The sequence below is a fragment of the Miniopterus schreibersii genome (genome assembly GCF_964146895.1).
Source record: "Miniopterus schreibersii genome assembly, chromosome: 4".
Taxonomy (NCBI): domain Eukaryota; kingdom Metazoa; phylum Chordata; class Mammalia; order Chiroptera; family Miniopteridae; genus Miniopterus; species Miniopterus schreibersii.
The window spans coordinates 66,323,498-66,437,881 of record NC_138105.1 but is presented as its reverse complement, the minus strand read 5'-3'; the positions used below and the strand labels follow the sequence as shown (position 1 = coordinate 66,437,881).

At 50.8% G+C, this 114,384-nt stretch overlaps 8 protein-coding genes and 1 pseudogene across 24 annotated transcripts; 4 read left to right on the top strand and 5 right to left on the bottom strand.

Annotated features, from left to right (window-relative positions):
• The first annotated feature begins 1,614 nt into the window (after positions 1–1,614).
• On the top strand, positions 1,615–10,649 carry STAP2 (signal transducing adaptor family member 2). 4 transcript variants are annotated; one of them, XM_081134434.1, is made up of 13 exons: positions 1,615–1,828; positions 3,968–4,039; positions 4,180–4,302; positions 6,570–6,626; positions 7,140–7,240; positions 7,628–7,762; positions 8,289–8,358; positions 8,450–8,552; positions 8,675–8,749; positions 9,735–9,890; positions 9,980–10,081; positions 10,156–10,230; positions 10,496–10,649. In XM_081134434.1, the coding sequence occupies exons 1-13, from the start codon at positions 1,727–1,729 to the stop codon at positions 10,579–10,581; spliced, it is 1,257 nt and encodes a 418-aa protein (XP_080990560.1). In that variant the 5' UTR covers positions 1,615–1,726; the 3' UTR covers positions 10,582–10,649. The 4 variants fall into 4 exon arrangements, with proteins under 4 accessions (XP_080990560.1, XP_080990561.1, XP_080990562.1 ...); XM_081134435.1 differs by lacking the exon at positions 10,156–10,230; XM_081134436.1 differs by lacking the exon at positions 8,675–8,749 and having other exon boundaries at positions 1,649–1,828; positions 4,180–4,306; positions 6,574–6,626.
• Positions 10,650–10,869: 220 nt separating this feature from the next.
• Positions 10,870–22,412, bottom strand: FSD1 (fibronectin type III and SPRY domain containing 1). 6 transcript variants are annotated; one of them, XM_081134427.1, is made up of 13 exons: positions 22,222–22,412; positions 21,139–21,234; positions 20,838–20,969; positions 20,025–20,126; positions 18,527–18,549; positions 18,211–18,332; positions 17,455–17,664; positions 14,463–14,561; positions 13,578–13,737; positions 13,149–13,228; positions 11,439–11,690; positions 11,248–11,336; positions 10,870–11,159 (listed from the first exon to the last, which is right to left on the bottom strand). In XM_081134427.1, exons 1-13 carry the CDS (start codon positions 22,234–22,236, stop codon positions 11,049–11,051), a joined length of 1,491 nt encoding a protein of 496 aa, XP_080990553.1. In that variant the 5' UTR covers positions 22,237–22,412; the 3' UTR covers positions 10,870–11,048. The 6 variants fall into 6 exon arrangements, with proteins under 6 accessions (XP_080990553.1, XP_080990555.1, XP_080990558.1 ...); XM_081134429.1 differs by having other exon boundaries at positions 11,530–11,690; positions 22,222–22,388; XM_081134432.1 differs by having other exon boundaries at positions 20,025–20,143; positions 22,222–22,365.
• A 764-nt stretch (positions 22,413–23,176) lies between these two features.
• TMIGD2 (transmembrane and immunoglobulin domain containing 2) lies at positions 23,177–27,733 on the top strand (the record flags this gene model as incomplete). The annotated part of the gene is given in 7 exon segments (XM_081135448.1): positions 23,177–23,218; position 23,222; positions 24,788–25,043; positions 26,844–27,006; positions 27,302–27,329; positions 27,332–27,434; positions 27,436–27,733. Coding segments are annotated over 7 exon segments (891 nt in total).
• Positions 27,734–28,392: 659 nt separating this feature from the next.
• On the bottom strand, positions 28,393–35,576 carry SHD (Src homology 2 domain containing transforming protein D). 4 transcript variants are annotated; one of them, XM_081136267.1, is made up of 8 exons: positions 35,527–35,576; positions 34,681–34,894; positions 34,175–34,476; positions 33,025–33,130; positions 32,758–32,946; positions 31,654–31,777; positions 29,904–30,023; positions 28,393–28,800 (listed from the first exon to the last, which is right to left on the bottom strand). In XM_081136267.1, exons 3-8 carry the CDS (start codon positions 34,460–34,462, stop codon positions 28,581–28,583), a joined length of 1,047 nt encoding a protein of 348 aa, XP_080992393.1. In that variant the 5' UTR covers positions 34,463–34,476; positions 34,681–34,894; positions 35,527–35,576; the 3' UTR covers positions 28,393–28,580. The 4 variants fall into 4 exon arrangements, with proteins under 4 accessions (XP_080992393.1, XP_080992392.1, XP_080992391.1 ...); XM_081136266.1 differs by lacking the exon at positions 35,527–35,576 and adding an exon at positions 35,166–35,364; XM_081136265.1 differs by lacking the exon at positions 35,527–35,576 and adding an exon at positions 35,166–35,359 and having other exon boundaries at positions 34,175–34,894.
• Positions 35,577–49,185: 13,609 nt separating this feature from the next.
• On the bottom strand, positions 49,186–56,970 carry EBI3 (Epstein-Barr virus induced 3). 2 transcript variants are annotated; one of them, XM_081135592.1, is made up of 6 exons: positions 56,423–56,970; positions 56,207–56,299; positions 55,450–55,570; positions 53,939–54,117; positions 52,895–53,052; positions 49,186–49,984 (listed from the first exon to the last, which is right to left on the bottom strand). In XM_081135592.1, exons 2-6 carry the CDS (start codon positions 56,271–56,273, stop codon positions 49,832–49,834), a joined length of 678 nt encoding a protein of 225 aa, XP_080991718.1. In that variant the 5' UTR covers positions 56,274–56,299; positions 56,423–56,970; the 3' UTR covers positions 49,186–49,831. The 2 variants fall into 2 exon arrangements, with proteins under 2 accessions (XP_080991718.1, XP_080991717.1); XM_081135591.1 differs by having other exon boundaries at positions 55,450–55,573; positions 56,423–56,612.
• Positions 56,971–57,556: 586 nt separating this feature from the next.
• ANKRD24 (ankyrin repeat domain 24) lies at positions 57,557–71,865 on the bottom strand (the record flags this gene model as incomplete). The annotated part of the gene is made up of 20 exons (XM_081135447.1): positions 57,557–57,860; positions 57,969–58,034; positions 58,248–58,373; positions 59,989–60,156; positions 62,192–63,694; positions 63,886–64,004; positions 64,236–64,308; positions 65,200–65,298; positions 65,385–65,429; positions 66,353–66,460; positions 66,627–66,707; positions 67,336–67,364; positions 67,848–68,035; positions 68,210–68,316; positions 68,506–68,576; positions 69,712–69,769; positions 70,280–70,344; positions 71,285–71,373; positions 71,451–71,581; positions 71,686–71,865. The coding sequence occupies 20 exons, from the start codon at positions 71,863–71,865 to the stop codon at positions 57,783–57,785; spliced, it is 3,384 nt and encodes a 1,127-aa protein (XP_080991573.1). The 3' UTR covers positions 57,557–57,782.
• Positions 71,866–82,315: 10,450 nt separating this feature from the next.
• On the top strand, positions 82,316–92,256 carry SIRT6 (sirtuin 6). 3 transcript variants are annotated; one of them, XM_081136825.1, is made up of 8 exons: positions 82,316–82,420; positions 84,362–84,489; positions 86,018–86,200; positions 88,239–88,298; positions 90,319–90,414; positions 90,497–90,577; positions 91,139–91,262; positions 91,367–92,256. In XM_081136825.1, the coding sequence occupies exons 1-8, from the start codon at positions 82,355–82,357 to the stop codon at positions 91,706–91,708; spliced, it is 1,080 nt and encodes a 359-aa protein (XP_080992951.1). In that variant the 5' UTR covers positions 82,316–82,354; the 3' UTR covers positions 91,709–92,256. The 3 variants fall into 3 exon arrangements, with proteins under 3 accessions (XP_080992951.1, XP_080992953.1, XP_080992952.1); XM_081136827.1 differs by having other exon boundaries at positions 82,333–82,420; positions 90,497–90,588; positions 91,190–91,262; positions 91,367–92,249; XM_081136826.1 differs by lacking the exon at positions 88,239–88,298 and having other exon boundaries at positions 82,333–82,420; positions 91,367–92,255.
• On the bottom strand, positions 92,254–102,354 carry CREB3L3 (cAMP responsive element binding protein 3 like 3). 2 transcript variants are annotated; one of them, XM_081136820.1, is made up of 10 exons: positions 102,220–102,354; positions 101,605–101,733; positions 100,951–101,251; positions 99,966–100,078; positions 97,943–98,080; positions 97,284–97,390; positions 95,610–95,678; positions 94,186–94,270; positions 93,875–93,971; positions 92,254–93,675 (listed from the first exon to the last, which is right to left on the bottom strand). In XM_081136820.1, exons 1-10 carry the CDS (start codon positions 102,244–102,246, stop codon positions 93,362–93,364), a joined length of 1,380 nt encoding a protein of 459 aa, XP_080992946.1. In that variant the 5' UTR covers positions 102,247–102,354; the 3' UTR covers positions 92,254–93,361. The 2 variants fall into 2 exon arrangements, with proteins under 2 accessions (XP_080992946.1, XP_080992947.1); XM_081136821.1 differs by having other exon boundaries at positions 100,951–101,248; positions 102,220–102,351.
• Positions 102,355–104,673: 2,319 nt separating this feature from the next.
• LOC308556288 (ubiquitin-ribosomal protein eL40 fusion protein pseudogene) lies at positions 104,674–105,172 on the top strand (annotated as a pseudogene). The gene is made up of 2 exons: positions 104,674–104,889; positions 104,981–105,172. The product of its transcript is annotated as a ubiquitin-ribosomal protein eL40 fusion protein pseudogene (transcript).
• The last annotated feature ends 9,212 nt before the right edge of the window (positions 105,173–114,384 follow it).

Below are 114,384 nucleotides of genomic sequence, written 5' to 3'. Positions count from 1 at the left end.
AAATAAAACTAGCCTGATTTGAAGATAACATAATGGTCTACGCACAAAATCCCAAGAACTGTACAACAAACACCCCTAAATTAATATATAAGCAAGTTCAGCAAGGTTGTAGGATATAAGACCAACACAAAAGTCAACAGCATATCTGTATACTAACAATGAATATGTGAAAATTGGAATTAAAAATACAAAGATAGGCCCTGACAGAGTAGCTCAGTTGGTTAGAGCGTTGTCCCAATATACCAAGGTTGTGGGTTCAATCCACGATCAGGGCACATACAAGAATCAACCAATGAATGCATAAATATGTGGAAGAACAGATCAATGTTTCTTTCTCTCTCTCTCTAAAAATAATAATAATAATAAATAATAAATAACAGGGACATCGCTCTGGCTGGTGTGGCTCAATAGTTAGAGCATCGGCCCATGCACCCAAGGGTCATGAGTTCAAGTCTTTTTTTTTTTTTTAAACTTTTTATAATTTTTATTTTTGTTTAAAGTATTACAGATGTCCCTTTTTCTCCCCAATGACCCGTTCCCCCCCCATTCCTTCCCCCTCCCCAGTCACTCTCCCCACCATTGTCCGTGTCCTTGGGTTGTGTATATATGCACATAAATTCTTTGGTTACTCTCTCCCCCTCCACCCCCCGCCCCCCTCCATCCCTCTGACATTTGGTCAGTCTCAACTATGCTTCCATGTCATTGAATTTATTCTGCTCGTCAATTTATTAAGTTCTTTAGATTCCACGTATAAGCGAGATCATGTGATATTTTTCTTTTGCTGCCTGGCTTATTTCATTTAGCATAATATTCTCCAGGACATGAGTTCAATTCTTGGTCAAGGGCACATACTTGGGTGGCAGGTTCAATCCCTGGCCCTGGTCGGGTCATGTGCAGGAGGCAACAAATCGATGTTTCTCTCTCACATAAATGCTTCTCTCTCTCTCTCCCCCCTCCCTTTCTCTCTTCTCTCTCCCCCTCCCTCCTTCCCTTCCACTCTCTCTAAAAATCAGTGGAAAAAATACAAGGCTCAAAAAGAAAAGAAAAAAAAAAAAGCCTTTTTTTGGCTGTAAATCTGGCAAAATAGGTACAGGACTTGTATACTGAAAACTACACAACAGTGATGAAAACATTCAAAAATTTAAATAAATGAAGAGACAGACCATGTCCATGGATTGGAAGTCTTGGCATAATAAAGATATCATGTCTCCCCGAACTGATATACAAGTTTAGTGCAATTCCTATCAGAAGCCCAGCAAGATTTGGGGGTATATCTAGGCATGATTATTCCAATGTCCAGACAGCCAAACGGGCATTTCAGGCCTTCATGTTATGTTCCTGTTGTGTCCTCTCTTGTTATATCCCCTAGCCACTTGGGCACCACACTCCTTCCTTTCTCACTTCCAGGCCTTTGCTGAAATAGGTACCTCTTCCTGGTGCACAGTCATTCAGTCTCTGTTCCACACTGAAACCCTCCCTATGGTTTCCTCCCCCATTCCATGATTCCAGCATGGCCTTTTTGCTCCCTGACCTCTGGGAGAGACCAAACAGGATGGGATTTCCCCAGGATCCTTGGACCTGCCCAGGCCCAGGCCCCGCCCAGCACTGGCAGGGGAGGGAGCTCCGGAGCTGACAGAAGAGAGGAAATTCCCTTTGAACCTGTTTCTCTGCTTCCTGGCCCAGCTTGGGTGCCAGAGGGAGAGGCCAGGCCAAAGATCGGCCTGCTATGGCCTCGGCCCTGAGCCCACCCCGGGTCCCTAAGCCCAAGAATGCCCTGCCCTCACACTACCATGAGAGCTTTCTGGAGAAGAAGGGACCCCATGACAGGGTAAGTTGGGGTTGGGAACCTGGAGCTGCTGGGTGGCTTGGCAGGTGAGGCACTTCTCTGAGCCTCCACCTTCCTACCTGGCCAAGGAGGGCAGGGCAGGGCAGGGTGGGTGCTGGATGGGGCAGGGCACGGGCTGGCAGCTACCAAGGGTTCTGTCCATCTGTCTGTCTGTCTCTGTCTCTGTGTCTCTGACTCTTATTTGATCTCTTTCTCTTTGTCTCTGCCAGCCTGTATCTATCTGTGTCTCTCTTGAGTCTCAGTCTCTGTTTCTGTCTGTCAGATACAAACAGAATCAGGACTTCCTCCAGGAAATGAGGAATTAAATTAATTAGTTCCCCTTCCCCCAGCCCTGAACTAACTTTGTGAACCTCAGCTGCAGGGGACAAAGTTAGGACAGTTGTCTGTGGGGACAGTAAGAGCTGGTGGGGGCCACATTCAATAGGACCCGATACTGTGGACCAATGTGCACGCACATGTGTTTTTGCGTGTCTTACTCAGAATAAAGCCCAGCCTCTTGGTTCCCACTAAGGCCCTATCTCTCCCTCCCCACTCCCTATATTCATTCATCCTCTACTATAACCCAAACAACCACCCACCGCTTTCCCTGCACACCTTCCTGCCTCTGTCATTGCAGTTCCCTCCTCCTCTCCTTGTGTCTCCATGAGCCCAAATCCCCTCCAGCTTAGAAAGCATCAAGAAGCAGCAGATCACAGTGGTTAAGGAAGACCATGGGCCCCAAAGTGCGAGACCCAGGTTTACATCCACGCTCCATGCCTTTCTGACTCCCAGGCTTTATCCAAGTGATTCTCCATCTTTGGGCCTCAGTTTTCTCTGTTATAAAATGGGTAGGATAAGGCCATAGTCACACTTACAGGAAAGGGGTAGCCCTTAGCAAGCCAAGGACTTGGGTCAGGGCAAGCACTGGCACTTTACATTAATTTGCCCAATTCTCACAACAGCCTCTGAAGTAGGTACTATTAGTATCACCATTTTATAGGTGGAGAAACCAAGGCATGGAGAGCTTAAATAATGTGCTCAATGGCACATAGCTGGTGCATGACAAAGTAGGTCTGACTATACTGAGTTCAATCACTTAATACTTTATTCCAAGTGCCTGGAACAGTGCCTGGTACAGAGAAGGTCCTCAGCCAATGTTAGTTAAGTATATGGATGTACATATGGATGAATGGGTGGGTGGGTGGGTGGATGGATGGATGGATGGATGGATGGGTGGTTGAGTGAATAATAGCTGTCAATATAAGTGCTATCCTCATTATCATTACAGACTAATTAAAGTGATTTCTCCTTCAGGAAGTGTTCCCAGATTTTCCAGTTGGAGGGTCACTCTCCCCCTCTGTGATCTCACGGCCCAGCATCTGTCCCTCTCCAAGGGTCCTAGTTTTCTTCCCTGGAGGATAGTATCTGTGCTTTCTCTATTCTCTGGAACATGATATAGTTAGAAACAGAAGTCACATTCCACTTATTATTTTGCCTGCAATAGAGCTGGTTGCAGAGTAGTTGCTCAGGGAATATTTGGTGAAAAAAACCCTAGAATCTTACAATCTGAGCTGTATCAGACCTCCAAAGAGTAAGGGCATTTGGAATTCAGAATTCTGGGGAAAATCCTGAATCTGCAGACCTCCTAGAGTCCAGAACCTTGTAAAATTCTGCAACTATAGACTCAGCACCTATCTGAGGACCTGGAACCCAGGAGATGCCAATAAATATTTATGGGGTGAATAAGGGGACAGGGAGATGTGTATGTGTGTGTGGAAGTGTGGATGGGTAGGTAGATGGATGGATCATGATAAATCCAGTTAGCTCAACTGACTCCTAGAACAGCCTCCTCCATAGACTAGGGGATTGCTCTGGGTGCCCCATCCCATCAAGGTGACCCTTGTATTTCTCAGAGAATAACAGATTCCCCAGAGGCTGGGCCATGAGTGAGGAGGGCCTCCCTAAGAAGGCAACATCTGTTCAAAGACCCAATGCACATAGTGAAGAAAACTATGTGAAGATCTGGGGAAAGAGTGTCCAGGCAGAGAGAACAGCCAATGCAAAGGTCCTAAGGTAGAAATGGGTGTGTTGGAGATACCCAGTTTGCCAATTCACATCCTTCTCTTTCTCCCCGTTTCCCAGGATTACAAGAAGTTCTGGGCTGGCCTCCAGGGCCTCACTATCTATTTCTACAATAGCAATCGGGACTACCAGGTGAGGATGCAAATGAGGGCTCAAGATATGGCCCATCCTTGACCCCAGGGACCAAGCAGAGGGTGTAGGTGGTTTGGCCAAACCAGGGGGCCTGAAGGACCACTGGTCTGGTGCTCAGACGCCTGCTGCTGTGCCCCCAGCATGTGGAGAAGCTAGACCTTGGAGCATTTGTGAAACTCACAGATGAAGCTCCCCGAGGGATTTCCCATGACCCTGGTACACATTTCAACCTGGTCGTCCGGAACCAGGAGATCAAATTCAAGGTAGGTCCCTTGGGGGATGGGGTGGGGCTGGTGGGAGACCCTGCTTCCCCATCGTACCTACCATTAACACACACTAGCATGGAGTCATGAAGAGTCTAACACTGAGTTGGTGACATTGGGCGAGTCACTTGACCTCTCTGGGCCTCAGTTTCCTCGACTGCAAAATGGGATAATATGTGTAAAGTGCTCAGAACAAGATCTGATGCACAAGGATCATCACTGCCATCATTCAATCTTTCAACAAACATTATTGAGCACCTACTATGTGCCAGACCCTCCTCTAGCTGCACAGCAGTGAACAGACAATTAAAAATCCCTGCCCTAGCCCTGGTCTGTATAGCTCAGTAGCGTTTAGTGTTGGCCCACCCACTGAAGGATCACAGGTTTAATTCCTGGCCCTGGTCAGTTGGGACACATGAGGGAGGCAGCCACTTGATGTCCTTGTGGAGTATAGAGTCTCGTGGTGGAGGCACACAATCAATAATATAAATGTGTAGCCCTAGCTGGTTTTGTTCAGTGGTTAGAGTGCTGGCCTGCAGACTGAAGGGTCCCAGGTTCAATTCCAGCCAAGGGCACATACCTTGGTCGTAGGCTTGATCCCTGGCCCCGGTCAAGGTGTGTGCAGGAGGCAGCCAATCAATGAGTCTCTCTCACATCAATATTTCTATCTCTCTTTCCCTTCCAGTCTGAAAAAAAGAAAATTTTTTTTTTTAAATATATCTTTATTGATTTCAGAGAGAGGAAAGGAGAGGGAGAGAGAGAGATAGAAACATCAATGATGAGACAGTCATTGATCAAGCCCGCAACCGGGCATGTGCCCTGACCGGGTTTCGAACCCCGATCGCCTGGATCCTAGGTCGACGCTCAACCGCTGAGCCACGCCCGGCCGGGCAAGAAAAAGTAATATCAATGTGTAAAATATATGGAGTGTCAGATGACAGTAGATACTAGGGAGACAAGTGCCAAGGGAAGTGAATGCAGTGTTAAATGGTGTGATCGGGAAGACCTTACTGAGAATCTGAAGGAGGTAAAGATGCCAGCAGTGTACGTATCTGTGAACTGGCTCTTCAGCAGAGGGAATAGCACATACAAAGGTCCTGAGAGAAGGCTATGCTTGGTATTTTAGAGGAAGAGTGGCTGAAGCAGAGTGAGCAACGGGGAGAGGGGAGGGAAGTGAGGGCAAGGAAGGGACTAGGCAGATCATGAAGGGCCTTGTGGGCCATGTAGAGGACTTGGGCTTCTATCTTGAGGGAGGTGGGAGGCCTGGGAGGATTTAAAGGATAGGAGGTACATGATCTGAATTGTGGGGTTTTTTTGTGTTTTAAAAATTATTATTTTTAATCCTCACCCAAGGATATTTTTTCCATTGCTTTTCAGACAGAGTGGAAGGAAGAGAGAGAGAGAGAGAGAGAGGTGAGAGAGACACATGGATTGGTTGCCTTCCGCTCTCGCCCTGACTGGGGTAGGGTATGGAGCCTGCAACAGAGGTATGTGTCCTTGGCCAGAATTGAACCCGGGACCCTTCAGTTAGAGGGCCAACGCTTTAACCACTGAGCCAAACTGGCTAGGGCTTGTGTTGTTTTAAGGGATGCAGACCTTTTAATATATATATATATGTGTGTGTGTGTGTGTGTGTGTGTGTGTGTATATATATATATATATATATATGTTTTCATTGATTTTAGAGAGGGAGAGGAATAGAGAGAAACATCAATCAGCCACCTCCTGCACAGCTCCCACCAGGGATCTAGCTCACAACCTGGGCACCTGACCAGGAATGGAATTGGGGACCTCTTGGTTCATGGAATTGATGCTCAATAACTGAGCCACACCAGCTGGGCTGAATTGTTTTTGTTTTTTTCTAATGTCAGTGTTATAACATTAAAGAATAACATTCCACATTACTAAGGACTTATATTCAGACATCATCCTAAATTAACCTGTCTTAATTCATTTAATCTTTTTAAAAAATATATCTTTATTGATTTCAGAGAGAGGAAAGGAGAGGGAGAGAGAGAGATAGAAACATCAATGATGAGAGTCACTGATCGAGCCCACAACCCGGGCATGTACCCTGACCAGGAATCGAACCCCAATAGCCTGGATCCTAGATCGACGCTCAACCGCTGAGCCATGCCCGGCCGGGCTTAACTCATTTAATCTTCAAAACAGCCCTTGGAATCATAAACTGTTCAATTCCTCACTCCCATTTCACAGATGAATAGACTGAGCCTAATCAACATGGATTTTTTTCTTTACCTCCCTAGGTAGAAAGCCTGGAGTCTCGGGAGATGTGGAAAGGCTTCATCCTGACAGTGGTGGAGGTCAGAGTGGTTGCCCTCTACCCTTCTTTCTCCCATTCCCCAGTAGTCCTCTGCAGAAGTCCTCTTTTTTCTTCCCATCCTTCATTCCCCAAATAAGCCCCTAGAGTATAGCACACTGGTCTCAAACTGGCCTACAAACCAAATGTAGTCCATAAACATCTTATGTTTTGCCAACAAATTGCTAACTTAAAAGTCAGCTGTCATCACTTAAAAACCAGGATTTTAGTCAACATTCCTAATTTCTATTTTACTCATTTGTTCCCTACCTGACCCCTGCAGCCTGTAGAGTCTGAGACTCTGCATTCTAGCATCTGCTCTGTCCTCCCCATCACTGAAGTTTCTCACTCTCCCCCGCATCCTCTCCAAAACCTCTTTGCCCCTGAAGGGTAGGGCAGCTCTGAAGCCCCCAGACTCAGGTTCCTACCTTGGCTCTGTCCGCACTCTGCCCTCAGTTTGCCCCTCTGTGACATGGGCACAGCTGCCCGTTCCACAGCTGCCCTGATCGCCCCTCAGCTCCGTGTCCCGTCCAACTTGACCCTGCTGCCTGGACACCTGTACATGATGGCCGAGGCCCTGGCCAAAGAGGAGGCGCGTCGCGCGCTCGAGATGCCCTCGTGAGTGACCCGCCTGACCCGAAGGGCTGCGGGGTGGGGATGGGGTGAGAGGGGGTGGGGGTGGGCTGTGAGTGGGGTCTCCCGTCGGGTCTTAAGTTGAATACAGGGCTGCATCCATGCTGGGGCGGGGTTTAGGTCCCATGCTGGGAGCCGGACTCGGTGTTTGGGGGCTGGTCTGGGCCTGCAGCGGAGAGTCCAAGTGCTAGAAGGGCCGGGCAGTCGCTCCACTGCCCCCGACCCGGTAACAAGCAGGAGGACGTGACTTGGTGTCCGCGCGGCGTCGCGAGGGGGCGGGGCTGCGCCCAGGGGTGGGGTTACGTGTGGGAGGCGTCCTGCGTCTCCCAGGGAACGGGGCCTGTCCTGTGTGAGTGACGCGCCCCTCCCCAGGTGCTTCATGAAGGTGAGCCGGCTAGAGGCGCAGCTGCTCCTGGAGCGCTACCCCGAATGCGGGAACTTGCTGCTGCGACCCAGCGGGGACTGCACGGACGGAGTGTCTGTCACGACGCGTCAGACGCTCAACGGGTACTCACGCGCAGCTGCAGGCCGGGGGCTGGAAGGGAGGGGCGGGCGGCGTCGGGGGAGGGCCGTGCGTGGCGCGGTCAGGCGTGGGGGCGGGGCCGGATCCTAGAGCGAGGCCGCTTAGCGACTGAGTTGTAGCCGGGACCCGGGAAGACTTGGGGGCGGGACCAGAGGTCACGGGACGTGGAATCCTGAGGCTGGTCCGCTCCTGTAGGGTTATGGGCGGGGTCACGTCCAAGGTGGCGTCAGCACCCGGGGGCGGAGCCCGGAAGAAGGGCGGTGCGTTCCTTGTAGGTGGAATCCAATGGAACTCGGTCTTCCCGCGGGTAGTGCCAGGATTAGGGGCGGAATCTTTTCTGGGTGTGCGGTCCTCGAGGGCCTGGTCTACCCGGAGAGCCCCGCCAAGATAGGCGTGGTCGGCGTGCGGGGAAGGGGAGGAGGTTCGGCCCTTCATGGGGGCGGAGACCGGCTGAGGGGCAGGCTTTTCGTTGGCCTGAGCCGGGGCACCCAGTGGGTACTGCCTGCGCAGGGTACCCGTGGTCCGGCACTACAAGGTGAAGCGCGAGGGCCCGAAGTACGTGATCGACGTGGAGGAGCCGGTGAGCATTGGGGCGAGGTCTCGGGAAGCACACCGGCGGGGTCCGCACCCCTTCCCCAGCGTCCCTAACCGGACCCCTCATCGGCTCCCAGGTCTCCTGCGACTCACTCCAGGCAGTGGTCAACTATTTCGTGTTGCAAACCAAGAAGGTGCTGGTGCCTTTCCTACTGGACGAGGACTACGAGAAGGTCCTAGGTGGGTGAGGACTCAGGAGACTCAGGGGTCCGACCCTTTCGTCCCCCCTCCTCCCGCCTTTGGGACACCCTTGGGTCAGCCTCGGGCCGTCGCGCTCCTCCAGGCAGCCCTCTCTGTTCTAGGCTATGTGCAGGCGGATAAAGAGAACGGCGAGAGTGTGTGGGTGGCGCCCTCGGTACCCGCGGTCCACTGCCCAGGTGATGCCCCTCCCCAAGGCAACCGCTGGGGCTGAGGGGAGAAACCTAGGACACACATGGCACCTCCTGTGCCCAACCTTGTACCCAGAAATTACCCAAACCCTGCCCTCTGGAGACTTCCAGGTTGTAGAGGGGACAGACAGAGCTGGACACAGACACTCCTAGCCCTGTGGGGTTGAACCTGGCTCTAGGTGTGGTACCTGGAGTTGGGGAGAAGGGGGGGCAGAGTAGGGGGAAAGCATCCTGGAATAGGGGATGTTTGCTGAAGTTCTCAAAGGATTTCAATAGGCAGAGATGGGCACTGAGGGGGGCAGAAGGTGCACACGGAGTAAGACCTACCCAGAGGTGGGAAATCAGGGTGGGTGTTGGGAAAGGGATGGGAAGCAGTCCAGCTATGGAGGAGGAGGAAAAGGCTGAAAGCAGTATGATCTGCCCAGGGCTGGGCATATGCTGGGAGCCCCAGGTACACAATGGACATATATGTACCCATACATACACACATGCCACAATCACCAACACGGACTGTGTCCACCTGAATAATCAGAAGCTCTTATGTAGACACCCATGTAGACAACGGCTTCACACATGCATGAATACGTGTCACAATTCCGTTCCATCTAGCACACATACAAACCTTAAGCCACAATCATGTGTGCACAGCACAAATTTAGACATTTATGGACACATGAATGTACACATGAATGGAGATGAGTACCCCGGCACAGACCTTAGCATATATGCATTGTCATACATATATACAGATTTATATATGTTCAACTTGTACAAACTCACCCAGTAGACATGTTTATGCTACACAGGGACACAAAAACACAGACTTATAAATGGGCATGTGTACACACGTGCACAGGGGCACATACCTGTATCCAGGCATGCACACACACATTCCTGCTCAGAAGCACACAGACCTACCAGGAGGTATCCCTGCACCATGTGGGTCCCAAAAATTACTGCTGTTTCCCACCAGGTCCTGCATGCCCTGCTGGTGGCCCCAAGCAGCTACCTCCTGTGACCAGCATGCCTGTGCCCAGCCAGCACAAGCTGCCCCCGCTGCTGAACCCGGATGAGAACTATGTGATCCCCATTGAAGATACCCCAGCTACCGAATACGAGAACGGGGATGGTGGGTGGGGAACCAGGGGTGGCTAAGAGAAGGAGCAGAGGGAGCAGGATCACTGCCAGGGGTGACACGCCATATTTTTGTCTATGCAGTGCTTTCCCCTGGTTGGCCAGGGGTCCTGAAGCCCAACAAATGTCACCCAGCCCCGAAGGGTCATGCAAAGCTTCCAAAGCCACCCACTCCACCTAAGCCAGGTAGGGGACCCTCTTCCCCAGCACCTCCCTCCATTGGAGGGCCATTCTCAGCCTTTATCTGCCTTCTCCTCTAGAGCCCAAATGCCTTCCCAGCAGCCTGGCCAGGAAGCTGGCCATCAGTTCAGCACAGGCTGTCTTCCCCACAACAGGTACGAGCCTGGGGGCCAATGCAGGAGGGTGTGTGTTTCACAGGCGTGCGACCTGTGCAGTCCCACAGGACCCAGCACTCCAAAGGGCCTGCACTTGGTTTAATGTTCTGCTGTCTCCATCTCAAAATTCCTCCTGCCTCTTGAACACCTTTTTATCTTGAACTGGGCCCCACACATTCTGTAGCCAGTCTTGGGTGGATGGGGGTGGGGCAGCATGGACTGGGGATTCTGGGCACAGCTGAAGCCTAGGGTACCCACCCCCCAGGGTTGGCCAATGTGACGGCAGAGCTGGAAGAGAAACTGCAGAGGCGGCGGGCACTGGAGCACTCAGCTGGGCACGATGGGGATTAACGGGCCAGTCTCGGAGCTTGGCACATCAGTCAGACGGATCCCTCCTCCCAGAATTAAAGTTCAAGTGACCCCAAGCTCATGAGTGTGACTTGGCTTAGGGGGGCAGCGAGGTGTTCATCAGATGCCTGCCCACAGTTGGCTCTGTTCACTCCTAAAGGTCCTCAGCTCAGTAAAAACTGCCATCTGACTTTGCCAGAAAAGCCCATTTTACAGCTGTGAAAGCTGAGGTCCAGAAAAGGTCGGGGCACAGCCAGTGCCACCCAGCCCCAAAGAACCAGCAGCACAACTGGCCAGTGTTTGACCTTTATTAGGAAGTGAGGTGGGGAGAAGGGCCTGTCCTGGTGCCTGCTTCCTGTTGGTGACCCCCATTAGGAGTTAAGGCTCCAAGCAGCAAGAGGAGAGTGTCTGGCTGAAACAGCGGAGGCCTGGTGGTGGCTCCCAAAATAAGCCCAGCTGGGTGCACTGGCCTAGGTGAGGCTGGTGTTGGAGCTACTGGTGGCACTGCCTCGCTTCTGTAGGCAGCGCACAGAGCTGGGGACCTGTAGGCCTGTTGTCACGTGGAAACTGCCACACCAAACCTGGGAGACAGGGAAGGGAGAGAAGAGGCTCGGCAGCAAAGTCAGCACACAGCCACCCTCCCATCTCAGGCCATGGAGGAGACCTTACTGTGAAAGCAGGCAGCAGTGGCTGAGTGAACTTGGCCTTGAAGGTGTGCAGCAGCTGTTTGGTGCGGGCGTTGTAGAAGGACAGAAGGCCTGGGTGGAGGGCAGAGGGACAGGGGACTGGTAAGAGGGTTTGCGGCAGAGAGATCAGATAGGCAGAGGTGGCTGGAGATGCCAGTTGGGGCCCAAGGTCACCTTGGTGGAAGTCGCAGTGCACGCCCAGGCAGTCAGGCACGGGGGCATCCAGCACCTTGGCCTTGTTGGCATGCTTGGCGGTGAAGCTGACCTGCAACCAGTTGTTGATGTGCAGGCACCAGGACGCCGCTGTCTTGCCTAGCTGCTCGAAGCGGCCCAGGCTGCGGTAGGCCACCCCCACGCCGAATGCCTTGCTGTCTGGCTCATAGTGCACCTCCCAGTAATGTTCCCCGCCATCGATCAGCGTGTCCCCTGTGGGGCAGGGTGGGCAGTGGGAACTGGATAGAATAGAGTCCCAGGTGCTCTTCCATAAAGGGGCAGCCACCTAGGTACTCCCCAGACCACAGCTACTCCCTCCAGATACTCTTCAGTCCCCAGCTATTCCTTCCAGGTATTCCCCAGGATTCATCAATTCCCTCTAGATGCTAAGCCCAGATTCTCTACAAGTCCAAAATCCTCCTTCCAAATACTTCCAGGGCTTAGAAACTTCTTCCAATTCCTCCCCATGTTCAGTTACTCCTCAGTTCTCAATTCTTCCCAGAAACTGGATCAGGACTCTGGACTCCTTCCTGTTGCTTCTGAATCTAGATTCTTCCCAGACCCCCAGCTTCCTCCTGGTGGAGATCAGGTTCTTCCAGGTCTCAGCTTTTCCTGGGGTTCAGATGCCCTCCAGATATCAGCTGAATCCTGACTCTACATCCTTTCCAGACCCAAATCCAAATTCTTGCTATCTCAGCTATTCCCCAATCCAGCTATTCTTGAGTTTCAGCTTCTCTGCATACTCCTGCCTCACCCAGATCCCAGCTCATCTCCATCTGAGAGCTCAGCTCCTCCTCAGTCACAGGACTAACCTCCATATACATTTCTTCTCCAGGCCTGCTCCTCTATGACCTCAGCTACTCTCCCAACCACAACTAGTCTGTGCTCCTCCCAGGTGATAGACAGCTCCCTTTCAAATCTCAGACATTCTGCAGACACTCCCACAACTTCCCCTGCTTCCTCTCCAAACCCCAACTCTGGATAATCCAAAATTTTCCAGAAAATCTAAATCCTTCATAGAACCTTAATTTCTCCTCAGGCCTTAGTTTATCCCCCAAACCCAGCTACTCCCTACCTTCCTTTTCCCTCTACCTCCCAATAATACTGACCACACCAACTTCTTCAAACCTCAGCCTCTTTTTCAAGCCCTTTTCTGGATAGTGATTTCCCTAACTCCAGTTCCTTCATGGACTCCAGCTTCTCCTTCACAGGATCTAATCATTCCTGTGGTGCTAACTTCTCCAATCTTAAGCACTGTCTCAACTTCTCTGACACCAGCTACTCTCTCTCTGTCACTTTCACACACCCTTAGCCTTTCTTTAGCTCCTCCACAAACCCAGCTGCTCTATAGGGCAATCATTATTTCCAGCTACTTCCCAAATCCCAGCTACTCCCAAGTCCCAACTACTTGACAGACCCCAGGAAATCCCCCCTCAAGCTCTTGACCAGCCACTCCCCAGTCCAGAGCCTTTTTCCTCAGCTCCATAAGCTCTGGCTCCCCCCAAACCTTCTCATTCCCCCAGCACTGCAAGCACACGTTACTGGGGCCATTCCCAGAGAAGCTTTGTTGATGGCTGCTTGTTTCCCCAGCTGAAGGAGTTCTCTCCCACACCCCACCATCGGAGCCCTGACCAGAGTTCCCCACTCTCCTCCTGACTTCCCCCTCCTTACCTAGCACTGTGTAGGACTCAGCTGTGAAGCGATCCCGTCCCCCACGACCTGAGGGTATCCTCTTGGGAGATGGAGTACCTCTGTGGGTGACAGGGAAGGGAGGGCTCTGTTCAGCCCTCACCTCCCCCATAGGAGTGTTTCTCTAGTCTACCCCAGCCACTGTGGACTTTTTGTCAGTCCTTGACAGTATTTGGTTCTTTTCATATACTGGGCCCCTCATGTCAGAACATCCCTGTGCCCTTCCTCATCTGGAAAACTCCTTTTCAACCATCAATACCCAATTCAAAGTCTCCTCTCCTTGATTCACGATTTTGGCTCTCCAGCTCCATGTCCCTCACTCCACCCCGGCCTTGACCACACTGGGTGGTTCTTTCACATCCACCTTGATCTCCTCTACCAGAGACTTAGGGAGGGGAGGGGGCAGGTTACCTGGCTGGGGAGTTGACGGGAGACGCTGTCCGCCCCTTGCCATCTTTCTCTCGAGCCTTGATATCCTGCACCTTCCCGCCCATGGCGTCCCACTCCACGGAGAGATCATCTACCCGAAGGTTCTGGTGGGATGTGGATGCATCCAGGCGGAACATGAACGCTGGGGCAGATGTGGGAGTCACAGAGATGGGGAAACCCAGAGAGACACAGAGACACGTTGACAGTGACCAAGACAGACCATGACAGGGACAGAGAACAGAAAGAGATAAAGAAACAGAGACCAAGACAGAAACAGAGAGAAAGAGATCGACAAAGTCTCAGAGACAAACAGGCAGAAAGACACCAAAAGACACAAGATGGGAAAAGATGGAGGGGGCAGAGCATACAGCCAGAGTCAAGGCCAAGGGCTTCTTATCTAAAGGTTTCCCAGGTCTGGAGCCATTTTCAAACTACTTGTGCTGCCCTGTGCTTCCATTGGGGATTAATCCCAGGAAAGGGGCTGGGCTACAATATGACAGAGTTCAGCTAGACTGCAAAAGGACTTCCTATCAGGTCATGCAAAGGTGTCACTGGGAGGCTAAGAAATCTGTCTTCGCTACTGATACACCCTCCCCAACTCTATAGAGTGAGAGGGAGAGAGAGAGTGTGTGTGTATGTGTGTAAATCATCCAGGTATAAAGGGATCAATAGCAAAAGCAAAGAACAAAAGCAGGTTCATACCAGACACTGAGGAATTCTACTGTAAACTAAGCTCTGAGCCTTCTGGGAGCCAGGGCAAAAAGGGCCACAAAATCCTGATTAGATTTTCATTTCACACCAGTCCTTGGGGCCCCAGAAGTGAAGGGTTATAGAGTCAGAGCCAGGGTAGGTGTGAAAGCCAGTCACCTGGTGTCTCCAGAGTCACCGGCTCGGAGAACTCGCCTGCAACTGCCTTATTACAGGCCTTCACACGGAAATTCATGTATTTCATGTCAAACTTGAGACCTACGAGACAATAGAGGGAATCTCAACATCATACAGACTTTAAGCAATAGGTTAAAAGCCCCTGTGTCCCACCGTAACCTACCACCCCTCATTCTAAGGAGCACTTTGGAAACAACATCTTATCCCTGAGAAACCTTACCCACATACACCTGTGGGGCTATGAATTACTTGGCCCCACACCCAACCCAGACTGGCCAATCAGAATGCTTTATGACTGAATCAGAGCCATTAGTTTAGGGATAGGCACATAACCCAAACAGGCCAATCAGAATCTTCCCTAGGACTCTGGCTGGTATTATAGTGAGCAAGGCTTTTTTTCTGGGCTGGCCAGCTTGGAGGAAGTGCGTCCTAGGAAAATTTGTCAGTGCTCTTGGCAAGCCTGCTTGAGAATGCAGGCGCCAGAGCCAACAAGTGCGGGGAACAGAAGTGACCGAGTCATTTGCTGGAACCCCTGGATCCAGCCATAGGTTCCATATATCTCGCCCTCCCTTTCTGTCCTTCTTTTCTTACTAGTTCCTTCCAATCTTAAAAAATAAAAAGCAGCTATCAAGCTGTCTTCCCCTCAAGTAAAACCTCTTTGGGGAGCTTAGGAACACCCTCTTCTCTGCTCCCTCACTGTCTCCCTCCTCTGGCCGTGTTAATCCCCATCTTGCAGGACCTCTTAGCTGACCATTCTTTCCCTCCTGGAACACTGTCTTTCCTTAGCAGCCATAGCACTACCTTCTGCTGGCTGCCCCTTCTGGTTGCTCCCCCTTGGTCTCTGCAGGCTCCTCCCTCCCTTGCCACCTCTTCCAGGTGCCCACCCAAACTGCCTCACCCTTCTTTGGATTCCATTCTCTGAATTCAGGGGTTTGCTCGGCAGTGCTACCTACTGCTCCAGAGCGAAGACTACCTAACCCAGAAGGCTTGGTTTCAATCTGGAACAAGGTCTAGACTCACTGCAAGCAGCAGTTTCCTATTCTGCAAACCAGCAATTGTATTCCCCACACTGAGCAGGGTTCACATGAGGATGAGATGAGTTGAGGAATGAAAGTCATAAACACTTAACCAAAACCCTCCTGTCTTCCCAAGCAATTAATGAGATAGTAGGTTGATTGCAAATAACCGCATAGGTTATTTCCATAGGTAAACACATTCACATATATCTTCAATACCATACACCTTTGAATCGATTCAGCTTCCCACCCTGAGGAACTAACTCACTAGGAATTTGTAAAAGGTGAGAGGGTGTGGCTGTAAAAAGGATGCATCAGAAAGCCTGTGACAGACCAGACTTTACACGTGGGATAAAATTGTGTGGGGTTACACAAACATGTGAATGAGGGCATGTGAAACTGGTGAAATGTGAATCAACACTGCAGAATGTAGCCGTGTCAGTTTCCTGGTTCTGATATTGAACTACAGCTATGTAAGCTGCCACTACTGGAGAAAGCAGGACATATCCAGACAATGGACTATTATCCAGCCTTAAAAAAGGAAGGAGCCCTAGCCAGTCTGGCTCAGTGGTTAGAGTGTCGGCCGCGAACTGAAGGGTCCTGGGTTTGATTCAAACCAACGGCACGTATCTCGGTTGCTGGCTCGATCCCCACCGGTCAGGGCACACAACCAATAGGTGGGTCTCTCTCACATTGATGTCCCCCCCCCCCCCACCTCTCTGGAAAGCAATGGAAAACTATATCCTCAGGTGAGGATTGAAAAAACAAAAAAACAAAATAAAGGAAGGAAATTGTGACACCTGCTATAACATGGTTGAACCCGGAAGACATGCTCAATGAAAAAGCCAGTCACAAAAGGATAAATACTGTATGTTCCACTCATATGTGGTACTTCTAGTAGTAAAAGTCATAGGAACAGGAAGTCGAATGGTGGGAGCCAGGGGCTGGGGGAGGAGAAATGGGAGTTGGTGTTTAATGGGGACAGCGTTTCTTTCAGTTTTGCAAAATGAAAAGTTATGTAGATGAATGGTGGTGATGGTTGCACAACAATGTGAATGTACTTAATGTCAGTGAATAATACACTCAAAAATGGTTAAGACGGTAAATGTTATGCTTCGTGTATTTTATCACAAATTTAAAAAATTTGAGGAAAAAATGGGGTGTGTTTATTTTGATTCCCATGCAAAGGATAAGCCAATAGCTTCTCAGCCCCAGTTGCAGACTGGTAGCTTTCCTTTCCTGCAATTAGCATACTCATTATTAACCATGTATGCTAATTACAGACAAGAAACAGGCTGATTACAGCCCAGGAGCTGTGGTGCTAGTTATCTTGTCAGCAAGGCTCTCCCTGCCCCTGAGGGTTTCCCTGGCTCAGGAGAGCTGAAACTCATTGGGAACCCCCAACTCTCCTCCATCAGACCCTCCCCTACCAGCTGGGTGGATTCCCCCAAGCTTCCTGCTTTCTTGTAACTGCCAAGGAAATCCCCAAATACTGAGAGGGTGGCCCCAGAAGAAGGGAAGGGATTTTTGCCTGCTTTCTTACTACTGCAAGGACAGCGCCTGGCACAATGTAGTCACTCAATAAATTGGAATGAATGAATGAATGAATGAATGAATGAATGAATGAATGCTGGAGAGTAGAGATAAGATGCAGATATAGGGTGCCTTCTCCTCCTGTGTTCCCTCATCAGTAAAATGGTGATGATAAGCCTGCCTGTTACCTGTGGGTAAGACACTTAGCACACAGTGAGCCCTCAATAAATGGTACAGTTGCTGTTATCAATATCCTTTTCGTTATTATTACTTCCTGCTACTCCTGATCAGTCCAGTCAGGTTGCTCTCATACCCCATGAGAATTGGGGATCATCTACCAACCTCCATTTGGCTAATAGGGAAATGGGAGCCAGGAGGGACTGAGCTGCACAGGGGGGTTGGCAGCTGGGCTGAGCCACCCTTACCGGTCAGGGTGTACTCTGTCTGCCGAATGCCTTCCACAACCATCCAGGGCTGGTCCTCCTTGAGACGGGGCGGGCCCTCGAAGTTTGTCCGCCGGTACTCCAGCACATAGTGGTCAATCTTGTTGTCCTCATCTGGCATGCGCCACACCAGCGTCACACAGTTGTCTGCCACCAGGGACTCAGCCAGGTCGATCATGGGGGCGCTGGGGACTGACCAGGACAGAAGGGAGGGGGGGCAGTCAGGATCCTACACCAGCAGGGGCGGGCCTTGCTGAACCATGCCCACATGACAGACCTCCTTGGGGATGGAGCCTCCTCTGGATCCCACACACGAGGGGGTCCCCTCTGAGCTCTGGGGTTTGAGAGTGCAGCCTCCTCATGGTTCCACCAAAGGGTGAGAGGTGGGACAGGACTTTTTCAGGCTTCAACCAACAAATGGCTGGGCCTTTTCAGGATTCTACCATTAAGAGGTAGAACATTTCCAGAATTCTCTACCAACTAGGGGCGTGGCCTTCATGGAACTCCACCACTGGTGGGTGGGGCCTTTTAGGGCTCTGGCACCAAGGGCAGGGCTTCCTCAGGATTCCACCCAGGTGTGTGGCCTCCTCATGGCACCAGGGGGCTTCTCCATGGCTCCATCCACAGGGCATCCTTGGGGCTCCCACACCTGGCTGTCAGCCTTACTCTAGGCCTTGTCTCAGGGCCTCCCAGACTCCCCAGCCACTTCTCTGAAACCCTGGTGAGTTCCCCTCTCACCAGGCAGGAACTTGAGTGCCTGTAGCATCCTCCTCTCCTGGGCAAAGTCCACCATGAGGTGACTCATGTTGTCGCTGACTTTGGCTTTCAATGACAGCCGGAAGGCAGGAGCCATTGTAACACTGCAGGGAAGGAAGTGGAGGCAGCCTGCTGGCAGGCATCTCAGGGGGCCCAGGCCTGGTCCTCTGAGGTGTGGGAGTGACTCCCTCCCCCTGGTTTTGGTCCAGTGCTCTGGGCCAAGGGACCCTCACCTGGGTGTCCCCACCTCCATACCAGGGGCAGGGCACTGGGGTGGGGGCCAGATCCAGTATCTTACCCATCTTTGAGTTGCTTGGCAGCCTAGAAAGAGGGACAGAATAAAATTCAAAGAGTTGTCTCGACTGAATTAGGAAGCCACTGTACAGACAGAAAGACTGAGGTCCAGCATGGCAACCATTTGCCAAAGTCCCTCAGCACTGGGGCAGAAACCCTTAGCTGTGCCCTGAAAGGATAGAAGGGCAAAGACAGGCTCCCACCCCTACTCCCACCACCTGCCCAGTGCCCAGAACATACAATTGGCAGATTTAGCAAATAAAAAATATAGGACAGCCAGTTAATTTGCATTTTAGACCAACAATGATGTTTTAGTAGAGATATGTCTTATTCTATATTTACAACATATGTATACAGTAAGTCCTCAATGTCATCAATAGGTTCTTAGAAACTGCAACTTTAAGCAAAATAACAAGTAATAAAATCAACTTTATCATATAATTGATATAAACAACAGGTACATTCCTATAGCCTATTTCTGCTCATAAAAACATCACCAAACTTCTAATGACCCCAAACACTTCTAATATTAAACATTAAAATAAATGTGAGTTATACATATATTTAAGAAAGATTAATAAAAACTAGAAAGAGAATGATTTTCCAACCTACTGATTCCAGTTCAGGGTTGTGGGTGGCCAGGGCCTCTCCCAGAAACTCAGGGCACCAGATAGGAACCCACACTGGATAAGATGCCCTTCCATCACAGGGTACACTCACACCCACCTCACACTCACTTCAGACTGGGACAGTGTAGGCACACCAATTCACCTCATGTGCACAGCTTCGGGAAGTGGGAGGAAACTGGAGTCCCGGTAGAAAACCCATGCAGATATGGAGGGAACGTGCACACTCCACAAGATTTTTCCCCCTCATCAACGTTATAACAAAATGACTTTGAATAAAATGTTATTCAAGGACCTGCTGTACTAAATATTGCATGGGATATATTATATTAAAAAAATATTCATTGTTAAATTTAAATTTCAGATAAATAATAAGTAATTATTTTAGTATAAATATGTATGCAATGTTTGGGAAATACTTATATAAACATTTGCATGGGATATACTTATACTAAAAATATTATTCATTGTTAAATTTGAACTTCAGATTAACAACAAATAATTACTATTATTATTAAATTAAATTTTTATTTATTGATTTTCAGAGAAAGAAAAGAAGAGAGAGAGAAACATCAATTTGTTGTTCCACCAATCCATGCATTCACTGGTTGATTCTTGCATGTGCCCTGAGCAGGGATTGAATCTGCAATCTTGGCACATTGGAACGATGCTCCTACTGAGCCACCAGGCCAGGGCCAATAATTTTTTTAAAAAGTATAAGTATGTCCCAAAGATCACATGGTACATACTTATATTCAATATTGCATGGGCCATTCTTTACTAAAAAATTACTCGTGGTGGATATGAAATGCAAATTTAACTGGATGTCCTGTATTTTATCTGGCAGCCCTACCAGTATGGCTTCTAAGGCCCCACCTGAGGAAAGTTCTCGCTGTCTGTGGCCTGCAAGGTCTGGTTGGCTGTCTCCAGAAGCTCCTCAGAGCTCTCCAGGGCCCGAGTGCAGGCAGCCAGCTGGTTCTGCGGGTGGCATGGCACTGAGGGAGGAAACACCTCACCCCAATGCATCAAACCCTCCCAGGCCTCCCCACTGCCTTTGGGATCCAAGGTATCGCAGCCTTCTCCAATTCCAGGCAGGAGAGGGAGGCTGGAGAAAGGTTGGGTGTTGCTCCTGGCAGAACATCAGAATCACCTGGGGATCCCTGAAAAACTCACATACCCAGGCCACACCTGAGCCCCAGGGCTCAACATCCCCTGGGGATGGGAATCTGGGATGTTAGGAAGTTGCCCTGGAGGTTTCAATGCAGCCCCAGTAATCCCACAGGAGCCATGGGGGGTGTTTGGCCATCAGATCTGGGAGACCAATGGGAAGGGCTGAGAAACTGGAGTTGCTGGGTGAGGACAGGAGGGAGGAAAAGCCAGATGTGGGGTTGTGGCTGAGGCATTGGAGAGGAGGGGGGTGGAATGAACAGGGATTAAGAGGGAGAACAGGTGGATGGGGGAATTGATGGGTTGTGGCCAGGGAGGGGACAGGCAAGAGACCAGGGAAAGAGGAGGTGAGGCCAGCATCATCAGGGTGTCTGGTTCTGGACCCTGGGAACACTTGGGGGATGCAGGAAAAGGAGCAGGTTTGGAGAAGGACATGAGGCCAGCTGACCTCTGTTGAATCTGAGGGGTGCAGTGGGGATGGCATCTGGGCAGGGGTCTTGGAGAATCCCCCAAAACACACACCTGCAGCTCATAGGTTCTGCTGGCACGGTCCTGTTTTATCTTCATGAGCATCCCCTCCTTCAGCTCCTCCAGGAGGGAGAACAAGGACTGGAACTCTGCCTCCAGGTCCTCCTGCACCTTGGCCGAGTTCGCCTTGGAGAGACGTTGCAGGTCTGAACAGCTGGGATTGGCCAAAGCCCATGCTCAGATGGGGAAACTGAGGCCTGGACCTGGCAGCAGGCCCGGAGTTCCACAGGTATCAGCAGCAATAGGCTAGCTCATAGGGCTGCCCCCTCCCTCCCTTCCATCCACCTGCCCTCACCTCCATGTTCAGCAGCATCTGCTTGAGGGAGTAGATAAAACTCTGAATCTCTTCATTCTTCACAGCCAGTGTGGTGATGATCTTCCTCAGAGCCTCCTGCCCCCACCGGAAGTGTGGACACACACAAAGGCCAGTAAGCCCCTCAGCCTTGCCCAGCTCCCCCACCTAGAGCTCCCCACTCCAACCTCCAGGGATCCAGGGAGATGTGGGGCCACTGTGCCAGTGAGCTTGGGCACTCACCAGGAGGCAGGCCCTGGGTGAAGCTCTGGCCCTACCTTTCCTCACCCAGCTCATGGGCACCATGAAGATGCCTATTTTACAGGCCAGGAAACTGAGGGACAGAGAGGGCCACCCAGTAAAGAACAGACCCTGGACGGGAGCACGAAGCCTTCAACCTATATCCTGAGTGCGGGGCATGATCGGGGTGAGGGGCTAGCTTGTGGGAAGAAAATCCCAGAGGAAAATGATATCTGCAGAAAATGGGCCAACCTGGGGAAGGGGAGACGCTTGGAAAAGGGATTAGCAAGGAAAAAAGAGGAAGCTGAGGAGAGGGGGTGCCAGAGAGCCCAGGTAAGTGGGGAAGGGGGTGGTCTGGAGGAGGGGGATGCCGGGAGGGAATGCTGCAAGGGAAGGAGGCCGCGTGGGAGGATCCTGCTGGGGCCTGTAGCTCTGACCCAGGCCTCGGACAGGTCTCTTTTCTGGGGGCGCAGGGTCTGTGGAGTCACCTGTGCTGAGCTGGTGGGGCGCCCTCGGGGACAGGGAGGGGGCCGGGACACCTGGTCCGCAGTCTGGATGGAAGGCGTGGGGGTGGGGTCAAGGTTGTACCCAGGATACTGGGCGAAGGTGGGGGGCGTGGAGGGGATGCGTCTGGACGCAGGGTAAGATGATGAGGGGTCTGGGCGAATGTGGGGGGGCTGCGTTCCCAGTGGAGGGGCCAGACTCCGCCAGGTTGCGGCAGGGGTGGGGCCTGCTCCGCAGAGCAGCTGGGGGCGGGGGGGGGCGGGGAGGGCGCTGCGGCAGCATCTGGTTCGCTCCCCCTGGGTACCCACGAGCTGGTTCCTCCGCGCCCCGCCCTGGTCTCACCCTCTGGTCCTCCATGGCTGTAGCCCAGCTCGTCCCGGCCCGACCGGCAGGTCCCGCGGGCTCTTCTAGTGCCCAAGCCGCCTTTGCCGCAGCTGGGAGCCAATGGCTCGCCGAGCCCTCGCCGCCGCTGCCGCGCCCCCCGTCAGCGCTCCATCACTGGCCGCAGCGCGCAGGCGCGCCCCTGACGCGGCGGGGCAGGCTGGGAAATGTAGTGCCGCCCCGGGTCTCTGCGAGCAGGAACATCCCCCCCCCCCCCCCCCCCCGCTCCACCCTCCCACCTCCAAACCCCCCCACCCCCAACCCATCCGGGAGCCTGGGATGTACTAGGCGACATTGGTCATTGGTAGTGATGGCTGAGCTGGGAGAGCCAGTTGTCTCTAAGAGAGCTGGGAGACAGGATGCCTGGGCTCCTCCCGGAGCTTGCCCTGTGGCCTCAGTCTCCCCGTTGGATTACTCAAACTGGAGTGCTACCGAGAATTGGCCCCTGAGATCTGGCCCCTGACTTCTCACAACTTTGCATTTACTGACAAGCCAAGGCGTTTGCCCAAACGGATGTTCAGCATTCCAATGCCTTCTTTCCCTCAAGATCTGGATTCTGTTATTCCATCTCCCACTGCTCCCCTTCCCCACTGGGGCATCACCTGCCCTTTCCCCAGGCCAGGTGTGTTTATTATATAGTCTTCCAGAAAGTTCTCCACTCAATGGGACACACTTCCACTCACATATGCATACTGCCTTTCAGATTAAAAAAACAAAAAAACCCAAAACTTTGGGAAACTGAGGCAAAAGGTGGCTGGAAGTGGAGCCCCATGCAGCATTGGCCCCCAGACATATGTTGTCTGGCCTGGTGTCCTCTGTGGCTGAGGTAAAGACTGTGGCAGGAAGTCTGTCAAATGGGAGGGGTAGAGGTGGTGGCAGGGTGCCAGCCAGGAGAGGAAGACCTGATGGGCCAGGAATGGGATTCGTGGGCACAGCCCTGGTCCTCCTGGTGCAGTTCTAGGGTGAGTACGTGGGCCTCTCTCCCCTCTGCACCCCCTTCTGTTGTCCATCACTTCAGTTGCCTGCTCCCATCAACATAAGAAAGATTCAAACCCGTGAAGAATTTTTGAGTTTATTTGAGCCTCACTGTTGACGATTGCCGGGAAGCAAAATCTCAATGGATTGAGATAACGCCCTGGAGAATGGCAGTTTTACCCCTTATTTTATACATCAGAATCAAAAGAAGAGATGTAGCCCTGGCCGGCTTCAATCAGTGGTTCGAGCTTTGGCCTGCAGACCGAAGGGTCTTGGGTTTGATTCTGGGTCAAGGGCACATACCTTGGTTGCAGGTTTGATCCCTGGCCCTGGTCGGGGCTCATGAAGGAGGCAACCAACCAATGTGTCTCACTCATCATTGATGTTTCTCTCTCCCTCTCCCTCTTCCTTCCTCTCTCTGAAATCAATAAAAACATATTAAAAAAAAAAAAAAAGCCACTGCACCAATCACACAGTCCCTCAGGTTAAAACCTGGGAACCCCCATCATCCCTCTTTCCTTCCATTCCAGTTCAGTTCTTGCAGTTCTTCTGGGGGACCACCCTCAAAAATCTATTCAGAGTCTGACCACTTCTCTCCAGACTCTGGCCCCCATTACTGCTCACCCAACCCTTGTCTCCCAGCCCCTTTGACCCTCCCCAATAGTCTGCTCTCACTGCTCAATCAGATCTTTTCAAAACTTATATTGGACCATGTTTCCTTCCTGCTTAGCTGGTGTCTCATCACACTTAGGTGAAAAAGCAACGTGTACCCCTTTCCCATCTCCCCTCCCTGCCCCCACCAAACCCCACCCCTGTGGTCCATAAGGCCTTGTATAAGCCATCTCCTACTGACCTTTCTGATCCTACCTCCTCCCTCTTTTTCCCTGATCTCTCTGCTACAGTCACAGGGGTCTCCTTGCTGTTCCTCCAACTCACCAAGTCCAGCCTCAGGACCTTTTCCCAGGCTGTTCCCTTTACCTAAAATACCATTCTTCCATAACTTCCTTCCTTCCCATGATTGGCTCCTTTTTACCAATCAGATCCCTGCTCAAACGTCACCTCCCCTGAGAGGCCTTCCTTGACCACCCTAGATAAGTAGATTCTCACCTCATTCTTATCCCCAGTTGCCACTCCCTGTTCCTTTCCTCCATCATGATTCTCATTTCACAGCTTCCTGTGTTTCTCTCTGCCCTGGACTGTCAGCTCTATTAGGGCAAGAATTTTTGTCTGTCTCGGTCACTTCTGTGCCTGTGTCCACGGTATCCAGAACAGGTTCTGGCACACACAAAGTGACATTTGTGTAGCCGAGAGCTGGGCATGTCATAAAGTCCATCTTGAAATTTCACAAATGCTGAGAGAGTTATACCCATTTCACAGCTGAGGCCATTGAACCTCAGCAAGGAGAAGTGTTTGCAAAAGATCACACAGACAGCAGGGTTTTAACCTCTTTCTGCCTCACCCCAGTGAGCTGGCTCTGGGAGTAAGACACGTGTGTGTGCACATACACACACACACACTTAAAAAGACCTCACTCACCTCTTCTATCTTTCAGCCCTGCAAGGAGCCACAGGCCTGAGTGTGCAACAGGGACCCAAGTTGCTGCAGGTGAGGCAGGACAACCAGGTGACCTCGACCTGTCAGGTGGTATGGTCTCTGGCCTGGGAGCAGCTCCATGTCGAGTGGACCAAGGACAGTGTCACCTTGTGCTCACCATACATCACCAACAGCAAGCTCAGCCTGGAGGGCTGTGGGCCTCAGGGATGGCTCTCCTGCAGCCCCCTGGCGATCTCACCCTGCAGCTGGACCAGGTGAGTATCAGCAGTGGGAACTGCCTGTGCTGAGCAACCAGGGAGATTCCCCAGATGGTGGGGGCCACAGGCAATGGGGGGCAGCTCCTGGCTGAGACAGATATGAGAGCAGGTGGGGAGGAGAGGCGGGACTTGGAACTTCTAGGACCGTAAGACTCTAGAATCTCAAACAGCTAGAAACATAAACTCTAACTACAAATCCGATTCTTAGGGACAGAAATCCTGCAAACACAAGAACATCAAATTCTAAATCACAGAATCAAAAACATGCTGGAACTTATAACTCTAGACCAAGGGTCCAGCAAACTTTTTCTGTAAAGGACCACATAGTAAATATTTTCTGTTTTGTGAACCAGGTGGTCTCTGTTGCAACTATTACGCTCTGCCTTGTAGCATGAAAGCCCTTGTAGAGGGCAATAGGTAAATGGTGGGGCTGGGTTCCAATAAAACTGTATTTGAGCCCTGGCCAGTGTGGCTCAATTGGTTGAGCACTGTCCCATGCACCAAGAGGTTGCCGGTTCGATTCCCAGTTGGGTGCCCAGGTTTTGTGCTCCATCCCCAGTGGGGGCTGTGGAGGAGGCAGTGGATGTTTCTCCCTCTCTCTTTCTCTCTCCCCTCCCTCCTTTCCTCTCTCTCTCAAATCAATAAAAACATTTTTTTTTAAAAAAAACTTTATTTGAAGAAACAGGCAGTGGGCCGAATTTGATCCCCAGGCTATATAGTTTGTTGAACCCAGTTCCAAAATATCACAATCATAAAGACTCTTTAGTACATATAATTCTGGAGATTTTATTAAAAACAATTCCTGCCCGGCCGGGCATGGCTCAGCGGTTGAGCGTCGACCTAGGATCCAGGCGATCAGGGTTCGATTCCCGGTCAGGACACATACCCAGGTCGTGGGCTCGATCGATGACTCTCTCATCATTGATGTTTCAATCTCTCTCTCTCCCTTTCCTTTCCTCTCTCTGAAATCAATAAAGATATATTTTAAAAAAACACACAAAAAAACCAATTCCGGAATCTTTTTTTTAAACCTGCCATTAAAGCATATCCTACATACAAAGGAATGCGCAGCTCAATGGATGTCCAAGATCAAAATACCAGCATGGTTGTGTTCTGGTGAGGAACCTCTTCCTGGCTCATAGATGGCATCTTCTCGCTGTGTCCTCACAAGGCAGAAGGGTGACGGAGCTCTCCATGGGGGCCACCCTCATGACCTAATTACATCCAAAAGGCCCCACCTCCTATACCATCACTTTTAGTGGTTAGGATTTAACAAATGCATTGGGGGGAGAGGCATATTCAGACCATAGCAATGGATTTGCATAGCCAGAGCTCACCCATGCACCCACCACTCAGCACAAGAAATAATTTTCCAGCCCAGCCAGTGTTGCTCAGTGGTTGCATGTTGACCCATGAATCAAGAGGACTCAGTTTGATTCTCCATCAGGGCATGTGCCCGGGTTGCTGGCTTGAATGCCAGTAGGGGGGGTGCAGGAGGCAGCCAATAGATGTCTCTCTCATCCATGTTTCTCACTATCCCTCTCTCTTCCTCTCTCTCTAAAAATCAATAAAAATATATTTTTTTAAAAAAGAAATACTTTTCCAGCCTGCTAGATACCACCCTGCCCAAACTCACACAGCCCGGCAGGGACAGAGACCCCAAGGTCCCACATGGGGTGGGAGGCCCTGACCCTGAAGGGTCCAGGAGGCTGGACTCAAAGATGAGCACTCTGAGAGAGGGGTTTCCTCTCTGGGGGTGGCCTGCTACCAAACCAACAGACCTCTGGCTTCCCACAGGAGCCTGGCCGGGCCCTCCTCCGACGCCGCCCCTGCCCCCGTACCTCGCCGCCTCCCATCCCCGCTCCCACCCTTTCACCCTGGGCTCTTTGTGCTCCTGGTGGCCTCGGCATGCCCACGGCTGCGTAGCGCTGGGCGCGCCTCCGGGGGCGCAGGGACGCAGGTAGGGGCGCAGGTAGCCGCGGCTGGTTCTCACGCGAGGCCGTCCACTGGCGCCCCCTCCTCCTCGCGGTGGAGGCGGGAGCTGCAGCGGCTTGACAAGGATGGGCTGTGTCCCCATTCACCGCTTCGGAAGGAGGGGGATGGGGCTGGGGTCTGAAAAGAGGGGAATAGCCCCCACATCCATGCTTTTCAGAAGCAGAGACAAAGCCCCCAGAAGGTGAGCTGGAAAGAGTCCGGCTCTCTTAAGTGACTCTCCCTTCTTGGTCTTTGCCATCCCCCTCAACAGGTAATGCCCTCTACTGGGCAACATCCTATACCAGCCCAGGGGGCCCCAAAGAAGACTGAGGCATGGCCTGTGGAGGGGAAGGTGCTGGACACCCCCAGGGAGGACCAGCAGGGCCATAGCTTCTATTCTATCTTGTTTCCCCACCCCCCACTCCTCATGGCAACTGGCCCCCAAACCTTGCCCCTGCCCCAGTCACCCCATTCTACAGGCAGACTCTCCTGGCCCAGGCTCCTCTGGGCAGCCAAGGCCAAGCGGATTCCTTGAAGTGGGAAGAGGAGACAGGACCCTGGAGACTCAAAGAAGACCCTCCAATGGCTGTGTAAAGATATTACTAGTTCCAGAGTTGTCAGGGAGTCCGGCAGCCTATCCTGAGACCCCTATCTTTACTTCTTTGACCGTGGATGTCTCCCTTGTCCCTAGAACACCCAGCGAAGGCTCCTGAAGAAAGCAAAGCCAGACTCTGTGGCGATTTGGAAGTGCTAAAAAGATTCCAGAGGTCATCTGGGGGTCCCAGAATCCCCAGGGATGGCTGGAGAGGTCCACTGTTGCAATGGGGGCTCTGTGACAACTCGTCAGCTCCCCCCTTATCCTTGGAGGGACATGTCTAATTAGCAGAGAAGTGATGCCCCCAGCCTCCAAATAGTGCCCTGAGCTGGAAGCCCCCCCTTCTCAACTGGTATCTCCCCCCAGGCAGGCTCTGAGATGGGGGGGTGAGGAGGGAGATTGAGACTCCCTAGCATTTATCAGCCTTTGGGGTCTCCTGCCCGACAGTCACCTTGAAGTGACACCAGCTGGGCCAGCCTCCCCTCCCCCACTTCTGCTGTTTCCATGGGGACAGATGTCCTTTCAGCAGCAGCAGCAGGCTGCCCGCCCCAATGGGGAGGAAGGGCTGGATGGGGATAGAGGTGGCCTGAGAGCCCTCTCTCGGTTTATCTTTTTTATCTGCGGGGCTCCACTGACTATAGCTTTCTGAGTTTTGGTCCCTACCTGCAAACAATTCAGGCTCCAACCCCAGCTCTGTCCGTAAAACAAGGCACCAAGGATACCCTTCTCCCTCCCAAGAGGCTGGGATCCCGGCCTCCCAGAAAGAACACTTGAAATACACAATAACTTATTTATTTTCCAGGCCAGAGGAGGACTTTCAGACACAATCTTGGACCCTAGGACCCAGAAGGGGGCTGAGAGGGCAGCCCTGATAAAGACCCAGAGCCTGGAGGAGTAGGAAGTCTCCCTCTGGCCTCCTCCAGGACTGGGAGACCTCCAGCATTTGCAGCCAGTGAATCTCGGCCTCACGGAGCAGGGCAGGGGGCAGAGGCTCCAGGGCAAGGGCCTTGCGTGACCACCGGGTAAAGCAGGGCCAGGTGCTCAGCGCCCTGCACGGGCAGGGGGCGTGAGCTGTAATGGAGCACCAGCTCGGGCACACTGGCGAAGGGGCCACTGTGCTGACCCAGCACCAACTGGTTCTCTCGGGTCCTCGCAAACTTCAGATGCAGGAAGCCCTGGCTGCTTCTGGGGAACAGTGTCAAAGGGGGCCTTGAGCACCCCAGACCCCAGCATGCTCTCCAACCCCGAAGCCACCCCATCATTGCTCCTAGGACCCAGTGGCTGGCATCCCCAAATATTCCTGGTAAACAACCAGTTGGTGCCAAGGTGTTGGCTTGCTCCACACAGCAGGAAGGCCTTCTATGCTTGTCCCCTATCAAGGCAGGCAGAAGGTCCTGCCAGGGGACAGTTCCTCCCCTGGACCATGAACTACACTTTCTCTCCAAATCTCCTGACTCCTGCTGCTATCCTACCTGACCTCCCTACTAGTTAACTCCCACTCTGGGGTCTCTTTCCTTTCTCTCTATCTCTGATGGGTGGAATGATATAGAACTTGGGGATCATTTTATCAACATCATTAATAAGAATCAAGTACTTCCTGTTTCTGGGCACTGTTCTCAACATTTTTTCATGTATTTTTTTTCCATTTAATCATTGCAGTATTACCATGAAATTGATGCTATTATCTTCCTTTCATAAATGAGGAAACCAAGGCCCAGAGAGGTTAAGTAATTTAGCTAAGGTCACACAGCTAGGAAATGTAGAGGCAGGATTTGAACCTGCCTCCAAAGCCCTCTTTAATCTTGACCTTTTAGGAATCTCACACTCAGATGTCTAGTAGAAACTTAGGAGTGTTGTATAATCAGACATAGTTAGAATCTTAGGCAGAGAAACATGTAGAACCAGGGTCTCAAACTCAAATGCCTACAGGGCTACTCAGATTCTGGCCCCGGACAGACACAAGTGAATATACTTTAACTTTTGGACTGGGGAGTCCTAAGAAAACTGACATCTGGTTCTCCATCTCACCCAAGTCCTAGATCTACTGTATGGCTTCCACCCCATCTTCTTGCATACCTCCAGCGACAGAGAGTTCATTCTCAGTAGGAACCTTGCTTATGGTCGCCCTGGAAGCCCCACCCATAGGTCCCATAAGTCCCACTCATTGGCCTGAAAGCCCAGCCTACTGGCTGCTGGAGCTACATCCCTCTGCTCCCAGTGAATAAACCCAAAAACATGACCCATGCAGTCCTGTGACCTTCTGTCCCTCCAGGAGGCTGGGGTCTCACCTGAGGGATAGGGAGCAGTCTTGGGGGCTGGTCTCGCTGAGCCTCACGAGGTAGCTGCCTTCCTTGCAGAGCAAGAGGAGGTTCTCGGCATCTGCCCGGCTCAGAGGGCCATGAAACCACCTGGGGTGTGGGGGTAGATGTCTCAGGAAGGGCGATCCCCTTTCAAACACACCCGGAGGTCTGGTGCAGGCACAGCTGGTTAAAGGACTTTTGACCTCCAGGCAATCAGGAGAAAAATTCCCTTGGGTTTCTCAAGAGGAGCCTGGTTTCCCCAAGGAGGCAGCTGGAGCTGCTCCTACCAATTTAGTCACACCTGACCTTGATCTTAACAGCCTCCCTGGGTTGGATAATTCAGTCCCCTCACTAATTCCCCAACTTGAATCACTTGCATGTCACTTTCCCCAGATTTGCCACATCCTGTATCCCCACCCACCTGTACCATTTCTTTACTCAATATTTTTCTTTAACATGCTCAAAAAGAGGTAGCAGTTGCGAGCAACGTGTCAGAGACAGATGAGCATCAGGGAATTCGTGATTGTTTGTATTGAAAGAAAACTGCAAAGAGAATAAACTTCTCACCCTGTGCTTCAGTGTTAATTAGCCAGGTTTGCATTGTCCACCTACAAGGTTTGGGAATGACTGTGATAAACACACCCACAGGGCTGGGATCTGGGTAGGGGCTCAGGGAGTGCCTCAAGGGCTCCTGAGCTGCTCCTGGGAGTTCCTCCTAAGCTGGAGGGACTGGAGGGACACAGAAAAGACCCAAACCTTCCCAGCTTGTGTGCCTCAACCCAGCCCAAAGTTGGGATCTCTTCAAAATCCTGTCTTCCCAGTTCTATCCCATCCTATCCTGGGGATGAGAATGATTTCTGTTTCTTTGTTCTCAGGTTTTATAAGCCCCACCCAAGAGAAGGGAGGAAATCCCCCTTTACTCTGTTGTTTGTTTGATTTTTCTTTCCTCGATTGCTTTTCAGAGAGAGTGGAAGAGTGAGCAAGCAAGAGAGAGAAACATCGATGTGAGACACATCGATTGGTTGCCTCCCGCATGCGCTCCGACTGTGGCCAGTGATCGTGCCTGCAACTGAGATACGTGCCCTTGGCCGAAATCCAACCTGGGACCCTTCAGTCCGTGGGCTGATGCTTTAATCACTGAGCCAAACCAGCCAGGGCCCCCTTTACTCTGTTTGAGCTAGGTACCATCTTTGGGGTTTTAGGCCCAAGGCTCAGAAAAGTTAAGTGACATGCTCAAGGTCATACAGCCAGGAGATATAGAGTAGGGATTTGAACCCAGAATCTGATACCAGAGGGAACTGAGACTCCATCTGATTCTGCTTTGCATTTAGCTAGATGGTCTGGCACACAGCAGGCGCTGGTACCCAATGAAGATTAGTTGAAGAAATGAACAAAAAAAATGAGTGAATGGCTCGGACGGGCACGGCTCAGCGATTGAGTATCGACCTAGGATCCAGGAGACCGCCGTTCAGTCTCCAGTGGGGGCACATGCCCAGGTTATGGACTCGATCCCCAGTCGGGAGCATGCAGGAAGCAGCCTATCGATGACTCGCTCATCATTGATGTTTCTCCCTCTCTCTCCCTCTACCTTCCTCTCTGAAATCAATAAAGATATATATATATATTTTTTTTAAATGAGTGAATGAACCAGGCCTCCTAGTCCGGTGAATCTGTAGCTGGTATGGGGCCGGCTCTTCCATCTCAACCCAGATCTTCCATCTTCAGTTTCCTCACTCACGGCTGTTTCTCCAGGGGTAGGGCAGGGTCCACGCGCTCTGCAGGATGGGGGCTTCTGGGTGGGTGTCTCCGGAGCTCCTTGGCTGAGCCTGAGGTCCTTTCCCACTCCGGACTGTCAAATTGCACTGGAGGGGGAGGGTTAGAGAACAAAGATTTAAGTCCCACGGACCTGGGGGGGGAGGGGCGGAGGAGGGGCTGCGGCGGTGGTGGCGGGGGTTAGCCAAAGGAATCTCAGTAGGAAGGCTTTACCAATGGAACCCAGAAGCGGAGAGGCTGGGGCGGAACTGGTACAGGAACAACCAATTGGCTTTCAGAAGGGGTGTAATCAGCCTTAAGTCTAGTGGCATAGAAGGGCAGGGCAGTTTCATGAATGACAAATTAGAGAGCAGGGGGCGTGGCTAAAGGGGTGGGTTGGAAGTTCTGCCCCATTCCAGGCAAATCCTAGAACTAGATAACAAGCTCCAATATACAGACAAGTAAACTGAGGCACTGAGCTCAAATTCCAACTCCCAGTCATACAACTTATGGGGCAAAGTTGGGTTCACACAACTCTTCCTGGTCCAAGTTATTTTATTTCTTAGAGCTGACCATATTGCTACTCCTTTTATAGAAGAGGGAACTGAGATTCAGAGACTTGTCCAGGCTTACCCAAAGTCTACCAGATGACAGCTACAAAGAAATGCTGCTCTCTTCTCCAACAACTCCTATGTAGTTGAGCATTTTATAGGACTCAATTTCCAAGCACCCTATTCAGTAGATACCATAATGAGCCCCATTTTACAAGTAAGGAAATTGAGACTCAAGGAGATAAAATGATTTGCCTAAGTGACACAAACCCAGGTGAAAGCCTTTCCCTTCACTATACTGAGCAGAATGAGTAGGTCCTATTGCACTCTAAAAGGTGTTTCAGCTTCCAAGGAAGATAGTTTCTTCTGGGAAGATAAATTTATGACTATCAGTCATTCACACTTTAGTGAGAATTAACAAACTACCAATGTGGCAGATAATTGGGGTCTACTTTGTAAGTTGAAACAGGGGATGTGACCAAAGCAGGAAATAGAGAGACTCAGGCATTTAGAAGTCCAGGCCTGGGGAGGAGCAGCACCTGCAAATGCCTTGGAGATGTGATCTTTCTTCCACTCCCAGGGCTGATCATACTCATCTGCTGGCCGTTCATCTTCTTGGGGCAGCCGGCTCTGTCGGGGCCTCTGCCCTGAAAGAGGCCTGTCTCCTGGCTCCCCATCCTGCTCCTCATAGGGAGTGTCATACAGTTGCATTGTCCTGCAAGGCAGTTCTGCGAGGCCAAAGACACTGGTCAGATCCCACTCCCACCTGGGAGCCTGTCATCCTCTCCCAAGCCCTGCTCACTCACCACTCACAACCCGCTGGGCATCATAGGGTTCCATGTAGCCATCATCTGGGGGTGGCTGATGAGGCTGGGCATCAAAGGGGTCTGAGTATTCGGTGTCAACTTCCGACTGGGGAGAGAAGGAAATGGAGGCACAGGCTCAGGGAGACCAAGCCTGGCTCTGTATACTCCCTGCTGGGTGATGGTACACCCTCTGCCTGCCCTCTCTGGGCATCTGAGACATCCCCTCCAAGCAGTTCTATTTTGAGGGGAGGGAGTCTCCTCTACCACCCATGAATGTTTGCAGAGAGATAGATGCCAGCTTCCCCTGCTCCCTTCCTTCCTGCAGTTCTGATCCTTCCTGACAGACCCCCTAGCATCCTTCCTTCAATAATTTTAATGTTTATCAGCTTCCAGCACTGTTCTAAATGCTTTACATATATTTACTTCTCATATCAACACTCCGTAAGCACATTATCCCTGATTTACAGAAGAGGAAACGAAGTCAGAGAGAGGGTAAGTGACTTGCTCAGGGTCACAGAGCTGGTAAGAGGCAGATTTTGATCCCAGGTTGTCTGAGTCCCTGCCTCTTCCTCTCTTTCTTTGTGCCATCAACCCAACAGAGTCTCTCCTAACCCTCCCCAAATTTTTCTGTCTCCATTGAGTTTGCAGTGATCCTCTAAGAAAAATACTACAGAAAGTATGGGCATTGGAAGCAGGTCTGGAACTAGAGCCATGTGACCTTGGGCAAGTTGCTTCTCTACTTTTCTGTGAACCTCAGTTTCCACCTCTGTAAAAAGGGAATCATAATGGAGGAAGTTCAAAGAGTAGTGTCAAGGATGTTTTAGTGCCCAGTAGGGGAGTGAATCGCTCAGATCTGTTTTAGAAAGCTTCCAGCTGCCAAGATGAGGGGAAGCTGGGAAAGGGGACTGGAGAGGGAAATCTAGGAGCAGGACAGGACAATGCAAGGCAGACAGAGAGGTAGGTGTGACTGGCACTGAGCACTGAAAAGGGACAGATATCAAATTTCACCCAGCAGGTGAAGGAATGGGGAATGTCCTGGCCTGCTCCTGGGGTCACACATTAAACATGCTCTCCAAAGTCAAGGGGCCCAGCCTGACCCTCTGCACCCAATCTCCTGGGGCCACCCAGCCTCCTACACTCAGCCACGCACCTCTGCCCCTGCGCTGCCCAGCAAGACCTTGGCCCGGGCCACCTCGGCCATGTCAGCCGCGTCCACCTTGATGAGCCGGTGCTTGGGAGAGTCGTACTTGGAGTCCGCGGGGCCCGCAGGATCTGGCTCCAGGCGGCCGTCCGCGTCCTCATAAGGGTCCTCGAAGTCCAGGTTCTTCTGTTCCAGGTAGGCCCGCAGGATGTCGCTTTCAGTGTAGTCGGGAGTGGGTGGCTGCGGAGGTGGCCTCCGACCGCCAAAGCTCAGGTAGTCCCGTAGCCACTTGGCCATCTGGGCCCGGGTCGCTGCAAACCTGGCTACTGTCAGAGGGGGACCCGCGTGCCCTCTTCCGGGCTCCTTCCTCAGCAGATCCCCCAGGAAGGGGGGGGGGAGGAAGAGCAGGAGGGGAGGAGGGGGAGGGAGATCAGGTGTGCCCCTTGGCTGGGCTCAGAAGAGGGTTAAAAGGGGAGAAAAAGGAGGAGACAGAGGGAGGAGGCGCCGAAGCCCACCTTAGCCCGGCTCTGGAAGGCCCGCGGGGGAAGGGGGTGCTCCGAAGGGCCCGGAACGCCGAGCGCGGGGTCATCCGTCCAGGGCGAGGGGCATCCGCGGAAGCGCGTGCAGTTTCTGCGGGCAGCGAGGTCCCTGGGTGCAACTCTGCCACCAGCCGCCTCCGGGGAGATCCGGGATCCCTTCCTGGGGTCCAGGGATCGAGGAGAGCGCCCCCTGCGGACGCCCCCAGCCCTGGCTCAGTCGGGACTCCCGGGTTCTCCGCGCAGGGGGCGGGCTCCCCTGGGGCGCCGGCGCCCAGCCCGAAGTTGGACCGCTGGGACCTTGACCCCGGCGCAGCGCATCTTTTGTGGCGCTGCCCTCCGCTCCCGGGGGAGCCACAGTCCCTCGGCCCCCAGCCCCGCCGCCGCGATCCGGCCCCAGCCACCCGCACAAAGGGAAATAAAACCTCCTGCAACCCCCCCTCACGTTTTCTGAGAGACTTTACCCGCAGCCGCCGGCGCGTGGCCGGGAGGTGGGACTTTGGGGAGGGGGCGCAGGCGGACGCCCCAGTCCCTGCCAGCCTCCGGGGGTCCGGGGCAGCGACGTGGAGGGGTCTCCGCCTCCCGCGCCGCGGCTTTCCCCGCTCCCTGCCCTCCTCCCGCGTTCCCTTCGGAGGTGACTGAGACCTTCGGCTGCTCTGGGGAGGGGGGAGCCGCTGCCCGCGAAGGGAGGGGGGACGCGCGGCGGGAGTCGGGGGGCCGAGGCCGCGGCAGCTGCGCGCCGGCCGGCGGGGCAGAGGCTGGCGGGCGCGGGAGCGAGGAGCGCGGGGGGCGGGGGGCGGGGGGCGGGAGCCGGCGGGGGCTGACCTTCAGGAGTGCGAGAGGTGCAGAGGCGGGGTGGGGACGCCGGAGGGAGGTGGAAATGGGCCGGGAGATGGGGGCTGGACTTGACCACGAGACGCGGGGAATTGACCAGCAGAGGGGGTGAGTGACCACTCTTGAGGGTTCAAATTGAATCAGGATCTGGCGGCGAAACAGACCGGGAGACTGGGGCTGTGGAAATTGAGGCGGAGGTCGCCGGCAGCCAGCTAGACGCTGCTGAAGAGACACAACGGGAGGGACGGGGGTCTGGCTTCCCCTCCCCCAAGAGGGCTCTTCTCGCACCCGGCTCCCGAGGGGCACTAATTGCAGGATGGGGGAAGAGGGTTGGGGCAGCTGGCCAGGGGAAGGGAGATGGTATCTGTGCCTGGCGAGTGTCCTCAGCATCTGTCCTTTTGTGGCTTCTGGGGGTGGAGGCAGGGAGGGGGACAGAGGGGTCCCCCCTGGCCTGGCAGCTGCAGCTGTCTGGGGGCGAGGACACTAAGAGGTTTGGGGGCGAGCGAGAAAGGCAAATGAAGCCTCTGGCCACTTCCAGAGCAAACACAGTTTTTTCTTCCCCCATAAGGGGGCTTTCCCAGTTCCCCTAATATTGGAGTAAGAGAGGGGTGGTCAGGAAGGATGGGACCCCGGATTTCCTCCTCTCAGCCCCCCAGGGTGGGCGGGTGCCTATGGCCCGGAGGGAAGGAAGGACCAGGCAGAGGTGAGAGCTGACAGCGCTGTGAGCTGCCCCTGGGAAAAACAGTGGGGCTGGGGCTATGCCTATGCCACCTGCACTTTGCTTTCCTGGCTTGAAAAATGGGGCTTTTAATAGGAAACCCACGAAGACTAGAGGAAAGATTGCCAGAGGGAGTGAGTTATATTTTCCTGATGGGGAAACTGAGGTGCGGGGAGGGGGAAGGACGTGCCCGGAGCCACCCAGCCGCTCATTTCTCCCTGGACGCCATGATATGGCCTGGCTTGGGGTGGCATTAGAGACCCACCAGAGTCTCCATGGAATCAGTGGTTCTCCATCTCCCCTCCACGGCTAGCTCCATTTTCCAGATGGGAAGACAGCTGACCAGACAAAGCCTCTAGCAGCAGCAGGGCCTTGCCTCCCTGTGTCCCTCCTCTTTCCCGCTTTGCCTGCCACCCAGCACGAACCTGTTGAATTCAGTCCCCCCTCTGAAGCACATGCATTCAGCCCCCGACCCCAACCTGCCCCCTCTCATCAGTGACTGGGCAGCATCCCCGGGGCGGCGGGGGGGGGGGGGCACAGCGGGCAACAGTCCTGCTTTCTGTCAGCGGCCAGGTAACCAGGCTCGGTTCAGGGATGAGCTGGTGACAGATCTCATCAAATCGGAGTCCTCGCTCTGTCAGATAAACACCCAGGATCCGAGGTATAAATATTTGAAAGGGGCCTTCTAATTACACTTTGTGTCAGGAATAGCAATGAGAGGCCCGGAGGCGGAATCAAACGGCATTTGACTTTCCTGCGCTTTTGAGCTGGCTTCTCCAGGGACTGCCCCTCCACCCAAGGCGAGGAGCAGGGAGGGGACGTGGGGAGGAGCTGGCGGAGGCCGACGGGAGAGCCAGGTTGGGGGTCGTGCAACCTTGAAGTGTGACCTGTAGAGCCACATAACCTCTTGGGTTTTGGCTTTCTGACTGGAAAGGAGGGGACCATGGAGGGAAGCCTGGAGGGGGAAACTGGGTGGACAAAGAGGAGGAGGTGGATGGTCCGGGGTCCTGGGCTGAGATGGTTCCCCCCCTCCCCCCCAGCAGTTCAACAGGGGTTCCTCCCGGGTGGGACTCAGCCCCCCTGACCTTGGGTAGTGACCTGGACTGTTCTCCCATCTTTGAAATGGGGGCGTAACAGCTAACCTTGGTTGAGCACTTCCTGCGTGGCATTGTTTGAGGCACTTTTTAAATTAATTTTTATTATTTTTATTTATTTATTTTTAAAATAGTTTATTGATTTTTAGAGAGGAAGGGAAACATCCATGTGAGAGTGCAACATCGATCCACTGCCTCCTGCCCTCCCCCAGCAGGGATGGAGCCTACAACCTGGGCATGTGCCCTGACCAGGAACTGAACCAGCAACCCTTTGGTGCACGGGCCAACCCCCAACCAACTGAGCCACACTGGCCAGGGTGAGGGGGCACTCTTTAAAAAGATATGACTCACATACTCTATAATTTACCCACTTAAAGTGTACATTTCAGTGGGTTTTAATACGTTCAGAAGATTGTGTAACCCTCACCACTACCTAGTTCCTGAATATCTTATCACCCTAAAATTAGCTGTAACTTTTTATTCTCCCCAAATCTCCAGTCCCTGGCAACCATGAATCCACTTTTTGTTTCCATGGGTTTGCCTGTTCTTGACATTTCAAAGAAATGGAATCACATATGTGTGGCCTTTTGCATCTGGCGTCTCTAATTGAGAAGCATCATGTTCTCAAGGCTCATCCATGTTGTAGCCTGTCAGTGCTTCACTCCTTATATTCCAGTGTGTGGAGCAAGTAGGTGCTCAATATATGTTCAGGGTGGATGGGACCTCAGTAAGGAGCTGGATGGGGACCCTGGCTGGGGGCTGTGCCTGCCCCTTTGTCCCCCCACCCCATCATCAAGTCTGGAGTGGGGATGGGGGCCAAAGCACCGCATAGAGGGGACCAGGCTGGGATGGCTCACTGCTGATCTGATGGAGGAGGCATGACTCTGCCTTAGGAGCTCCTAGTCTAATAGGAGAGACAACCTCTGACCCCAGAAACTCCTAGACAGTCATGCCTTTCTTAACACAGTCTGATGGAAGAGACATGGTCAATATGTGCATACTTTAATAGGCTCTCAGTCTGATAGGAGAGGCATGATCCTTCCCTCTGAAGCACCCAGTGTGATAAGGGAGGCATGGCTCTGATTTCAGGGGCTTCTAATCTAATGGGAGATAGATGGCCCTGCCTCTGATGGAGACATAAACCTAACCTGCCCTTTGAAGTACCCAGTCTGATGAAAGAAATATGCGCTTGCTTTCAAGGGTTCTCATTCTAATAGAGGAGACATGATCCTGACTTCCAGGACCCCAGTCTGATGGAGGAGGCATGAGCATGCCTGCCTGCCTTCAGGTGTCCCAGTCTGATGGGAGAGGCATAGCCCTGTCTTCATGAGTCTCCAACCTGATCAGGGAGGCACAGCCCAGCCCCTGGAGGCTCCCAGTCAACAGAGCATGGTGATCAAAGTAGCCTTGGAGCCTTGCAGTTTTATTTTTATTTTTAAATTTCTTTATTTTAGAGAGAGGAAAGGAGAGACACAGAGGCAGAAACATCAATGTGAGAGAAAAACATCGATCAGCTGCCTCCCGCACGTGCCCTGATAGGACCAAACCAGCAACCTGGGTATGTGCCCTAAGGAATCAAACCTGCCACCTTTTAGTGTACGGAACGATGCTCCAACCGAGCCACACTAGCCAGGATGGAGTCTTGCAATTTTAAACTCAGGTCCTGCCCTTCACTGAGCCCTTGGAGCCTCCCCTCCTCAGTAAAATGGGGCAACAATGGAGCATGTGCCCAAGGGTCTGGGCAGTGAGCTCTGGTGTGGAGGGAGTGCCTGGCCTTCAGTGAGAGTGGCCCCTCATCGCCTTTGTGAAGCCCAGACTTGGGCAGGAGTGGGCTCCGGCAGGAGGGGCGGCCACTCCCTATCCCAGGCCCTCTGATGTGCTCCAGCAGCCAGGCAGTTCCCAGGGAAGCTGATGGAGATTCTGGATGAGGCCTGACAGCTCCTGAGAACCAGATGACAGACACAGAGCTCATGGGAAAAGGGGACTGTCAGCAGTAATGGGGGGAAGGGTAACTCCCAGATAACAAGTGTATATATGTGTGTGTGTGGGGGGGTGTCCAGGGAGGAGAGGGAAGGGCAGGGGGTGGAGGAGCAGGCAGAGGCCCAGGAGTGTCTTCACACTTGACAGACCCCAAATGTGTTGCTGTCTGTCTGCTCACTTGGTCTTGGGAACCCCCACAAGGGAATTGAGGGCCAAGAGCAAAGCTGCTCCCAGATCACAGGGTGGGAGAAAGAAGTGTAAAAGCCTGAAGGGAAAAGAAGAATTAATGAAACATTACTAGTGGCAGGTGGAGGACTGGGGAGTGGTGGCGGAGCACAGACAGAACCAAGGCCCTCCCTGGGCCTCGATCCCCTTGCTGTAAATGGGGAGACACCTGCTCAGTTAGGCTACAAACATTTACTGAACACCTACTAAGTGCCTGGATGGTCTTAGGTGCTGGGGACATAGTCATCAACATGACACCTACCCTTGCAAAACTCACTGTAGATGAAGGGTCTGGCAGCCCCCAGTGACCTCCTGGTGGTCACATCCATGGGCAATCCCCTACCTTTGCAAGCGGCCAGGACCTGAGGCTTGCTTCTAGTCATTAGAACGTGCAACGATGATGTCACTTCCAGGAGACTCTCCTCCTCTGCTGGTCTTATAAAGCCAGCTGATAGAGGCCCATAGGCAAGGAACAGGGGCAAACACATGAGTTAGCCTGGAAGTAGGCCTGTCCCAGTCGGGCCTTCAGAGGAGTCCCCAACCCTGGCTGACATCTCAATCACAGCTGTGAGAGACCCTGAAGCAAAGACCCCAGCAAAACCATGCAAGATGCCCGTGGTTTTCAGCTGCTAACGAGATCATCTGTTATGCAGCACTAGACAACTCATACGGGGAGAAACGAGCAGTAAACACACGTCCTTAAGGCACCCTCTCAGAACTACCTTACCCAGCTGTATGTCCAGCACGGCTCTCACTGCGTCTCCTACCCATTTGTTCTGCTTTTACTTCGTTATCATATTTAGATATGTTTACTCTATTATCCCCATCGTCCAACAAGAACGTCCAACATGAATGGGGACTGTCTGCCTTTCTTCACCTGCTGTAGCCTGTGCCTAAAACAGAGCTGGGCACGTAGTGGATGTTTAAGAAATATATTTTTTGAATGAGCAAATGGATTAATACACTTGCATTGGGAGACTAAACATGTGAGTTTGTATAAAGAGCCCAGTACAAGGTGAGCCCAATGCTAAGGGCTGCACAAACGTTAGCTGTTATTGCTTGTTAAAAAGACTCCGGGTACTCCATCCACTGTGTCACACTGAGGGGAGGAAAGCTGGTTCCTTCCCTAGAGGTGAATGCAGCCAGCAGAGCTGCAGGACAGTGAGCTTCGAAATTGGGAAGGAGGATTTGTAGGCCACCTTCCCCTGGAGGCTGTCCGGAGGAGCTGAGCTGGGTGACCCACACAGGTGCTGGCAAACCTGTATACGCATGTTGGCTCCGCAAGCCATGGAGTCTGTTGTAACTGCTCAGCTCTGCCACTGGAGAGCAGACGCAGCCCCGCATGACAGGCACGCAAATGTGCGAGCCAGCGTGTCAGCAAACTTTATTTATGAAAACAGGCTGTGGTCCAGGTTTTGTGTGGACTGTGGCTTACTAAGCCATATTTTAGAATGAAATTTGGGTAATACTTAATCATGTTAAGTAAATAATAGTAACGGTGCATGTACACGGTAAAAATTGTGGTGAATCAGAATGACAGAAGTACAGGAAACAGTCTGAAAGAATAAAAATGCACCAGAGAGGCCTCCCCTCTCCACCTTCTTTTCACAACTCCTTAAGCTGGATGACTTGGGGTTTTGTTTTTTTTAAATATTTATTGATTGATTTTAGAGAGAAAGAAGAAGAGGGAGGGGGCGGGGGAAGCAGGGGAGGGGAAAGAGAGAGAGAGAGGGAAACATCAAATTTGTTGTTCCACTTATTTATACATTAATTGGTTGCTTCTTGTATATGTCCTGACCAGAGATCAAACCGGCAACCTTGGTGTACTAGGATGGTGCTCTAACCAGCTGAGTACCCAGCCAGGGCTTGGATGACTTGTTTTAACCAGCAGTCTCTGGCTGCACTGCAGGCACAGTTCACAGTGCTAAGCTGGGGAAGGCAGGTGCAGCATGCTGGTCAATACTTCACAATGCGATCTCTGGCTTGGGGCACTAATTGTAGCATTCACCAATTTCCATGGTGAAAATACTCCTGTCTTCGCTAATTTTAAACCACAAATATGCTGCTGCTGAGTGCAGGATTGTGAAAGCCTATGCACCATGTGTCAGTTCTCACCAGCTGCCAGCACAAGCTGGCTTCAGCCCACCACTGTCAGGGCTTCAAAACCAGGACCTCCAGGTCCTGTCTTTGCAGCCACAGGGCAGTGACGTAAGGCCCCCCAAGTCCTTGTCAGAAGCCCTGCTGGATCCCAGGTCACCTCTTCATCTGTCATATCTAAGTAGGAAAATTGTCATGGGAAAGTGGACCCCAGACTCTGACAGTGAAAAACATCATGTAACAGATGAAATGTGTGTGTGTGTGTGTGTGTGTGTGTGTGTGTGAGAGAGAGAGAGAGAGAGAGAGAGAGGAGGTCTGAGGTCAGATATCCTGGGAGGGGTGGGAGAGAAGAAAAGGCTGTGAAGGAGTCTGGTGGTGATACAGTGCCTTCAACTAGAAAGTACTGGAATGGGGGAGAATTACAACAGCGGTGAAGTCTGGCAACCTTGAAAGAACCTGAGCTTGGGAACCAGACTCACTGGTCCTATGACCATATTAGCTATCAACTGCTGTATAACAAATATCCCCACACTTCATAATCTAAACAACACACATTTATCTCATGGTTTCTGAGGCAAGAATCCAGGACTAGCTGAGTTACATGGTTCTATGCCCCTCCTCAGACCCTGGCAGAGAAAAGGCACCCAGGCCAGATGGGCAGGTTCCTTTTATTGGTCCCAGATTGTTTTAAGGTGAGAAGGCAGGGAGCCAACCAGCAGTGGGTAGGCTCACCCACACGCCTAAAACATGCATGGCATCTCAAGGACTGTCCAAGAGAGGGCTGCGAAGGCCACCCGGAAGCTTCTTCAGGGATGTCGAACCCCTGAACTCAGTGCCTGGAGGGCGGCAATATGAGCTGGGAGTCCGAGGTTGGGAGGGCTGGTGGGTGCGGGAACAGGAAAGAAACCAAGTCCCTTGGCTGAAGCCCTCACTGTGCTGGCTGGCCTCAGAGGATGTTCATGATTGTCTGGTTATGACTCTGGTTGGTGCCAAGGCCTCCTGCCCGGATCACTGGTTGGAGCTGGATGTGAAACCCTTGACCTGAGGAAGGGCTGAGCCAGGGATGAGGCCGGGAGAGCGGGGGGTTGGTCATTTCTGCCTGTTCCCAGAGGGTATGGAAATAGCCCGATCTTTCTGGAAAACTCCTGGCAGGGCCCATTACAATTTAATCCATGTACTCCTTGACCTAGCAACTCCACTTCTGAAAACTGATGTTTTCAGGCAAGCAAAGGTGCCTGTGCCAGACTCCAAGTCTAAACTCAAGGCCGTATAACATGATGATTAAGAGGAGCAGACCCTGAGTTCACCACCCACCCATGGCTGTGTGGCTTTGGGCAAGTGGCTTCGCCTCCATCTCCTCATCTGATAAGTGGGATGATAACTGTACTGATGACAGTGGCTCATATGTACAAAGGGCTCCCTGCCACTGGACCCTACCTGGAGCTGCCATCAGATCTGTTTCCTTCACTGAAACTCAGCCCAACAGCTGCCAAAGGTGCCCATTCTCTGCTCCCAGCTCTCTGCCCTCCTCTTGGCTTTTGGGGCCTGCAGGTGCTGGGGGGACACGAGTGGGTGCTCTTTCCCAGATCCCACCCCTTCAGTGGCCTCCCTGCTCCTAGACCCCCTGCTAAACCACGATCTTCAGCACCTCCAAACTCCCTGCTGTACTGATCAAGTGTCTCCCCTACTCCAAAATCTTCTGTGGCTCCCTATTGCCCTAACCTTGGTACTCAAGGTCTTTGCCCATTTTCCATTTCACACACCCTGTGCTTACACTTGCTAAATCACAGTGGCTTCTCATCATCACAATGTTTCTATCTCTCTCTCTCCCTCTCCCTTCTTCTCTCTGAAATCAATAACGACATATTTTTTTTAAAAGAAGAAAGAAAAGAAAATGTCCTGGAATTAAATAGAGGAGGTAGTTTAATACATTGCAAATATACTAAGAACCACTGAATTGTACACTTTAAAAGGGTGAATTGTATGGTATGCAGAACATATTTCAATAAAACTGTTGTTAAAACGGTAAATAACTAAAAGATATACTTTTAAAAAAATGTGTTTTGGTTTATTTTAATCAAATCTGATTTTTTAACCAAAGGAAAAAAGCTTCTGGCAAAAATATCCTCAAATAGTACAGAAGTATGTGAAAAAAAATTGTAAGAACTCCTTGTTCTTTCCCCAAATCCTTAATACCACCCTTGGGGTGACAATTAAAGTAAAAATGTGACTTATTGGCTATATAATATCCCACTGTACAGTAGCTTGTTCTTCAAATCCCCTATTATTGTAAATCTACATTATTTCTAGTTTTATTGCCTTTATAAATAATGCTGCTATAATTATCACCCCAAAACCTTTGTTTTCTGGGTGTATGGTGAAATGGGTGCTCCTGGACTTGATGAGGGAAGGTTCCACCAGGAGGAAAGCCACAGGGAACAAGGCAGATGTCCTGCTCCCTGCCTACCTTAGCCCCTCCTGCTCAGCCCTGTGCTTCCTGACGCAGCAGCAGGCCTCCTGGCTGTCCCTATAAACACCCCCAGCTTGGTATCACCTCTGGGCCTTTGTCCTTGCAGTTCCCACAACCCACGACACCCTTCATCCTCAGACCCCAGCTCTGCCGGCATTTCTTCTGATGTTTCCTGGACCACCTCAGCTAAGCACTCTCCCTTCCCTGCCACCTATCTAGTCACTCTCTTGTGACCGATTTATGTGTCCCACATACACCTGGTGTGAATAAGCCTGAGTGCTTGTTTATTATCTCCACTCCCCATCAGACTGTGGGGTGCACAGGGTCAGGGATTTTGTCAGTCTTGATCCCCACAGCATCCCTGGCACCCTGCCTAGGCCTTGGCACACAGCAAGTGCCTAATAAATGACCACTGAATGAAAAAGAAAAAAGAATGAGAGAGATAGAAAATAAACAGATCACTATGTAAACACGCTGAATGTCACTGAACCAAGGTGTCTGTGGTCATCAGGTGTACCTGGTTTCAAGTTATGCTAAAATGTGAAAAACTATGAGGCTTGGAGCTGGCACGATACAGTCATTCAAAAGTGGTATGAAGGACAAGGTAAGTGAATTGGGAGCAGAATAATGGACGGGTTCAATGGGGGTCAAGAGGAGCTCTCACAGGTGGTGAGATCTAATCCAAGACCTCAAGGGTGAAGAAGAGCCAGCCACCTGAGAGCAAAAGGAACAGTGTTCTAGGCAGAGGGAACAGCTTACACAAAGGTCCTGAGGTAGGAACCACCATGGCTACTGGAAGAGACGAATGTATGTACAGGGCCCCATCTCTGTACTCAAACTTTTATTGCCAAAGGTCAAGATCTTGAGGCAGGCACTGGTTGGGAGCTCTAAGAGGGCGGGGGGATTATTCCTGAATGGTGAGAAAGTGAGGCTTGAAGCAGTCACTTGCTCACTTGGTCAATGTCTGAGCCAGGACTGGTGATCTGGTCTGAATGCTGGTGATGAGCCACTCTCTGTGGACTCCAAGCATCTGATTTGTCTGCCACAACTGGTGTGGGGACCACGCGGGGGCACTCACCTCATGTCGAAGGGAATGATCAACCCCACCATGTACTGCCTGCCGGTCTTTGGGGAGCCTGAGCTTGGGATCTTTGATGGGTCAAAGTAGGGCGGATAGTATTTCTGTGGGGAAGAAGAAAATGTCAGGGAGCTTCTTTCAGATGCGAGGGTAGGCCAGGGGCAGAGGGAAGGGGCTCTGGGAGCTGTGTCAGTGTCCCCAAGACCACCTCTGGGTTCAGTGATTTGGTAGGAGGACTCCTGGGGCTCAGCATACAGTCATACTCATGGCTACTATCTATACAGTAAAAAGTTACAGAGAAAAATCAGGAAAGGGAAAAGGCGTGTGGGACAGGTCCAGGAAGAACAGGCACAAGCTTCCAGAGTCTTCTCCCCATGGAGTCACACAGGATGTGCTCAATTTCCCCAGCAATGAATTGTCACAACAGGTGTGAAAAGTCTCCTGGAGAAGCTCACGGAGACTCAGCACCCAGAGTTCTCAATGCAGGCTGGTCATGCAGGCACCTCTGCCCAACATGGAACAAGATTCCAGATTCCAGGGAGAGAGCAGGTGCTCAGCATAAACCACACTGTTTGTACAAACAGTTTAAGCCCAGGAAACAATTTTTAAAATATGTTTTTATTGATTTTAGAGAGTGGAAGGGAGAGGGAGAGAGGGAGAGAAATAGATATCAATGACGAGTCTTTGATCGGCTGCCTCCTGGATGTCCCCTACTGGGGATCGAGCCCGCAACCAGGGCATTGAGCCCAAAACCCTGGCATGTGCTCTGACAAGGAATCAAACTGTGACCTCCTGGTTCATGGGTGAACACTCAACCACTGAGCCACGCCAGCTGGGCCAGGGAAACATTCTTATCAGGGGACAATGGAAACCATCCTGAAATTCAAGTTTCCAGATGCCAGTGTCCAACCTTGTAAGCCGGCCTTTCTAAGGACAGCAGCCACAGACCTGCTGTATTAAAACTTTCTGTACAGGAACCTGAAATGGGAGATATAGGGAAGGTGGGTTTGGATTATGAAAAATAATCCATCAGATTGTCAGAAAATAAAGCATTTTGTGTTTTGAGCACCTACTGGGGGCCAGGCACCACATGGAGCACTTTCTACTGCTTTCGAAGTCTCTATGAGACAGAGTGATGCACCCATTTTGCAGAGGAGGAAACTGAGTCCTGGCAGTTTCAACTACTGAGAGTCACACAGCACGAGCAGCAGCGCCAGGATTCAGATCTGGGGACACGACTCTGGGGGAAACAGTGCGGTACAGTGATTAGGAGTATAGGTTACAGAGCCAGGAGCCTGCGTTTGACTCACTCCCTTGCTATAACATATCCTCTCTGGGCCTCAGTTTCCTCATCTGAATGGATATAACCCGTCCACTTGCGAGGATTTGATCAGCATGGCACTTAGCGCAGTGCCTGGCACACAGGAGTATCTACCAGTAAATGATGGAAATAGATGGCTCCCAGCTGGATGCTCAGGGCGGAAGGACTTTCAAGCACAGGAAGTCTTGCACACTGCACTGGAATGTGAAAAGGCGGGGGCTGGATTCCTAACATAGGTGTTTAAAAGATGAGGGCACTGAGTCACAGGAAAGAACATCAACTCGACCTCAAACCGCTGGCTCATGGCTGTCTATCCTGACATCTTGAACTTACACACTCCCAGGCCTGGGGGCTCATTTTCTTTATGGGAGCACAGTCTCCTGTGGGATGAGGACACTCAGAGTTCCAGAGCGCTCTCTGCCAAACGCCACACCCTGCCCTCCAAGACCCCCTCCACCCAACAGCAGTGGTTTTGCCCCAACAGAGCTGGGAAGAGAAACTGAGGGGCCCTAGCGGGCAGAGAAGAGTTTATGCAGCACATTCTAAGAACGCGATTGGCTAGAGAACCCAGGATGGGCGGGGCTTAGCAGAGTCCCGGCCTCGAAGGTGAAAGGTGTAGAGAGGAACCGATATTTTAAAGGAAGCCCCACCCCCAAGGGAAGTGATTGGATAATTTCCTTCGGAAAACCCAATCGGGGAAGTGATTGGGTAAATAGCCCAAGCTCCCAACATGTATGTCCCAATCCCGGGGAAGGTTTAGCGAAGGCCCACCTCTCGCTGAAGGTGATTGGGCGGCCGTTATGTTAGAAGAAAAGAAGTTCCAACAGGAGAGGATCCCCTCGGCCGGAGGTCTGAAATATGCCGCGCTGGGTGTAAAGCCGTAGGCGACCAACACTTACTTTTAAAACTTTTCGCTCAGACAGCTTTGCGTGCTACTCTCCTCACAAGTACGAGAGAACGGGTTAGGGTCGATGTTTACTGAACTCCCCGGCCGGCAGTCCCTTGTACTTCCGGGACTGTCACTTCCTCCAGCTCCCAGTATTGGCTGCCTCATGCACGGCTGGCTTTTGTCATTGGGTCTGATTCCCGCCTGTTAAAATCTTTCAGCTGGTTGTCTTCCCTCCGGAGTTGCGACCGCGGTACCCGCAGCAAAGGTTCCAGGGCCGCCTGGATCCGGAGGAGTGCCGAGGGGGTGTTGAAGGAGAGCACCCCTTCTTCTACCCTTACAACCGCCACTTTAAGATAAACAAGAGCAACAAAATTTATTATGTAGAAGCAGTGACCTCCTCTCCTTTCCTGGCGCTGCGTAAAGGAGTGCAGCCCACAAAATTCCGGAGGATAGGTGACTGTAGGAAGTTAATTAACGCTTATTTTAGCTTCTGTGCGCTGCTTTGCTAGTTCCACCACCTGCCACCCCTTGACCGAACTGCTCCCCCTTAACCAAACAGAATGTAGTTTGTTTTTTCTGCCTTTATATGCTCGCCGCAGAGACTGTTCGGGGCTGTGAGTTTGTTTAGGGCACGAGCCTGCTCGTAAGCCACTGCGGGCGGCTAAATAAATCTCCAAACACTCAATTTGGTCTCTGTGTAAGTTAGTCTCGCGTAACCTGGGATAACACTGTGGCTCTAGGGGTCAGCGGCGCCTGGTTAAAATTTCTTCGTGACACGATGTGGCTGTTGGTCGCGATATTCTGTTATTCATTCTTTTATTCAGCAAATAAAAGGCTCGGTGTCGGGCGCTGACCCTGTGTGCTGGCCTCTGGAAACCCACACATGGTCCGTGTCCTTAGTGCTCACGCGAGGACTGGGAGCAGTTGCCACAGGTCGCGGGCAAAAGAGTTCCCTGGATGTCCCACCCCAAGTTTACCTTGAGTCACAGGCAAAGACTCAAGCCCAGGCTGCAAACCCACCTTCCACCTACACACACACACTAGCTTTCAGATGGCCCCCCATGCCCGGCTGCATTGTCCTTTTAAAAAGGAAGCCCACCCCATTCCTTCCCCAGCCTCCTCCAGTCCTTTTATAAATGTTTGTTCTGTGTCAGACAGGTGCTCAGTCACTGGGGACACATCAGAGAACAAGACAGAAGATTCCTGGGCTCACAGGGATCGCTGTCTGTCTGGTGGGACAAATGGACAATAAACACACAAAAAGGACACTTTCGGGCTTGGTAAATGGTCTGAGGACAAAACAGGGTAACTATGGAAAGTGAAATGGCGTATGAGTTTCCTGTGGCTGCTGTGAAAAATTACAAGCTCAGTATCTTACATCTATTATCTTAGCGTTCTGGAGGTCAGAAGGTCTAATGTGAGTGGCAGGGCTAGTTCCTTCTGGAGGCTCCAGAGGAGAATCCATTTTCTTGACTTTTCGGGCTTCTAGAGATGCCTGCAATACTTGGTTCATGGCTCCGCATCACTCTGGCCTCTGTTTCCACTGTCACATTGCCACCTATCTCTCCCTCTGATCTCCTACCTCCCTCTTATAAGGATCCTTGTGAGTTTCTTGGGGCTCCTGGATAATGACCCTCCTTGATGCTCATTAACTTAAAGATCATTAAACTTTAAATTAAGGAGTCTTCTCACAATTCTTAATTTAATCACACCTGGAAAGTCCCTTTTGCCATGTAAGGTACCATATTCACAGGTTCCAGGGGTTAGGATGTGGATATCTTTAGGGGGGTATTATTCTGTCCACCACAGAAAAGGTGGTCAGGGAAGGCTTCTTGGAGGAGGTGACCTTTGAGATGAGACCTAAATGAAATCCATGGATTCAGAAAATCCTTCCAGGCCTGGCTTCTTTGCCCCCCCTCAGAGAAATCTTCCCAAACTTATGTCCATCCACATTGGGGCTCACATCTGGGCAACTTTTGAGATGACCGGTGAACCAACCTGCTGAACTGAATGGATCCCACCGTCACATCCCAGGCAGAACCCCCTCTACACCCACCCCAACTCCTCCAGCCCCGCTCTCTTCCTCCGGTCCAGCCCTGACCCTATCCATGGAGTGGTGATTCACTGTATGTGTGTTCTGCTCTGTCCTGTCCTCTCAGACTCCTCTTTGGGTCTATTGAACACAGGGAGGAAGAGTCCTGATTCTTGTAACAATGGTCCTTGTCTAATTACACAAATAAATAATATGTCACATTCACAGTTTTGTAGTCAAAGGAGGGAGTACATCCCCATTTCACAGATTAGGAAATTAAGTGTCAGAGAAGCAAAGTCACTTGTCTAAGGTTGCCCAGCAACTCGGCAGCAGTGAGTGGGAGGGGGATGTCAAGGAATCGGCTCCTCTTCCGGGGTGCTGGGAAGCCCCTGCTACTTGCCCAGAGTCACTGAGGCAGTGGCAGGGACACTCCAGTCGCTTGACTCCCCGTAGTCAGTGAGGTCCTGAGCAGCCACCTGGATGCAATACCTGGCTTGGGGCCTCACAGCCCTGAGGGTGAAGGATGTGTCTTCAATGGGCCCCACCTGAGAGCAGAAAGAGGGTGGGTCAGTGGGGATGAGGAGGGTGGGAAGGGCCATTGTGCACAGATTCGTGTGACTGAGCCTTCATTCCTTATTCTCCATCCTAAACTACACACCCTCCACAGCCCCCTCCCAGTCTTTGGCCCTTCCTGGTCCTAACCTGGACTTCCGTGCGGGTCCCAGAGCCAACTTGTTCAGGAATCCTTTGTGGACCACACCAGTTTTAAGGGATGTCTCAGTGGTGAGAGCTCTCACTCCCTAGACTCTCCTCCCCACCAACCTCACTCCTCTTCCTGGCCCTGATCCAGAGCCTCTATCATTGGCCTCAGTGCCCCCCTCCCCCCTCCCCATTCCCACTGTATTAACCATGTTTTTTTGTATGTTCTTTAAAATTTTTATATCTTAGGATGTTTTGACACCTTAAACATCTTGCTGGCTGGGAACAGACTGCCCTTCTTGAGGTCAGCCAACTGTTAGAAATGGCAAAGGGTGGCCAGGAGCACACCTTTCATATACCAACCAACCAATCCTAAATCTGTACCCCTACCCCCATTTTCTCTAATTTCCCACACAAGCCAGCATTCCCCCTGCCCTAGATCACCCCAGGGCCAGGTGCCAGGCAACTCAAGATCACCCATGTAGCCCAGAGCTCGACAGAATTATTTACACTCACCAACCCCAAGCATTCACCCCGTCCTGTCTTTCCTTTCCCTTAGAAACCCCAGCAGAGGTTCTGGCCTTGGCTCTCCACTCCCTCCTGCTCCAGCCTCCTGCCATCCTGATGTTGCCTGTGTGGCCCTGCATGGTTTGGCGTGTCCCCTTCTCTCAGGAAATGTAATCAGTTCTTCACTCAATAGCCTTGACCTCTCCATGTCTCCACTCGGGCACCTCCATAGATTGAAATCCCATGGGCACAAATGAGACACCCACTCAACTCCACCTTTCCTGCCTTCTCTCCTGCTCGTCTTTTCTTCCTGGTCTCTGCTGCTCCACACTCTCCCTCCTTTACCTGGCCCTCACCTCCTTCCAACTCCCACCTCATTCTCAGAATGTGCCATTTCAGCCACCACACTCAGCTTCCCAACCCCAGGTCTGACTCTCCCTTTCCTGCTCTACCTGAGTTGTCCCATATCATAGGCTGATGTGGTGCTGCAAGTCTTAAATTTAGATTAATGGTTGCACAACTTTATGAACATACTCAAAGCCACTGGCTTGAACACTTTAAAATGGTGAGTTTTTGGTATGTATGTGAGTTCTATCTCAATTTAAAAACTGCACTCCGGCCAGTGTGGTTGAGCCTCGACCCATGAACCAGGAGGTCATGGTTCAGTCAGGGCACATGCCTGGGTTGCAGGCTCGATCCCCGGTAGGAGACGTGCAGGAGGCAGCCGATAGATGATTCTCTCTCTCATTGATGTTTTTGTTTTGTTTTTTAATATATTTTTATTGATTTCAGAGAAAGGAAGGGAGGAGAGGGAGAGAGAGAGAGAAACATCAATGATAAGAGAGGCATTGATCAGCTGCCTCCTGCACACTCTCCACTGGAAATCAAGCCTGTAACCCGGGTATGTGCCCTGACCGGAAATCAAACCCCGATCTCCTGGATCATAGGTCAATGCTCAGTCACTGAGCCACGCCAGCTGGACCATCATTGATGTTTGTCTCTCTCTCCCTCTCCCTTCCTCTCTCTGAAATTAATTTAAAACAAACAAGCAAACAAACAAAAATGTACATTTTTTTAAAAAGGGAAAAAACTACAAAAAATTTTAAAAATTAAATTAATGAACACCAATACAATTTAAAAGCCGATTCCTGGGCTATTCGCCACATTGGAATGGCTTGGCAGCTAACTGCAGCTCATGGCCACCGTCTTGAGAAGAGCAGATGGAGAAGATTCCCACCGTCACAGAAAGGTCTATGGGACAGGGTTGTAAAAAGCTAAACTCTGCAAAGACACAGCTTCTCATCCCAGGATCTAACACTGACCAGGACACCACTGACCTTGGATGCTCACAGGACACTGCCTTTATTTTTTATTTTTTAAGAAGTTAAAACAGCCCTAGTTGGTTGGCTCAGTTGGTTGGAACATCGTCCCATACACCAAAAGGTTCTGGGTTTGATCCCTGGTGAGGGATCCCTGGCGAGGGGTGTGCAGGAGGCAGCTGATCAATGTTTCTCTCTCACATTAATGTTTCTCCCTCTCCGTTGCTCTCTCTCTAAAAATCAATAAAATCTTTTTTTAAAAAGAGTTAAACAATATATATTGTTTTCAATCAAGGTGAAATTCACATGGTATAAAATTAACCATTCCAAAGTGGACAATTCTGTATCATTTAGCACATTCCCAATGTTGTGCAACCAGCACCTCTAATTCTAGAAAATTCCATCGCTCCCCAAAATACCCCATCCTCATCAGCAGTCATTCCCCATCATCCCTCCGGCCCCTGACAACCATGAATTGACTTTCCATTTCTGGATCTGCCTGTTCTGGACATTTCATGTAAATGGAATCACACACTGGCCTTTTGTGTCTGGCTTCTCTCACTGAGCATCGTGTTTGTAAGGTTCATCCACACTACAGTGAGTGTCATTGCTTTCATGGCTGAGGAAGATTCCAGTGTGTGGATGGGCCCTGATTTGTGTATCCATTCACCCACTAATGGACGTCTGGGCTGTTTCCACCTTTCAGCTGTTGTGAATAGCACTACTATGAGCATCTATTATAAGAATTTGTTTGAGTCCTTGTTTTTAATTCTTTGGGGCAGATACCCAGGAGTGGAGTTGCTGGGCTGCCTTTGTTTTGCACACTCGCCACAAGCAACCTCAAGCTACATGGGAGGCCCCAGCGCACCTTGGCAGCGCTGTTCCCTCTACCTGGAATCACCCTCCCCGGTCGCCACTCATGTTCCTCACCTGGCGGAAGCGGGCAGCTCCGTGACGCTTGTAGCGAATCCAGTACTTGAGTGAGAAGACCTCTGGGAAGGGCCAGGAGCTGGGAGGTTCCCACTGTACCCGCAGCCTCTGCCCGTGGAGGGGGCTCAGGCGCACGCCTTCTGGAGGGTCCGGTTTGACTGATACACAAATAGGAGACACGGTCAGCAGAGGGCAGTTCCATCCATTCATTCGCTCACTGATGCAAACAACCAACAAATATTAATTGAGGGTCTACTGAGTGTCCGGTGATGTTCTGGACACTGGGGGACACAGCAGTAACCTATATAGACCCAATTCCTGTCCTTTTGAAGCTCAACCCACAGGACAGAATCCAGAGACAAGAAGCAAATCTACTGGTCATAAAGAGTAGGGAAGAAAGTTCAGGAGCGCAAGGAAGGGAGTGGTTTGCAAAGTTTTTTTGAGACATAATTCACATACCACAAAACTCGCCCTTTCAAAGTGTACAGTTCAGTGGCTTTTAGTACATTCACAATGTTGTGTGACCACCACCACTATTTAATCAAAACATTTTCATCACCCCAAAAAGAAATCCCACATCCATTAGCAATCACACACACACACACACACACACACACACACACACACACACTCCCGGCAGGGAAGAGATGGGGCAGGTCACGCAGGGCCCTGTGGGTCGTGGGGAAGACTTGGGTTTTTACCCTAAGGGAGGCGGGAACTAGAGGTCTGTGGGCAACGGAGGGGCAGGATCTGACTAGGGTGCTCACAGGTGCCATGTGGTGGCTGCTTAGGGAAGAGGGTGGAACTGGGGAAACCAGGGTGAGAGGACTGTGGACCAGGCCAGTGATAATGAGACTGGATCAGGTGGAGACTTGGGAGGGGAGAGAAGTGGGTGGATTCTTGATTTATTGAAGGTGGAGCCCACAGAATCCAAGATAGAGGACAGCCCTGGGTGACGAGAAGGTGGGGGTGCTTAGAGAGAGAGGGGAAGAGCAAGAACAAGCCAGTGGCCTTCTACACCCCCCAACCATGGCCCCCACTCACTGATGTGCTCTGGGACAAAGGGCACGAAGCTGCTGCTGCTTCCCCAGGGGTGGACAGCTGTGAGGTTCAGCATGTAGGGTACCATGGAGAACATTTGGACGTCTGGGATGGTGCAGCTGGTGGCTTCTGGTGTTGGCTGGAGGCAGGGCTGGCTCTCCCCATGGGCGGCCACTCCAAGTCTGGACACAGGGTAGGCACTATGAGGGCCTCAGCACTTCCTGATGGCTGTGCCTTGGACCCCAAGTGGGGACAGCAGATGAGGAGCCCTGGTTCGGGGTCCTGCTCTTGTCTGTGTGACCCAGGAGGGGGCACTCACTTGACATCACAGAGCCCACAGTGACCCAGCGTTGGGGGTGAAAAGCACAGGAGATGCTCGGGTCACAGATTCTAAAGGTTTCTGGAATGTCAAAATTCCAGCCTCAGAATTCCAACATTCTGAGGTCTACAGATTCACAGACTCTGGAATCCGAAGTAACAAGATTCTGATTCTCTCCATTTCTGAGACAGACTTTAGAGACTTGAGCTCAGTGCCACCCATAGAACTTTCAAAGTGTCCTGTTCCTACCTTGTCTGATGTAGCAGTCATTAGCCACCTGTGGCTACCAAGCACTTAAAACACGGCTAGTACGACTGAGTGAGACTTTTAAGTTTTATTTATCTAATCTAAGTGTAATGTTATCAGCCCAGCTGGCATGGCTCAGTGGTTGAGCGTTGACCCATGAACCAAGAGGTCCCCGGTTTGATTCCCAGTCAGGGCACATGCCCAGGTTGTGGGCTCAATCCCTAGTAGGGAGTGCAAGAGGCAGCTGATTGATGATTCCCTCTCATCATTGATGTTTCTTTCTATCCCTCTCCCTTCCTCTCTCTCTAAAATCAATAAAGACATATTAAAAATAAATAAATGTAATGTTTCCAGTTATTAGAAAACTCTGAAAAGTTGTTCAGAACAAGTTGGGTGTGTGAATTTACTGCTCTAACTGCAAATTTTATGAAATCCAATCAGAGATAAAGAATTTCTAATGAAAGTTTAGTATCTGAATTGAAATGCACTATATGCAAAAAAATACACATGGAATTCTGAAGACTTAGTATTAAAAGAAAGAATGTAAAATATCTCACTAATAAGATAATGATTACATGCTGAAATATTTTAATTACTCTTATTCAATATTCATTTATATTCTAAATTTATAAACATTGTATATAAGCATGTTCAATTACATTATGCTCAATCACATTAAATGATAAATATTTGGAATATATAGATATTACTTAAATAAAATATTAAAATTAATTTCACCCACTTCTTACTTTTTAAATGTGGCCTCTAGAAAATTTTAAACTACACATGTGGCTTGAAATATGTATTGTAGAAGGTATATTTCTATAGGATAGCGCTGCCCCTACGACTCAGCGGGTTTCAGGTCAGCGTTAAGTCTGCAATTATTCCCATCCTAGGAGGGTCAGGCCCAGCTATGGAATCTCCAGGAAGCCCCTCCAAGCTCTCTGACCTGTATGTGGCAATGAAGGATGTGGGCCTGGTGGAGTCTGCAGCAGGTGGCAGGGTCCAGAAGCAATCCACGGCAATCGGGTACCTAAAGGCCCAGCACCACACCCTGGGCTGGGTGGGGGCTGCTGGGGTGGGGGTGGGGGTGGAGGGAGGAGTGTGAGCTTTTGATCCACCCCTGGACCACAATGCCCTACCATGGGTTTGTCCTCGCCTCACTGCCAGCCAGTGCCAGGCATACAGTAGGCACCTAATTAAGGTTTGTGGAAAGAATGAGTATATGAATGAAAGGCACCTACGTCATCTCTCATCCCCACTACAACCTGCCAAGTTAGGAACTATAGGCTCATTTTCCAGATGGGGAAACTGAGGTTTAATAAGCCACAGAGGAGACCTGGGTAGTGGAGAACTCTGATGAGAGGGGGATATTTTACTGTACCCCCTCTTTGCTACAGTTTTGTTTTGAAGCACATGAAAGAAATGTATGCAATTAACCCCCCTACCCCACCCCCCTACCATTTCTCTCTTCCTCTCTCTTTCTCCAGGCTGTGGCTGCCACTACCTGGTGTCACTTTGGGGGACTCGTCTTTTCTGTGTCTCACTTTCCCCATCTGTGCAAATGGATGGTAACCCCCTCTTACCAGGAGGTATGCATACAGGAGGTGTGTGAGATTGCACCCTACCCCAGAATGTCCCAGAACAAACAAAGTCCAGTTTCCAGACTGGCCCTGGTCCCCCAACCCCCCAGGGGTCCTACATACCTTTTCTCCCATTGCAGGGTAAGTAGCCAGCCCAGAGGACAAGGGCCAGGAGAAGTCTTGGGGCCATGCCTCTGTAAGTTCTGCTTTCAGGAGCTGGGGCAGAGAGCACCATTGGGGAGGTAGGGCACTCAGACCCACCTGGGGGATACCAGCCCCGGTCAAGGCCCCCCACTTCGGTCAAGGCCCCCCACTTCCCCTTCTCCAGATCTGACTCACTGGCAGGTTTGTGGGGCGGTGGAGAATCCAGCAGGAACAGCAGAGGAGTCGCCAGTCCCTTTACGGGCCACTCTGGGACAAGGGTGCGGAAGGCTCTGAGGATGGGGGCAGGGAGGAGAGGCCACGAAAGGGAGAAGTGGAGACCCTGTGGCCTTTCCCAGCACAGTCAGTCCTTCCTTCCGGCTTCAGTGAGGAGGGGCTGGGGAAACCCCAGGAGGGGGATGATCACATGGAGAAAGACCGAGACAGAGCCAAGAGGGGAAGGACAGAGAAAGAAACAGAGAGGGAGAGGGACACTCAGAAGGAGGGAAAGAGAGGAGACACATAGAGATGGAGATAGAGAGAGACACACAGATAAGAGGGGGAGACAGAGAAAGACAAGGGAGCTAGACACAGACAAGAGAGACAGAGAAAGAGACAGAAAAGAGAAAAAGCCGGGACACTGAGATATAGAGGCAAAAACAGGAGCAGGGACAGAGACGGAGACAAAGGTTTAGGAAAAAGAAGATACGGACCTAGAGAGACCCAGGCATCTACTCTGAGATGCCACAGGGATGGGGTCCCATGCTTACCAGCCACACTTCACCTCCACGCCCCAGGCCATGGAGAGGCAGAAACACACCCCCTAGAGAGGCAGCCCCAGCCCCACGGTCGTTCTCCTAGCGATGGGGATGTCCAGGGGCAGGCTGAACCCTTGCTGGACACTGCGCCTGCCCTGGATGAGTAAGGAAACCCCCAGGGACAGGCTGAACACTGGGGGGTTCACAGCCATAGTCCCCTCCCCTCCCTTAGCTGGAAAGAGCTGAGAACCACCAGGGTATTTCAGGGAAGTTGCCCAGGGGCAGGGAGGTTGGACTCTCCCTCCCAGGGGCTCGGTTCAGGGTAAGGACAGTGAGGTAAGTGCAGGCTTGGCTTCCATCCTCACTTAACACTTGGATATTTTGTTCATCCTGAACTTCTGGCATCCATTTTAACATTTTAAAATATTGCATTAACATAGCATTCATCTTGGAGACTGAGATTTTGGTGCAGGAGGGGAGTACCTCACTCTCCTCACCCTAATCTTTACGACCTGCTCTGGGCCACTCCCTCCCCTCCTTGCAGTGGGAGCCCAGCAATCAGGCCACACGATTTCCTCTGCTCTGTGAACATTTATTCTTGTGGTGACATCTGGTGACGGGACACGAGAGAGGGAACTCACAGATTCTCTGATGGGGGGGGCATGGTCAGGGCCTGAGTGATGGGCAACAGGGACAGTCGGGAGGGGGACCAGGCTGATCTCCAAGTTCGGAGGGTCCGTGCGTGAGCCCCAACACCCGCTGTACAGGTCCTAGCTAGTGGAGGATCAGTGTTCCAGGGCTTAGTGTCCCTGAGCCTGGAGCCTTTGCATCTGTAGGATCTGGCTCAGGATCCGTTGCACGTCTTCATCCATCTGGCCCTGGGGCGGAGGGAACAGAGGGAGAGCCTGGCGCCCCTGCCACTGTACAGACGGGGAAAGAGGACCGGAGGGCGGCCAGGGGTGTAACCAAAGCCAGGGCGGACTCACCTGAATGGCGTATAGGAGGTGGCTCCTATACAAGGCCACCACTGCACTGTGCTCCCTGGCAGCTTCCTGTGGGTATGGCAGATGGACGTTCAGAAAAGCAAGACAAAATGCCCCCTTTGCATTCTGAGCCCCTATTTTGATGGCACGGACCAGTGTGACAGTGCCACTTGACAAAAAATTGCAATATTTTCCTCCCATGCCTGGCACATGTACCCCAGGTTTCTGCGTGCCCCTGAACCCTCTCCTGGGGTCTCTGAATGTGCCCCGTGCAGCTCTCACCTCCAGCTGCCCCTGGAGAGCCTTCACCTGGCCCCGGAGGGCCTCCACCTCAGGGCTGCCTGGGGCTGCTGGCTGGTCCTTCAGCGCCTCCTTAAGACTGAAGACCTCCTTGGAGAGCTCTGTGATCTGGGGTGGGGGTGGGAGGTGTCAGCAGTCACCCTGGTCACCCTGAGCCCAGGGCTCTTACAGCAGCAGTAAGAAAGGTGGGACAGGCTTGTGAGGGAAGGTCACACCTTAGAGGTTAGCAAACTCTGGCCATTGGGCTAAGAATGGTTTTCGTAGTTTTAAATGGTTGGGGGATTAAAAGTCAAAAGGAGAATGCTATTTTGTGACATATGAAAATTAGATCAAATTCACATTTCCATGTTCACACATAAAATTTTATTGGTGCATGGCCACACCCATTCGTGTTCATGTCACCTATGGCTCCTGCTGCAGTGGCAGACATGAGCCAAAACCACTGCCTATTGGGTTCTTTACAGGAAAAGTTTGTCGATGCTGTCACATCGCCTCTTGGAGTCTCTAGAAAGGGAAGGCTGATGGAACAGGGGTCAGGAAGCCCGGTGAGGCTGTGGTGGGGTTGTGTCAGACAGCCCTGGGTTTGGGTCCCTCTCTATCCCTTTCTCAAAGGAGATCTTGGGAAGATGATTTAACCCCTCTGAGCCCAGTTTTTTCATCTGTAAAGTAAGGAGAATCATGGTTCTCACCAGTTAACTGATTCTGAGCAGTGATTAGTTTAAACTGCTTGGCAAAGAGCAGGCACTCAATAAATAATAAGCTTTATTATTATTTCTATAGATAAGAGATTCTCAATCAGAGGCCATTCTGCCCCCAGGGGACACTGGGCAATGTCTGGGGGGTGCTGCCAGCATCATGTAGGTGGGGCCAGGGATGCTGCCAACGCCCCACAGTGCCCAGGAGAGCCCCCTGCCCCCAGAGAGTGACCTGTCCCTGAATATCAGTAGTGCTGAGAAAGAAGAACTCTGCTACAAATAAAGCACAATCTCTACCACAATTTTATCCTCATTTTACAAATGTCAAACTGGGGCTTAGAGAGGTCAAGTGACTCATCCAAGGTCACACAGCAACTCGTGTCTGGGTGACTCTTTGCACTAAAGCACCTGGGGCCTTGGGGATCACATCCACTATCAGGTGACATGCTGTGTAACTTTGAGCCATTCACTTTGCCTCTCAGAGCCTCAGTTTGCTCATCTGGAAGATGGAGATAAAAGTGCTTTCTGGCCCTTAGGGTTGTGAGATTAAAAGTGATGGTGTGTGAAGAACAGCTGAGTCAAAACCAGAGGTCTCTGTTATTATTATTCTCACTATTTGAGAAAGGAACTTGGGAACTTGGGTTTGAACCCTGGAGGAACCACTGCATAGCTGTGTGATCTTGAGCAAGTGGCTTCACCTCTTTGTGTCTCAGTTTCCTCAAATGGGGATAATAAAAGCAATAATCTTATTGGAACTTAATGTGAGGATTAAATGTATTAATCCATATTAAATGCACAACACAGGGCCTGGCATGCAATAAGCACTCAATAAATGTTACTGTGGTAGTAATTAGTGGTTGGAACAGTAGCCTGTGTGTCTGAGCTGTCCCCTTCCTTCTCTGCATCTCAGTGTCCTATCTGGAAAATGGACTCGTTTCCCAGAACCCTTTTAGCTGGGACATTCTTAGATTCCTCCCAACCTCTGTTGAGTGGGGGCCTCTGACTAAGTATAGCAAAAGGGGACTCACCTTCTTGTCCTTCTCTTTGGCCCTGTCCAGGGCCTCCTGGGCGCGGCTCTGGGCCTGGCGTGCCTTCTCGGCCTCAGTACGTAGCCCACGCAGCTGCTGCTCTGCCGTAGCCAGCTGGGCCTCAGCTGCATGCCTTTCACTCTTCATGAATAGCGCCTCACGCTGCACCTGTGGCCCAAGTCCATGTGTGACCCTGAGGACACTTGGACCCCAAGGATGCCTGGACCTCAGAGTTGCTCTGACCTTCTATTTTGGCCTGAGGATATTCAAGCCCATTTTGACCTTGAGGATTTTGATTCAGGGAAGTTCTCAATTCCACAGGGCACTGAACATTCTCACCATGCCAAACACCTCTGATTTGCTAGTGGCCTTAGACAAGGGACTTAACCTCTCTGTGCCTCAGATTCCTCATATGTAAAATGAAGATAATAACAGCCCCCCCCCCCACTTCATAGGGTGGTTGTGAGGATAAAATTAGCAAATATATGGAATATGCTTAAAACAGTGCTTGGCACACAGTAAGTGCTATATTTGAGTTGGTGGTATTATTATTACCACTAATGTTCTTTCCTCTGCCTGTGGTTGAAGACCTGTAGATTTCTTACAAAATGAAAGAAAACTTGAAGAATTTGGATGAGAAACAAACAGATGTCCAAAAGTTGATGACTGTATTTTCACAAAAATATCAAGATCGCAGCAATGTTAGATTTGCAAAAATTGATCCTGGAGGAAACATTGACCTTTACAGAAATAACAGCTCCAGGGAAAAATGGATAGTAATTAGATGTTCCAATTAGTATAGACTGGCACACATTAACAATTTAAATAAATCCTAAACTGATTGATAAATCAAATCAGACTTGTAAAGTTTACCCAAAAAAGAAGTGATCATGAGGAAGGTAAAATTGCGGAGACATCCATGAAGATGATCACACTTAGGTTGGACTGTGATCAAGGGTTTAACTGGTTTAAAAGAGGGTGTTCTTGAAGAAAGAATAATTCTGGATGTTATTTATTGATTGCTTGTACTGTCACTGTCCTAAGTAGCTAATATAAGTTAAGCCACTTCATTTTCACGTGAGGATTCAGAATTATTATTATCTCCACTATATGAGTGAGTAAACAGAAACTCAGAGAGGAAAATGCTTTCCTGATAAATAACGAATGTAGCTTCTTATTTACATATTTGTTAAAACAGTTCCCAGTTTTCTCTTGTTTTGTTTTGTTTTTAAGAAAAAAGATGGAGTCAAAAGGTCCATCATCAGGGACAAAATAAATATTCCATGGGTTAAAAAACCCACAAAACTCAGCATCAAAATCTACTGGGTTCAAAATGAGATAAGAAATCCGTGTCTGATGCCCTCCTCCAGAATGGGTTGAAGCATCAAAATGATCATAAGATAAAATGACAATCTCAAAAAAGCCAGCTGTAAAAAACCATAGGGTCATTTTGACCAGCAGAGAAAATGGGGCATTTGGTAAAAACATCAAGGCAAAACCCCCAATTCAGCCCTGGCCAGAGTGGCTCAGTGGTAGAGCATCAGCCCGAGCACAGAAGAGTCACAGGTTCAATTCCCAGTTGAGAGCATGTACCTGAGGCAACCAATCAATGTGATGTTTCTCTCTCACATCAATGTTTCTTTCTTTCTCTCTCTCTCCCTCAATCCCTTCTACTTTCTCTGGAAAAGCAATGGAAAAAACATCCTCAGGTGAAGATTAACAACAACAACAACAAACCACAATTCACTACTTGCAAAAAGAATGAGTAAACACTGATCCCCACCTCGCACCATACATACAATCAGAGCCAAAGCATAAACAGGATTATGAAACGAAAACAATAAAGATGCTGGCAGAAAACATACGAGAATATCTCCATGACTTTGGTACAAATTGGTTTTATAAAATAATTGCAAAAAGTACTAACCATTAGAAAAAATGATAGGGTCGAAACGGCCAAAGGATTTAAAGAAGAAAATATAAACAAAAGAAAAAAAAGAGAGAAAAAAGGAAGAAGAAAAGGCAAGTTGAAACATCCAGGAGGTCAGAATGGCAGCAGGGTCAAAGGTCGACCTAGAAACACTGGCAGGATCTTGTCTGTAGGATTAAAATCTATGGGACTGAAACACCCCTTGGCTGTAGGATCAAAACAGATGCCCAAGTGGCTGCTGGGTGTGATTGGTAGGGGCCTGGCCATGCTCACCTGGAAGACTTCGGCGCTGGTCTTCTCGTGGCGGCGTCCTAGCTCCTCCAGCTGCCCCTCCAGCCGGGCCACGTCCGCCCGAAGCGCGCCCACTATGCGCTCGTGCTCCAAGCGGGCTACACTGCCCACGCGCTCCCGCTCCAGCTCTGCCCGCAGCCGGGCAGCCTCCTTGCCTGTGGCCACCACCTCCTGCTCCAGGCTGGCCGCCCGGCCCCGCAGCTCGAGGGCCTCCTCCTGCAGCCGGTGATGCTCAGAGGCTGGCACTGCTGACTGGCGGAGCACCTCCGAGGCCTCGCGCAGCTCCGCCAGGCCCCGCCGAGCCTCCTCACAGGCCGCGGCCAGCTCAGCAGCCCGGGTCTCTGCTGCTTCTCGAGCTTGACTCAGCTCAGCGGCCGCTGCCCGCTGTTGTTCCTCAGTGGCCGTGGAGGTGGCCAGCTGCTCCCGTAGCACCTCCAGCTCCCGGATTTGCTCCAGCCGCACCTCCTCCCGCTGGGCCAGCTCTGCCCGCAGGCCCCGAGCCTCCTCCTCGGCCAGCAGCCTGCCTGCTCGGGCCTCATCCAGGCAGGCCAAGGTGGCCTCCAGCTCCCGGAGGCGAGAGTCCCGTTCTCGGAGGTCCTCCCGGGCCTGCTCCAGGGCAGCTCGCAGCTGGACCATGTCACCACCGCCTCCACCACCAACCCCACTGCCCTCGGCCTCAGCCTCTGTAGCCTCGCCCTTGCCACGGGCTGCCTCCAGCTCTGTGGCTGCCTCCCTCTCCCGCTGCCAGAGTGCCTCCTCCAAGCCACGAATCCTAGTCTCCAGTTCAGCTTGCAGCTTTTCCGAGGCCTCAGCAGCACCAGGGTGTAGGACAGAGCCATTGGGGACTCTAGGGGTGGTGGCCTCCACTCCCCTGGCCTCCATGTCTGTGGTCTCTGCATCTGTGAGCCTTCCTTCCACAGCACCCACTCCATTGGCCTTCATTTCTGGTGCCTCTACTTTCATGTTTGTGGCCTCTGTTCCCGTGGCCTGTGTTTCCAGGTTCCCTCCTTCTTCTAGAGATTTCGTTTTTGTGACCTCAGCCTCTGTAACCTTTGTTTCTAAGGCCTCGGCTCCCGCACCCTCTGTTTCCATGGCCAGAGTGTCCATGGGTTTTGTTTCCATGACCTCGGTTCCTGTGGATGCTGCTTCCAAAGTCCTGGCTTCCGCAGTTTCAATGTCTGCAGTCTCCTCGTCTGTGGTCTCAACTCCATTAACTTTGGTTTCTGGAGCCACGATGCCATCAAGCTCCATTTCTGTTGGCCCATTTTGGGTGGTCTTGGCTCCTGTGTCCTTGCGCTCCCCGGGGGTTACCTTCTGTTCTCTGGGGGTCCCCTGTGCTTCCTGCTGCTCCAGGGCCCGCACAGCCTCGGCGTGCTGCCTGCGCAGCTGGTCAAACTCAGCCCGGAGAGAGTCATAGAGAGCCAAAGGGATGACCTCTGCTGAGCCATTTGCCTCCATTTCATCCTTCTCAAAGCTCTCTAGGATCTGGAGGTGGAGGTGGAGGTGGGGGTGGGGGTGGGGAGGGAGCTGGCAGGAGCTGAAGTGGCCATGGGGGCACAGGGCAGCCTTGCCACCTTCCCTGACCATGGACTTGGCCACATGCCCACTCCAACCCCCTGGGGGAGCAATCCCTCAGCTCTGTCCCCAGCCCACTCTACCAGGCCTTGTTTCCCCACCTGGACCTTTTCCATCAGCTCCTGGTTCTGTCTGGTGAGGGTGGCCACCTGCTCCTGCAGCGAGGCCAAGAGCTCCTGGGCTGACGGGCTTAGCTGCTTGGAGGGCAGCATCTCGGCCCCTGGCAGCGGCACAGAGTCAGACCCTGGGGTTCCAAACCACAGGGATGGAAGCTGGGGTCTAGGGCGGTGCTTTGGGGCCCCCAGGGCATGTGAAATAAATAACAAGTGAGGGCCAACCTTCCTTTCAGCTTCAAACTCTCTCCATGCCTGTGGGTAAAAGCTCCCTCTCCTGGGACCCCAGGGACCAGGTGTGTGGGGGTGCATGGGGGGAAGACAAGGTAAGGGCTCACCTGGAAAGTCAGGCAGCTCACCCTCCTCATCCTTCAGGGTGGCCACGTCATAGCTGGTGTTCTCCCGCTCATTCTGAAAGGGGGCCCAAAGTCTGGTTTGGGGTCCTGCCCCCCCACCTCAACAACCCCCAGGAATCTAGAATGGACAGAGGTGTTCATGGGTCTGTTTGACTCCCCACAATCATCAAACTGGCTGTGGCCCACAAGTTTTAATTGAGTGCCTACTGTGTGCCTAGGACTATGCTGGACTCCCAGGAAGATTAGTAAATGGCCCAATCACTGCCCGAGTGTGTGTCCATAACCCCAATGACTGGGGTTGTACATGCAGCTGGACACAAGGGACTGAGAGAGAGATGGTGGGTGCATCCTTGCAAGGGTGCATCTATATGGTTTGAGGCTGCAGTGTGCAGTGAGCACATGTATGCGTGTGTGTGTGCCCCATGCGCCATGGTTCTTGCCTTTCCTGTGTGAGTTCCTGTGACAGTGTGTGATTCTGTACTTGTGTTTCAGTCTGTTGTGTGTTTGTGGTTGCATTTTGAATGTGTATATGAATATGTTTGTGTAATTATGTATTTTGAGAAATATGTGTGTGTATATGTGTTTGTGGGTGTGCCATCTGTGTGTGTGATTGGATGAGAAGTTTATTGTATGCACATTTTGTGATACGTGTGTGATTGTGCTTCCATGGATCTGTTTGTTGTCTGTTTGCCTGTTATATGTGTAAGACCACACGCATATGAGTGTGGCTGTTCATCTGTATGTGTGTGCGTGTGTGTGATTGTATGTTTTGGAAACTGTCCATTATGTGTGTGTTATCTGTCTGTGGTTGTGTTTGTATGTTTGTCTGTTGTGTGTGTGTTTGCATGTGTGTGAGACTGTATGTGCATTAGTGTGGTTATCATGTAACTGATTTGAGAGAGGCTCCGCCCCTGGAAGCCCCACCCTCACTCTCCACCCAGCCCACCTCCAGCAGGGACAGCCGGCTCTGCAAACTTTCCACCTCCCGTCCCAGACTCTCCTTCTCCTCCTGCTTCTCTGCCAGCAGCTGCTGTAGCTCTTGCACCTGGAGGAGGGTGGTGGAGGCTCAGCCGGGCTCCAGGAAGAAACACTGGGCAGCTGGGAGGCTGGCTTTCCCGACCTTCCACCTACCTGTCTCTCCAGGCTATGAAGGGAGCTGGCCTCTGCCTCTGGCAGCTTATGAAAGAAGTGGGGAGAGAACTTAGATCTGGGCTGGGGGCCTCGCTGGCCCACCTCCTTAGTAGCCCTCCATCTCAACCACAGACACCCGCTGTGCAACTATTTGCACGCCCAGCACTGCTCAGCCCACTCACTCATTACTTAGTACTTGCTGAGTACCTACTTTGTGCCAGACCCTGCTTTTGACCACTCACTCATTCACTATTTGTCCATCCTATAAATATTTATCAAGCATCTCCTGTGAGCCAGGTACCATTAACTATGCTTTCCCTCGTGGGCTTATAATCGAATGAGTAGACATGAATAAAATATATAGCATGTCCAATAGCCATAAGTGCTTTACATAAAAATAAAGGGAACTGGGCCCTGGCCGGTGTGGCTCAATTGGTTGGGTGTTTTCCCATGCACCAAAAGGTTACCAGTTCAATTCCAGGTCTGGGCACATGCCAGAGTTTCAGGCTTGTTTCCCGGTAGGGGGAGTGCAGGAGGCAGCCGATTGATGTTTCTCTCTCTCTCCCTCTCCCTCTCCCTTCCTCTCTAAAAATAAATAAAAAACATTTTTTTTAATAAAGGGGACTGGGAAGTGAATAGAAGAGCATTACAATTTTAAATAAGGTGGGCAGGGAAAGTATATTTGACAAGGAATCTTTGAGCAAAGACCTGAAAGAGATAAGGGAGGGAGCCATGGAGAGATCTGAGAGAAGAGTGTTCCAGGCAAAGAGCACAGCACATGCAAAGGCCCTGGGGCAGAATTGTGCCTGATGTGTTGGAGGAACAGCGAGGAGGCTCATGAGGCTAGAGCAGAGTGAGTGATTGGAAGAGAGGGAGGAGGTGAGGGTGGGGAGGTAGGAGCAGTCTTCCCTCCAGAATTGCACCTCACCCCAGACAAAGCCCCAGCCTGTGTTCCTGCTGCTCCTCACCTCCTGCTTCCTCCGTTCCTGGTGCTGCTCCAGGCCCCGAATCTTCTGAAGCAGACGGCCCTTCTCCTGTCTCAGCCGTACAATCTCCTCATAGGCATCACGATCATCCTGTCCCCCAACCCCAGGACCCACCACTTTTACATGAGGCTCAAGGGCTGGTTTCATGCTGTGGTGTGCAGTGAGTACTCATCCCATATGTGAGCAGGATCTTCCTCCCCCATTCCTACTCCTGCAGACCCCCCCCATTCTTACCCATGGCCAGGGTATCTCTCACCGGCATAGGGATGCTGGTAGGGGGCTGAGGTGCCTTCCGCTTCTTGGGAGCCCCTCGCTTCTCATGGCTGGACACAGAGTTCTGGTGGGAGGGAGCGAAGAAACACATGGGAGACGTGCCAGCCTCCCACCCAGAGAAGTGAACCCACATAGCCCACTCTGTCACCAGCTCAAACTCTGCCCTCGCTTCCTGTGTGATCCTAAGCAAGTCCCTGCCTCTGTCTGGTCCTCACTTATCCCAGCATAAAAGGGGATGAGACCATGTTCCCAGAGAGTTCCAGATCTTTTGCTTTACTTTCTGCTCCTCTCTGTGACTTAGGACTTTCCCCAGCTAGACCAGACAGTCTCCAAGTGACCTTTCCCTGTGGAACTGAGGTGCTGTAAGCTGGGAGAGGGAAAGAGGCAGACCTGCCTCCTCCCCTGACTACATCAGTCCTCACCAGTCTCAGTCCCCCTCACCACCTCACCCCAGTTCCATGATGTGACCTCATCCCCACAATGTTCTCACCCAGTTCTGAGTTATGCTGTGGGTGATGCTGCCACTTGGTGGCAATGTACCCTGAAGGTAGCATTCTTCTCAAACAGGTCCTTTCGAGTCATAACCCTGTGGCAGGGGTCCATCTCTTCCTTCTCTTCCCACAGAGTTTAGGGCCAGGGGAAGGCAGTGTGTGCACAGGGGGGGGACTCGCTCACTGCGTAGAGATCCGTACCTGAGATGATGCCTCGCCTGACTCATCCTCTAGGGGGGCAGGGGAGAAAGAAAAACAGGGTCAGGCACTGTGTTCTAGGGAATCCTCCCCCCCCAGGAAGGGCATTAGTGAACCCAGGGGACCTATGGGGGATCTCCTGATTGCCCAAGAATCAGAACTTTTACATTGGGAATCAACCACATTGGCAGAATACTGATAGGAGAGGCCTTGAAACTCAAAAAAGAGAGGACAGTGACATCTCTAGGATGGGGCAAATGAGATGTCAATTCTTAGAAAAGATAAAGACCCAAGAATAAGAACGACCCAGGAAAGCAGAGTGGACCACTAGACTGTTCTAAAAGTGCTGGTGCTCCTTGAAACTGTCCCAATTAGGATCAGGGAAGCCAAGAAACCTCCTCTAATGCAGCATATAGGGATACCTTGAAACTATCCACAGTAGGAAGAGAAAGGGGTAGCAAGAAACTGCCTAGAAAGAGGGTGCCTGGAATTGCTTAGAGGCAGGGCTTGCATACCGCTGGGTGGTGAGGGGCGCTGGGCCGCCTCCTGCAGGAGGTGCAGGATAAGTTTGTCCCCTGCCAGGGTGCCATAGTGAGCAGCGTCTTGGCCCAGCGCGTCAGTGATGCCTGGCTGGGCCCCTCCCTGCAGCAGCACCTCCACTGTTTCAGGGCTGGCCCCCTCACAGGCCAGCATGAGGGCGGTCCTAACAGGAGAGGGGGCTACTGAGAGGGTAGGACATCCTTAAACCCCCACGCCTCCCTCAACACCACCCTGGGTTGAGGGAGGAGGCCAACTAGATCCCCCCAACTAGGTATGTTAAGAAGCTTCAGAATGTTACACAGCACACAATGGGATGGCTAGGAGGAGAGATGCTCACCTGCCCTGCAGGTCCTGGTCATTCACAGCAGCCCCCTGCTGCAGGAGGAGGCGGCACAGGTCTGTATGACACATCTGGGCTGCTATGATGAGGGGCGTTGTACCCAACTGGTGGGAGTTGGGGGAGGAATGAAACATCAGAGACTGACCCTGGGAGGTGGGAAAGTCCCTATATAACTGCCCCTGAGCTGCACTTGAAGCTTTTCCACACTTTTCAAAGGGTGCCTGGGATGCTACCACTTGGTGGCAGCGTATGTCAAGTACAGTATCTTTCCCCCAAAGATCCCAGAGGCTCACCCGGTCGCGAGGATTCAGATGTGCCTTGAAGGAGCAGAGCATTTCTGAGCAAGAGATGCAGCCACCAGCCGCTGGAAACAGAGAAAAGGATGGCATGGAGGTAGGGTAAAGCTTAGACATATCCTGGGAGCCTTTTGTCTGGGTGTGATTCTTATATTTCATGAGAAATTCCCACTTCCCCTGAAAGATCAATAACAAAAGTCTGAATCCTGTTTTACAGTTGAGGAGACTGAGGCCCAACCAGGTCCACGGTCACCCAGTGAGGTTGGAAGCAGAGGCACGATTTGGACCCTGGTCTGTTAACTCCCAGTCCCAAGCTCGTTCCACATTCCTTTGTGGTTCTCTCTTAAGGTAGAACTATGGGATGCTTTTCATATATTTCCCCTCTTTGATTCACCTAGCATTTATTGTGTACCTACTATGTACCAAACCCTCAGAGTGTTACTGTTTACCAGAGGGATCACACCTCAGCTGAGGTTGGGCAGGCTTCTCAAGGTTTGATCTGAGTTCTGAGTTTCAAAGGTGAAAGGGGGAAGGTAGAGGTTACTGCATGGGCAGGGGTCCTGAAGTGGAAGCTGGGTAAGGTCGACGCGGGAAGTGGTATGGATGGATGAACTTCCACACTGTGACCAAAGGCACTGACACACCACTAAGTGGCAGCATACTCCATCTGTGGAGAATTTTAAACCAGTGAATAAAACTCTAAAGCAGACCCAAATTTATTCTGTGTTCCCAAGAGGAGAGACATTTTTGGACTCATCAGTGAAAGTCATTCCAGAATCTCATGGGCATGGTGGGCAGACAAAGGGCTGGGTTCTGGCTCAAGTGGGTAGGATCTGATAAGTATAAATGCTGCTCAGACCCTTGGCCTTCCTGGACTCCCTAGGAGTTCTTCCAAGGAAATTACCCTCTGGTCATACCCCTATCATCCTCCCCCAGGCCTAGCATACAGTAGGCTGTACTTTGGGGTCAGATGGCCTAGGTCCTCCCTACTTTTTTGTGGGTGAGCCTCATTCACCTTGTCTATTCAATGGGATCATTACCTGTGGCTCAAAGAGTCGCTGAGGCACAGTGCCTGACACACAGTAGGTGCTCAGTAAGGAAAAAGGAGAAGGAAGGCAGGTCCCCAAGGCATTGGGTAGAATAACACCCAAGCCTAGCACCCTCTGGGCCATGGTGGGCAGGGCAAGGCTGGGCTGCACCCACCTGCATGATGCAAGGCCGTCCACCCACTGCTGTCCACAATATCCACCACGCAGGATGCCTGCGGAGGGGGTCAGGTCAGTTCAGGAGCCTCCTTGTTGCTGGTTTCTCTAGGAACTGCCCCTCCTTGGCTCTGCTATATTTCAGGCTCCTTGCCTCACCCCTTCCTCCCCTCCCACTTACCTGCTCTGTGGAGCCCGTCTCCTCATGAACCTCTGAGTGACTCTTAGCTTTTATAAAAGTTGGTGAGAAAAAAGCTCAGAAGCAGCTGAGGGTTCGGGGGGTAGATGGGAGCTCTAAGAGTACCTGTGTCCAAGAAAGTACCTAGGGTTTGGGAGAAACTGGGGCCCAGGAAATATCTGATATTGGGAGTACATCTTATTTGTGGGAAGTATCTGGACACTCAGGGAGTATCTAGTTATCCAAGGAGTAGCTCAGGAGTAAAAGGGGCAAGGAATATCTAGGATTCAGGGAACACATGGGGGTTCAGGGAACTGCTGTAACCCAGGAACAGTCAGGGCAGAGGGGTATCTGGGGTTCAGGGTGTATCTGAGACAAGAGAGAAAATGACCTGTAGCAGTTGCTTCAAGCACTGTGGGTGCCCATACTTGGCGGCCAGGTGGAGGGCATTGTAACCTGAAAGGGAGAAAGGATTTACTAGGGCTCCGGGTACTCAAGGAGCTCTGGCTGCTCCCTAACCTGTGTCAGCTTTTTGTGATGATTCAGGTTCCCTGTGTCTAGCACATCCCCAAACCTAAGTATTTCTCAAAACCATGCTACTCCCTGTGGTCAGAGACTCTCCAAGTCCCAGCTAGTCTATGTCCCAGACAATCTCATCTCAGTTACACTCCACACCCACCCACTCCCTAAGCCCTACTGCCCCAGCTACTTCCCATATCCCCAGCCACGCTAAATGCCCAGCTACACAGAAGCACCAGCGATGCCCCTCAGAATCCACAGTTTTCTGCATGTTCCAGCTAATCCATGCACCCTTGCTGTCCCGTATGCCAGCCATGTCCCCGTCGTTGATACTCTACAGACCCACTGTGTGATATGCCACACATCCTGGCACGATGCCTGAAGCTTCACACATGGCTATGCCCTATGTCTAGTTACTCCCTGAGCCCCAATTTCTCCTTTTGGCCATGCAATATATCTACCTCAGTTATTCCCTCAGGTACCTAGTTAAGTCAGAAACCCAGAGTCTCCTTCTGTTCCAGCTATTCCCGGAGCTCCAGCTCCCTCTAAATCCCGGCTACTCTACATAGTCAGACGCCTCCTCCAAATTTATTATTCTCAAGCTCACACACTCCTCTGTTCCAACTACTCCCTCTGACTCAACCACTCCCTGAGTCCCAGCTACTCCTCAAGTTGACTCACCTTGCTTGGTGACAGCCATGGTCCCTGTCCTTGGGCACCGCAGTCTGACATGCCCCTGTGACACCCTGAGGGCACTAAAAGGAACCCCCCCCCTTTTTCAGCAAGACACTGAGGACATGAAGCAGGGCCTGGCTGGACCCTCAGGCTGGGCACCTGGTCTGAGTCCCCCCCTCCCCTGGGGCCTGGTCGGCAGTACCTGCCCCGTCTGTGCTCATGACGTTGGCGCCGTGTGCCAGCATCACCTCCAGACAGCTGGCTGCACCCCTCATAGCTGCCAGGTGGAATCTGGAGGTCAGAGGTGAGGGGTAAGCAGCAGGGTGGCCACCCCTCAGCCATCATACCCCCCAGGCATGGACACTCACGCGGACTTGCCCTCGGGGTCCAGCTTCGTGGGCACCAGGCCCTTGCGGATGATGAGGGAGGCCACCCGGGCGGCATCGTTGCCCTCCACAGCCTGCAGCAGCCGCTCATCGCTTCTGCCCCAGTCCTGGCTCTGTGGGGCACACCCAGGGGACCATGGGGCTGGGCAGCCACTGCCCCTCCCCACTCCCTCAGGCAGGGGCTCTGGTCTCTCACCGCCCACCCCTGGGCACTTGCCTGGCGCCTGACTCTGGCTGCCGGCTTCGGGATGGGGCAGGGACCACAGGGTGGGCAGGAGCCAAGGTCGGTGGGGCTGAGGCGCAGCTGCAGGGGGAGGTGGTCTTGGGTGGGGGCCTGAGACAGTGTCCTCCAAGCCTGTGCCTCCCAGCATCTGTTCTCATTGCCCCAAATGTCCATCCAACGCCCAGTGCCAGCATCCTCCCACTAAACCAGCCCAGATAAGCCCCCAGCATCTTTCCTAAAATTGTCCCCATGCTTAGGCCCCCAGCCTGTCCCTTAGCGAACAGCCTCCTTTCCAACATCACCCCATCAAAATGACCCATGCATCTTACCCTCAGAAGTCTTCCCATAGGAACCCCTGAAAGTATTCCTTTGAGCATCCCTCATAACCATCCTCTGCCATCTATCCTTCTACCACCACCCCCTGAATGCCACAATTGTCATCCAAATGTCCTCCAAGATCTATCCCTTAAACCATAGCCTGAAATGCTTTCCAAAATGTCTTCCCAAAGTTCTTGATGGGTTTTCCAAAATCGTCCCCCTAAATGACCCCATTGTCTGTCCCAAAAATGTCCTCCCTGCAAATCTCTCAAATGTCCTCTGAAACTGTTCTCCAAATGTCAGTATCTTTCTCCAAAACACTGTTCCCTAAAATAGTATCCAAATTATCCCCCAAACGACCCCGTCCAAAACTGTTCTCTGAAACTGTCCCTTAAAATGCCCTCTCAGTTATCCTAAGTGTCCCCCATCTGTCCTCAAAGTCCCCATCTGTCTCCCCAAAAGCCTCATCCACCCGCCCACTTCTGCCCCCTCCCAGCTCATCTTTCCCGGGTCTGGGCGTGGGGAGGGGTGGGAGAGTCTAGGCTCCGAGCGAACAGGGAGGGGGTGGGGAGGGGCAGGGTGGGGGTAGGAAGGAGAGTTAGGACCCAGTCCCTCTGGCTCCCTCCGGGCCCCCTCCCCTGGCCTACCGCAAAGGAGGTGGCGGTGGCGCACAGACACAGCTGCTTCATGGCATCTCTCTGGCCACAGGGGCCGGAGGGCGGGGCAGGCACTGCCAGAGCTCGGAGATCTGGCCAAGCAGTGCTGCCAAACCTAGCGCCACCCCTCCCTACCCCCCTCACCCGCTTGCTTGCCCTCCTCCCGGTGTCCTTTCCCCCAAGGTGTGGGGGAGAGCCAGGGAGGGGGCTGGGCGGGCCAGTGGGGGAAGGGTGAGGTGGGGGGTGGGCAGGGAAGGGTGCCGCCCTGGCCCCGCCTGACCTGATTGCCAGGAGAAGGCAGCCAAGGGGCCTGGCTCCCCCATCCCTGCGGGCTGCCCACTGGATCTCCAAGGACCTGCCTACTTGTGTGGTCTCCACCTCCCTCAGGCTGGCCTGGTCTGCAGGTGAGTCTTGGTCTGGGTCTGGATAGACAGAGTCTCCTGCTGCCACCTGGACACCCTGCTCACTCGCCAACTCCCTCATTCACACCCGTCACTCATTTGCTCACTCATCCCCCATCCATCCATTCATGCATCCACCAGTGGGCTCTGCAGTTGGAGAGACATGAATTTAAATCCAGGGCCCCACTCCCTGCATGCCAATAGGTACTGTCACTCCATAAGATACTTACCTGCTTCAGACTTCACTTTCCTCATCTGGGAAATGGGTTCCATAATAAACAGTTGCTACTGCAGAGGGTATTGGAGGACCACATGAGATACTATATGCAAAGCACTCAGCACAGTGCCTGGCAGATAGTAAATGTGCCATAAATGTGGATTCACTCATCCAAAAAAGATGTGATTGGGTCTGTTGCATATCTAATGCTGAATCCTGGGGATGAGGGACATAGTAGGTGCTCAGTTAAATCACTGAAAGGCAGAGAGGACACAGCCTCTGGCTCTAACTCCAAGGGACTGGCTTATCCAGAGAGGAGACTGAAATGGATCTCCTGGCTCAGGCCTTGGATTTCCAACTGCCCTTGGCCTGTCCTCTTGAACAGGCCCCCACAGTGTGCCATGGGCACCGCTGTCCCCCCAGGGGCTTAAGCCAAGTTTTGGCATCATCTGACCCCTCACTCTCACTGCACACACAACCTACCAGCCAACCCCACTGGCTGTAAACTACGATCGGGTCCACCCCTTCTTGCTGGTGGCCCAGCCCATCACCAAAGTTTCCATGTGGGGACACCTCCTCCCTAGCCTTCCACTGTTTGCCCTCATCCCCTTGGTTCCTCATCTTCCAGCTTCCTAAAGCCTGCATCAGGTCCTCTGTCCTGCCTGCTCCAAAGCCTCCCTTGATCTCGCTCAGCATAAAATGCTCATAAGGCCCAGGAAGCTCTATGGCAGAGGGTCTGCACACTGGTCCTGAGGTAAATCCCACCCCTGCCTGGTTTGTCAGGCTCCAGAGCTCAGAATGGATTTTACACTTATAAGTGGTTGGGGAAGATATCAAAAGAAGAAGAATATTTTGTGACATGAGAAAATCATGTGAAATTTACATTTTGGTGTTCATAAATAAAGTTTTATTGGGACAGAGCCACACCCATCCATTAAAGACGGTCTATGGCTGCTCCCAAGCTGCAATGGAACAACTGAAGCTGGAGGGTCCAAGAAGCCAAAAATATTTTCTGTCTGACCCTTGATAGGAAAAATGTGCCCACCCCTGCTCAAAACACTCTCCCTTGTCAGCTCCCTGAGCTCATCTCTCCCTACATTTTTTCCCCTGGTCTAATCCATCCTGCCGCAGCAGCCTCCTTTTTAGTCCTCAAACTGCTTGGTCCCACCTCCAGGCCTTTGCTCTTGCTGTGCCCTCCACCTTGAGCACCATCCCTCCCCCACTGTCCACATGGCTGATCCCTTTACTGTTGTCCGCACTAGAAGACACTCCTTCAGAGAGCCTACTCTGACCACTCTTGTCACTCTCTAGCCCTTAGTAGGGTTTATTTCCCCTTCATTGCTCTTATCACCATCTGACGTCATACTGTGTACCTTTCTGAAAACATTGTTTCTTCTTTTTTTTCATTCTGCCTCTTCCTGGTCTGTCCCCTAGAATGTCATTTCCACATGGGCAGGGATTTTGGTCCATTTTGGTCACTGCTGTATCCCTAGCAGGCACTGGGGATAGATTTTGCAGGATCCAGTGCAGAAGGAAAATGTGGGGTCCCTTGTTCAAAAATTATTACAAATACCAAGGCAGAGAGTAGATGGAAATGGGAGAGGGGATAAAGAGGATAAATGGTGATTTAAAAAAATAAAATAAAGAGAAAAAGAAAAAATAATTTCAAGACAGTGAGAACAGAGCATTAAACCAAACAAGCACCTAAACAGGGCCTGGCACACAGTAGGTGCTTAATAAATATTTGTTGAATTAATTAAAGAAATGGTGACTCTGGAGAATAAATATGAGAGAAAGAGATTGATTTTCCAGGAAGCGTTGAGGCATTGGGAGTCTATGAATCTCTAAAACCCCAATCTTCTTTCTTGTGGGATTTTTCTAAAGCCTGAAATAAGGGCAGCAGGTCAGTGGGAGACTAGGCTCATGGCTCCAGTTAACTCCTATTTGATGGATGGAAACACTGAGGCCCAGAGAGGGCTGGAGAAGGCCCAGAGCAAGTACTGCCATCGCTGGGGCCTTGGAGAAAAGGCTGGTATTAGAGGAAGCGGAGGATGGAGCAGGAGAGCACAGCAGGCAGCAGAGAAGGACTGGGGCCAAGGTGTGAGGGCTGCGCAGAGAGGAATAAAAGGTCCGCAGAGACATGAGGTGGGACTTCTGCAGTCACGGGTGTTTGCTTTCTTCCCTCGGGGAGCTGAACAAAAGCTGAACCTGACTCCTGATGCCTGCTGAGAAACTGGAGCTGGGCAGGTGGAGGGAGGGATGGCAGACGCCGGGTGTGTGTGTCCGGGTGGGGGAAGGATGGAGGACAAGCTTCTCCCCCACTTCCTCCCCCAGGCCTCCCAGCTGCTGCCATCCCAGCTCTGAGCAAACACTATTCCCTGCCCAGACCCCCCCAGACCCTCACACACAGTTTGACATTTTAACACCCACCAGTCTCCCGCTTCTCTTGTGCCACACACCTATCAAAACACACCCATGCCCTGAATTAGGAGTCTTTTTTTTCTTTTCAGTTGCACAAAAGTTTTTGAAAGATTTAATTTCAATATAATTCTGTTTTTAAAATTAAACATCTACAACTTCTGTAAATAGGCTACAACTTCTCAGAAATTCTTGAGGGCTAATGTGAAAAATCTAAGTTAGGAACCGATTCCAAACTGAAGGAAAAAATTTAGGGTGATTTCACAGTAAATGAAACTGAGCTCATGTCACGTTTTGTAGGAGGTTAATGAGCCATTTATTGCTTTCTCTCTATTTCTCTCTCTCTTTATTTTCTTTTCAGTCAATATACTAGCCTCCCTCCCCTCCAAAAAAAGCCCAAATCATGTTCACAGTGACACAGCCTTGGGGGAAGTCTGGTTTTTCAATTCCAAGCTGTGTGACCTTGGGCAAATTCCTTAACCTTTCTGGGCCTCCATTCCTCATCTATAAAGTAAGGATAATAAAAGCTACTATCTCATTAAAAGAATTAAATGCATTAATATCTGAAAAGCACATGGTAAACTATTTATACTATTTGAACACAAATAAATAAAAATGAAATGAAATAAAAATTCAATGACCTTCAATTGAAAAATGAAAATAAATTTGAAAATGAAAAGGAATGTTAAAATCAATAAATAACAAAAATTAATTAAGTAAAATGAGTTGGGAAAACTGAGGGAGGCCACAGAATGGGTGTCAACAGACCCAAAGTCACCCAACTTGTCAGGGACAGGATTCAAACCCAGAGCTACCTGACTAAAACCGGGCTTGTGGCCCTGCCCCCTTTTTCTGGCTTTCAAGGACTCCTCTGGCTGGGCCCTCTCTGCCCTCAGCTCCCCATAACATTCTCTGCTCCAGCCAGAAGCACCTGCTCATAATTCCATATGTCCCTAAGTCAAGCAGGCCTGGTCTAGCCTCTGAACCTTTGCCCACACTTGTCCCAGTCCCCCTCCTGTGTGCCTTCACTTGTCTAAATCTTCCCTGTTCTTCCAGGTTCCTCTCTAGCACTGCCTCCTCCAGGTAGCCTCTCTCACTGCTCTGGGCTATGGGTGCCAACGGGAGGCCCTATCACTTGGTGGAAAGACTAAGGGCCCTGAAGTCAGACATGTGTGTGTTTGAATCTCATGATGCCACTTTGCTCTGTGTGCTTTGTGACCAGGACAGGTGAGTTAACCTCTCTGGACCTTGGTTTCTGCATGGTGTAAGTGTGAAGTCAAGCCTGACTGAGCTCAGCACAAAGAGGCACTCTGCCTCTAGATGCGAATCCTCACAGGTCCCTTAATCTGTGCCCTGGACCAGCCCCCACATTGGCAGGAACTGGGGTGGGCAGGAGGGAGCGGGAATGACAGAAGGAGCATTTCCCTGTGGGGGTACACAGCCCAAGACATAGCTGCAAAGGAAGCCAGCTTGATCCCACATCAGGGCCTCTGCACTGGCTATTCCCTTGGCCTGAAATGCAATTTCCTCAAGTAAACACACAAGTCCTCCCCTTTTTCCCTTCTGATCTGTGCTCTAATATCAGCTTCTTGGCAAGGCCTTTGCTGAAAACCAGTTTAAAATTGCAACCTAGCCTTGGCTGGGTAGCTCAGTTGGTTAGAGCATTGTCCTGATACCCCAAGATTGTGGGTTTGATTGGTCAGGGCACATACAAGAATCAACCAATGAATGCATAAATATGTGAAACAACAAATCTCTCTCTCCCTCTTTCTCTCTGTCTATCTGTCTTTCTCTCTCTTCCTCTCTCTCTCTAAAAAGAATTTTAAAAATTAAAATAAAATAAAATTGCAGCCTATTCACCCTACACAGCCCAGTTTCAGTTTGCTGGCAACCAGTTTAAAATAACAACCATCTCCCTGGACACTCCAATTCCCTTTCCTTGCTTTCTTTGTCTCAATGGCACAAAATATGCCTTTCCACTCATTTATCTTGTTTTGTGTCCATCTCTCCCACCCAGCTGGCAGAGATTTCTGTCTGCCCTATTTATTGCTGTTGGTTCTGTGTCAAAACAGTGCCTGATACAAATGTTTGCTGAATGTGTATAGTCAAAAGCAAGAGATCGTGGTGAACACGCGATACAATATGCAGATGATGCATCACAGAACTGTACGCCTGAAGCCTGTATAATTTTATTAACCAATGTCACCTCAATAAATTCAATAAAAATTTTTTCCCAAGGGTTGTTGCAGCTTTGTCACATAAAATATTGAAAGTTAAATGTGACTTGGAAAAGCATCTAATATGTGACAGCAAAGACATGGGGATAATGACTGAATTTTTTAAAATCCTCACCCAAGGACATGCTTAGAGAGAGGGAGAGAGGGAGAGAGAAAGAGAGAGAAAGATCTGTGTAAGAGACAAACACCAATCAGTTGCCTACTGTATATGCCCTGACCAGGGATCGAACCTGCAACCCAGGCAATGTGCCCTGACCTGGAACTGAACCAGTGACCTTTCAGTGCACAGGACGATGCTTAACCAACTGAGCCTCTCCAGCTGGGATGCATTATATTTTGAATCAATTAAATTCCTTGAATGTGAAGTTGCCCTTATATATGAAAAATAAAACAAATTTGCCTATTAGGAAAAAAAAAAAAAAAAGTAAGAGATCAAGGTCCCCAAGAAAGTGAGTCCTCAGAAAAGCAAGTGGTCACTGTAGCTGGGAGAACAGAGATCTTCTGGAAGAAGTGTTATTAGTGCCAAATTGGAAGGGATGGGGAGGGTTTGGTAGGTAACAATTCAGGGAGAGGGATTCCAGGGGGAGGAGCAGCCTGGGCAAAGCTATGGCGGCTGGAAAGCTTGAACAGAAAACAGTGGGGACATCAGGACAGCAGGGGGCAGTAGAGAAGAAAGGAAGGGGAGGTAGCCAGAGGCTAAAGGGGTAAACTGGAACCTGTGGGAGGTGAGGAGCTATGGTAGAGTTGTGAACAGGGAGAACCTTGGTCATATGGAAGCTGCCAAAAGAATCTGATGGGCAGAGGATAGTGGCCCACCAGCCCAGGGGATCTTCAGCCAGGCCCTGGGGGACAGCAACCTGAGGTTGGGGTACAGCGTGCATCTCAGTGGCCTCAAGCTCACCTCTGTCTTCTTAAATCGAGCCCGGAGAGTCTTCATGGCCAGCATCCGGTGTTTCTCCTCAACCCAGGCCACCTGGGAAAGGACGGGGGTGAGGAACATCAGTCTTGGCAAGCGAGAGGGTCAGCTGCCTTCCCCTCCTCAAAGGGCCCACTTCCTCCTCCCTGGGCCATCCTGGCCCCTTGAGCAGGACACAGACATGCTCCATCTCCTAACTGCTGTGTGTCCTTCAACAGGTCACCTGCCCTCTCTGAGTTTCATATCTCTCACCCTTAAAATAAGGAAGATAATCCCCTCTTGACCAACTCATGGTCAGTTTTCAGTGAGGTCTGAGGCATAAGGTCAGCAAACAGTAGGGGCTCAAAAGTGCAGTTCACCAGTATTCCCTGTGACCCAAGTAGATCAAATTTTTCTGGTCTCCAAGCTTTTAACTGTGCAGTTATTGCTACCTAAAACACCTTTCTTTTTTCCTACTCTGGACTCCTACAGGGCCCAGTTTCAAAATCCCATGTTCTGATCGATCAGTTTTGCCTCTCACCTGTAGGCAGAGCTGTAACTCACCAAAATGGGTTCCCCCAGCAGTGCCTGGGTCCCTTATAACCCAGCCCTGGCTCCACAAGCTCAAAATGTATGGCTGGTTCTACTGTCCTGAACAGTTAGGGGCTCTTTGGGGGCCAGATCTAGGGCTGTGGCTCTTAGCACAGAGGCATGTTTCTTGGATATTCAGAGAGAACATCTTGCAGCTAAGTCCCCTTACACCAGCCTGGCTTCTGCTTGAGTGAGAGCATGGAAGAAAGTCACCCAAGGTGGGTGGAGGTCTGGGTCAATGGTTATGTGCATGTATGTGCACACACAAGCATGAGGCATATGTGTGCATGCATGTCTGGGCACCTTGGCCTGTTCCGTGTTCCATGCATGTGCAGGATTAGGCAGGTCAGGCAGGGCTATCTGGAGGGGATTTTTTTTTTCTTGTTCTTTGCTTTTTTTAAAAATTAATCTTTATTGTTGAAAGTATTACAGATGTCCCCCTTGCCCCCCCCATTGACCCCCTCCTCCCCACTCCTGCCCCCTCCCCACAAGGGGATGTTTTGCTAGATGTGGGGTTCTGAGTGGAATTTCTGTGGTGTGTCTTTCGCCTGCCCTTTCACCTGTCCACCTCACCATGACTTCCCCAAACCATCCTTCCATCCCTCTACCCACTCACTGTGCATCCATCTTCCCTACCCAAGGATTTGTACATCCACCCACCAACTCACCCACCTAACTCATCTTCTCATGGTCCTTCATGCACCCCTTAACCATGCTTTATTCACTGTGCAACCACCACCCACCACCCACCCACCCAGCCAGCCAACCACCCACCCAGACATCTATCCACCCACCCACCTATGCACTCACCCAAACATCCAACACCCACCCACCCATCTACTCATCCATCCATCTTTCGTCCACCCTACAATGACTTAATCGACTTACCATCCAACCAACCATCCATCCAGTCGCTCTTCCATCCACCCACCCACCCACCCACCCATCTACTGCCTATCCATTCATCTCCTCAATTTACCCCATTCACTCAGTGAACCTCTTCGCTCACCACCCACCCCATCCTTTTTTACCCCTGTTTAAAGGACTCAATCACACCCAGAGAAGAGTGTAATAGGACACTCAGGAGAGGAGTCCACAGGTTGCTTGAGAGGGTGGGAATCTGTGGGCTTGGGGGGGAAGGAAGGGCCCTCACCTAGGGAGCTGCTTCCTGGAAGAGGTGATGATATACAAGCAGGGCCTGAAGGCCAGGCAGGGTATTAAGCAGCAGGAAAAGAGGGTACATACCCGAGACAAGACTAAGTCTGAGAAGTGGGAGGTGCATGCAGGTACAAGTGCGTGTGTCAGGGCGCCTGGGTAGCCACTCAGTGTGGCTGGGATACGTACCAGCCCCTCCCTTCTCCCACATCCCAGGGCTTAGGGGCAAGGAGCCCAAGGTCTTAAGGGGAGCCCCCATCCCAGGCGTCCCTTGTCTCCTTCCTCTCCTACCTCCTGCAGCTCCAGTGACTCCAGCACCAGGCCACCGTGTTCACTGCTGGCTCCGGTTACTCTCTCCCTGCTGGGCCACCAGCTCGCACCAGCAACTCCGTGCACTAAGCTCTGACACCTGATCAGCTCTGAGAGGGTGGCCAGCAGCCCCAGGGGGCCGGGGATGAGCTGAGGGAGGAGGCAGGCTGGCAGCAGGGCTGCCTGTTGGCCAGCAGGATCTAGTGGGAAGACACCCGTGCTCTTCCCTATCATCACTGGACACATTTCAGTTTCTGGAATGAGCTACTCTCTTCCTCTCCTCCCAGCCTTTGCACTTGCTGTTCCCTCCATGAGGAGCACCCTTTCTGTACCCATGTCACCCCCAACTTGCTCATCTCCCCCTCTCACTCCTACTTACTCTTCAGATCTTTGCTACAACATCCACTCCCCCAGGAAGCCTTTCTGGACTGCACCTCAGTCACACTAAGTCACCATTGCCCAGTCACTGGTTTGTGTCCATCATTAGCCACAAGGTGCCGCACACAGAAGTAGATGCTCAACACATGTTTCTTTTTCCTTTCTTTTCTGTTCTTTCTTTTTTTAATTTTGAGTGTAAAGCTGGGGACAGTGAAACAAGGAAGGGTTTAGCATAGAAAAAGCAACAGGAGAGAGCCTGGGGGGCTGCTTCGGTTCTCTAGAGATGTTATAGGAAAGAAGTGAGCTAAGGCTAGGCTGCTGTTGGCTCACTTTGAAGTAAGTCACGGTGACAAGAGTGAGTGGAGGCAGAGCTGCTGTTGGCTCACTTCGGGGGGGGGGGGGGCGGTAAGCCTGGGAGGGGCTGCTGCTGCCTCTTAGTCCCCTGGTTGCAAGTCTCCGTGGGACCCTTAGAACTCAGGGAAAAAAAGCAGGACTGAGAAAGGCATGGGCGTGCTCCAGAGGGAGCCAGCTCAACACGTGTTTCTTAAATGAATCCTAAAGGCCACCTTCTCTAGCCTCCTGTGCAGTCTGGCCCAGTCCTGCCGAGTGGAGATCACCATCCACCTGAATAATATTCAGATAACTTAGTGCGGCTTCCTACCACACGCATCCTTCACTTGTAACTTCATAAACTTCTGAACTGTGCAGTGGAAGGAACCTTGGACTGGAAGTCCCAGTTCTGGGATGCTTCTCTATCCTCAAGGGGGGCGGGGGGCTGGAGGTGGAGCATCAGTTTCCTAATTTATAAAAAGGTGAAATCGCTGTGTCCCTCGTTTTAGAGCTTACTGGAGAACGCTCACCTGGGCGGCCGCCCCAGCTTCCTGCGGGGTTACAGCCCCACGAGAGCGTTTAGAAGTGAGCCAGCTTCTTTTACCAGCAGTTAAAATGGCGCCTGCGGCGTCAGCGAGAGACGCATGCGCCTTGGTGGGAGAGACCGGGAGGCTCCTCCTTCTAACAAGTCCCTCCCGGTTTCCGGCGGAAGTGGCCTCAACAAGGGAAACTTTATTGTTCCCGTTGCAGTGGCGAGAATGTCGGTGAATTACGCTGCGGGGCTGTCGCCGTACGCTGACAAGGGCAAGTGCGGCCTCCCCGAGGTGAGCGCGGCCGGGGATCCCGAAGGTCGCCCCTTCCTGGGCCGCGGGCCGGGTGGGCCGGACGGCAGCAGGGCATTGTGGGACTATTCGGAGGCACCGAGGCTAGACAATGGGAGGGACTTCCCACTGAGGAGCGGGTGGGAAGTGACGCCCCTAGCGCGCCCCGGGACGCAAACATGCCCAGCCCCGGGTCGGCGTGGCTGGCAAAAAGCGAAGGGCCCGCGTTAGCCAAGTCCTGAAGTTATGATGGGGGAACAGGGGATGTAGTTCTAGGCGGAAGGCACTTTAGGGGCAAAGGCAGGGGGAGTGGGAATAAATGCACTTGGGGAACAGATTAAGCCAGGGACATTTCGTGAGTCAGGCCAGGGAGGTCCCCAGATGCTAGCTTGGGACGTTGACACTTTATCCTGCGAGTGATGGAAACAGATTTTGAGCTGGGGAGGAACCTGGGATGGATGTAAGTATGTGTCAGGAAGACCCCTCCCGCTACTCCGAGAGAAGTCCCCTCCATACACGGAGACCTTGAGCTTGTCACTTCCGTTCTGGAGAGGAGTCTCCCCTTCTGTAAACTTGCGGGGTAACATTGCCCTCATCCTATAAAAGCAACTCAGTTCATTCTGAGTCAGACATTTAAGGAGCTCTGAGAAGGTGTGAATCCCTCTGGAAGCCCTGTTCCTCTCCTGCTTGTGTTCACTTTATTCCTCCAATATTTGTTCAGCATGTACTGTGCACCAGGCACTCTCTGGGTCCTGGCGCCACAGCAGGGAACAAGACAGACAAAACCCCATCATTCCAGTGGGGAAAGAGAGAAGCAGTAAGTAAATACAAGAAGTGAGGTGGACGCTAAGGAGAAAACGCTAGAGAGAAAAGTGAAGCTGGCAGTGATGAGAGCTGGGGGCTGCACTGAAACCAGGTGGCCAGGGAGGCATCACTGAGATGACTTTTTTCAATGTTTTCTATTGTGGTAAAGTACACCTTTCATAACATCATCTTAATGTACCCTTAATTTTTAAGTGTACATTCATTGATATTAAGTATATTCATGTTGCGCAGCCATCCCCACCATACATCTCCAGAACTTTCTTATCTTCCCAAACTGAAACTCTGTCGTCATTAAACTCTTAACTCCTCATCCCACTCCCCTAGCCCCCTGGCACCCATTTTCTACTTACTGTTTTTATGAATTTGACTCCTTTAGGAACCTCATAAAGTGGAATCCCACAGTATTTGTTCTTTTGTTTCTGGCTTATTTCACTCAGAACAATGTCCTCAGGATTCATTCACATTGTAGTGTGTGTCAGAATTTCCTTCCTTTTTAAGGCTAAATAATATTCATTGTCTGGATGAATCATATTGTGTTCATTCATTCATCGATGAATACTTGGGTTGCTTCTTTGTTTTAGCTGTTGTAAATAATGCTGCTATGAACCTAGGTGTGCAAATGAGGTGTCTTGTGAGCTAAGACCTAAAGGAGGTGAGGAAGGGAATCTAGGAAAGAGTATTTTAGGCAATAGGCCATGTGAGACGACTTGGGCTTTTGCCCTGATGAAGGTGGGAGCCCTGGAGGATTGTGGGCAGAGGAGGGACATGATAAAATGCCTTTTCAGATTCACTCTCCTAGGCAAGGCAAGGGCAGCTCAGTCTGTGACTAGTGGTCTTGTGGACTGTGGAACACATTCTTTTTTTAATATATCTTTATTGATTTCAGAGAGAGGAAAGGAGAGGGGGAGAGAGAGTTGAAACATCAATGATGAGAGAGTCATCATTAATCAGCTGCCTCCTGCACACCCCTGACTGGGGATCGAACACAACCCGGGCATGTGCCCTGACCGGGAATCGAACTGTGATCTCCTGGATCCTAGGTTGATGCTCAGCTGCTGAGCCATGCCCAGCTGGGCGGGACACATTTTGACCATTCCCCTTTGCTCTCTCACACAACAGATCTTCGACCCCCCAGAGGAGTTAGAGCGGAAGGTGTGGCAGCTGGCAAAGCTGGTTTGGCAGTCCTCCAATGTGGTGTTTCACACGGGCGCTGGCATCAGCACTGCCTCGGGCATCCCTGACTTCAGGTCTGTAGGTGTGGAGGGAAAGTTGAGGCAGGACCCGCTAGCTACTGAGGGCTTCCCTGTGAGCTACAGATACTCAGGCATTGGAATCCATCCTGCTGCCTTCCCCCTCTCTGAATAGTGAACCTCCATTCCCTGGGTGTTTGGACTGGGAAAGACCCCTCCCCTTCAGACTTGTCCCTTTAAGTCACAATCAACATTTCAGTCACCCCATTGGCCAAAACTTGGTCCCCTGTCCATGCCTAGCTATAAGGGATGCTGGGAAATGTAGTCTTATCTACGCTCCGTGTGCATACCTAAATATCAGGGTATTACCACCCTAGAAGAAAGGGGAGAATCATATCAGGGACAATTAGCTCCACACTCCCTTGCAAGTATTTTTCTATAAGACCTGGTGCCAGGCAAGTGGCTTAACCCTCTGGACCTCAGTTTCCTCACCCATAAATGAGGGTGTGAAACCAGATAAACCACTGTATACTTCAGGCAGCCTGTGTGACAAGAATTTTGCAGCTGAAAAGCAAGGTTCTCAAACTGGTGGCCCCTGGGTGGTTCTTATAGGTGCTGAGTCTGCAACCCTGCCCCAAAGGGCAGGCCTATTGCATTTTACTGTCTTTCCAAGTCCTCTTGGGCCCCCAGCCGAGGTTCAAACAGTGGAAAAGCAGATTCCTTGGAGGAGTGTTAGAATTCTAAGGCATGAATTCCCTCCACCCCTTCTCCATAACCTGTCATGGCTCCCCACTGGGAGAGTTCCAAGGCTATTGCCAGCACCCCAGGCCTTTGCTTACCCTTTCTGCCTGAACTGCACTGCCCATCCCTTTCACAGTTCAAGAGACAGCTCAGCCTCCTCCAGGAAGCCTTTCCATACTCCCCACACAGAGCCCTCACTGCCTTCTTTGGGCCATCCCAGCCCACAGGGCTGAAGAGTCTGTGTCTACCAGTGTCTCCCCTGACAAGATCATGGACTCCTCAAGGGCAGGGCCTGGTTTCCCTAGGTCCCCAGCATCACCCAGCACAGTGCTAGGCTCAGTGCAGCAGCAGTTAAGTGTTGGTCGAATTGAATAATTTTTGCCCTTGGTATGCACTGTTCTCTCTCCTTCCTCTCTTCCCTCCCTCTCAGTCTCTCTCTCTCTCCCTCCCTCCCTCCCTCCCTCTTTCCCCCTTTATCTCATTCTCTCTCCCAGTCTTTCTCTGTTCATCTCCAATTCTGTCTCTCTCCTTTTTTTTAAAATCCTCACCAGAGGATATGTTTTTATTGATTTTTAGAGAAAGAGGATGGGAGAGAGAGAAAGAGAAAGAAACATTGATGTGAGAGAGAAACATCGATCAGTTGCCTCCTGTATGCTCTCCAAATGGGGATTGAACCTGCAACCTAGGTATTTACCCTGATCGGGAATTGAACCCACAGCCTTTTGGTTTATGGGACAATGTTCCAACCAATTGAGCCACCCGGCCAGGGCTGTCTCTTTTTATGTCTCTCTCTTTCCCTGATCCCTAAACTCTCTCTGCATCTCTCCCCACATGCCACCTTCAGGGGTCCCCATGGAGTCTGGACGATGGAAGAGCGAGGCCTGGCTCCCAAGTTCGACACCACCTTCGAGAGTGCACGGCCCACACAGACCCACATGGCGCTAGTGCAGCTGGAGCGCGTGGGCCTTCTCCACTTCCTTGTCAGCCAGAACGTGGATGGGCTGCATGTGCGCTCTGGCTTTCCTAGGTAACACCCAGCTGCCTCCCCTCTAGGCCTCAGTTTCCTCATTTGTAAAATGGAGATTGATGGCAGCCTCTCCCTTAAGAAATTGTTGTGGCGACTCAGCAAGGCTGCAGGGGAAAAGCACTTGACGCTTAATAGGATTTTGCAAACCAGAGCTGTCATTGTCAGTGCCTCCTGGCACATCTCAAGAATTGGGTTCCCGTTTTCCAGGTCCCAGGGCATCTACAAAATCTCCCTTGAGATGGGGAGGAGGGTGGTCAGGGTCTAGGATTTGCAGTTGCATTTATAAATTTTCTTTATAACTTTTCTACTGAATGTGAACATGGGATTCGAGCAGAAACACTGATTCCTTAATACTGCGTGTGTCGCCCTCCCTACCCCACTTTCCCCGATATTACCCTTGGGGACAATGAGAGCCCCAGTCATTCATACAGGTAGCCAGACCCTCCACAAGCCAGGGATGAGGGGCAGGACTCTCCTGCTTACAAAGGAGAGTGAGGCAGCTGTCCCCTGCTCTTTTGAAATGGGCCTGAGTTCTAACGCCAGGCCTCTGGCACAGAAATACAATTTCCCTGGGAGTCAGGCAGCTCTCCTGACCTAGAAATGTTGCCAGGTTTGGGCCTTTATCCACTTCGACATGTAAATACCTGAGAAAGCAAGACCCCAGCCTTCCTGCTGGGTGACCCTCAGGCCCCTTTCTGGGCTGTAACTACTGGTCACCTTGTTATCCCTGCAATCAGAGTAATTCACTAGAGAGGTGACTGCAGACCTAGCCCTTGTGGCCTGTGCAGATGTTTCTAGAAACGAAAGCAAACATTTTCTCACTATATAGCAAATACATTTTTGTGGCACAGGAGGATAGGGCTTTAACAGAAACAAATCCAGGGAAGTCTGTTCCCTACACACCTGGACAAGGTTGAGTTCGGGTGTGTAGGTGGATGGGGAGTGGGACAAAGCTACCCACTGGCACGTTCCTTCCCAGAGATGGAGGGGGGCCACTGGGGTGGGGGTGTATTTGGGGATTTCAGTGCCTCCACTTTCCTGACTGATGGGTTTTGCACCAGCTCTCTCACCTGTACCCAGGCCACCCCCAGCACCCACTGCTCACTTTGCAGTGACACCAATCTATCTGTCTGTACTGGGGGAAGCACCAATCCTCCAGCACTGACTGGGTACAGCTAGGAGCAAAATGGGCCACACTCAACAACTATTTATTGAGCATCTACTGTACACCATACACAGTTCTAGATGCAGGACACAGCACACCAGACAGATAGAAAGCCTTGCCCTCCTGGCTTTTACTCTAGTGGGAAGGAAACAGGCAGAAAACAAGATAAATAAGCATATTAAATTCTGTGTCAAATGGTGATCATTGTCATGGAAGAAAAGGAGAGGGTTGTACAGAGAGGGGAGGTGGGTAGTTGCAGCTTTTAACAGGGAGATCAGGGTAGCTGTGACATTTGAGCAGGGACATAAAGGAGATGACAGGGAACCATGCGGAAGAGCCTTCCAGGCCTGATCATTGTTCCCCTAAGCATACTAAGAGTTACACACTGTCATCCCATTTCACAGATAGGGATTGAGATACAGAGAGGTTAAGTGGCCTGCCCAAGGTCACACAGCAGGGAGGTAACAGTGCTAAGAGTTGATTTCATATTCCTCTTAGTCTAAAGTGCATGCTCCAGGGCCACCCATCACCTCAATTTCTTCCTTTGCAAACTGGGAATTAGAATTCCCGTCCTTCAGACCTAGTTACATTGGGAGATTCCGCCATGCTTATGGGTGGAGTTTGTGAATGGAATGGGCTGCCCATGTGTGAAGGTGGGGTCAACTGTGAGGGAGTTAAGGATTCCTTAGGCTCAGAAAGGTTGAGCCACCTGCCCAAGGTTGTACAGCTGGAGGAACCAATAGGAGGGAGTCCATGGATCCTATGGATGGGGAGTTAGGGAAGGATTCCTGGAGGAGGAGGGCTTGGCACCAGACCTGAAGCCTCAGGATCTGGGGAGTCCACTGCACCACCAAGCCTCTTCTCCTCCTACAGGGACAAGCTGGCGGAGCTTCACGGGAACATGTTTGTAGAAGAATGTGTCAAGTGTAAGACGTGAGTGTCACGAGGGGGTGGGGGCAGGCAAGGTGTGGTGACCCAGGCCCCTGGCCCGTTTTCTGCCATTTCCCAGGTTGGGCTCTGCAAAAGGGTCTTATGAGTTGAATCTGACACCAAGAGACTCATGGTGGGACGTAGGACTGGGGTGTGACTGGGGAGGTGGGGGAGGCTTATGGTGGGGCTGGGGTCCGTGTCTTCCTTCTGGGAAGGTATATCTTCCTCCTGGAGAGGTATATTCATTTCCTGTGGCCGCCACAACAAACACTCACAAATCAAGTGGTGTGAAACAACAGAAATTTATGTCCTCACTGTCCAGGAAGCTAGAAGTCCAAAATCAAGGTGTTGGCAGGGCCATGCTCCCTACGAAACCTGAAGGGGGAGGATCCTTCCAACCTGCTCCAGCTTCTGGTGGTTTTTGACATTCCTTGGTGTCCCTTGGCTGTAGATGCATCACTCCAACCTCTGCCTCTCTGTTGTCGCATGCCCATCTTCTCTGTGTCTCCTTTTTTTTCTTTTTTTAATATGTCTTTATCAATTTCAGAGAGGAAAGGAGAGGGAGGGAGACAGATAGAAACATCAATGATGAGAGAGTCATTGATCGGCTGCCTCCTGCATGCCCCTCACTGGGGATTGAGCCCGCAACCCGGGCATGTGCCCTGACTGGGAATCGAACCCCGATCGCCTGGATCCTAGGTCGATGCTCAACCACTGAGCCACGCCTGGCTGGGCTGTGTCTCCTTTCTTATAAGGATAGTCATATTGGATCAGGGCCACCCTACTCCAATGTGACCTCATCTTAACTCATTACATCTGCAGCCACCCTCTTTCCAAATATGGTCACCTTCTACAGTAAAGGGATTTGGACTCCAGTGTATCATTTTGGGGCACACAATTCAACCCATAACAGTGTTGTGGGTTGATGGATGTGACCCCAGCTCTGGGAAGGCTGAGCCAGATCCCTTCTTGGAACAGATGGGCTCTAGATATGTCTCCCTATTGTGAGAGAGCAGCCTCACAGACAAGAATAACTGGAGATGTCAGTGGCAGGGAGCATGGCCCTGCCAACACCTCCCGCAGGTAGAATTTTGGATACCAGGGCACAAGTAGGACCCCCTACTTGTTATGAAATATTTTTTTCCCCGTATTTATTTTGAAAAATTTTCAAACTAATGGAAAACAAGAATCATATGATGAACTCATACTTAACCTAGACCAGCAGTTAACAAACTTTCCTGTAAAGGGCCAGATGATGAATATTTTCAGCTTTGTAGGCCAGACTGTTTCTGTTATAGCCATTGACTGCTATTGTAGTACAAAAGCTGCCATAGAAACATAAAGGAATCAACATGGCCATGTACCAATAAAACTTTATTTACAAAAACATAACTGGAAGGCTAGATTTGATCCAAAGGGCGATAGTTTGCTGGCCTCTTAGATTCCAATATTACTATTTTGCCACAATTCGTTTTCCCTTCTCTCTGTGTGTTACCAGTGTTTGCTGTGCTGTTCAAGAGTAAATGGCAGACTTCCTTATCCTTTGCCCCCAAACCCTTAAGATATTTATCTCCCTTGAGCTTCAGGATTGTCCTCCACAGCCACAGTGCCATTATTCAAGTTGGGAAACATAAAAACCGTAATGTGATGACTTAGTCTCCAGTTAATATTCCCAGTGCTCCCATTGTTGCTATTTTTCTCCTGGTCCAAGACCCAAGCCGGGGTCACACTTTGTGTGTCATTGTCACGTCTCTTTAGTCTCCTTTGTCTAGAACAGTTCCGACCTTTCCCTGTTTTCCATGCTGTTGAGGTTGCAAAGTAGCTGTTCCATGCAAGGTCCCGTTCCCCTCAACTTTCTGGGCTTGCTGGATGTTTCCCTGTACTTTGATTCTAGTCATGTAGCCACTACTTCCCTGGGAAAATGAGAGCTCCCCAAAAGCAAGAACCGCTGGGTGTGGCCATAAGGTGGGAAGGTGGTGGGTTTGACCCGGCCCCGCCATCCCTCTTTTCTCCCCCAACATAGGCAGTACGTCCGGGACACTGTCGTGGGCAGCATGGGTCTCAAAGCCACCGGCCGGCTCTGCACCATGGCCAAGGCAAGGGGCCTGCGGGCCTGCAGGTGAGTGACCCCTCTCATGCCCTGGGCCCCTGGGGAGGTGGCAGGTCTCCATACTGACTGTCCTCAACCCTCACCATCGCAGGGGGGAGCTGAGAGACACCATCCTGGACTGGGAAGATGCCCTGCCTGAACGGGACCTCACTCTTGCTGATGAGGCCAGCAGGTCTGACCCCCAGATGAGCCCAGGGTGGGGCAGGCAGGGAGAGGGGCAAAAGCACAACCATCTTTAGCACAGTGCAGGGGACTCCAGCTCAGAGGTGGGGTCAGGAGAGGCTTCCTGGAAGAGGTGGCTCAAACCGTATCTGGGCCTTTATTTCCCCATAATAATGGCAGCTGCTAGCCTTCTCACTCGTGATCCTGGGCTTCACAGACACCGTTCTCACCACGGCCCATGGGGGTTCTACACTGGGCCCATTTTACAGGCAAGGAAACTGAGACTTTAGCAAGGTGACTCCTCTGTCCAGTTCTGCCCAGCCAGGATTCAACCCAGGAGCCCAAGTGTGGAAGTTCCCACCCACATCAACTTCCCTCTGCCAATGTGGTAGGGAGGTGGTTCCAGTAGAAGGGAAGGAGCAAAATTCAGGGAAGTTTGGCCTCCCAGGGTGTGCCTGGGCATGCTGCAGTAGAGTTTGAGACCTAAGGGTTGGAGACTCCCTCAAGCCCAGAGGGCTGCAGAAACCAATGAAGAGAGAGGCTCAGCCTAACCCCACCTCCTGGCCGCCAGGATCGCCGACCTGTCTGTCACACTGGGCACGTCCCTCCAAATCCGGCCTAGCGGGAACCTGCCGCTTGCCACCAAGCGCCGTGGAGGCAGGCTGGTCATCATCAACCTTCAGCCTACCAAGCATGTATGTCCTGAGACCCTCATCCTCTTGACTTTCCCCTCCCCCCACCTCCCCACCCATGAGCAGTGAGCCCTCTGCCTCCACCTGACGCTGCCTTGCCCCAGCAGGACCGCCATGCTGACCTACGCATCCACGGCTACGTAGATGAGGTCATGACCCGGCTCATGAAACACCTGGGCCTGGAGATCCCCGCCTGGGATGGCCCCTGCGTGCTGGAGAGGGCACTGACGCCCCTGCCCCGCCCGCCCGCCCCCAAGCTGGAGCCTAAGGAAGAGTCTCCCACCCAGTTCAACAGCTTAGCGCCAGCCAGCCCCAAGCAGGAGCCTGCAGCCCAACCTCCTGCTCAGCACAATGGTTCTGGGCCGGTCAGCCCCAAAAGGGAGCCACTGGACAGTCCTGCTCCCCGCAGGACCCCTAAAAGAGTGAAGACCGAGGTGCTTCCCAGCTGACCAGAGGGTCTGGGAGAGTGGGGCTTTTTGGAGAAATCGTGGATTTGGTTTTTTTCTTACCAGTCTCACTTTGTTACTTGCCTCTATCCTGGGGCAGGAGATCTCAGGGCACTTACAGCTGTGCTGCAGGTTCTCCATTGGGGCTCCCTTTAATCCCAGGGGCCTCTGGTAGGGGCCTGGGGAGGAGCAACCTTGCTCTGGACCCTGAACTTCGAGCTGAAACCGCAGGCACCTGCTCTGCCCCAGCTCGACTCAGGACTTTCTGGGAGTTGTGGCTACGCCCTCCCTCATTTTCTGTCCTAAACAGAATTAACTCCCTGTGCTCCCTGTGCCCTCACACCCCTAACCCCTGTCTTCCCCCAAGTGGCCTTCACGGTCCCTCCAGAAGGGAAAGGGGGCAGATCTGCTATTTAGGAACCAAACTTCATGGTGGGACAGACAATAGAGGCTTACACTGCCTTTGGGCTGAAGGGAGAATGGTGGGCCCACCTGGCTTCCTCCAGGCTTCCAGGAAAGTCTTCAGTGCAATAAAAGCAGAATTTCTTGTATCTGAGTCTGTTTAATATCCACAACCTTGCATCAGGTCCTAGGCCCTGGGGAAGGAGTGTGTGGTTCCTCGTCCCCTGGGGACGTCAGCCTGGGCTTCCTTGCAATCCAGACCTGGGGGCAAAGGAGGGCAGTACCAGCTGCTGGCATTCCTTAAGCCCTCAGTTTGTAGTTATGTACCTATTTGCATGGTTTTAAAATATTTGCCCTTGCTACTAGGCTGTGAGCTGCTTGAGGAAAGATCCTTTGGTTGCTATTGCACCCTCAGGCACCTGCTCAAAGGGAGAGGGCTGGTGTGACCCGTTAAGAGCTCCAGCTGTAACCTTAGATGGGTCCCCTCACTTCTGACACTTCAGTCTCTTCATGGGGAAAATGAGCTGGATGGGCAGCCCAGCCCTCCCGGAAGGCAGATGCCCTTGAAGGGCCTCTGGAGGCTGCGGGAGACCAGCGCTTCGCGGGCTGCCTGCTGCCGCTCTCCACGGTGCTGAAGACGAAGACGTTACTGGAGCATCACACGCCGCCTCTCCAGCCTGGGTGCCTGGGGTACTCCACCTCCCCCATCCGGGCTGGCCCAGCCCCACCTTCTGGGGTCTGGGGAGCCCCAGCTTCCAATTCAGCCCCCACCTGATTCTGCTTCTATGCCAGCCATGTTCTGTCACAATATTTTATTAAGGACCACGGCAGTCTTCGAGAAGGTGGGGGGTGACTGTGGGCCATGGCCATCCCAAAGTTCAGAGCTCAGCCAGTGCTTAGGAGTCAGGGTCCCTGCAGTCTCAGCCGCTTCCTCCTCACTGTGTGCGAAGGCGCAGGAAGGAGTCCCCAGGCAGGGCAATTGTTGAAGCATGTTGTGTGTTTATGTCTGTCTGGGCCTATGGATCACTGTGTATCTGCCTCTTTCCTTCTCTGCCTGGTTCTGTGTGTATTTCTCAGGCTTTGTGGCCTTATGGTTGCCCTGTGTCTGAGCATCAGTTTCTGTTCCTGTGGGTTTGTGCCATCCTGGCATCTCCACAAGGGTCTCTATCTCACCTCCAATCCTCTGCCTCTCCACTGTAGCACCCACCACAGTGCCCCTGAGCGGAGGGGCCCGGGGTCACGTCCAGGTGGTGCTCACAGCTCCTCCCCCACTGCCTCCAGCCCCACGCGGCCTGGGCTGAGTGCTGGCTCAGGCGAGGCCCAGTCCAGCAGGGTAGACCGGCTCAGCTCCTCTGTCCAGTTGTCCTGGACCAGGGTCGACTTGTTCATTTCCTCCATCGAGTTGTCTAGATCCAGCATATCCTGAGATTTCCAGTGCACCCTGGGGCTGCCTGGAGACCCTCCCTGGGGTGCGCCAGCCTCGGGCTGAGGACCTGGGGCCTCGGAACCTGGTGTGGTGTCGAGGGCCACACGGGAAGCAGCGTCGTTGTGCAAAGTTCTGGAGAAAACTGAGCGAGGGTTGGGGGGTTCATGAGGGATTGAGGAGGCTGGTGTTCCTTCTTTCCTTATCTCCCAGCCTCAGGGAGCGGTTATATGGGGGGCTCCTTCCCCCTCCCCCAGAGGCCCAATATGGGGACTTGGGGAGCCAAGGGGATTGTGCCCATGGTGCAGCCCAGGGGGACCCAGAAGCACTCCTGACCCACCTACCTCGCACCGGTGTGAAGTCTCCGGGACTCTCGGCTTTGTTGGGGGCAAAAGGGCTGATGGAGGGGAGGACGATGAGGGCAAAAGAGAGCAGCAGGACCTGCCAGAGACGGGGGCGGGGTCACCCCATCCCTCCACCATCTCCGTGAGCACAGTCATCTTATGGGCAGGGAAACTGAGGCCCAGAAGACTGGATTATGCTTTAACTGGGGCTGGGGCCATGCTACTCACACCTTTCCCCCTCCCACAGGCCGGTCTCCCAAGGCTGAGCACCCCTTTATCCTGGGGGCCATCAAAGCAGAGGCAGGACTCACCGCTATGCAGGTGCCTGCCTGGGCTGACTTGCTGGTGGACTGGACCACAATGGCCTGTAGTTTCTTCAGTTGCTCCAAGAGGGACCTTAATGCAATGAGCAACCTTGGCTGAGCCCTACAGGGCCTTAGCCTGGCTCCCTGTCCATTTCTGGGGTCCCTCAGCATGGCTGATGTCTGAATCCTGTCCATCCTTCGAGGCCCCACTGCTCTTACAAGTCCCAGACCCTTCTTCTTTGCTTTAATAAATCTCCAATGACATCCCACCCACTTCTCTGCCACCCCATCCAGGCCTCTAGGATCACTCCCCTGGATGCCAGCCAAGCCCAAGCCTCCTCTCTTGTCCCTCCATCTTTCTCTCTCCCTTCCCCTCTGCCTCTCTCACCCCCTACTCAGCAACCAGGGGATGCTTTTCAAATATAAAACAGCTTCTCCCAACCCTCTCAGGGCTCCCACCTCCCTCAAGTCCTCCCTGCAACTGAAGCCCTGCACAACCTGCCCCATCCCCTCCCTGCCCTCACCTCCTCCCTCTCTCCCCTTCACTCACTCTGCTCCAGCCACACTGGCCTCCTCATCGTTCCTCCAACATGCCGGGCACAGTCCTGCCCCAGGACCTTTGCAAGGGCTATTCCCTCTAAGGACACTGTTCCCCCAGGTCTTTTGGTAGCTGGTTTTTTCTCATCCATTAGGTCTCATCTCAAATGTCACCTTATCTGACCTTCCTGTCTAAAATAGCCCTTCAGCCCTGGCCGGGTAGCAAAGTTGGTTAGACCGTCGTCCCGATACTCCAAGGTTGCGGGTTTGATCCCTGGTCAGGGCACATACAAGAATCAACCAATGAATGCATAAGTAAGTGGAACAACAAATTGATGTCTGTCTCTCTCTCTCTCTCTCTCTCTCTCTCATCAGTATAAAATAAAACAGTCCTTCATTCACCCTGCTTTATTTTTTTTCCTACTTGCTATCATTATTTGCGTGATCTTTTATATATTTTTTTTCTTGAGTATGTCTCCCACTAGACTGTGAGTTCTTTAAGTGGAGGGACTGTGTCTTCTTTGTTCACTTGTGGTCCTAGTGCTCAGAACTATGATGCAGAGTAGATACTAGATACATGGACTAAATGGATGCGCCCCTTAGATGGAATTATGTGCCATTCTCCCACACACCATACCCCTAGCCTCTGGCCATTCATATGTCATTTCCTCTACCGGGAGCAACTTCCTCCTATGAATTCTTATATATCCTTCAAGACCCAAAATCCAAATCCCCTCTGCGATGTAGCCTGCCTCCTTTCTAGGCTGAACCCTTACCCCCTGCTCTACCCTGCCATCAATGAAGCTGTCCCCTGCCCGCATTCTTCACCTCTCCTGCTAGGGATTTGGGGGCCAGCTCCCCCTGTCCTCTGCCCTGGCTCGACCAAGACTCACCGATTCTGCTTCTCAAGATGCAAGACTTTCCTCTGAAGCTCCTGGTTCTGGGCAGTGCAGGCTGACATCCTGCAGGGACAATGGCACAGTGACATTCAGAGTATGCCTGTCACCAACTGTCCCAATCATATCTTCCTGTGAGGCCCCACTTTACTAGCAGGGAACCCAAGGTCAAAGAGGAGAAGTCACTCATTCAAAGTCACTTCGGCAAGTCTGTGAGAGGGTCAGAATTTGAACCCAGGTCTGCCAGGTACCTAGGTCCCATGTCTGCATTGGTGTCAGGGGCTTCATTCAAGTCTGAGCCCCCAGGATTGGGATGGAATGCCAAACTCAGGCAGTGATGCTTCCAGAAGATGAACTAGCAGGGAGACTGAGAGTCCAAGGAGAACCAAGTTACAATCTTCACCATCCCTGTGACCTTGAGCCACTCAGCTCTCTTACCTAAGTCCCCTCATTTGCACAATGGGGTTACAATTACCTAGTTCACAGAGTGATTGGGAGGATGGCATGAAGAAAAGTTGACTGGGGGCTTAGCAGATTGCATTTGAGGAACAAGACAATGATTATTGTTCCATCTAGGGTGCTGGGGTCCAGCCAGGGGACCCCACCTTTCCCATCTGCATCCATCCGTGAATATGGTTTCAACTCCACTCAGATGTGGAGTTGAAATACTCAGATCACAGCATGAGGATGTGTCAGTCCTTGTATCACAACCAGGGAAGAGAAGAAATTCCCTCACTGAAAGGCCCTCCTTCTAAATAACTCACAAAATAAAGAATTAAATTACAGAAAACCTAGGGTCCACATGGTAATGACAGTACAAATAAAAATGTGTGGGATGTAGCTAAGGTGGTGCTGTGAGGGAAATGTATAGCCTTAATTCAGCTCAATGAACTAAACATGCATATTTAAAAACTAGCAAAAGAACAACAGCATAAACTTCACCACCACCACCACCCCCCCACACACAAAAACATTCTAGGAAGGACATAACAAAGCTTATAGTAGAAATGAAACAACTAGAAAAGAAAAATAGAATTGGGTGGGAGGAAAAGTCAGAAATCCATTCTTTGCAAAGAATAATAAAATAGACAAACTTCTGGCATGACTGATCAAAAAGATAAAAGAGAAAGAGAAGGCACAAATAAACAAATGAATTATTTAAAAGGGTATAAGTGTAGATGGCTCAGAGCTTTAAAAAATAATAGGAGAGAACTATAAGTCATTTTATGTCAATAAATTTGAAATCGGCAACTTTGCAGAAAAATATAACACCCCAAAACTGACCCAGGAATAAGGAGAAAACCTAAATAGACCTGTAACATTCCATAAAGTCACTCTTGGCAGTCACAACAGCTCTGAGGACCAGTAATATCAGACAAGGGAAAGAAGCATCCCATCATCCCATGTTCTGACATGGAGCCTGATGGGTAATACCTCCCCCTTTCTTGGCACCACATATTCTAGGGGATAAAGGGACCCTGAAACCCTTGCACTGTGCCATCACTAGGCATATTCCCATCCTTACAATTCACATGAAAAACGTCTCTCCCAGAGAAGGAAAATAATTCTAATTTTGTCAGGCTTTAAAAACTGTGACCTTAGGCCCATTGCACCCCTTTCTCTGGGCCTCAGTTTCCTCCCTGAATGTGCAGTCCCAAGACCCAGCCTTACCGAGTTTCCAGGCCATCAATATATTCCTTCTTCTTTTTCCGGCTTTCTTGGGCTGACTGTTTGTTTCGGATTTTCCTGCGGATTTTTTTCAGCACTCGCTCCTCATACTGCCAAGTGACATGGGGAGCAAAACTGAGTCAGGCTGGAGGGTCTACTGTTATCTAGACCCAACAATTTTACCCTATTCTCTTCTCATGGGAGCCATCCCAGACTGGGGGGGTCTGAGGGCAGACTCCTGATGACTTTAAGACCAGCTTTCCTGCCCCTAAATTCTTGCATTCTCTAGGAGGGGCCTGGGTCATGGCAATCTTCCCAGCTCCTAGTCCGTTAGTAACTCCTACCAAACTCTGTGTATGGTGCAATCGCGCCACCTTCTGGTCATATTTGAGAACAGTGCTTTTCATGGGGCCAGCTGATACCAACACTAATGTCTTCCAATTGGAAGGGCAAACTCAGGTGTTGATAGTACGCGAACGGGCTGGAAGGGAGCTGTGGTGAGATAGAGAGGTCCCACTAGGTTGGCTTTCTGCATGATTATTTTTACTCTGGTGACAGACACGTCCAAACATTCTTAGTGTGGGGGGCCTAAAGGTGAGACTCATGGGCAGCTAGCTGCAGGAAGGGGGAGAGACCCAGGGCCAAGGGTCTCACCCACTCACCTTGGTAAGGGGCAGCTGAGTGGGCAGCGTGATGCCTTCTTTGGCCAACAGTTTCTTTTCATCCTCTGTCAGCATCAGCTCCTGGCAGTTCCCAGTCCCTGATCTCAACGGGTGGGGGCCTGCCAGATGCTGCTGTTGCTATGGAAAAAACAGGAAAATTGCATTGGGACAGAGAGAGTGACAGCCTTTAGGAAATGAGGCATCAGATTTGAGAAACTATCAATCCACCTGCAGTAAAGTACCCACTAGCACTAGGGCTCAAGAGCCCAGCACACGGCCCTTTGACCTAGCAATTCCACTTCCAAGAATTGATCCTACAGATGCCCTCACACATGTGCAAAAGTATGGGCATAGAGGATTTTCACTCGCTTAACAAATAGTCAGCTATTTATAGTCACCGACTACATTCCAGGCACCATTCTGGGCTGTGCATATTCATTGTAACACTGTCTGCAATCTCAAAGGGTTGAAAGCAATGAAAATATCCAGCAAAGAGGGCACAGGTTAAGTAAGGCGTGACACATTTATACAATGGAGTATTGCACAGCTGTGAAAAGGGATGGGCTCTCCATGTCATGCTATGGAGCAATGACCATGATAAACTGTCAAATTAAAAAAAAAAAAAGAGAGGGCCACAACATTGTTACATGTGGCGTGCTACTTTTTATATTAAACTTGTTTTTTAAAGGCATCTCTCTGGAAGAAAAAATTGGAACCTGTGTAGGGAGCTCAGTGTCTGGGCAACTGGGGTGAGAGAGTGTCTCTCCCCATCTATTCATTTGTTCCATTGGAACTTGGACTGTGTGAATGCCTTTCCCTATTCAAAATATTTTTAATTAAATTTAAATTATTAAATATAAACATTAAAAATGAAAGAATCTTGTCATCAGAATGGCCAAGTCTTAGAAATGTCATATCTCTAAGGAATGGGAGACTCAGGAATAAAGGTAGAGATTGGGACAGTCTGTCATTCTTGGGATCAAACTCTACTACTTAGAACTCCAGTTCGTTAATTAGCCCAACCATTTTCTCTCCAGGGTCCAAGCCTCCGTGTGCTCATCCATAAAATGGGGATAAGGTCTCCCACATCCCAAGGTTGTTGACATACAGAACTATGATACTGAACTTGATGTAGTTACAAAATCCAGTTAGCATTTCCAAAGCGATCATTCTCCTTTCCTATCCTTCAAGGCTGCTGGAGTTCCACCTCCTCTAGGATGCCCTCCGGGACCTGCAATGACCCTCCAGCCTCTCTTCCTCATTGGTACACTTCCATGAGCAGTCAGTTTTCTCATCTTGACCATGAGGTCCCTAGAGGCTGAGCACAGAGCTGGTGCTCACCCCACACCTTTCAAGTTGGGAGGGGCATTTTGGTCTTGCCTAGAGATTGTCAGGATGACTTTTGGTATCAGACAAACTGGAGTTGAAATCTACTGGGCCACTTGCTTGCTGTGTGACTTTGGGTTTAACCTCTCTGGGCTATGACTTTCTCATCTGAGGAATGAGGTCACTAATAGGGTTGTCACATCTGGTTTACAGGTACTTGAAGCCCTTGGCAAGATAGATGGCCCTCCGTCAGCATGCAATGGGCACAACAGGCCCTAGAGGGCCAGCCCAGAGATAGAGCCTGCAGCAGCTGTGTGGCTTAGGGCAAATTAACTGCTCTGTGACCATTTCTTCATATGTAAAATTAAGATAATATGAGCCCCAAGCTTCAGAGTTGTTGTGAATTAAAAGTTGATACATTTAAAGCATTTAGAAGAGTGCCTGGCCTATAGTAGGTACTTAGTAAATTTTAGCTTGTTTTTTAAAAATTTTGTACTACCACTACAGAACGTGTCCCAGCTCAGGAGATAGAGGACTCTGGACTGGAACCCACAGACTTGCTCTGAGTGTGACCCTGGACAAATCCGGCCTTTGCGACTCAGTTTTCCAGTCTCTGAAATGGGGGTATTGGGACTCCATGAACCCCAGCAGCTCTCCCAGCTCTAATGCTTGGGAACCGGGGGTGGAGGCTGCTCACCAGGTCCCTGCCACTGCCGGAGAGGAGAAGGTCTTTCACTGTGAGGTTGCAGCTTGGGGGCGAGACTGCCAGCTCAGTCTGCTCCTCAGGATAGAGCTCCGGGTTCCACATTTCTGACCAGGATAGATAGGGACAAAGACAGGGAGAGTGTCAGGCAGGGGGCTCTGACCTCCCAGCTTCTATCTGCCTCTTCCAGCAAGAGCTCCAGGATTGACCCCAATGTGCTAAGGACTTTTAGTACAGCTTGGGGCCCCAAGGCCTGGGTTGAAGGAGACAGCCCTTGCTGGTGCCTCAGTCTCCCTGCTGTAACATAGAAACTCAAATTCATCAGGGCATTGTTGAGAGACCCACTGGTATGCAGTAGAGAGCAGTTGTTATTACCCAGGATTATAGACTAGATCTGTAGCCAGCCAGGCCTTATCTCTCTTTGGGACAGGGGCCAGGTCTGATTCACCTCTGGTTCCCTCCCACCTGGTGCCTGGCCCACGGTAAATGGGCTGCTTTCCAGAGCACAAACTTCAGAGGCAGATAGCCCTGGGTTCTAATCCTGACTGGGCTAAGTGTGTGACCTTGGATAAATGACTAAACCTCTCTGAGCCTGTTTCTTCAACACTCCAATGGGACTCATAAGAGCTGTGACCCCACTGCAAGGCTCAAAGGACAAAGGACGCCCTGCTGGGAGTGCCTTCTGCATAAGGCCTGCCTTGAGGAGAGCCTCGAGGACTGGGATCCATGGCCTCTCTCACTTTCATGGAGCATCTACTATGACCCAGACATGGGAGGTACAAAGATGAGGTTGCCAGCATGACGCCTGGCCAAAGTCAGCCTGCTATGGTTGCACCCCAGCTCTGTGGCTTTGACTTATTGCTTAATCTCATGGGGACTCAGTTTCACCATCTGGATAATGGGCCCACAACAGCATCCATCTCAAAGGGTGGGTATGTGTGTAACGGGGTAAGAGCAGGAGAGAAGACACAGAACTCACCCAGGTCTATGGCCACAGAGGCCTCGAGCACTTGGGCCACTGGCCCAAGGGGCTTGGTAGGGTTGTGGGGAACAGGATGGTAGGAGGGGCAGAGCCCCTTGCCAGACTCCGAGAAATGGCAACCAGCTGGGGTGGCGGCCAGCCCATTGTGTGGAGGGGTATCCTGGGGGTCTGAGGGCAGATCTTCAGAGATGCCGCTGTCACTGTCCGCAGGAGACCAGAGAGGAGAGCTGGGCACTGAGTCTCCAGAACCCAAGATACAATTGAGGAAATCATTGGAGTCCGGGGCTGGCAGGACCTGCTGGGATGGAAGAGGTGGGGTGGGAATGAGGAGGTCTGCACTTTGCTCTGGATTGCTGTGTGACTGACCCTCTCCGGGCCTTGAACATAATCATGTGGCATGGGGACACCATCCAGCCTGGTCAGGGCATGAGCCCTGAGTTTGAGTTTGGACCCAACTCCAAACTTCTGTGTGAGCCCAGACAAGCTACTGACCCTCTCTGGGCCTTGGATTCACCATCTCTAAGGCACTGATTCTGTCTGCCCCTTGGAGTAGCTGAGAGGTTCAACACAATAATGTGCTTTGTTTAAATCACACACCATGAGCTGTAAAAGATACTGAGCTGAGAGGAGTTCTGTGCAGTGGGGCCTCACCTGGTCTCCAGCATGGCCCCAACCCTCGCCCAGATCTACGTGTCTCAGGATTCCATCCTGCTGATCAAACAGGAGATCCAGGAGCTCCAGGCTGTCGATGGGGCCCATGGCACAGGTGGAGGAAGTCATCTGGGGCAAGAACGGATGGGCGTGAGTCATGCAGCCTCTCTCCTCCGTATATCCCATCTGCATACCTCCCACGTCTGTCCAGCCCCAGTTCAATTTCCGCTCAGCCCCTAGGTCTGGCTTCTACCTCCAAATCAGTGCTGAGGGGCTGACCCAGAGATGCCCGGGGTATGAGAGCCAGTTTCTTTAAAAAGTGCTAGACAGATGCACATATGGGGAAATCAGCCTGGTCACTCCCTCGAGGCTGATGGAATTGGCCCTCTCTTTCATTCCCAGCCTGCCCATGTCCCCCTCCTGGGAGGTGGGGGGCCTGGAAGAAACAAGAGAGCAGCCCTGAATGGAGGTATGGTTTTGGTCACTGCATTCTCTCTCTGCACCTCAGTCTTCCCATCTGTGCAATGTGGTGGGGGCTCCTTCTAACTCTGGGAGCTTGGGGAGGGTTTCCTGGCATAGACCCTCCTGCCCCCCATGGACCCAGGCAGAGCTCACCTTTCCAGCTGCTAAATCTCCATTCATGAGCCCGGCCAGCTCTACCTCCAGCTACTTTCTGTGTCTCTGATCCGTGGAGGCTCACCCCAAGTCTTGTTCCTGTCTGTGGATCTGTCACCACCCCCAAAAGATGCTGAAATAGCCCTGGGGAGCTCCCAGCCCACCCCCAGCTGCTGATTGGGGGACAAGCAAGATGGACAAGGTTAAGGGCCAGTGATACCAGGGCAGGATGGGGGAGGGAAGAGAAGATCCGTTATCTTGATGTTTTGTGCTTTTCCTGCAGGCAGGGGCAAAGGCCAAAGTCTGGGGTGCCTCTGCTCTGCCATGACCTCTTCCCTACTTTTGGGGACTGTTTCTTATCAGGAGTCCTAGATGTCGGGATCCAGGAGAGCCCAGGGCTCCTGGCGGGGTCTGGTCCACTCCCTGGACAGAACAAAACAGGAGGACCACCCCAGGCCTTTGCTGAAGCTGTTCTCCCTGCAGGAGCTCCCTTCCCTCATCAGAGCTGGCAACCGCCTACCCACCCACCCCAAGCCCTCCACGGCTAAACCCGTGCAATGGATTCCTTCTAGAATCTTTATCATTCATTTATTCAACAACTATTTATGGAGCCAAACCTGTTTTCACCTCAGGGCCTTTGCATTTGCTGTTCCCTCTGTCTGAAACTTCCCCTCCTCCGTCCCTGACTCTGTCACTGTGCCCACTTATTCGTGAATGTTTAATATTTGTGAATCAGCCCAGGTGGCTGAGAGGCCATCTTTGACCGCAGCAGAGGACAGACCCCTCCCCATATCTCTTTATCACATCCTTGTTTTCACTGAACCTCTCATTATTTAAAATGTTCTTATTTGTGCATTAACTTATTTGGTGTCTTCCCTCAGTTTTCCCCTCGCCACTACACCCAGGATGGAAGGGCCTTAGGGCCTAGAATAGAGTCTCTCTGTTCTCTGCTGGGTCCTCAGTGTCCAGGAAATGCCTGGTACACAGTAGGTGCTGAATCAGCTCTTCCTCACTGAGCACCTCCTATGTGCCAACCACCATTTTAGGCAGTAGGGATGAGGCAGTGAACGAGCTAGACCATACATGTATAAATAAACCAGTAAACAGATAAAGGGGTTAAGTACTACTGAGAAACTAAACGTCACCAGAGTTAAGGGCTAGGAAAAGACCCTTTTAGAAGGTGGCCTTTAAGTACAACCCTGAATGATGGGAAGGAGACAGCCATGGGGAGATCTAGGGGAAGGATATTTCAGGCCAAAAAAATAGCACATGCAAAGGCCCTGGGTGGAGAAGGACCGTGCTGCAAGTTGGAGGAACAGCGAGGGGGCCTGTGTGCCTGGAGCAGAGTGAGCAAGGGTGAGAGAGGGAGGAGGTGAGGGCAGGGAGGGGACGGGGGAGGGCTGTGCAGGGCTCTGCAGGCTCTAGCGAGGAGTCTGGCTTATACTAACTAGAGCAAGAAGCTGTTGGGAGCTGAGAGAATACATGGCTCCATCAAGGCCTCTGTGTGCCAGGCCTGATGCTAAGAGCTAGGTTTACAGCGGCGACTAAAGCCCCTGCCTGCTCCCAGGAAATTCACATACTGCTTTATATCTCTCAATGCATCGGTCACTATTTAGTCATGTGACAAAAATTTAATGAGGACACACATGCTGTGGTTCTTTTACCCAACGATAACTTACACTACAGCGGTTACCCCCACTCAGAGGGCACTGGGTAATGCGTGGGGGCATCTATGGTTGTCACGGCTAAGGGCTGCTCCTGGCATTGAGTGAGTGGCTGTCAGGGATGCTGCTCAGCACCCCACAGTGTCCAGGACGGCCCCACACAGAGTGACCCGACACCAGTGTCAGCAGTGCCCAGGGGGAGACTCAGTGTTACAGGTAACTGTCCCCTCTGGATGCTGGTATCATCTTGTCCTTGACCCCCAGATCGCTCTTACTTCCTTTTTAATCCCTCCGGGGTGGATCCTGAAGGGGTCTGTTCAGCTTGGCTTGGCTTTAGTGACGCAGTGATCACACTCACTCAGCCTTCGCTGTGGCACTGCGCCAGGGCAGTCCTGGCGGGTGTACCAAGGAGGCAAGGTCTGACTTCTGGACTTCTCTCTGCCTCCCCCTCACCCCCATTCCTGACTCGCAGGAGCCCTGACTCTCAGGATTCTTCCTCCTCCTCTCATGAAAACCTGCCAGAAAACAGGATGTGAGATTACTCATTTATACCTTCACACAAATTAAGGCTCTCCTAGTCCCCTCCCCAGGATATTTGTATTTCTTTACATTTTTTACCCCCCAGTGAAGCAATATCTGAACAAGAGGCGCAAGGGTAAACATTTGAGGGACAGCGGGACTTTTCGATACCCTGACATCACAATATCCCATGGACTAACCACAACCACCTACTTCAAAGTAATATTAAGTTGGAATCTGAAGTAAAATTCCCCTCACAGAGTCCACCAATATGGTTAAGTGTGAAACACAAGCCCAAAAGGATGCTGCGTCAAACAAGATTAAAGAACACTGCTCTTTCTCTTCAATGAGATGCCGAGCAGCGCCCCCGGCAGACGCAGAGAAGCAGATCTTTGTGGAGACCCTGACTGGCAGGACCATCACCCTTGAGGTTGAGCCCTGTGACACCACTGAGAATGTCAAAGCTAAAACCCAAGACAGGGAGAGCATCCCACCTGACCAGCAGCCTCTGATTTTTGTGAGCAAACAGCTAGGGGATGGCCACACTCTCTCGAGACACTCTACCACATTCAGGAGAGTCCACCCTGCACTTGGTGCTTCTGTCTGAGGGGTGGCATCATCGAACCCTCCCTCTGACAGCTGGCCCAGAAGTACAACAGCAACAAGATGACCCATCGCAAGTGTTAAGCCCACCTGCACCCCTGTGCTGCAACTGCCCCAAGAAGTGAGGCCACACCAACAACCTGCGCCCCAAGAAAAAGATTAAATAAGGCCCCTCCACCACCTCCTCAGGTCCATAGGGCAGCCTTCTGCCTGAACTCTGTGACCCTGAGGCCTCAATAAAGTTTCTTTTTTGTTGACTGGAGCAGTAAAAACAACAACAAAAAGATTAAGGGACACTGTGTTAATAAACAGCTTTTCAAAACTTATCAGAGCCTTTACACTCTTGGAGCGGACAGAGTCTGTAGCATTTCCCAAACATAGCTATATAGGTATGTTTTGTTTGTAATTTTTACTTCATTTATTCTGAACCATTTCTGACATGTGAAAATGTTGAAAGATACCCATTGGAATGACTAAAATAAAAAGACAGACAACATCAGATGTTGGTGGAAGCGATGGAGCAACTGGAACTCTCACCCACTATTGGTGGGAATCAAAATGGTCCAACCACTTTGATAAATTTTGGAAAATCGGGCATTCTCCTACAAAGTTAAACATTTATTTACCATATGACTTAGCAATTTCACTCTTGGGTATTTACCTAAGAGAAATGCAAATGTATGCTCACAAAAAGACTTGCACATGAATGTTCATGACAAGTCTATTCATAATTGTCCCCAACTGGAAAAAACTCAAATATCCAACAACAAGGGAATGGATAGACAAACTGGTATATCCATACCACACAACACTACTCAGCCAACGCTCACCAAATTGAACATACCTAAGACATGCATTATTATTGTAAATTAATTCTACCTCAATAAAAAGTATACAAGATATATAATAAACAACCATGCACACAAAACACTTAGTAAAACATTAGAAACAACCAAAATATCCATCAATAGGGCATTGATTAATAGAGTCTGATGCATTCACATAATGGAATATTATGTAGCTGTGAAAATTAGTAAGGATTATTTGTGTGTGCTGATAGGGGACAATATTGAATACACTGACATGTCATATATTTAATTTATTTATTGTGGTGTGCATTCACTCAATACACACTTACTGAATGTCTATTCTGTGTCAGAAAACAAAAATGTATTTTGCTCCTTCCCTTCATCAATATGGTCCAGGCAGGAGCTTAGCTAATCAGAGAGAGGAAGAGGTGTAGGGTGAAGAGCTAAAAAGTGTCCAGCTAGGATTCATCTGCAAAATAGGGACTATCATTATGACAAGATCTAGTGTGCACCATATCCCCAGTGTCTGGCACTATGCCTGCTACACAATAGCTGCCCAATCAATACTTATAAAAAGAACAACTGAACATGTATAAACATAACTGTTGAGTTTAGTGTATAACTGACAAGCTACAGCCTGTAAGTCAATTCTGGCTCTCTGCTTGTTTTTGTAAATAAAGCTTTATCGGCACACAACCACGCCCATTTGTTTACATAATGTCCATAATGTCTGTGGCAGAGTTGAGTAATTGCAACAGAGACCCTGTTGCCTGCAAAGCCAAAAATATTTACTATCTGGCCCTTTTCAGAAAAGTTTTCTGTGATCTACAGGTTTAGCAGATTAGAGTTGCTCTGCCCAATACAGGAGCGACAGGTCACAATGGCTACTGAGCACTTGAAGTATAAAGAGTGTGACCGCCCAGCGGGGCGTGGCTCAGCGGTTGAGCTTTGACCTAGGATCCAGGAGATTGGGGTTTGATTCCTGGTCAGGGCACATGCCCAGGTTGCGGGTTGCAGCTGATTAATGACTCTCTCATCATTGATGTTTCTCTCTCTCTTCCTCTCCTTTCCTCTCTCTGAAATAAAAAAAAAAAAAGATATATTTAAAAATAAATAAATAAAAATAAAGAGTGTGACCAAGTACCTAAATTTCAAATATTATTTCATTTTTATTTATTTATTTTTATTTTTTTAATATATTTTTATTGATTTCACAGAGAGGAAAGGAGAGGGAGAGAGAGAGAGAGAAATATCAATGATGAGAGAGTCATTGATCCGATGCAGCCCACAACTCGGGCATGTGCCCTGACCAGGAATCGAACCCTGATCGCCTGGATCCTAGGTCGATGCTCAACTGCTGAGCCACGCCTGGCCGGGCAAATATTATTTCATTTTTATTAAATTTTAAAGCCAATGCTCAAATCAATTAATGGACAAATTTTGAGTACACATGGAACAACGTGTATTTGTGAATCTATGTTTTTTACTATATATTTTCTGAACTCTATAAGTACACATCAAGGATTTCTGATGAAGAATTACTGACCAAACTGATGTATACATTGGATTCCCAAAATTATTTTGAAGAAAAGTGAAATATCCCATTAATAATTTTGATAGTGACCACATGTTGAAATGATAATAGCTTGGATTTATGAATCCAATCATTTAGATTAACAAAATATATTAAGATGAAACTTAATTTTACTCTGCTTTTTTCAATGTAGCTGCTAGAAAATTTAAAGTGATACGTGATATTTCTCTCAGTGCTGAGTTAGAACAGGGCCTGGGTTCAAATTCTGACTCTGCCACTTGTCACTATGTGACTATGCTTCTCCCTGCCTCCGTTTCCTTATCTGCAAAATGAGGAGTAAAGGACCTGCTTCATTGGATTTTTTGGAGGATTCAATGAATTAAAATAAGTGAAATGCTTAGAGGGGTCCTCTATATAGTCAGGTCTAAGAATCTGGCAGTCGTCATGGTTGTTACTATTATTACTAGTATGTGTCTCTGTAAGAAATATGTTGTAATCCAGTCCTGAGACGCTTGGCGGATGCCCCCTGCCTGTCACTTTAGGGTGGCCTCAGCTCTTTGGCCATAGCACAAGTCTGGTCATAACGACAGTCCCCATTTTGCACAGGGCAGAGGGGCTAATAAGGGATTATGACTCACTGTGGCCACTCCATGAGTCAGCTACAGTTGAGACAACGCCCAGGTCCCCTGATTTAAACCCAGGCTTGCCCCTTGTCACCATGTCACCTCCCATTTTTTTTGGCTTCTCTCTACACTTCTCCTTGTTTTCCAGGGAAGAGGCGAGGGATTCCAGGAGCAGCAACTCCTCAACAACTCCTCCCCCTGCCCTCTTCCTCTGCCTCCTCCTCTGGGCCCCTCCCTTGGACATGGCTCAGCCAGGGAGTGAGTAAAACCCTTGTGACATGGGTGTGGCTGGGGCAGGACAGGGGCTGGGGGAGATGGGGGACTCTGATCTGCCTCTTAGGCAATGGCAACTGATTAGCACCTAATCCTCAAGGCTGCCCAGTTTTCTCCTCTTACATCATCCACTGTAGCATGTCCAGAAAGTTCTGGGCTCTTGGGAGTAGGTGAAAACAAGGCTTGAATCAGGGTCTCCAAACACCAGGAGGGAGAAAATGGTGAGGAATGGGCTCCCTCTGCCCTTCCTAAAGAATGAAGGATGTTATGTCTAAGAATACATGCATTCATTCCTGTGACCACTATTTATTGAGTACCTGCTGTATGCCAGGTATTGGGGACATAGCTACAGGAAACATAAATTGTTCCCCACTCCCTGTCCCAGTGGAGCTGATGTTCCAATGGGGAGAGACAGATGCTAAGTAATATCTTTTGTGCATAAGCAAGAAAATAAGTGACATTAAGAGACCACATACAGAAAAATAAAGCAGGAAAGAGAGATGGGGAGCATGAGGGTAACTTGTAATTTTATATGAGGTGGTCAGATGGGAATGTGGAGTGTTGAGAGCAGAGAGAGCAGCCAGTGCAAAGGCCCTGAGGTAGGAGGAACAGCAAGGAGGTGCATGGAGCTAGAGGAGAGTGAGCAAAGGGGAGGGGAGAGAGGGAGGGGAGGACTGAGGGCCTTGTTCCAGGGTAAGAAGGCTAATGGTCAGTCCTGTGATGGCTCTAGAAGTTTCTAGAAGGGGCTGGGAGGGACATGTGTGTGGACAGGGCTAGGAGGCCTGGCTATCAGGGATACTGTTCTTTAAGCCTGGTGTTCAGGTCTCACTCTTAGCTGCCCATAGGAAGGTGGTTCCCCAGCTTCAGGAGAACAAGGCGCCCCTGGGATAGTGCCCCATGAGGTCCTTGAGCCTAGACCAGAAAACAGGGCTGCCCCCCCCATCTCCCATTCCTACCCCTCCCTCCATGTCTCGCCACCATCTTATCCTGTGATTGCTTTATAGCTGGTGGATCCAAGGGTCAAAGCAGACCTTTCATCAGGAAAAAGAGGCCTCCACGGGCTTCAGGTGTGGTGATCTCAGCTTCCTTCCTGTTGTAGGGGAGGAGACAGAGAGGGCGTCTCCTCTAGTTCCAACCTGGGGACTCCGGGAAGGTGCCCACAGAGGGGGGTGACAGTCATCTCTGGGTCTCCAGGTACTTGAATGAGTCCTGGCTATTGAAACAAAGAGACACAGACTGAGTGGCTGAAACAACAGGAATTTATTATCTCCCAGCCCTGGAGGTTGAAAGTCCAAGATCAAGGTGTGGGCAGGGTTGATTCCTGCTGAAGCCTATCTCCTTGGCCTGTAGATGCTGTCTTCTCCCTATGTCTCTGTGTTCAAATTTTCTCTTCTTATAAGGACACAAGTCATATGGATAAGGGCCCACCTAAATGACCTCATTTTAACTTGATTATCTCTGTAAAGATGTTATTTCCAAATACTATCACATTCAGAGGTCCTGGGGGTTAGGATTTCAACATATGAATTTGGGGTGGAGAGAAGATGCAGTTCAACCCACAACCCCTTTTCAAAGCCGTTACAAAACCCAAGCCTGGTGGTTTTGGCTCAGGGGTCACCTCCCTAGGAAGCTGCCCTGGTCATCCCAGTCAAAATCAGCCTTACCCGTCACTCTAGCATACACCTTTTGGAGGTTCTGTTTATTTATCTATGTCACCTATTTACACCAGGAAGCAGGAACCTGTCTATTTTGGTCCCTGATATGTCCCCAGCCTTGAGAACAATCCCACATCATCAATGTGGCTTCAATATACTTGTGGAATAAACGCTGCACTCAATGTGCACTATAGATCTCAAGAGAAATGGGCCTGCTCATGGCCAAGTTGAAGTGTCAGCCATGTCTCTAACCAATTCATAAGTTTCCTATCTTGTGCATAATTACTTTCTGGACTGGGTGCCAAGAAACCAATGTCCTGTCCCCAGCTCCGCAACAAACTGACTGTGACATCACAAAGTCACTTCTCCCCTCTGAGACTCTGTTTTCCTATCTGTAAAATATGACAATTGATCTAAAGGTTATAGAAAGGTCAAACATTGGATAAATGTTCAATCCCAGGGACAATCTGATCAGGAGTGGTGTTTGATTGAGTCATGGATGGGCCAAGTTTTCTACAGATGTGGAGGGGCCCTCCACCCCATGTGAGTGAGGCTGGCCGAGCTGAGTTAAGGAAGCACCGGGCCTGGCTCTTCTCACCATGAACATGACTCAGCCCAGAACGTCCATCCTGTCCCAGCAGAAGGCCTTTGACTGCTCAGATCTTCACCAGAATCTCCAGGTTAGAGAATGCTAAGAGGTCACTCCGCCTGGAATAGGACAACTCTCGGCAGAACTTAATAACATTTATTTTTACATTGCATTTCTTTTTATAGTTGCCTTCTATTTGGGGTATCTGATACTGGTCTCAATTTACCATCATGTTATGAAGTTTCTTTCTAAAATAAATGTATCAAAGGAAAAAGACAAAATTGACAATAATGCTGAAGATTGGACTAACCTTTTTCTTCAACAAATTTCTCTTAAAAGGACACATTGTAACACTAGGGTAAATAAATTAAAAAATAGTACCAGGTACCCAAAACAGAGGCACAGGAAAATAAGCAATGTTATTAAATTCTAGGCAGCTACTGTTGCCTGTGGAAGGTTCTAGACTAGGTTACTCTGTTAAAACAAAATTAGCAAAATAAGTGTTTAAGACACAGCAGCACCCAATTGAGTGCTTTTTTATTTAATCAGAAGGATTAAATAAAAAGAGGATTGACAAGGAAGTAATTTCTTATCTTTCATTAGTTTCCTTTTACATGCAATTTCTTGCTTCTGAATATGCAGGGAGAACTCACTTTGTGCATTGAATCCTCTCAACACCTCACTCTTTTGAACTTTTTTCTCCAAGGAAAACAATGCCATTTCTTCCAGGCCCAGCATCCCGGTCTAATCAAAACCACAGCTAGGATTCACTGATCACACCCTATGCCAGGCACCATATGTGGATCCTCCCAAAGCGATAATGCTGAAATTCAAGGCCAGCATGTAAAGCCAGACCAGCCCCTGGGTGGCCGTGCTGATGGCAATGTCAGGCAGGATGATCTGGGCTCTGCCATGTCATCAAGCGCAGAGGGGATGGCACGGTTACAACTCTCTGGGTTCAATCCAAGCCTCACTCTGTGCAAGCTGTGTGACCTTGGGCAAGTTACTTGGCCTCTCTGTACCTCAGCTTCCTCCTCTCCAAAATGGGGATAATAGTAAAGACCCAGTTAGCTTCTATCCATAAGCACTGGCATACCAAAGATGGGGTGAAGGATGCAGCCCATCCCAAGTGCTGTCAATGAGGGGGAGCACTGTCTTTGGAAAATTCAAAAAGGATACTAAACGCTGTTTTATTAGTTGCTTTTCTATTATCGCTGTGTACAGGCAAGTCTGAACAACGTCAATGATAAAATGCTCTCCCCCTAAGAAACCTTTTATTGGTCTAAACCAGAGGTCAACAAACTTTTTCTGAAAAGAGCCAGATAGTAAATTTTCTCAGATGTGCGGGCCAGAGGGCGACTACCCAGCATGCAGTCATAGTGCGAGAGCCATGGTAGACAATTCAGGACTGAGGGAGTGTGGTTGTGTGCCAGCCACTGGCGCAGATATGGGAAAAATGGTTGCTGAAATTTGAATCTTTTTTACTTTCACATGTTATGAAACATTATTCTCCTGATTTTTTCTCCCATCCGTTAGAAAACCATCCTCAGCTCCTACAAAAATAGACATTGGGCTGGGTTTGGCCAGCAAGCCCTGGTTTGTCGACTCCTGGTCTAAACCAGTGGTTTTCAACCTTTTTCATCTCATGGCACACGTAAACTAATTACTAAAATTCTGCAGCACACCAAAAAATATATTTTTTGCTGATCTGACAAAAAAATAGGTATAATTTTGATTCATTCACACCGGGCAGCTAATATTGTATTGGCTGTTGTTAATTTTTTATTTGACAGTCTAAGGGAAAAGAGGTCAGTGCCCCTGATTAAATAATCAGGTATTGCATGTTTTAAACATTCTTGCGGCACACCGGTTGAAAATCGCTGGTCTAAACAATCGCTATGAAGCCCTAGCTGGTTTGGCTCAGTGGTTAGAGCATCAGCCTAGGGGCTGAAGAGTCCTGGGTTTGCTTCTGGCCAAGGTCACGTACCTTAATTGCAGGCTCGATCCCTGGCCCCAATCAGGGCAGGAGACAACCAATCGATGTGTCTCTCTCACATGGATGTCTCTCTTTCTCTCTCTCTCTCCCCCCTCCCCACTCTCTCTGAAAAGCAAAGGAAAAATATCCTCGGATAAGATTTTTTTAAAAAAAGAGTAATTAATGGAATTAAACAATACTCATTTATTACTTTTTCCCTTGATTAGACTGAAATCTATTTATGTATGTTACTTGCATGATTTTATATGTGATGTTCAATAAAAGAAAAATTTCACTCACTCTATTTCTTTTCTGGCAATAAGTATTATTTATTGCTTTTCATAATCATTACTGAAACTTCTTGTCTTATAGAGTGGGTGTTAAAACGAGATCTAGCCCAGCCGGGCGTGGCTCAGTGGTTGAAGGTTGACCTAGGATCCGGACGATAGGGGTTCGATTCCCGGTCAGGGCACATGCCCGGGTTGCGGGCTCGATCAGTGACTCTCTCATCATTGACATTTCTGTCTGTCTCTCCTTTCCTCTCTCTGAAATCAATAAAGATATATTTAAAAAAAAAACCAAGATCTATTCTGGGTGTTAAATGAGCTATATAGGCCACTGCATTTAAGCATTTAATACCTGATACCTAGTAAGTGTCAAACAAACATTATCACTGATGCTCTGTTGACAAGCTATACCTGAGAGCAAACAGCAGTTTTTGCATTTTAAAAAATATATATATCTTTATTGATTTCAGAGAGAGGAAGGGAGAGGAAAAGAGAGAGAGATCAAAAAATCAATAATGAGAGAGTCATTGACCAGCTGCCTCCTGCATGCCCCCCACTGGGAGTTGAACCCACAACCCGGGCATGTGCCCTGACCAGGAATCAAACCTTGGTCTCCTGGATCATAGGTCAATGCTCAATCCCTGAGCCATGCCAGCAGGGCAGTTTTTGCATTTTTTGAAGGTTAAAAAATAAAGAAAAAATTATTTCATGACACAGGAAAATTATATGAAATTAAAATTTCAGTCTCCAAAAATAAAATTTCACTGGCATGCAGCTAAGCCCATTTGTGGATATGTAGTCTATAGCTGTTTTGGAACTAGAAGCACAAAGTTGACTAGTTGTGACAGAGAAACTATTTGCTATATGGCCCTTTAAGAAAAAAGTTTGCAGCCCTAGCTGGTTTGGCTCAGCGGTGAGAGTATTGACCCTCGAACTGAAGGGTCCCGGGTTTGATTTCGGCCAAGGGCCCATACCACGTACCTTGGTTGCAGGCTCCATCCCCGGCCCTGGTTGGGGGCATGCAGGAGGCAACCAATAGATGTGTCTCTCTCACATTGATGTTTCTTTCTCTCCCCCGCCCCCCCCCTTCCACTCTCTCTGAAAGCAATGGAAAAATATCCTTGGGCAAGGATTAAAAATTAAAAAAAAGTTTGCAGACACCTGCCCTAATTTGTTAACCCCTCTTTTCCAAACCTCCAACACTGGAAGCATAGTAGGGGGCTTTCAGGTTCAAAGACATAGACTCCCAGCCTTTTCTAGCCAAAAAGTCTCACAGTGGACCCCTCCCCTTCCTATCCAGGGCCTGGGGATGGGGGGGGGGGGGGAGACTGGAGGTCTGTTCCTAGGACCTGGAGCCCTCTCCTGGACACCACAAGCAACTGTCTCCTTAACCTCCTTCCTTGAGGACCCCCTCCATGGTCTCCTGGAAAGTGGGAGGTTAACTTGGTGTCTCCTCCTTGCCCTAATTCTGTCCCCTGCCACCTGCCAAGGCCTCCAGGGCTTCCCCCTCCTGGGGTCACAATCCCACTATCCCACCATGCTTTATGCACTTGAAGGGTTCTCAATGAATTAAATCACACTTGGCCAGTGTCAAAATGTCAACACACTTGAACAGTGTTGTTATTTTCCAAAGT

Coding starts and splice junctions, on each gene's coding strand:
- STAP2 (XM_081134433.1), top strand. CDS start 1,727: ATGGCCTCGGCCCTGAGCCCACCCCGGGTCCCTAAGCCCAAGAATGCC. Junction 8,553..8,674: donor GGACTACGAGAAGGTCCTAG/GTGGGTGAGGAC, acceptor TCTCTGTTCTAG/GCTATGTGCAGGCGGATAAA. Junction 8,750..9,734: donor ACCCGCGGTCCACTGCCCAG/GTGATGCCCCTC, acceptor GTTTCCCACCAG/GTCCTGCATGCCCTGCTGGT.
- FSD1 (XM_081134427.1), bottom strand. Junction 20,970..21,138: donor AGATGCTGCTGAACATGGAG/GTGAGGGCAGGT, acceptor CGTCTCTCCAAG/GCGAACTCGGCCAAGGTGCA. Junction 20,127..20,837: donor GCAGAACCTATGAGCTGCAG/GTGTGTGTTTTG, acceptor TGCCACCCGCAG/AACCAGCTGGCTGCCTGCAC.
- SHD (XM_081136267.1), bottom strand. CDS start 34,462: ATGGCCAAGTGGCTACGGGACTACCTGAGCTTTGGCGGTCGGAGGCCA. Junction 32,947..33,024: donor TGCCCAGCGGGTTGTGAGTG/GTGAGTGAGCAG, acceptor TTGGCCTCGCAG/AACTGCCTTGCAGGACAATG. Junction 28,801..29,903: donor GACTGCTCCCTATCCCTCAG/GTGAGACCCCAG, acceptor ACTGTTCCCCAG/AAGCAGCCAGGGCTTCCTGC.
- EBI3 (XM_081135591.1), bottom strand. CDS start 56,273: ATGGCCCCAAGACTTCTCCTGGCCCTTGTCCTCTGGGCTGGCTACTTA. Junction 54,118..55,449: donor TCCTTCATTGCCACATACAG/GTCAGAGAGCTT, acceptor CCCTGTGTCCAG/ACTTGGAGTGGCCGCCCATG. Junction 53,053..53,938: donor CTTTGTCCCAGAGCACATCA/GTGAGTGGGGGC, acceptor TTTGTGTATCAG/TCAAACCGGACCCTCCAGAA.
- SIRT6 (XM_081136825.1), top strand. CDS start 82,355: ATGTCGGTGAATTACGCTGCGGGGCTGTCGCCGTACGCTGACAAGGGC. Junction 82,421..84,361: donor GCAAGTGCGGCCTCCCCGAG/GTGAGCGCGGCC, acceptor CTCACACAACAG/ATCTTCGACCCCCCAGAGGA. Junction 90,415..90,496: donor AGGGGCCTGCGGGCCTGCAG/GTGAGTGACCCC, acceptor TCACCATCGCAG/GGGGGAGCTGAGAGACACCA.
- CREB3L3 (XM_081136820.1), bottom strand. CDS start 102,246: ATGAATGGAGATTTAGCAGCTGGAAAG. Junction 101,252..101,604: donor GGGGCCATGCTGGAGACCAG/GTGAGGCCCCAC, acceptor CTTCCATCCCAG/CAGGTCCTGCCAGCCCCGGA. Junction 98,081..99,965: donor CCGGCAGTGGCAGGGACCTG/GTGAGCAGCCTC, acceptor TTTTTTCCATAG/CAACAGCAGCATCTGGCAGG.